At 41.5% G+C, this 118,027-nt stretch overlaps 3 protein-coding genes across 12 annotated transcripts; all 3 read right to left on the bottom strand.

The window, feature by feature from the left end:
- Positions 1–353: 353 nt before the first annotated feature.
- Positions 354–28,110, bottom strand: FAM83C (family with sequence similarity 83 member C). The gene is made up of 4 exons (XM_026081623.1): positions 27,422–28,110; positions 18,117–18,284; positions 14,097–14,221; positions 354–1,602 (listed from the first exon to the last, which is right to left on the bottom strand). The coding sequence occupies exons 1-4, from the start codon at positions 27,977–27,979 to the stop codon at positions 756–758; spliced, it is 1,698 nt and encodes a 565-aa protein (XP_025937408.1). The 5' UTR covers positions 27,980–28,110; the 3' UTR covers positions 354–755.
- Positions 28,111–32,384: 4,274 nt separating this feature from the next.
- LOC112973634 (ubiquinol-cytochrome-c reductase complex assembly factor 1) lies at positions 32,385–94,698 on the bottom strand. Of its 10 annotated transcripts, none has more exons than XR_003256083.1 (12): positions 91,435–91,714; positions 90,933–90,974; positions 90,022–90,126; positions 89,120–89,224; positions 83,848–83,955; positions 78,481–78,553; positions 68,687–68,744; positions 62,049–62,157; positions 42,704–42,781; positions 41,196–41,309; positions 38,997–39,125; positions 37,745–38,545 (listed from the first exon to the last, which is right to left on the bottom strand). XR_003256083.1 is itself a non-coding variant. In XM_026082017.1 (11 exons), exons 1-11 carry the CDS (start codon positions 91,477–91,479, stop codon positions 32,400–32,402), a joined length of 897 nt encoding a protein of 298 aa, XP_025937802.1. In that variant the 5' UTR covers positions 91,480–91,716; the 3' UTR covers positions 32,385–32,399. The 10 variants fall into 10 exon arrangements, 7 of the variants coding, with proteins under 7 accessions (XP_025937802.1, XP_025937532.1, XP_025937622.1 ...); XR_003256077.1 differs by having other exon boundaries at positions 37,752–37,838; positions 38,436–39,125; XR_003256103.1 differs by having other exon boundaries at positions 37,753–37,838.
- A 19,061-nt stretch (positions 94,699–113,759) lies between these two features.
- Positions 113,760–116,960, bottom strand: GDF5 (growth differentiation factor 5). Its single transcript, XM_026057123.1, has 2 exons — positions 116,327–116,960; positions 113,760–114,650 (listed from the first exon to the last, which is right to left on the bottom strand). The coding sequence occupies exons 1-2, from the start codon at positions 116,958–116,960 to the stop codon at positions 113,782–113,784; spliced, it is 1,503 nt and encodes a 500-aa protein (XP_025912908.1). The 3' UTR covers positions 113,760–113,781.
- Positions 116,961–118,027: the final 1,067 nt, after the last annotated feature.

The following is a 118,027-nucleotide window of genomic DNA, read 5'->3' as shown; positions in this document are numbered from 1 at the left end:
GCAGGTGCCACCCATGTGCACACACCATGCAGGTGCAGGTGCTGCCCATGTGCACACACCATGCATGCACAGGTGCCACCCATGTGCACACACCATGCAGGTGCACACATCACATGGGCAGACACTGGCCATGCGTACACACCACACGTGCAGAAACCACGTGTGTGCAGATGCTGCCCATATGCACACACCACCCATATCCTCCCAGCATGGCACAGCTCGGCATAGGCAGCTCCTGGCCACAGGCCCAGAGAGGCCCTGGCCAAGCTCAGGGTGCTCACCTCCCATCAAGGGACCGAACACAGCTCTTTCCACCAGAATATCTCCTTTATTTTTAACAAAGTTACCCTGCCTTTGACCATTTCATTTGCAGCAAATGCCTACATGGAGAGGAATTGCTGAGTATGAAGAAAACCTGTGTTCATCCTGAAGACATCAGTGGTCAAACAGTTCACAGTTAGAGCAAAACAGCTTTGGGGAAAATGGGTAAAAGGAAGTAGAAGTGTGGATTTTTTCTTTTTCTCTCCCTTACCACCATCTTGTAATTGAAAATATAAATTGTATTTGCTAATCCCATCTGAATCAGTAATCTGCACACATAAGAGACTGCAGCATAGCACAGATACCTTTCAATAGAAACAAGACTAATTTGCCACCCATATTTTGACTTCAAGCACCAGATATGATGATTGATAGGGAAAAACAACCACTAGTAAATGAGATGAAAGGACATCTCAAGGACTACAAGAACCAGGTCAGAGTTCAAATCGACTGTGTATGTGTTTAGATTTTAACTTGTTGTATTTGGTGATCAGATCCAGCTTACTGTGCCCAAGAGTCATTCTCTTCTCAGCCCCATACACACTGTTCTTTTCCATCAGCATTTCCTCACTGAGTTTATCACAGCAAGGAATTGCAGCTTTCTTCTCTCGTTTTAGCTGGTTGTATGGAGGTATGAGGTCCAATTTCCCTTGTCCAGGACTCTGTCTTTTTTCCATCCCATAAAAATTGTTGTCATTGTCTGATGTTGGTTCCCTGCAGGTAACAGTGGGCCCTTTCTGGTTCTCACTTGTGCCGTTGCTATTGGCACCCTCCGAAAGGGACTGCAAATTCTGCTCCTGTCTCAGCAGGGAGTAGAGATTTGGTCTGTGCTGCATGGCTGGGGTGGATTTATTTGGAAGACTGTGAGAGGAGTGTGGTGGTTCCCCTTGTTGCTTAGAGCAAGTAGGCTTCAGAGACGTGTCTTCCTTGCCCCTTTTACTAGCATAATCAGGGCTCAAATCTTGCTTTTCCTGCTGTACTTTGCAGGTGGAGATTTTCAGAAAGGGAGACATTTTTATGGTTCTGATGCTTACATTTGAGAGGCTGCTTGAGGGGCTTGAGGTTTCAGCATCATTCACCTGGTCAGCTTTTAAAAGGGATTCAACATCCTTTGAGGTATTCTGAGAAGAGGGCCATGTTCCAGGATCTGGCACGCAAAAGTTAGTCACTGCTTTGGATTCGGCATACAAGTACCGGAATTGCTTGTCAAAGTCTTCAACAATTTGACCACGGAAGTGGGTCACCAGGCTGGTGTGGACTTGGCTGCAAAGCCAGGTGAAACTGCAAGAAAAGAAGAAAAAGTGCATATAACACTTGTTAACAGAGTGATGTGATACTTAATATTGATTTTAGCATTTGAATGATTTCTTACCTCTCAATTATGTCATTAAATTAACATTTTCTCTGAAGTATATGTCTGAGATTACTTTTGGAGATGGATGTACTCATTACATAATTTTAAAAAACAACCCCTAAATGATCGTTTAATTGTAGATCAGAGACTGGCATTTTTCAGCTCAGTGGTTTAATGAATTGTATGAAAATATGAACAAGAAATCTCCTGTACATTGACTGTAAGAGTGTAGAAACCAATAAAACATTAACAGCAGGTTTTCCTTAGCCTTATGAAGGGTGTAAAACAGCAATTAGTCCCTGGCCAAAAGCACAGCACCGTGTTTCAGTCCTTCCTTTTCTTCTATCAAGAAGACATGCCTATACTTCTTTTCCGGTGGCACCTGCTTTTGATGCGTGGCAAGTCCAGTCCCTGCTGTCACAGTAAAATGTCTTGGGATCCCTTTCAGTAGCTTGTTATGCTCCACCTTAAAAACGAATTAGGTTTTGTCCCAGCTGCTCCTGCTGGAAGGATATTACCATCATCTATTGTTCTCAGGGAGAAGAACTTTCACTAATTGCCAGCTGCGTTTTTTCCTCATCTGTGTAATCCCACTTGTTCTTTGTGCCAGAACTGTAACTTAAATAGCTCCCCCCCTGTATATCTACAGATAGTAACCACATTTCTCCTCCTAGTCTTCATTTTCCTAGATTAAACAGGAAAACTCCTCTCATACAGTAGGCTCCCCAGCCTCCTGGTCATCCCAGTCATTGGCTTTTTCTTTTATTCTTGCTATAGTCAAACCAGACTAACAGAATAATTGTGTTAATAAATAAAATAGAACCTTTGCGGGTGGAAGCATCTCATTAGGGCTGCATTATCAGCTGCTAAAGCAAGATACTGACAGAGGCAAAAATATGATGAAATCACAGAAGCTACAGGAGAGCAGTCATAATGGGAAACTCCAAATATTCTCAAGTAAATAGGGTAAATGTCATTTCAGGACATGTTGCTGACACTATGTTTTGGGACCCATTGATGTTTACTTCACAAAACAGCTGTTCGTGAACTTGCTGTAGGAAAAGCAGCTCTTGGCTTGCTCCTGGGCAGTATGCATTTATTATGGTTCATGATGTTATTTTGAAGAAAATAGTATACTTACACTCTGCACCCATCCTGCCCCCAAGAGCAACAAAAAATGAAAAAATCAATACTGTTCTGCTTAATGTCAAGATAGGGAAATTAAGTAAGAATGAAGAAGAAGTAAAAGACTGAAAAAGCCTTTGTGGGTGGCATGAAGACTATTCAAAAACACCATATTGCAGGCTCAAAGCAAATGCATATAGCTGAAAGGAAGGATATAAGAAAAAACAGAAAATAGTTGGGATGGCTAAACGACAGCAGAAGAGAAGCTATTAAAATCAGAAAACCCATCCTTGCAAAAGATTGGGGCACACTTTGCAAAAAGCATAAGAAACAATAATCAGCTCCCTGGGGCTAACACATACTCCATATGTAACAGGAGTGCTCAGAGACTTCCTCTGCATCAGTGTTTACTATACAGGAGCTTGGGAACTTGCCGTGAACCTACCTTCATACAGAACATGAGAGAGGATCAGTCTCAGATTGAAATCTCTGTAGAAGAGATTAGAAAACAAATCAACAAAACAGAGAGTAAGAACTTGGCAGGACCAGGAAGCACCAAATGAATTCAAGAAAGAAATAGGTCAACTACTAACCATGACGTGTAATTTCACACTTGAAAGTGCCTTGGTTAGCAGAAGACTGGAAGGTTACTAATATGATATAATTTTTTTAATGTTTCAGATCATTAAGACTCAAATGAACTGTATAAATTAGTAGAAACTCTTCTAAAGAATACAATTAGTGGGCATATCGGTAAATATGATATAATAGGAAAGGTGGCTTTTTCAGAGGAAAGTCATCTCTCACAAAGCTGTACAAGTTATCTGAAGGAAATCCAAGTGCCCAGAGAAAGGAGATTTCATGTAGCCTGTATCTACATTGCCAAAGGCATCTATCCCAGAGGAACAGCCTGGCTCCCATGACAAATGGAATGGTGGTGTTGCCATCCACCTTGCTTAAAACTATTCCCTTTCTACACAAGAGTGCTGTGCCTGCACACCGTAGTGCAGATCCCTGACTCAGTGCCTACCCACAGCCTTTCGCACCCCTCTGTAGCATGGCACAGCTGGCACACTATCCACATGTCTGCACCACCTGCAATCCTGCTGGCGGGCTCCGTGAGAGGGCTGCGCCTTTACATATATGGGCAGTCTCTGTTCAGCAGCCTGCAAGAATATCATGCCTACCATTGCTGCCAGCATTGCTGCTGCTGGTCCTGATACTTCTTCAGCCACTACATTTTCTGCCAAATAGCCTGTGATGCCCTCTCCAGTCCATTTGTTGGCCTGCAAAGCTCTCCAGAAGCATGCTCTCCAGGCAAGCCACCGTTCATCAGAGGCATCATGCTAAGGCAGGTGGGACAGTAGCTCCAAGAGCTTTGGATAAGCCATCAGCCCAGTGCTGGAAACAGCTCAGGTCAATCACAATGGGTGGGGCAGCTGCCTCAGCTGCTGCTGTCATCAGTCTTCCCAGAGTGGAGAGGAGATCCTGGACCTGGAAAACCAGTACCAACTGGTGGCCCTAGGCAGTGCTTCCCATTTGGGATGAGTGGCAGTGCATACAGAGTTATGACACATATGTAAAACCTTTGCAGCTCTCTGAAGGAAGCTAGCACCTACCAGCCAGCATCAGCACAAGGTCTTCTGAGGGCCCCTGTTGATGGGGAAGCTGAATATCATCACCATCTGGAGTATCACCAGCTCTGACCTTTATCAGTCATGGGGGAACAAGTTTGGAAGTAGCATGGTTACAGCATGTATCTGTGAGGCCATCACAAGACTGTCCACTTGTTAGCTCTGCATCACAGACATACCACCTGCAGAGGGGCCATGACAGGAATTCCTCTCACCCTGGGGTGTTTCCCCACATTTCAGTGATTACAGCAGCTGCAGAGGATACCACCCAAAACCCTACAGCACCACTGAGGATAATTTATGGCCACTGCAATGGGCATAATAGCATCTCTGAGAGCTTCTTTTTATACCCTCACACCAGGCACTCACCTTCCAGCCATGAGTTTCAATGTGTGGAGTCTAATACTTGGTGTTGCGGCAGCTGCCGCCTGCGTGCTCTGACTGTGGGCTGAGGGGCTGGTTCAGAATGGCCACAGGATGCACACACATACAGCTTTGCTCACGCAAACTCCCCAGGGCCACGGCACACTCAATGGGTTGACCAGCCTCTCCTCCTTTGGAGGAGGCTTGCATCCCTCATGCTGTGAGCATCATCGCATGAGCTGTGAGAGGACACTGACCAGCCATGTGGAGGATCATGCCTGCCAGTCCTCACTCGCCCAGCCTGGCACCACTGTAGCTACGCAAGAGGCCACATCTGCCCTCCTACTTCAGACTGGCTCTCGCGTGGTCTAGCAAGAACATCACAATAGCTGCCCATCAAGGCCTCTGCCTCACTTTCAGCAGCAGGCAAACAGGAGGTCTTGCTTATGCCTTCCTTCCCTCCCTGGACCCAGTCACTTCCAGCTTCTGTCTCTGCCTCCTCCCAGCACCCTCTGACCTGGGTACTGCCTCCCCACAGCAAAGTGTGAGACACACACAACTTTTCCCTCCCATCCACATGAACTGTCCTTTCCTTTGTAAGGGAAGCATCCTCAGAGCCATGAATACACTGCCCTGACCTTATAACTGTCCCCACCACAGAAGACTCTTATGGCTCTTCCCCCAGTCCAAGCGTTATTTTACCCCAATTTCCCATGCCAATCCAATAGGGACCTGCCCACTCCAGGTCACTGTAGGCCCTGGAAGGAAGCATCCAAGCTCCCCAAGGTATATGGTCTGACAGCTCTGGACTTGTGTCAAGGCACAGCTCTCCTCATAGCCATAACACGGGTTTCCATGGTAGGACGATGTGGCCATGCCAGCCATTGCTATACCCATTACTGCAGCTGCATCCTAGCCCTGTGCCATCTGATGCTTGTTCTTAGGCCTCCAGTGGGTCATGGGACAGCAAGAACTGAGCTCTTATGTCTTGGTATGAAACAGGAACACCAGGGACATCATAGGCCTTGGCAATACCTGACAAGACACAGTACACAGCCCTGTTGCCCAAACCCGTCCTTCTAGAGACAACTGCATAGCCTGCAACAGTGGTGAGGAGGCCTTGGCCAGATGCCTGTCCCAACAGAAGTGCTTGGACAGGAAGAGCAGTGACAGAGGGGGGGAAAAGCCGATCATACAAAACAATGAAGGTCTTTTCCTCCATGAGTGGCATGGAGGAAATAGCTAGGGAATGCTCATTCTCGATCTCTTCTGGTATAAAGATGAGGCATTAAATGAAATTAACTGGTGACAAATTCAATACAGACAAGCAGAGATACTTCCCTGCACAACACAACACACAGGCAAGCTGTGAAACTCCTCACTGCAGGGCACTGTGGATGCTAGGAGTTCACATGTGTTCAAAAAGCAGTAGGACTTTCCTGCCATTAATTTTTCCATAACGGACTATTGCTTATGGAGGTACCATCTCCAGCTCTGGATCACCCTGAGGCACAAATTGGTGGAATCTGGGAAAGTATCTCTGTAGGACAGAGACCATCTCCTTCCCTAACTTGCTCTCAGACACTCCTGAGCAGTAATCTTCCAGGAACACTTGCAGCGCTGATTTCGGCCAGCAGATGGAGCTGAAACATCATCTCCGAGGAGGTTGGAAACGTGGTCCGAGAAACACCACAGTCTGGCTGTTCTGCCAAAATATTCCCATGGCCCGATGCTCCAGCTTGTGTTGAGCACAAGTGACGAGAACACCGTGCAGTATTTCAGAGGAAGTGTCAATCTCAAGAGCACTTTTGACAACAGTTCTTCCCTCTGTCCCCATGGAAACCTGTGATACAGTCTAAGGCTACAGTTCCTCCCATAGCTGTACTGTGCAGGTGACCTGCAGTTAGTCACACTTAACTTCTCTCAAGCCTCAGCTGCTTCCAGCTGATGAGACCCCAGTGTACAACAGAAGTTGTTTTACTTTTTTTCAGTAATTTCTATTTTTCAGTTTTATCACTTTTCTGTCACTTTGGCTCTCAAGGACATTCTTTCTTTTTTTTCTTTTTTTTTTAGTGTCTGCTACACTAGTAAATACCTTCACATCATTCACTCTGTTACCTTAAAATAGCACCTGAAGAAACATACCATTTCTTCTGGTGCCCAGAATGATACTAAATAACTAGATGTGATTATATTTAGTGTTTTAGATTATTCCTTTGTCTGGATTTTTCAGTTAACCCTGTTTTCTCATTTTCATAGTTAAAAGGAAAAATAATGGTAAAGAAGGAAAACAAAGGGAAATATTTAGCCAAAAAGACAGAAAAGTTGAGGAGTCTAAACTAATTGACCTGCAGCTGTTTAGGATAAATCACTGAGCTTGGTTCGCAGATTTAGAAAATCTTCCAAAAATATGCCTGATTCATACAAATGGGCAGTAATACATCCAAATGACTTCACCTTGCCAAGAGTATTTTGGAGAATAAAAAGGGCTTTACAAATATATCAAGGAAAATGTCTACATAGAGAACAACAGCATCAACATGGGGGGCTCAATATGAAAATGTCAATAAGTACACTTCTCTTGCTGCATGTATGTAATACTGCCTATAGGGCTCATAGGTGAGAAAATCTGGGGACTAGAGAAATAGCTAGAGATTTCAGGCATGATTTGAGCATGTGTTTGAAGAGAAAAGAGTCTTTTCTTACAGTTGAAGAATTAAAAGGCACTTACTGAATACCTGAATAGTGAAGAACTGAGTAGGAAAATCATCTCCTGCAAGAGAGGCTGTAGAGAGACTAGATATCTGGGTTCACTGTCAGCACAGAAGGATGTATTGAAACTCTAGACGGATTTAGCATCTTGGCTCTGATGCTATCCAATATTTTCACTGGCAACCTAAAGGATGGAAGAGTGCGTGCTTATTAAACTGGCAAATCATATCAAATGGAGAGGGATTGCACAGTCTAAAATTTTGACTGAATTTGAAAAATTTTCTGAAAAAATCAGATGTCATTCAGTTGGGAAATATTCAAGGTAAATGTGTTTAGGCAGGCATGATCAGGTGCGCAAATACAGGGTGGAGAATGACCAGGTGGCAGCTCTGCAGAAGATCAGGGGTTAGAGTATGTCTTAAGGAAAACAGTCTGCAGCACAGAGTATGTCTGCAGTGTCACAGTGCTGGGAAACAAGCAATCATCCCAGGGATGTATGAACTGCATTATGGTCTATGAGATCTGTGTAATCCTTTCACTCGACCGCAGCTCAGATGGAGCACGATGTCAGTTTAGGGCAACACATGCTAAGGAAGAGTTTGACCAAGTGGAGACTTCACAAGAAAGCAAAGAAAATTATTAGAGACTTAGGGGGTATCCTCTGAGGAAAAGGGGATGTTGAGTCTGGAAAAGACATGACCGAGGGTCAGCATGGTTTCCATCCCCAAGACATAAAAACCATGCCATAGGGAAGATGCTAAATTGTGTCATGCCCATGGCAGACAGGATGCAGATACAGTCCTGGGTGATTCAATGCTCAGGCAGGATGCCAGCAAAGAGTGAAGGGTGAGCTGCTTGCTGGGATGAAGGATTGCAGAGACGTTTGGATCTAATCTGGGGAGCACTACAGAGAAGACACTGGTCAATGTCTATATAGGTCCCATTAACTCCAAGAGAGATAAGATAGGTCTTGGGGGTAAAATAAAAGCACCTAAGTAGAAGGTTAAAAAAGACCAGGATCTTCCTGGTAGCCTTAATGAAATGATCCCTGTACCATGCTTAGAATGGGACAGAGAAGTAAGAAAGAGCATTTCAGTACATGGTTAAGGAAACTGTGTTAGGGAAAGGATGGTAGATTCACTAGGAACTGGAAAACTATAGGGATATAATCTACAGGAAAAAGCTGGATTCCATCTTAATCTAAATGAAAACTGGCTGCTGCACATTATAATGCAAAAGATATAGGGTGGTTTAAATTAGAGTCTGGAGGAAAGCTGTCATGTGTAGAACACCATACAGTTTGAGATGGCTCACTCTACCTTAGGGATAAAAACATAAAAACTGTATTCTGACATAAGGACAGGAAGGAAATCAATAAAACTTGAGTAATAAATTAGAAACAATGAAAAGCATCCAAACAAATAGAGTTGCATTTAGAAAGGCTCAGTTGTGAGCAACCGGATCAGATGCAAATATTTACATGCATCTGTACAAATCTTCTGAGCTAAAAAAGTAAATAGATGTTATGAAATATCTGTGCTGAAATGATGACCTTGACACAGGAGGCATCTCAGAAACTTACTGGGCAGAAGAAAATCAAGGAACAGTATAACTGCACAGGTACAAATTATACAGACAGGACAAATAGGGGTTGTGTTGTTGGAGCAGTGGCACAACACATTAAAGAAAAATAAGTCAGATAGATAACAAATGATATATCATAAAATGAAATATGTTCCCTGTGGATTGAAACTCCACTCCCCAATAGGGAAAATATAGTATTAGGACTATACTGTGAACTTTCTGAACAGAGTACTGATTTGAAATATGACATGCAAAGGAAGAGCTGAGAGGCTATGAAGGCAGAAGGCGGAGAAATAAAGGGAGATTCAGTTATATCCCTGTAGAATAGGGGCCTTGACTAGGAGAGCTGCAGCAACTACATTTGAGACATTATAAATGACTGCTTTTTTGAGAAACTAACCAGAAAACCAACAAAAGGAGAAATACTATTACCAGTTCAGAAAGATTCTTTGTAAAGGCCACTCAGCAAAAATCACCATGATGTACTCATATCAAATATTCTTTAAGAAGCAAAATAATCCACAACAGTAATATTTAATTTAAATAAGAAAGTGAGGAATGGTATTTAAAAAAAAAATTGAAAAGAGTAGCCAAAAAGGTTAAATGCTTGAGGCAGCATGAAGATTGTTTAAAGATGCTATATTAGAGGCTCAGAGCACATGTACCTATCAAAATAAAGACATTTAAAAGCATCCAAAAAGTCACTATAGTTAAAAGGTACCATAAAGGAAAATATTAAAGTAAACAGCCTTCAAAAAGTGGAAGTCAGCAATTTTCCAATTATTAACCAGTGAATAACCTATCATTTAAAATTGGACATAGTAGCAGAGGAATGAAAAGTAGTAACTGTGAACCCTTTTAAAGAGCTCCTGGAAAACTACAAACCAGCCAGTCTTATTTCCATACTGAACAAACTGGTAGAAGCAAATAGAGAGTAAAATGATTAGATGCATAAATAACTATAATCATAATGTTGAATACTCAGCATATTTTTGTGGAAGGAAGCCATGCCTCAAAAGACTGTTGCAGTTCTTTGAAGGAGACAGCAAACACAAAGATACATATGATCTGTTTGATGTCGGATACTTGGATTTTCAAACAGATTTTGACAAGGTCATTCACCAAGGGCTCTTAAAGAAGTGATTGTGAAGTATAAAGGAAGGTCTTCCCAAAGAATAATAATTTATTAAAGTTGGGAGACAAATGCTAGTAATAGTTTTAATTTACCCACTGTAATCCCACAAGTTTTACGTTGGGATCTTTGCAGTTCAACATATTCAGAAAAGACCTGGAAAATGGTAGAAACAGTCAATGTCAGAGATCATACATGACAAAATTATCTTGGGTTGTCTAAAGAATACTGGTTAATAAGAAGTTGCAAGAAGATCTTATGGTATAGGGTGAATGAGAGACAAAACAACAGGCAAAATTCAATGTCAATAAATGCAAACTGATGCAAAAACCCTAATTGTCTCTGAAACAACGATGAACTCTCAGATCACATTAAGAGGTCAGGGTCACCCTGGATAGTTCAACAAAAGAATCATTTCAATGTTTATCACTAGTCAAAAAAGCAGACAGACTAGGAGCTGCCAGAATGTGGGCAGAGAACAAGATAGAAGTCATCATTTTACCATTATGCTGAAGTATAGTGGGTGGGGTATCATTGACCACTTCATGCAGTTCTGGTCAACACCTCTCACAAAAGATAGAGATAATGATTAAAGGTCTGGAAGTTCTCCTGTATGGGAAATGACTGAACAGCCCAGGATACTTCAGCTGGAGAAGAGTTGATTCATATGAGGGATTATAAAGAAAGCAGGTGAAATCATGGGTGCAGTCAAGAAAGTAAGTAGGCAACAGTAATTTACTCTTCCCAGGTTATGGGAATTTGGGAACATCAAATATAATTATCCAGCAATAGGCTTAGTGTAAATACAGTGGATCACTTCTTCACACAAAGCATAGATTAAACTGCATAACACATTGCCAGAGGGTATTGTGGAGGCCAAAAACAGAACAACCAGAAAACAATTAAACAGGTGGAAGAAAAGTCTTTTAAGGGAAACCGAGCATAAAGAAGCACATACAACATACAGCCTCAGAGGTCCTGAAACCTCTGATCCTTGTGCATAAGATTGCTGAACTGTAAAACCTGCTACTGGATAAGAACAATGCTTTGTTCTTACACTCTGTCCTGTATCATCCCAGGATACTGGATAAATGATCTTTAGCTTTGCTCAGTAACTATTCTCATCCTTTCAATCTAGCTTTCCCACCTTCAGGGAGAGTAATCTAATTATTTGCTGTACTGCATATACTAGCGGGCTACGGTATACCTAGTAGGACACTCCCCAGATTTCTCCTGTGGAAACTTTTCTGTCCACTATTGAGCAAAATTCCATAAAAACTGGTTCTTATAGTCCAGAACATAAGGTGCTTATTGGGAGGGCAAAGAACCAGATTTAAGGCCATTTTCATCTGATAATTATCTTCCAGAACTTGAGAAATTTCAGCAACACGCATCTAGAAAGAGAGCTCATGACAAGCCCGAATCACTGCTCCAAAACAGCAGAGGGAGGAACTGACCCAGAGAACCAAATCTCTGTTTCAGACAATACTCTGACACTGGGGTACAGGGAAATAAGAGTACCAGATGTTCCTCCAGCTGTGGAGTTCAGTCCAGCAGACACATGCTCAGTTTTAGCCATCCCAAAACTAGCGGTCTCAGTTATCTAATATCCCCTTCCAGTAAATGGAAATGGACAGATATTTCCAGGGGGTGATTCATTCACCCCCATTGTCCTTAGACACTTGTCTTAGGATGGACTAAATTGCCTCCAAAGACACTGCTCTCCATATTGATTATATAGAGACTCTACATAACCAGTTGAGGCCAGGCACTTCAGTTTTATACTGCCAGAGTTTGATCAGGTGAGACTTCCACACCCAGAGATGATGAAGCCAGAGCAGAGGAGAAGGTGCAGCTTGGAGCTGCAGCACAGGTTGAGACACTGGTGGTCTGAGGGTCTGGCAAGCTCTGGCTGGGAGATAGAAGAGAGAGAGAGAGAGGGAGACCTTGATTACAATCAAGGAGACCTGGTGGAAGGTGGAAAATCTATGATATACAGTATTGCCAGGCGACCAGCGTTACAGAAATAATGGAATAGTCTGTACTGTTAGGGGAGTCGCACTGAATGTGAAGGATAATATGATGTGCAACATGGAAATATTGTGGGACAGATCTACAGATCGAAATCCTAGACTCTAATAATACTAGACTCTAATAATACTGCGTCCAGTTCTGGGCTCCCCAGTACAAGAGGGATGTGGCACTACTGGAGCAAGTCCAGCGAAGGGCCACAAAGATGATTAGGGGACTGGAGCATCTCTCTTATGAGGAAAGGCTGAGAGAGCTGGGCCTGTTTAGCTTGGAGAAGAGAAGGCTGAGAGGAGATCTTATCAATGTGTACAAGTATCTGAAGGGAGGGTGTCGAGAGGATGGGGCCAGACTCTTTTCAGTGGTGCCGAGCGACGGGACGCGAGGCAATGGGCACAAACTGAAACACAGACACTTCCATCTTAACATGAGGAAAAACTTTTTCACTGTAAGGGTGACAGAGCACTGGAACAGGTTGCCCCGAGAGGTGGTGGAGTCTCCTTCTCTGGAGATATTCAAAATGCGCCTGGATGCAATCCTGTGCAATGTGCTCTAGGTGACCCTGCTTGAGCAGGGGGGTTGGACTAGATGATCTCCAGAGGTCCCTTCCAACCTCAGTGATTCTGTGATTCTGTGAAAAATATAGTACAAGGACTGTACTCCTGAGCCTCTGATCAGAACAATGATGGTGATCAGACAACATTAAGTGAGATTAGAGAAGCTGCAAAATTAGGACAGATAGTAATAGTGGAAGATTTCATCCACTCTTATACAGACTAACTTAATGCTTCACTAGGATGAGTTGTGGAGAGAAAATTTTTGGAAGCAATAAATGATTACTTCCCAGAATAAGAAGTCTAAATTGTTTGACATACAAGAAAAGATGCTATTCAGGATGTGGTCTGGAATGATGCACAAGACTTAGTTCAAGAGGTAGAAATGGAAGAGCCACTTCGTAATAATGCTCACCACACAATTAGTTTTAACTCTGTAGCGGGAGAGAGTGATCTAAATAAATACAGCACATGGATATTCAAGAAAGGGAATTATGTAAAAATGAAGCAATTAGTCAAAAAACACCTAAAAGGAGCAGTCCAAAAACCCAGGATGATTACAAGCAGCATAGAGGTTGTTCAAAATGCTGTACTGCCAGTCAAGGAATTGGTAGGCCCAATGCAGAAAAGGTGAGGGAAAGGGGATATGATGAAGGTTTGCAAAGTCATGCAGGCAGTGATTTAGAACAGGTATTAACAATCTGCAGCACTAGAACTAGGGACACTCAATGAAACAAGTAGAAAACTGGTTTAGAACAGACAATGAGTTTGGGCAAATTCATGAACAATAGATCCAAAACAGATACTAAAGGGAATAGCTAGGGATGTACTCTCTAACATCCCTAATGCAATGGTTGTGCATGCTATCAGACAACAAGGGAATGGACAGCAGATAGTAGCCAGGTTCGCTGCTCTCCCTAAATAGCATCTCCTATTGCCACTGCTGGAGACAGAACCTAGACTAGGTGGAAAATCTTCTGACCTGGTAGGGCATATTTTACACTTTAAAGAAATGAAGTGATACTCATAGACAGATGGGTCCAGGAAGTGTTAGTGTTGGTAGGCAGTTAATGATATCCAAAAGTTAAGCAGCAAGATAAAAGCAAGAAGATGGGTGGAAGGTAAATCACCAAAATGAAAATGACATATATAAGGGTAAAATGAAGAGGGAGAGCAGGGAGAAAAAGAACAAGAGCTACATTATTCTGTGGGTTTTAACAAGTATTTTGACAATGAATATTTTCATGGTGTCACCAGTCTTTGTTGAAGTAATTGCTGATTTTTCTCACCTGTATGTACCAGCAAGAACTTGGTCACAATCGATCAGGGTAAACTTCTCCAGAACCCGGCCTGCAAATTTCTTGCCTGCTTTGCTGTAGTATGTGTCTCCACTCAGACATCTTATGCGCATGTTCTGAAACCAAAGAAGGGAGAGTTGGTAAGAGTTTATGCATTGAACTGAACTGGAATATTCCCTTAGGTATCAATGATGGATTATCTCAAGCTGGAGGTCTACTTCTGAAAGTAGGATGCAGCAAGGCATAAAGTATTTTCTGGCTTTTGCATACCGAAATATTTTGTCACAATGTTGCTTCTGTAAGATAAAAATACCAGGAAATATTAACAAGTTGCACTTAGGTGCAAATGTTGCTTTGAAAAAAATTTGGAGAATCCTAATGTTGTAGATCATTTCTAAATTACATAAGTTATATAATAAGGCTCTCAGTATCTGTCAGGAGCATTTCATAAGATGAGGCATTATTTGCACCTCGGTTGGAGCAAGCAGAAGAGGAGAACAGAGTCACTGGATACAGTTATTGGACTGGTCTATATGATGCAGTGCTAAACAAAACATCTAGTATGTAAATAAATGTACCTAAGGCTTCATCTACACTGACATGCTAGATCATCCCATATTGCACCTTGAGGCCAGTTCCTGGTCACCTGCACTGCTTAGCACCAGCCCATCAAAAGATGAAAACCAGCAGCAGTGTGCTGTGACAGTCAGGATGGTCTGCAAGCACGCAGCTGGTACTGCTTCATCCCTCTGCAGATAGGGTGCCCGTCAGTGGCCAGTGCATGCTTGGGCAGGCCTTCCCTCTGCCACACAGAAGATTTCAGTCTGGCCAGCCACAGCATTTTTCAACAACCAATGCCAGGATGCAGGCAAAAGACAAACTTGAGTAGCAGTGATTTGTCTACAAGTGCTCTCCTCCTCCCCCTCCTCTCAAGGAGGATGAACACGTGTGGGCTCACAGGGCCATCCATATTCAGCCAGGGACTGGCTCACCCAGTCTCTGGCCTCACGTGGGGTGCACAGTACAGAAGTTGTGTCTCAGGGGTGAGGAGCAGGAGGTGGTCACCCTGCTGCAGGCAGAGCTCAACTCCACTCTGGCCAGTCTTCCTCTTCTGTCACAGTCCTTGCAGGTGGTAGGTGAACTTCTTGGAAACAGCTCATCTGCTGGGGAGCTCATTGCAGCAGGGCAGGAAAGGCTTGACTTTTACATCACTCTGAGGAAGTCCCCCTGCCTGTGCAATGAGCACCATTGCTTGTAAGGCTTCACAGAAGCAGCAAATCTCATCCAGTCCATCAAACCCAACAGTCTATCTCTAGCAGTGGTCAGTGGCAGCTAGGGAAGAGTAGGAACAGGGATTTATGATGTTGCCTCCTAATATTATTTCAGCCTCTATTTTCTGCTCAAGGGACTTCCTGAGCCTCTTGTGGTTTGTCTCAGTACTTGTCCAATCTTCTCTTCAGCTCATGTAAACTTTTAGCAGGGACAGAGCTGAAGTTTCACAACCTTTGCACTGCTATCCTCACTCATTACCTTCTTGCATCCCAGAACATGTCATTTGTCACCTAGGGGAAGGGAGAAACTTTTCCCCTTGAGGACAGTCACCCATTGAAACAGGTTACTCAGAGAGGTTGTGCAGTCTCCATCCATGGACATTTACAAGACTACACCAGATAATGGCCTGAATAACTTTGTCTGCTCTCATAGCTGACACTGCTTTGAGCAGAAGGTGTGACTTGATGATTTCCTGAGGTCCGTTCCAATTTGAATTTTCCTATGATCCTATGAATAGCCACAACAGGTTGCTGAAAAAGAGCAAGATAGACTGGATTCTTGGAGAGCTGTTCCATTAATCCCATTGCTGATCAACACAGGATTTTTTTCTTGCAATGCTGAGGTTTTAGTAATACTAGTTCTCACTGGGATGAGCTTTCTATCCCCCCAGGGAAGTTAAAACCACTCCAAGTAAGGGATATTCCATAGATTTGTCTCTGCAGTATTTCTTCACTCCCTCTATCCTTCCAACAATTTGGTCAGTTTCTGCTACCTTGCTCATTTTTTCCATCCTCTTCTTCCTCTTGTCAATCCAGGCCCCAAACTTTCCAAACAAGATGAGAATCCTGAAGTCTTGCAGGAAAGCCAGACTGCCATGTATCAGTCTCACTTGACTTGGACAGTAGTCTTAGATCCATTAGATGGCTAACTGAAAAATCCAACAGTTGAGTCTTTAGCTCTGACCACTGCCAATGCTTGAAGCACTGCTGCAGGATTTGCTTGTAAAATGTTCTTAGAAGTAAGATGCTGCAGGGTGACTTGCTCCGAATTTCCCAATAAACCCCAAATTGTCACCAATTATCCAAATGGAGATTTACCATCATATCGGTTCTCAACTGAAAGCCAGGAGTAATATATGTATACTCATTCCATTTAGATGTGAATATCAAGCACATATGTTAATGTTGCTTGACACGCATCAGCCTAAAAGGCACTTCGCACTGAAACCTGTGGATGAGTCACTGAATGGGGGAGGGAAGTGTTAATTAGTTACTCAAACACAAGAGATGACATCAGGTTTAACGAAGAGACGTAGACATCTCCATGGATGTAAACCAATGGTAATTTTCATTAAAAACAATGACCAGGCTCTTGGATAAGAAGCAAATAAAAACTTGGAGCGATGAGATTTATCTGGATCCATCAGTTGACTTCACTGATGCAGTTTTTTATGAAAGCAAACATGCTCCAGCCTGAAATGGTTTTCTCTAACAGTAGTGCCATCTGAAAAGGCAGGATGAAATAGGTCTGGCTTGTGAGAAACAAGAAAGGACAGAACACCACCAACATGGGAGAAGAAAGCCTCTCTAAATTAAACTTTGTGTAAACAGGTTAAGAGTGAGGAAAAATTAAGACATTTGTAACTGCATCTATTTTGAATGCTGTAAAACATTATTTTTGCCTGTTTCCATAGTCTGTTTTTTAATTAAGAATAGTTTTGAGAAAACTGAATAACCTCCAAGCATCCCCGACCAAGAAGAGGGGAAATCTATGAACTGGGTGGCTGGAAAGTATCAACCCCATGACTCCAGCGAATCCTATTCACCCAGAGAAGGAGCACAAGCAGGAGTACTGGCCTCACAGGACTGACAAATGACATCAAAAGACATCTTCCATTGGTAGGTGGTAACCAGAAGGCTATATGGTGGTCAGCAAGATACTGGGGTGCTCAGGCCTGGGAGTTCCCAAGGGAGCTTATCACATTGACACTATTAGTTTTTATCATTTGCCTGCTCTGGGCACCACGTGTCATTGCTAATGGGCACCTCACTGAGTGGGGAACCAGGCTCTTCATAAATCCCTCACAAATCCAGGTCACAGTCTGAATCACAAGCCTAAAAGCAGATCCTACAATGATACTTTTAACACTTGGTTTCACACTGAGGTTGTGCACCAGGGCCAGGAGGAAATGGTAGATTTTGCATCAGGACTTCACAAGACACTCCCTGCTTCCCTTCCCCACACAGTTATCACACTACAGCAGCTCTGGTCAGAATCTAAAGTTAAGCTGAGGGATCTGAACTAAGAGCAGTTTAAGTCCTGCAATTCAGTGTCCTAGGGGCAGGGACAGAGAGGGGACAAGGAAAGGAGATGATACAGGTCCATGTGAGCAGAAGTTTCCCGGTCTACCTTTGTCTATCTATCCGCACCAGCCCAGCAAAGTTTTTCAGTAAGGTTTTATCTTATTTGCCTTGACCTCACACTTCTAGGGTGTAAAACTGGAATGAGAATCACAAAACACCAAGACACAGGACTAGAAGGGCTCTTCTTCTCCCTCCCCTGTGTTTAGAGACAGAGCTTGACTTCCTAGACCAAACAGCCATGCTCTCTTAGCCTGGGACAGTGGGACAAGGTGGGGCAAGTGGTCCTAGGGACCAGGCAGAGGGGAGCAGCATTTTTTTTTTTTTTAACCAATTCCAAGACTTAGTTATCACATCCAAAGTGTGACTGAAAACTTACTGGGAAGTTGTCTTGAGTGAGAGCCATTTTATTGCACATTTCCACAAAATGCTTCAAGTATTCTTCATCCAGGATCAGGTACACAGGAACATGCCGTCTGCTTGAGGCCTCCAGCAGGTCACACAGTATTTCCATGTCTGTAAACAGATCCATCACAATTGCTATCACCTAGCCAGGAGAAAAGGGGTAGGGGGGTGGATGGGAAAAGAGACTGTTGAAATCACATAACCAAGTGGATTGTGCTACAAACTGTGAATTAAGTCTTCAAACCTCCAGAGTTTCAGGGCAAGTACAGCCAAGAGTGGTGATTGCACCTGGACCATTGTGTTTAATAGTCCTTACCCCACCATGGTAGATAATATCACTCTTAATAACTATGAAGATATTCCCGTCTCATCAATCTGTCATTCACAGAAAGAAACAGCAGAAAGGGTAATGCATGTGCACAGACTCTCAAAATCATTGGTGCAACAAGGATGTATTACCTTAAGCAATTATACGAAATACAAACAGGAAAGCCTGAGACTGACCAAAATCATGATTCAATTGGTATAAGAGTGACTCCATGGATGACTGGCATATTAATATAAAGGAGTATCATTTCTTCAGGAAGGACACACTGTCAGGTAAGGGAGGAGTTATCTCAATCTAGTAGGTACCTGTCCTTGTTCTAATATCTCACCCTAGGGGGAACTACATTTAATCATCGAATAACACAGGCAGAAAGGGACCTCTGGAGGTCATCTGGTTCCCCCATATCCACCTGCTCAAAGCAGGGCCAATGTCACAGTTATATCCAACTTCAAAGTTATACCAGGCTGCTTAGTGCCTTCTCCAGTTGATTTTGAATATATCCAAGAATGGAGATTTCCACAGCCTCTCTGGGTCCCTGTTCTAGTGTCTGACCACCCTCATCGTGAAAAACAATTTCTTAATATGTAATTAGTATTTCTCTGGTTCCAACTTGTGTCCGTTGCCCCTAATCCACTTGCTCTGCACCTCTGAGAAGATTCTAGCTACATCTCCTCTATAAACTCCCATTAGGTGTCTGAAAACAGCAATGAGATCTCCCCTTCTCCAGCCTGAATGAAGAGGTCTCTCAGCCTCTTCTTATCATATGCTCCATATGAGAGCCTGTGACAGTCTCAGTGGTGTTCACTGGAGTCACTCCAGTATGTCAGTGTCTATATCGTACTGGGGAGCCCAAAATGGGCCCAGCATTGCTGATGGGGTCTCACCGGTGCTGAATGGAGGGGAAGGATCCGTTCCCTTTTCCTGCTGGCTGCACTCTTGCCAGCACAGCCCAGGATGTGGACAACCTTCCTTTACACAAGAGCACATGACTGACTCTGCCTAACTTGTCCATCAGGACCCCAGGGCCCCTTCCACAAAGCTGCTTTCTAGGCGGTTGCCCCCAGCATGTCCTGCTGCATGGGGTTATTCCCTCCCAGGGGCAGGGCTGTGCATTTGTCTTTGCTGAAATTATTGACTGTTCACAATTTGGTATTGCCAAAACTTGCTCAGGTTGTACTCCATCCCATCATGCAAGTCATTAATAAAAATGTTAAATAGTATTGGCATGAGTATTGACCCCTGGGGGACACCACTACTCGAACTTTGAACCTCTGATCATCACACTTTTTAATCCAGTGATCTAGTCAGTTTTTACATCCACCTTGTAGTCTACCTATCCAAACTGTATCTTACCAATCTGACTATAAGATGACTATGGGAGATCATGTCAAAGTCCTTGCTAAAGTCAAGGTAAACAATGTCCAGTGCTCTCCCCTCATTCACGCAGCCAGTCATCTCATCACAAAGGCACTCAGGTTGGACAGGCACAATTTGCTATTCATAATTCCATGCTGGCTTTCACAGTCATCTTTTTATTCTTCATGTGCCTGGATATAGCTTACTGAGGTGAGCCTGACTGGCCTGTAGCTCCTCAGTCTCTCCTTCTTGCCCTTCTTGAAGGTGGGTGTGATATTTGCCTTTTTCAGTTATAAGTAACACCCCTCCCTCCTCCCCAATTGCCATGACCTTTCAAAGATAATAGAAGCAGCTTTGCAATGACATCAGCCAGCTGAAAGAAACTGCCTCATAAATAATTTGTGAGGCCTGGCTAACCATCCTGCTCAGCTTTCCTGCCTGTTCCTTCCTTCTCCAGGATGCTCCTCCACCCCCAATGCTAACAGTGGTGGCCAACAGATCACAGCTGTCACTGCGTAAATAAATAAAGTGGAAGAGAACATAGCCATCATTATACTGGGGATTGCCCATACATCAGCGGACCAGAAAGATCAAATGGATAAAATCTATTATGGGCAATGGGCTGAGTTATCCAGAGCTCAGGCTTTTGTGGCAAGGAGGAATCTTTAACTGTCCAGTCATCTTTTGGCAAAGAAACATAGCAGGACAGAGATGCCTATCAAACCCTTGGAATGCAGTAGTGACAGCTTTTCATATGAAAGATGAAGAAATAACTAATGGGAGAACTCTTCTCGACTTGACTCTGTCCATAAAAAGGTAGATATTCTAAAGCGTCTTGGTGAGAGCAACCATGAAGAGATAGTTAACAATCCTAAGGGTATGAAGAAAAAATAATACTAAAATTAAAAAAATGTATTTAAAGAGCTGTCTCAATAAACTGAAGAACTGCAAGATAAGGTCTCCAAGGGAGGAGGTTTAAAATGAAGAAGTTAAAGAGAACTAGCAATTCTTTAAAGAATGAGAATGAAGGCGACAATGGCAATCCAACCTATTGTGGAAGAGAGTTTGAATGGAAGGTAAGAGACCATCTTGGCTAAACGACCTCTCCAAAAACTAGAAAGAAAAATACAGGAAACAGAAAGTAGGTCATGAGAAGTATCTAGTACTAGTAAGTTGTCTCAGAACAAGAAAATTTAAAGTACAAAATGACCTGCAACCAGGACAATAGATCAAAGGAGATCAGCCATAAACAGAATAAGATGTGACTGGAGAAGCTGCTCCACTCTTCCACATAGAGTGACACTGCCAGAAAACAACAGCAAGAAGGCTGTTATTTTGATCAGAAAGTGACAGCTGTGATCTGTTGGCCACCACTGTTAGTATTGGGAGTGGAGGAGCATCCTGGAGAAGGAAGGAACAGGCAGGAAAGCTGAGCAGGATGGTTAGCCAGGCCTCACAAACTTCACTCAAGGGTGCTCACAGAGTGGTCGGGTAACCTAGACCTCAAACCATTAACAGTTAATATTGAGATCTCAGTGAAGATGGTAACATGCTGGGAGACTGAAAAAGGTAAAGTAACCAAGGAATTACAGACAGGCCAGCTTCATTTCAAAAGCTGAAAAAATACTGGAACTACTAATCAGGTATGTTAGTCCCAGTCCTTACGATGTCTTAGCAGTAAATAAGATAATTGTTTGGTACTTGTAAGTTGTTTGTATAACTTTGCTTTCAAGTTTCTGCACCTAGTAGAGGATGCCCCAATAAAGATGACCCAACATTTCAGGGAAGCTCCAATGGCCCTATTTGCTCTCAATGTACATGCCCTGCACTACACCTGGTGTGCAAAACCCATGACAGAGCTTGTCCCTGCTGCCCATAATGCATCCTGCGAGGAGGTGGGAAATCTGTTTCTGAAAACCTTTTCTGCCTGTGTTAGAGCATGGCCATGAATACAAATCTCTGTGGTCTGAGGTACGTGTGGAGCAGACTCTGTGGGGTGAGCTTTCTTCTGCCACTTCTGCTCAGCTGCTCCTCTTTGAATAAAAATTTAAATGCTGATGATGGCTGTGAGACTGACTCTTATGTGTGCAGTGGTTCAAACTTTAAACTAGGCACTGGCTGAATCAGGTTCATGGGTCTGACCTGGAATAGTGGCAGGAAAGAGGAGCTCAGAGTATCACTGAACCGGGGATGTGGGGACAGGCTCACATCTCTGCTCCCGATCCACAGGTTGGCCCCAATGGCCTGGCAAACGGGGTAGCTCTCCTGCTCTACACTTTGCTGTGGGCAGAGCAGGGGGCTGTGCCTGCCTCAGTGTGCTCTCTTGGCTCATCCTTTGCTTAGCACACTGTCTCCTCTCAGCCCTGTGCTTCAGCTCTGCCTGTATGCACAGACTGCCGGGAGACCCTCTGCACCTGGGCCATGGCAGCAGAGGGCAGGAATGCCCAAAGGTTCCCCTCTGAGATGCCTGTTCCCTTGTGGATTTAGCCCTTTGCAGATGGGCAAGATTTCTTGGCTCCATCTGGATTGTCCCCGAAGACCATCCCTGTGAGGTCCACAAGGCAGTCTCTGCTACATGATCTCCCAGATTCAGTCCATCTGAATGCCCACAAAGACCCAGCAGTGTCCCCAGCCCCCAGCCCTTGAGGCAGGACATCCTGGCAGGCCTAGGACTCGTCTTCCCTCCCTGGCATTCATGCAAGGGCCTGGATGTTCTCTCCTTTTTGCAGGAGACCCCCTTAGCCCACCACAGCAAGGTTTGGGGGAGCACCTTCCTAGAGGTCAGGGCACTCACAGGTATCCAAGCAGGAGGCTAGGCAGCTGTGAGAAAGCAATATACTTCTCCTCCTCAGCAAGAACTAAAAAACATTCCTACTGTCCAGGCCAAAATCACCTCTCCTCCACCCTCTGACCCCAGTCCTGGGAAACACAGGCCTCAGAGCTTGACTCCCAACAGCCGGGGCCCTTGCCAGTGTTGTCTTCCCAGAAGCCATATGAGGCTCCAGCAAACCATCATCCCCTCCTGAAATCCCAGCATCCAGCATGAACAGCAGAGTCAGCTCCTGGGAGGAGGGCTCTGAAAGCAGCAAGAGAAACATATTTGGCTTCCCAAATTAACTCTGCTGCTGGGCCATAGACATTAGGTACTGCTGAGACCCACAGAAAGAGCAGGACTTCACTACGTCTTTCTATATTGGCCTTCAGCCAAAGACCAAGGGCTGTAAGACCAGGCAATTTAACCAAGTGACTTTTATGGGCTACCCATCTTCTAATGTGGAAGCACCAAGAAAAAACAATAGCCCTTGTACAGGGCCCCAGGCAAGTCCCTCTCAGCCACACTTGCCTCACAATATCCTGGCTCATCCGAGGTTTAGTCCTGGGGCAGGCCTGGCCCTAGAGACAATCTAAACTTGACTTGAAAAGTCAATACGATAAAGGAGTTCAAGAGAGAATGAGGCTCCTTCAGCCCCAGACTCTCTGGGCTCAGCTGCGCCATGCATGCCAGGTGTGCACAAAAGGAACACGTCAGTGGGCTTGTCTCCACCGGTGCTTACAGGCTTTGACAGTGCTTGGGGCTGTTGTTTGTCCAAAAAAGGCACAGCTGGTTCCTGGTGCTCGCTGTGGAAGGGATGAGGCCAGGCAGGCACTAGCATGGCTGCGTAGGACAGTCCAGGTGACAGAGTCACCTGTGGTGCCCCGCGCCCCAGGCTGTGATGCAGCTCGCTGCCAGGCAGATCTGCATCTCCTGGCAACCTCATGGTAGCTTTCTGGCACCCAGGCAGCAGGACTCTGGCTTGTGCAAGATGGGTGGAGCCCCGTGCGATAGTCAGACTCATGTTTTCCAAAGCGGGTCTTTGCTTACCATTGGGAGGTGGAACAAGCTCTGGCTCTGTTCACGGCCTCTTCACGTGTGATCCTTCCACAAGGAGGGATTTGGGTAGGGTTGCTCCTGGTGGTGCTGGCAAGCACCCACAGCTGCTGCTGGGGCAAGGAAGCGGGAAGGCTGGCAGCCATGCTTGAACTGCAGTTTGCAACAAAGGGCATCGTGGTGGGGTGAGAGGGCAGAACGTGCCCTGCCATGGCCTCATGCGCTGGAGGAGCAGGCACCCTTGCCAGGACACTCCTACAGGCTGGGGGCTGCTCATACTAAGCCTGTGTGCTGCAGGACAACCAGAAGGGCCAGTCAAATCAACATGTCCTCTTGGTAAACAAAGCAGGCAGCTCTTACAGTAGCCCCAGCTGGACACAAAGCCAAGAGACCCTGGAAGTCTTCCCCTTGAAAGCTCCTAAGAAGGCAGTATTGTCACAAAAGCAAGGTCTAAAATCCCAAAGATAATTCTGAACAGATCTATACAGCACTAGAAGTAACTAAATACCATTTCCAGCTCAGGCTCCTGACAACTCATCTCATGTTTAAAAAGCCTTAGGCATTTAAGTCAATCTGGCCTTATAAACCTGAGCAAAGTACATCCAATGCTTTCAGCCCCTTGGCCTCAGTGGTGGGAGCCGCATGGCTGGGGCTAGCTCAGAGCCTCCCTGTTCATCACCCTGTGCTCGTCATGCTCATCACGGCCTCCAAGCCCGCAGCCAGTCTTGGCAGCCAGGACACCACAAAGACACAGCTGCCCCACAGGCTCTAAAAAATTCACACCTTGCCATTGTAGGGTTAAATCATGACATTTCTGAATCCACTTCTGGAAACTCACAATTCAGCAATTACTGCAGTCATCACTTTGGGAATTACAGCACTTACCAGCATCCAGTTGGGGTTGCCATCTGTCTGGTTTCTAACCAGCACAGCTGGTTTTACTGGTATTTGCCAATAGCAGTGTGGTTTTGGTCATTACCGTAGTGTTGCCATTTGAAGCAATACGTTGCTTCCCTGGGGACCATCAAAGACCCTTCTACCATTGCATGTAAATGCAGACATGCAGCCAGTGTCAGAGTTGCACAAAAGGGGGGAAAAAGTAGTATGAACAGTTCAAAATAGCTTGGAGCTCATCCAACACAAGTAAATTGTAATAATATTAACAAATTAAGGCTAAGGTGTGGCTGTGCTGCATCTTCTTACGTCTGCAAAAACAAAAGCTCAAATCTGAAAATATATCTTCAAAGACAGCTGGTTAAATACAGTAAAGTAGAAAGACAAACCACACCAGCAAAAGGTACCAATAAAACAAATGCCCATTTTGATGATTTGTCAGTACAAACACGCTGTTGCAAAATACGTCAGCTTATGTTGTTCAGTATGACTGTACAAAAGAAAACAGCAAACAACATTTCAGGATGCACACCTTCCTGACTACAGGACCCAGGAGAAGCATTCTGGGATCTCAATACCTTTCCCAGATCCCACTGGCAGGCTATCCCCCTTTTATTTTAGCTGTAAGCACCTAAGAGAACACATAGGAGGAATGCAGGGAGAATTTAAAGTCTAGTGCAGAAAGCATCTGAGCCATTGCACTGCAAAAACTGCAGTTCAAAAGTGAAAAGCAAGTGGTTCTCTGTCGGGTTGCTACTGCCACTTCAGACAAAAGATGTTTTTAGCTCTGGTTCTCTTTTGACATTAAAAACTGTACAAGTAATATTCTTTTGGATGTTCTGACAAGCAAAATGACTCAGTGAACTAATTAAAGATGTGTAACTGGGGCTGTGACTGAGCTGGAACTGCTGTCATACATAGAGTTAATCATGGGAAGCATTAGCTAGATCTGCTAAACCAGAAGTCAGTAAAACACCAGTAATGAACCAATAAGATTGTTTAAAGCTCATTATTGCATTTTACACAACACAGTCAAAAACGCTGCATGAAAATTTCCAGCTTGAACATAAAGGGTTGAAGATTCTCTGTGCTTTCCCAAGCCAAGCAAAAAAGGGTGAAAACACTCAAAATGTACAAGAAAGCACCTCTGTGAGTGCTTACTGCCTGGCAACCTCTCTGCAGCTATTGGCAAGTTTGTGTGAACTGAGAAAGCAATAAGATATTTTTCATGTGGTTTAAGAATCAGGGTGCAACAGGCTGATTAAAACATCATCAGAGATCCAGGACATGCACTAAGCGACAAGGGGACATTTCTTCAGGAATCATTTACTTTGTGTATTTGACCATGACTATGTCTTAATCCCTGTTTCTGAAAATGATGCAACAAGTGTCACAGGACTTTTCAGACTGTTTAGGATGTCATAAATCAGGTGCTTGCAAGGACAAACAAAGATTTTTGTGGCTTACTTCCTGAACAAAACTTCCCATATTTGCCTACAAAGGCACATTCAGGTATTAAGCAATAGCTGCTTACAACTGGGCAATAGCTTATGTTGCAAAATGGTCTTCTGTTGGTTAAAAAAAATAAAGATCCCCATTTACTTCATTGTCATGCCTGACCTTCAATGATATGTGGTTGTTCAATGATGTTATGAAGCTGCACAGCAATCTGAGCTGCTGCATGGCCCCAGTTTGATCTGCTGGCGACAGCCTAACTGTGTTTCTCAGAATTGCAGATGGTGATAGAAGATAATGCTTTTGTTTGATCTGCCTGGAAATGGCTTGTGTTCTTGACACAGCTGAAGTCCAGGTTTAACAATTCTTTAGTCCCTGCTTTCTGTGCTATGTAGTAATGGATTTAAGGAGTGACTGTCAAGTTAAATAAGAAACTAGTAGAGTGATAAGAGAAATTGCCTAGGAGCTGACTGATTAAAAGTAAACTTTGCACTAAAAGTTAACTCAATATCCCTATTCTATTGAAATAGCACAAAAGAAAATGAATGGGGAAAACATGAAAAGAACCATAAAGAGCAAAAAGGTAATAAAAACTGAAAATGTGTCTGAGATACAGCTGTCTGAGTTGCTGCTTAGTACATAGTATAATGGCAAAATAAAAAGAAACAAGAAGTAAGGAGCATAATTTAGTGAGCAAATACACATCAGGATTGTGCTTGATAGGCAAATATTGTCAGTCTTTATTGCATCTGAAACCTGGCAATCCACACCCAGCAGAAACTGCATGACAGGGCAAAAATGGGCTCATCTTATTCAAACTCAGAGAGTCACCGACATCAGGGCTAGAAGATACGGTGATGTAGTCTAACCTACTACAAACCATAGGCAGGGACTTGCAGTCCCACGTGTTCAAAGTTTATTCAGATCCTATGTTTTCCCATGGCAGCTCACCAGTGCAATCCTCTTGCCCTACTTAACATCACGTCCATGGGTCGAGATAAGCCCTGGCCTTGCAAGCTCCCTGGTGGAGGGCAGAATGGGTCTGATGGTGCACGCTTGGCAGCTTAGGACAGTTGAGCGTTAACGCTGCACACCCTGCCACTTGCTTTGGACCTTGGTACCATGCTCTGCATACGTGCAAATATAGATGCAGAGTGCCTTAAAGGGCACTGCCCACATGACATGAAATCCCAGGTGGAAAGAAGTTACAAGAACAGAAAGGAGCAGGAACAGTTACAGATCTGCTAGAAAAACAGCAATCACACCATGCCAGACATCTTAGACAGCAACAACAGTTTGGTACTGTCGTGGGAACAGCCACCAAGACGCAGGTGCTGTGGTACAAGAACCTGCTCAAGGGACGCAGCTCTGTACATACCGTCCGTGCCTGGCTGATCAGGGACCGAAGGAAATCCTTAATGCTGTTAGCCTTGTTTCTTTGGAAAACCACAGTGGCTTTAGTCTGGCCTGACATTGTGAAGAACGGCATCCCTGGCCACCCCAGCTCCAGCTCTGGGGGATGCACATCAGACATAAGTGGAAAGTAGGTGCCAGATGTTAGCTCAGAGTAGAGAGAAGACCTGTCTTCAGTGTCCATGTCAGCAGAGTTGGTCTCTTTTTCTTTCAAGGCACTGGGTTCTGGAAAGCTTTGGCTTCTCTGATGGTTCATATATTCCATGTCCAGGGTGGAAAGAAAAGGCAGCTCCCGTTCCTCAGCAATGGCACACAGGTAGCCACGTTCCCCCTGCTCAAGAAAGGCATCTATGGCGAGCCTAGCTGTTTCACTATGCTGGAGCACCAGTGGAGTGGTGGGCTCTCTCCACCATGGCTTCTTCAGCTGCTCTAGACGGCTCTTCAGTGGCCCAGACACTACTTGCTGGCCCCTGTAGCTGCGATGGAACTGGGGCCTTGCTTCTACTGCTAGGTAGTTGAACATTACCAGAGCTGTTGATGCTAAGAAGTGCCTCTCTAGCTGGATTAGTCCTCTGGCAGATTCCAGGTCTTTCCTGACCTTCTCTTACTCTCCTGAGCTGCCTCCCAACAGGTTCCTTCAGAATTCAACATGAGTTCCACTCCTCCGCTTGGGAGATAATCACCAGGTACGGCCTCCTACTCTGGGGGAGGAGCTGGCCTTCCCCAGCTCCCTCACTCAGCTTCACCAGCCACACTCCAGATATTCAGTGCTTAAAGTATCCCTTTTGCAATGGGAGGGAGACCAGCTCTTCAATCTGCTCCTTCCCTTTCCCTGTAACTGATTCATGCACTGCCCTCCCCTTCACTCCTATGACGTTCCCACCTTTGGCCAAGCAGGCTCTAACCTGTTTTGTCCCTCATTGCGCTCACAGTGGAAATGCAGATGTTGCAACTTGTTCCTGCTTGAAATCTGTTCCAAATCAAACATGCTTCTCAGTGGCAGTTATAATGAAATACAAATATCCTGAGCAGGTAATGAGACTAGGCCAAGAAACTCATTCATTCCTGAACCATAGCTACTGGTTCCTGTTCAGCATTTCCTGGGAACCTGGGATTTGCCACACTGGCACGCAGCAGAGAAGTCAAAACAGCATCTTTTTTGATATCACAAGGCCACAGTGTCTGTATGAAGCATGGCAGGAATCTCAGCACAGTACACATTATTAAATACCACAGACTGCAAGAGCAATAGCTCATATGGTCTCTTAGCATCTCCCTGGAAATTCTTCAAGGAAGGGAGCGTTCAAACATAGGAGTCTGGTACAGTGTGAATGATAACATCGTCCATGGGCTGGGTATTTGGGGGATTAGTTAACTCCAGCTACCCAGAAGTATTATGGAATTATTTTTGGAGAAACACTAGAGGCAGACAATAATAGATCAGTTAAAACACTGTGTTAGAAATGCATTCAGTACATAACGCAGTGTAAGAAAAATTCTGCACAGGAGGCACATAGAAGTCCCCAGACTGCAATCTGGACCTCCTCCACCCCATTCATCTCACTTACCCTGCAGCTACTAAACTCCACCAGAAAAATTTTAAAGCACAGCATGAAGAACTGGCTGGATAGTTGATGTAATCAGCTAGCCTTTTATCTACAAGTTACAAAAACCCCGTAGATTAAATTATCCAAGCTAAATTAAGCTGTCTAAGAGTTAAATGTCTGCTCTCTAATAATCACCAGGCAATAGTCAATGGAGAGAGACAGCCATGCCAAGTGTGAACTAGCACATTCAAACACTGAGTTCTAGGGCAGCTGGGATGAATCACATCCTCAAGGGGCTATCACTCTCCACCAGCTACAGATGCAGATAGATGATTTATTTAGATTAGCCATTTAGTCTTTAGATTGCTGAAGTTAGAATGAAGACTCTTACCAGGACTGTGCAAACCTAAAAAACAGAAGCCAATGTATATTTAATCAGAAGGTTTAACTAACCTGCCAGAGCTGTGCTGCAATGAAGCCAGCAGAGAGCAGGTGCAGAGTTAGCTGCCATGGACAATAGATATGGGAGAAAATTATAATAATGCTATTGGCATAGAAGTTTCATAGGTGCAAATAGGTGTTGGAGCAGCCTAAAGAAAAACATAACTTAAAATGGTGAGGTGAAAAACCAAATAAAATGTAAGGAAGTTTGAGGAAAAATCAATGTACAGAGTTAAGGGAAGGGGATATAAGATACATATGATGGGCCTTTCTCTGGAGCTGCTTTCCCAGGGTGCTGTGTATTAACATCACCCTTCTTTTTGCCTTCCTGAAGAGCTAAAAAGACTGTAAATTTAAAGGAAGTCATCAGATGTGTTTTCTGCCAGATATATCACTGCTTCTGATTCTGGTACAGTAAGGGGATTTCAACTCTTTTTCCAGCTGGTGTTTGGTAGGGATCTGCTCCCCCTCCAATAATTTCTCATGGACCTCAACACATGAAAGCACCAACCATGCAAATGTCTCCAGCCAAGCTTGTCAGCCAGGCCTTCTTCAGTGTCAGTGGGGAGAGGCAGAGACTGTTAGGGAGTCAGTTACCTCACCCTAAAGCAGACATCTGAAACAGGTCAGATGAACTGTGCCATGAAAGTACTTATCTTTGTTCACTGAGTATAAGGAGAGAGCGCTCAGGCTGCCAAAGTCAGTGACAGAGGTTTACTGTGGAGACATTTAAAATTAGATGTGAGATATCCTGTCCCTATCATCTGGCAAAGAGATAAATGTCTATAATTGGCACTCTTCTGTTTGATGGCCAACACAGGATGTGGGAATCACATTAGCCAGTTTTTGCCACCTAGAACTTAGGATCTTATCTAGAAGCATTGTCTATGCATCTTCTGTAATCAACAGAGAAAGATGGGGGGAAATTCCCTTCTGGCTAAACGTACATACTGAATCCCACTCCCAAGTGAACATCCCTAGGCAACTATGCTCTAGCTGATATACGAGTTCAGTTGGGATCCAGAAATTAGTCAGTGCTTCATCCATGTGCCCCACTACAGATATTCTTGGAGTTTACCAAACACAAACAACTTGACTGGGCTTCCCACAAAATATGTCTGCTGCTTCCTCTTTGAGCACAGATGCAAAGGAGCCTGCTACCTCTCTTCATAACCATGTGGTTCTTGGAGAGCACTCACCTGGAACATGAGAAGCTGGATGTGCTTTTTTTCCCCTTTCGTTTTCAGCACTTAGATCCACATCTCCTACCACACATCATGGTGCTCAAATACACTTATTGATAGGCTTTTCTGGAAAGCATCTCCATAAAAATGTTCCACTGTGCAGACAATAATTCCAGATTCGCTGACCAGATGGAAGCAGCAAGAGTGAACTTGTTTTTTTTCTAACAACTAGGACACGCAACTAGATGGGAAAAGTTTTAAAAGAGTTTTAATTACTGCACTGAGATCTGTGTCAATACTGAAATCACCAAGAGAGCAGCACAAAGACAAATGCCCCAGTTTTTCGTCTGAGATTCCTGATCACGGCACTACAGAATCATTCTCTTTCTAAACACAGCTGCAGCACACGAGCTCCTTGTTTCTTTTTTTTTTCCATTTATGTGTTAAGACTCTTCCAAATCAGGGGAGATACAGCTTCGAACCCACTCAGCTGAAGGACAGGTTTGAACACTAGTTGCCAGCTATAGGGCAAACGATCTAACAGCTAGCAATGGCAGGGAAGGTAGACATCCCTACGTCCTCTGCTAGCTCCCTGCTCAGTGGCATGCCCAGCATACACGTTCTGGCTGATCCAAGATCCCTTTATAGCCTATGACACATGGCCCAGTGCATGGCCACAAAGTCATTCTGTGTTCCTTCCGGGTCCAGCCTGAGCTGCTCAGGATACTGATTCGCAGCTGTTGGCAAAACAGAGCTATCACCCAATACAGCTGCCCATCATCTTGGCTGGTGCCTGTCCAAACACAGGCTGGTGCCTTTCCCACTCCAGGATTCAGATGCATCAATACTCACATGAAGGTTTCAATTCCAACATGATCTTTTTAATTTATAACTCCACAGTTCTTCCATGAGTTCTCAGAACATCCAGCCTGACCAGCATGGTGTTACCATTTGTATCAGGGCATGAGGAAGTGCATTTTAAATACAAAATAAATGTTCACTACAGTGAGTGCTGTGCAAGTACTGGCTACCTTTACAGAAACCTAATTTTATAGCTAGAGCAGAGCTAAAAGGCATCATAAGATGAGAACAACAATCCCAGGTCTGAGGCAATTTCATCAATGCCTGCAGAGCCTGGGTGGGTGTCAGTGCTTGCTATACCTTGAGATCACTCCTTAAGGGAAGCAAACAAAGCTTTGGACAACACAGGAATTTGTCATGTAGGTCCCATCAGTATTTCTCACTCACCACCCAAGGTTTGTTCAATGGCCCTGCAGAGCCTGCAAGGACTTCTGTGAACTCAGAGCTAGGGAGAAAAGTGACTATAGCCCTCAAAAAAGTGGGAGGCTCTTGAGAAGGACCACAACCTGCCTCTTCTCCAGGCTGTTGTTCTCTAAGCGCCAACAGGCAGGGGCCTACATGTGAACAGAGCTCCACGTGAAAAAGCACTTTCAGCCATCTCTTCCTTCTCTCCTTCCAAAGGAGATACACAGAAATGGAATTTGAAATTGTAATATCAGTGGATATAGTTACAGGCAGGAAGAGGGTATGAAAGGAAGGATGTGGGACAATGAGCAAATCCTCACAGGATGCCCTGTTTCGACAGGATGTGGAGTAGCCCAGAAGGCTAGCAAGTGGGATGAGGAATGAACACGATTCCTGCTCACTCCTTTAGTGAGTGATGCAACCGTTAATGAAAGCTTTGCATTTGCAAAACTTCTTGCTTCCTAAATAAACATGAAGGAGCCCTTACCTTCTTGGGACAGCTGCACTAGCACCAACAGGATCCAGCTTCAACAACCTGTTGCAGTGTCCTCCTACATGAAAGCATCTGCACAAGACAATACAAAACAGGATAGTAGGTATTTCTGGTTCCTGCTCTCACATACAGGAAAATGCTTTCACTAGGCTGTCCCAGGTCCCTCATACAGATCCACTACAGAGCCACTTCCCCTAAACTCAGTGGGTGCTCCCAGCACATCACATCTGGAGCAGCCACTGAAATGCAGCAGGAAAGGATAGGATCATGCTTATGTGAGCTCCTGCTCTGCATTCCCAGTGGAAGGATGAGGCTCAAACATCTCCTCTGTCCCACAAATGAGCAGAGCAAGCTGCTGAGCAGGTTGAATGACTGCAAACAAAACAAATACTCCCTCAACATGTTCAGCAACTTCAGAAAGAACATATGTAGGATGCACAGGACAGCCATAAGCAGCTGGAAAGAAAGGCTCATCAGAGGAGTCTGGGAAGGATCACGAGACTACTAATAAGCAACTACCCCTTCACAGTGCAGGAGGCCAAGCAGCTCACCAGCAGCAGTGGGTGAGATTCCCTTCTCAGGCAGGAGAGGTGGACACCTCAGAAGCACAGCACAACTGCTAAAGCATTGCAGACTAGTACTCACACCTGTTCAGCCTCAGAATCTTTTCCTGTGTCCTTGCCAACCTTCTCGGCCTGCTATGCAAGTTTCTGCCTCTCAGACTTGCTGAGACCCAGGCTGTGCAGTCATAATATGTCCAAAAGATGGAGATAGTGTTACCCAGTGCATGCTGCAGAGTGGTAGAAATACCACCACCCAGACTACTGAAAGAGGTTTTAATCTGACTTTAGGATACCAAAGGCACAATCAAGCCTGATGAAGCAGCGTTCAGCAGCAAGAAGGGAGCACAGGTTTATCAGTCTTTTGTGAAGAAAAGGGGGAAAAAAAGTTTTGATTAGAGTTCATGGTACAAAAAGACAACAGAGATCAGACACAGTAGGCCAAATATAGAGAGGCAGATGCAGAGGGCAGGGGCCTAGATAATGGAGTGTCTACTAAAAAACTAGCTAACACCAGTATCATCCAGAAAAATACATGTACTAGGCTAAGACCACAAGCATCCATCTGCACTGTAGTCTGAGAACCCAGAGGAAGTCATAACAGGTGACCACTGGTGCTCAAGGCACAACTCTAGTAGCAGAAGCGTTAGAAAGACACTAGGCAATTTCTAGGTATTGGTGTGAATGTCTATCACTCCCAACACTGATATTTTCATCTTGCTGGAAGAAAGCACATGCAGTCCAGTTTTGGGGCTCAAGAAAGATGATGAATTGTTCAGTATACTTGCATAGAGGATCAATATACTTCTCTAAATGCTTGCAGCAGTACTTCAGCACATCTCTAGGGTGGAGACAACCTTTGTTACACGCTCAGGATTAAACTTGTCCTACAGAATGCCACAAGTAGACTGCATCAGGTCTATGTTGATCTGAATCTCTGAATGCAGGTCTCCTCTGGTAGGTTTTGGAAGTAGAATAATGTGTAAAAACATGGGGGTGGGTCAGAGGGCTCCCGGTCCAGGTCCGTCCTCATCTGGTTCCCACTACTCTTCAAAAGGGTGTCATGCAGTGGCATAAATCATAGTGACCATGCTTTCAGAGCCTGTCACAATCCTCTCCCAACCTATGCTTCTCCCCCTACCACATTGCTATTCCACATCTACTACATTAAAGCTTCTGTGGAAAAAATTGCTCTTACTCAGTCTCCAGTTTCTCTTTATGCTATTTGCCAAGCCAAAGGCAGGATAAATGAGACAGGTCAGTGGTTAAATCCCATTGCTATGTCAGGAGTTGCAATTCTGACCTGAGGATTTGGTGCAATACAACCATGACTAAAAACTGCACTTGGTGGAAGGTTAGGACAGGAATCAGAAATCTGGAAAGTGGTAACTGTACTCTAACAGGGTTTAGGCACCTAGATAGGACAGGAAATGTGGGAATCAGCAAGGATACCTGTGCTTTTAGCACTTCAGTTGTCTAAAAAGCAGGAGAAGACAGCTAGATATAAATACCGAATGGAGGTGCGAACATAGGAACAGAGGAGATAACATGTATTGCAGGAAAACATTCAACCATCTAAAATACCCTTGGATGCCTGAGCTACAACAGATGACTCCCCCTACCCCAAGTTGTCTCAGTCTGAAGAGAACCTGCAAGCGTGACATTGTGGGCAAAATGTGCACCTACTCTACTGCTGGAACAAAAGCAGCAGAGATGGAAGGAACATTGATTGTTGGCCCTTGTTTTCTGCTCACAGAAACAAAGGAAGACAAGATTTAGCCGACATACTCAGTGCTTCCTAGAAGCTGGTGCCTCATGACACCTGGGTAATTTCGGAGAGCAATTTCTTTGAAATTAATCAGCAACATCTGAATTCTATATATGACATAGGAGGTCAGGCTGGATGATAAAGCGTTGAACTTGCTGCTGTCAGAAGAAATGCACATCCATATATTCACTCAAAATACAGTAAGTGACCAAAGCTGATGCTCTGGGATCGCTCTCAAAAAACTAGCAGCATTAACAAAGAACTATCCAAAAGTAAAATATCTTCAATTATTCCCTCTCCAAAACCTTGAAAATGGGCTTTACAACATGACTGGTTAATAATACTGTGTTCAGTCCTGTACACAGAAATCACATTACCTGCTAATCATTGCTGCCATAATGTCTGTAAGAGGCAGATTTTGCTATTGGAAATACAAGCTTTCCTCAAGGACTCTAAATTCTGGCTGTAAAGATGCCTCTCATATAAAATGCAGAAAACAGGATGTTTCTGTCCTATTGAAATACCTCTCTCAAGAGTAAGACACTCTCATAGTCTACACCCAAATTCTGTCTCCAGATAATCAATGGCTGGGAAGCCAGTTCTTCTCTCACCCCATGCAGCCTCCGGTGTACTTTTCCTAACAGACCTCTCTTTGAATTCATAGACAGTCTCTGTCTTACTCTCTTAATATGCTCCACCCACTTCTCTCCAAAACACACCTTGACTGCTGGCTCAATTCTGTAACAGTGGGGTGTTTGAAGGCATTTTATGAAACAAGCAATGAACCTTGATTAGAGGTGTCTCTATTCTCATATTAATAAAAGTGCAAAAGCACATACCAGTGACCACAATCAAGCACCACAATTTCTGGAGACTCCCACCCCTACACATAAAAGGAAGGTTTTGATCATACAGCTGTCGCACATTCACAGTACAAAAGACACCATCATCCCAGACCAGTGGTCCCATGAATTCTAGTTTGCAGCCTTCACAGCTTCAGTACCAGAGATGCTACGTGATCTCAGACCTGCGCGCACTAGGTCCTCTGGGTTGGAAGGCGGTGTACTCCTAATCCTGTGTTCCCATGGCATGGATAACATGAGTCCAGGTTTAAATTACATAGCAGGAAAGGGGTTAAAGTTTAAATGACTGTTTTGTATATGAATTAATGTATGTAGTTTTGAGCCAAAATATCTACCATTAATTTTTCCACCTATTCCAGGAGCAGTAAGATACACAAAGTAAAGTTTATTTTGGTACTTGGTATACTTCACTCCCATTAAAAATAAATTAATCAGCAAATTCCTACACAGCTCAGCCTTCTTTTATGTAAATACAACCCAGCTGTAATGAATTACAAGGTGTTATTATCTCACACACACTGTATAATACTTCACACATAAGAGGTTTCTCTGCTTAGCTCAGCTTTCAACAAAAGCATCTTAAATAAACTGCAAGCAAGTTGTTTGGTCTGTAATGTTTTCACAGAGGAGGGATACACCTCACACATAGAGGGTTTCTTTACATGACTCATTTTATAACAAGTTAAACTGAGGAAGTTCGCCTTGGAAAAAAACTAACAAAATGCCTTTTTTTTTCTTTTCTTTCTTTCAAGTACTGAGAAGAATCTCTAAGAAAAGGTTAAAAAAATGCAGGCCAGTGTTTGGGAGCCTATATTCTGCATCCCACTGCTCTTCACACAGAAGAGGGATGCCAAGTATTCACCAAAACACACAATCCAAAGGAAGGAACATCAGAAGCAAGAACAGTTACAGCCAGGCACAGTCACACTTTCACCAGAAATAACAGCATTTGATCACAAATTAAGGATTACTATCTTCTATTTTTGTTTAATAGTTTTATTAGGAATAAGTCCTAATATTATAGGGCTTGTTCTTATCAGAAGCACACATGACATAGAAAACACATACACATCAGTTTTATCCAGACTGACATTTATTATGGATTAGGATTTTAGACATGAGAAATGAAAACAGTTTTTGTCACTGACCTGGAAATAGCCTGGTGAACCATCCACCTGCACAGTACACCTCAGCCGCTGCTGATTTAATCAGTGGAGCAATTGCTCTCATAATTATCATGTAGGGGTAATCTGCCTGCGCGTTAACTGGGGTTAACAGGTCTCATTAAAAAGCTCTGAACCACTGCTTTGAGGGGTGGGGGATAGCACAGTCCTATCCCATTAAGAGCCCTGGACAGAAATGGGGATGTTATTTTCCTAAAAAAATAACTAGAACACAACTCTAAAAAGAATATGGAAATATCAGCAAGGCAGAGCTCCTCTGAAATACAAAGTACTCTGAGGTAGCTTTTAGTGACAGCCCAGCCATGTTTCAGCCTGCATTTCTCACTAGGATGGCTAGAGTCATAGAGAATTAGTGGGAACAGTGCATTGTTCTTTCCATCCTCATATCCTTGTGCAACAGCGCAGAGAGTTCCTAAAAAGGATTTTCATGGAAAATCCTTCAGAATCTGTTAAAGCAATTCTCAACTCTATTAAAGCGAAAATGGACCATTCTATCTTAATGTCAGGCTTTTAGAATATATTAACATCTAATAAGCAAAGCTCAGATTTGTGTTCACAAACATTCTGTGAGCAGAGGAACACTGCTGTGTCTGTACACAGCGGCTCTCCAAACGAGGCAAAGGACAGAAATGTCTTCTTGAGTGAATTATAACTCATGGTAAAACGTCTGGTTGGAATTTGTCTGCAAGGACCGCTCAGTGCCATTACAACAACAAAGGTTCTTGAACCAACTAAGCATTTAATCACAGATGAATATCCAGAAGAGTACAGCTGTCCAATTTGCTACCGAGTCACCACAGATATGGCATCTATTTCAATATATTCTGTCAACAGCAGTTATTCCTTCCTGACCCCACGTCAGAGCAGTTCAATCGGAGGCAGTTTTCCCAAGCAATTTTTCCCATTTGAGAAGCGAACACCGGGGCGACGCGACGAGGCTCTCAGAGTCCTTCATCGTTGTAGACGGGGGAGAGGGGCTTCAGGATGCTGCGGGCGTCGCTCTCCACCAGGGGGCGCCAGCTCACCTCGCCCGTCAGCAGCAGCTCCTCCCCGCTGAGGGCGTCCAGGTGCTGCACCTGGAGGCGACAGGGCGTCGGGGTCAGTGTCCGCGCCCGCCGCCCTCCCCGGCTGCCCAGGGCCAAGGGCGAAGGACGAAGCTTCCGACGGGGCACGGAAACACTAGGGGATGAGGATCGCAGAGCCGCCGCAGGCGACTGCGCGCAGCCTTCTCCTCGCGCCGCGGCTAACGCCTCCGCTCAAAGTCTGGCAGCAGGACAAGGAGGAGCCGCGCAAGGCTGCTGTGACTCCCCTCATGGGCCCAGCGGTTAATTGGGATGACACATTACCAGCAGCGTTATCTGCCCGGAGCGCTTGCTCCAGGAAGTGGTTTCACACAGACCAGGGACTGACTAGCAGGGGGCATCGGAGATTTATAAAAGCACCCAGGTTGGAGGAGGTGAACAGGGAACGAATACTCATTCTCACTATTCAAGAAATAAGTGGCAAACGAAAAGATAAGGTGCAAAGCAAGCAAAAAAAAAAAAAAAACTTTTCATACAACATAGGGTTAACACATTGGTAATTATGAAATTTGCTCCCACAGGACACTGCAAACACTGAAAGTCTGTAAGGGTTATAGTCCATCAAGGGGCATTAAAATACAAAAATACCACCTCTGGCTCATGAAGTCTGGGAACACAGACTGCTAGGAGACTTGACCAGGGAAACAGTGCACACGCTTGCCCTGTTATTATATTCTTCTCTGGGCATCCGCTAATAGCCACTGTTAAAGACAGGATCAGCAAGAAATTGCGGAAAAGATTTCTTACTCAAGGGATTTCCAGGGCTTACTAGCAACAAAAGATAATCTGACAAGGAATTTCTCAGCAAAGGAAAGAACGTAATGTGTCAACGGCCACACAGGATCAGACTGAAGTGCCACCTAAGCACAGTATCCTGTTTCTGAGGATCATCAATAGCAGATTCCTCAGGAGGGGTTAAGTACAACACATACGTACAATGCTATTTTCCTTGTTTACTCTCCCTCCCTCCCCAAATTTGTTAGTTCAGGGATATTGAGCCTGAAATGGTGGTCGTGCATTTAAAGGCCCACGATAGATTTCTCTTTCATGAACTTTGCCTGTGGCTTTTGAAATCCATGTATGTTTTAGCATCCCAGGCAACCTGTGGCAACGTTTGTCCCCAGACTCTTGTATCAGAAGAGGCTTACCAACCTTTCCACACCCGCAGAATGACGGAATGGTTGAGCTTGGAAAGGATCTCTGGAGATCGTCTGGTCCTACTCCACCTCACCTTCCATAAGCCTTCAAGACTTCACAGAGCTGTCTCATACTCTTTCTCAGCTGTTTTTTTCAGATTAGGGAGTCCTAGTCATTGCTAATACAGAAGCTGTTTCATATCAGCCTTACTGCTCTTCTCAGAACCTTCTTCAGTTCATTTTTTTTTTTAATCTTTCTTGGTGGCAGGGACCCAAACTGTACGCATTATTCAAGATCACAGGGGTACCATGGATTTAAAAAGTGGCATGACAACACTATGTTTTATTCTCTATTCCTTCCTCATGAGTTCTGAGCATTTGTTTTAATTTAACACTTCTTAGCACTGAGCTGACATTTTGATAACCCAATTATAATCTCAAGGGCTCACTGCTGTGTGGTAATAGTTTAGAGCTCATCACTATATATGAAAAGTTGGGATTGTTTTTGTCTCCAAGCGCATCACTTTACAGTTGTCTACACTGAACTGCATCTGCCATTTCTTCATCTAGTCATTCGCTGTATGAATTCTTTCTGCAATCAACTCTCATGCTTACTGCCATGAACAGCCTAGTATCAGCAAACTGTCACCTCACAATTCACTCCCCTCTGTTTCCTTTACAACCATATTGAACAGCACACAGCCCTTCCCACCCCCAGTCCTCTGAATCTAGTAACAATCTCTCCTCTGTTAAAACCTGACAATTTATTGGCCCCCTATTGCCTACATTCCTATTAGTTACTTGTCTATGGGACTACCTTTGCTCTTCTCCTATGGCTACCTAGTTTCTTTAGAAGTCTTTGGTGGAAGCTTCCTAGAACTTTCTAGAAAACCAAGAGACTATGTAAATCAGATATTCCTTGTCCACAGCATCAATGGCTCTTTCAAGTAACTCCACAGATTTGTGAGGCAAGACTGGCCTTCAGAAAAGCCGTGCTGACTCTTCCCCAGTGCGCCACATTTATCTGTATGATCACTGTTTCCTACTCAACTGCTGATAGCCTCTGTCCTACCCTTTGCTTGAGCATACAGAATTGCTATGATTTCCCCACTTGGTGGACAAATTGTCCCAAATTTCATGCTCTCTACACTTGTTTGCTTCCTGCCTATCTTCAGTTTTAAACTTTCCTATGACCTCCCTGATATTAAGCATCAGCAACCTGGTACATTAAGTCTGTGCCTCCTGAGAAGCACTCCAGCATGCTGGAAGCATCCTCAGTCCCTGACAAATTTGAGCCTTTCACTTTCCATACCTTTTTGTCAGACATGCACTGAAATACCGTCTCTTCAAATATCCATCAGGTCTTGAATACAGTAGTGAAAACATTACAGATAATGCTACTGTGGAGGACCTGGTCTTCAATTTCCTGTCCAACAGCCTACATTTTTCCTCCAAAACTTCTCTCTCACCCTTTCTTCCATCTTTGGAACCCACCCTGGGCTACATCCACCAGCTCCTACCCAGCATTTCCTAGAAACCTGGTTCAGAAGCCTCATAATGGTTGAGAGGACACACACTGTTTAATATTTTTTCCTCCAGGTATGAATCAAAAGAAATTTAAATCATTCTGAAAAACAAAACCTGTTACTTACTATCCGCAAAGTTCATCATAACGATATGCCATAGTGATTGAAAGACTCCTGAAGAGCTGCAGAATAGCATTCCCTCTTAAAAGATTCCAGGGGTTTAATGCAACTTAATCCCTTCTTTACAACACTGATTTTAGGCTGTAGGAGAGGCTCCCCAAAGTAAATTAAATGGCCCTGGCATATATTAAGTTACAGGAAGTCCCATATGGCAGAGCACTGTCAAGGATGACTCCACAACATCAAGTATAATGCTACAACAAGCTGCAGCTCATTTCTGACACATTTTTGTCAAGACCCTCCACAGCATGGGCCCAGAAAAAGAATAAGCATGGTTGCTTTCAATCTCTTGTGAATTTCTCTGTAGCCAATTTCTCTGTAGTCAAACTGCAATGAATGTCAGCCAGTTTTTATAGTTTTACCTTTTCTCCTTAAAAGTAACAAATGAATATAAAACCCACCTATACTTACAAGGAAAATGGAGCTACATAGTATGCAGGCAATAAAAAATAAATATTCAATACCTAACAAGAGAATGAAGAGAAGCTGTGCTATGAGCTGTAGCGTACCTGTTTGCGCACATACTCTACAAGTAATTCCAGATGCCTAGGGTCCTCACAGTTCCTGTTAAAAAGGTTTCTCCAAAGGGCTGCTGCCAGAACATGATCATCAGACAAGATTCCCTAAGTAAGTAAAGAGAGGGAATTAAAAACTGCACGTGAAGAGAGTGTAAACACAAGACAAACCTGATCCATTATTCTAACTACTTGGCGCTAGACAATATCAGACATCTCAAAGCCCACAACTACTGTGGACTGTACCTGTGAAAAAGCATCAACGTCATTCTTCCCCAGAGTTAAGAACAACCTTGAGCTTGCAGGAGACTAACTGCTTCAACCTGTAACAAATATTCAGCCAATCAGAAAAACCTGGGTGGGGGTACTGGCAATGTAGTAGCTGACTATTCTGTTTCTCTGTTTTTAAATCTTTAGATTAGGCCTTACAGAGAAGAGAGCACCACTTCAGAGAACTGTGTGAAGCCCATGATACTTGAAATATTAAAAATTAAAAGATATATAATATGATGTTCTGGAAAAGCAATCTGGACTTTACTATTTGCCTCATTCTGAATGAAAGAGAGAAGTTCTTATCATCAAGAACTATCTAGATTTTTCCAGTTAAATCTAATTTTAAATTTGGCTTACACAACAGTCACATCCATGAGAACTTTTCATCTAAATTCTCTTCAGCTTTTATTGTCTTTCTAGATTATATGGTGCTATCACCACAGTCTCATAACTCCTGTCTTCTGCTGACACGTTTGCCAAAGACAAGAGAGGACTTTAAAATATTCAGTTAAAATACAAAAGGTCAACATTTGTCTTTAATTTAACTAGACATTTTGCTTCTAAAAAGACTGTCAACAAAAAAAGAGGAAAGAAAAAGACAGACATACAGACACATCCTAGGTATACTTAAAAATAGATTAAAGGAAAAACCTGCATGCATAACATTGTCCAATACTCTATGAAGTTTACCTTTACAAGATATTAATAATGCAAGTAGCCATGTAAAAAAAACAACATCACCATGTAAACAAAAAGAACATCAGTAGCAACACCCACTAGAGCAAAAAGTTAACTACTGTAAGAGCTGATGCAATTGTATTTTCTACTTGAAAATGTCCCATAAACACTTGTACACAATGGTGCTTTTGCTTCCCAATATTCATAGACTCTTACTATAAATACTGCTCTCAAAGTACAGTGGAGTAAAATGAGATTCAGAGAGAGGATATGATTTACTAATGGTCAAGCAATAACAGTCAAACAGAACAAAGAACATCCCTCTTCCATGTCCCATGTTTTAAATCAATGTGCTACACGTTTCCTTTTTTCTTAAAGACGGTTCAATCCAAGGCAAAACTTGATCACAATAGCTAAGAAGTCTGCCTCCATAATGCAACATTTGCCCAATGATATGTATGGCAAATGTTTTATCCATCTGCAGCATTTTCTGTTAAGTGAATTAGATGGCCTGTTTGTTCCTGCTCATTCTCTGAAAATACCCTTCTTACCTCATCATACCCAAACAGAGCTGCATAGAAATTTTCTACCATACTTCTCAAATCTTCCTTTAGAGCAGCAGAAGTAATCTGAAAAATAAAAAAGAAAACCATCTGAATGGGTTCTAAACTGGTGGAGGTGATGAAAAAACTACCAGTTTCATTCTGAGTAGGAAAAGAAGAAAGAGTACTGTGGTCCATATGTTAGGATTTGGCTGTAAATTGCGAGGTTCATGTAGTCAGTGACTTTAGAAGAATGTACAGTACAGCTCCATTAGTTCTTTACACAAATAAAAGTCACAGTCAATGTTAGTAAGATTATATAAATGGCAGAAAAATCCTCAACCAACAGTGCTGGCATATAGCTACCTGAGCAGAGAAAAAATGCTGGCTGGAAAGAGTGAAGGCAAGGCTGTCCTTTCAGTGGCAGCGTAGACTAAGATAATGAAAACTGCTCTGTGTTTTACCTATTATGCAGGTTTTTCAGACCTTGATTCATTCATATAGATCTTTTAGAAACTCACAAGTTTTTGAACATTTTTTCTAACACACAGACTCCAGAGCTAGACATGCTATTACAGTAAAAGTACCGTAACGCTAAAGATAGAGGCACCATCCCTACCACTACCTCTTAATTACTTGTCAATATTGACTTGCTCATTCAGCAGTCACATGGATTCTGTTTCTACAGCATCTCTCTAGAAGCTCAGACTTGCTAGTTGTTCACTATGACTAAGTTTCTTTCAGAGCTGGTGATTCTCAAGCTACATCCCCTTATGCTGTATGACTCAGTCTATGTTCCACACTGACTTTTAACTAAATTTAACAGTTGCTTAAATATTTGCTACTTTGGCCTGAGCTACCCATTGGCTTTCAGAATTGAGCCCTGTGTGAGTTTAGGTAGAACAAAGAGAGACCGCTAGGTCCAGAGAGATGGCTGAAATAATTCACATGCATCTCCTCCATGCAAACTGGCTACTCCTTTTGCTCATGCTTTTTATTTCTATCGACAGAACAATGTAATAAACAGTTACTCTCATGAGGGCAGAGCTCTGCTCTCTTTGGTAAAGATTATTCTTTGTATTGACTCGTGAGAGACCAAGCATTTCTTTTCCTACAAACCTTGCATGCAATGTAAGTATAATTGACAAGGATAACTATCTCCAATCCTGCGTGATAACTATCTCCAATCCTCCAAACCAGAACACTTACCTATGAGACTACATTTGGGGGACAAGTTTTTTAAAAAGAAACCGCAAACAGGAACATAGGGTAGGAAATCAATTCTAATACAGAATGAGCATTACTGTCTTTGGTGTATAGCTTATCATAAGGTTAAAGAAAAGCTGTGAAATTTAACATATCTAAAATCTTAATACTTATGACAGTGGGAACCACATGTCCTAAATCTTTCTTAGTATCCTTAGGAGTACTAACCTTGGTCCTTATGCAACAGCTTCCTATCAAAACATGGATTATTTTGTCATACTATCAAATCTCCAGTTCAAACATTATTCCATTAAACTGCTATCTTTTTCATCAGTTGATTTTTATAGAACTGCTTATAGTGCAAACACAAGGAAAATTTCTTTTATGTCAGTTACTCACATTTTTCCACTAATATAAGCTATTAAAATTCATGCAGATATTTTATAGGCCATCAAGATTTGGTGACTGGCTATTACTAAATGTTTTTAAAAAAAAAGAAGAACTAAACTAAGAAATCAGAGGGTTAAATGATGACTGCAACTTCTGTAATGACTTAATTAAATTTTTATTGAGTACATAAACTATGATGTCATTTCTACCCAACCATGCTCAAAACTTTCTATGCATGTCAGAGATCGTGGTTTTTCTCAATAGAACATACTTCTAAATAAGCTGCACTTCTACAGCTCTAATAAGGGGGAGCAGGTCTCATGTAACACACTCAATAAATTATCCTTCCATTTTTAAACAAACAAATTCCATGAGTTATTATATATTTGCCACGCACTTTTTATGACATAATAAAAATGTTACCTCAAGGATTACTTAACACATACTACAAATGTTACAGCAGGCAACTGCAAGGGGCAAAGAAAACAAATAGTCCCATTACAGAGACAAGTCCTGGACTATACACCCCTAGGGAAGCAGCTTTCTGTACTAAAAACAAAGAGCAGCAGCTTTAAGTTAGTAAGAAATAGATTGATGAAGGAGATAACCAAGTTAAACAAACATGGCAATAAATACATCTTAAAGACAAACAGTTTAAAATATAAAATATGACTTTGGGGATGGAGCAGTATCTTAGGCAGTAAAATTACTTTTAATGGAATATTGTAGTTTCTGATGAATACAATCAGCATTGGCACAATTATTATAGAAAAAAAAAATCCTTCATTATAAAACAAGAAGAATGAGTAAATCCAAATCCAGGTTTGTTGGGAACACTTCCTCTTTTCAAGCCTGTACATATTCTTAGCACTAGCAAGCTTCATGATCTGATTGGTCATGATTTTGCTGCCTTCTCCCACTGTTCGTTATTAAGTACAAAAGCTTCTAGACAATTCCAAGTGAGTAATTGATAATAACAAGAAAAAAATGATAACATCTGGAATTTTCTAAGGACTTAGCCACTTTGCCTTCTTTGGAAACAACCCATTGCAGAACTGTCACCAGAATAATTTATATATCATTGATACAGTGGAAAAAATCCTAATTCAAAACTAGGAATATATTTATTTTTACATCTCTCACACTTACCTTTAAAAAAAGGAAATGTACAACTAACACATCTTCCTTTTACATGTAACCTCTTTTCATTGAAGGGCTCCATGATCCCACATTCGCCTTTTTAAGGCTACAGTGCACACACTACATTCTTGTTATTATATTACGGTGAGAAACCTCAGCTTCAGCCCCAACAAGTCAATATGCATTGCTGAACAGACAGCTGTTGAGGCTTATTGCTGTATCAGGCAATCTACCAACTCAAGTCTCAGTTAAGGTTCTGCATTCTAACAAAACTTCTAGGAAGACAAGAACACACTGCTTTATTGTATATGCTGGACTTGTATGAAATTGCCTTAGATATAAGCAAATTTTTAAATGAAAGCTACCATATGGTAAGTCTACATTCATCTTTTGGTTGGATCAAGAGTATGTTTTCATAGTGAATCTCCTCATCATCCCTACTTACCATGCTCTGGTTTACACTTCAGAGAAGTCTCACAGTGCACAAACTTGAAAGCGTGCTCTAATGCGCTCCACCTGCTAAGAGGCGTTTAGTCCACAGGATCAGAACAGAACTAGCACAGAGTAAAAATCATCCCTGTATAGCGGGGACATTGGAGCCTCAACTGTTTCACTCAACAAATGTGTCCCTGTTGGGCCACACTACACACTAGCGTAGACATAGCCATGACGACCACAGACAACACTATTTCAAACCATTTTAACGGGAGTTTCTTGGTGTTATGGCTTTTGCCAGCATGTATTGCACCCTTAAGCTACTTTAACACATTCATCCATCCGTAGTGTATAAGGCCAGAAGGGACACTTCTAACCTCACCTTGTACAAGCACTAATCATTGAATTTCATGCAGCAATTCCTCTCTTTAGGCCATAAGTTATGGTTGAACTATATTTTTTATGAAGAGATTTCAGCCAGAAGAAATGATTAGATCATAGAATCTGACCCTCTGCATATCACAGACCATTACCTTTCACTGAGTTCTCTCTGTACTAAGCTCAATAAGTTGTGTTTGGCTAAAGCATATCACCCTCACAGTTGAACATGTGTATCCCATTTCATATTTGAATTTTCTGGCTTCAGTTTCCACCCTTTCATTCTCATTATACCATTCCTGCTAGAATAAAAGGCTTCTTCTGTACACTTTATTTGCTCCTATATCTGTACCTAGTAAATGTGTCACAACAGTAATATTGTCAAACTAAGATTAGGCTCTTTAAGATAATGTTTACACTAGGTGCACTGATACACTACATCATCAGAGCACTCCTAGAGTGGTCAAAGCTGTAATAGCAAAGCCATGTTTTATGCTGATACAGTAAAATTAGTTCATCTCTTGCGCAAAACAAGTTACACAGGTATGAGTACACTTTTGTCGTTATGACTGGGTCTGCTCTGGGGACTTCTGTTAGCCACACTGCCATAAACATGAATCACTCCTATTTACGCTTTTGATTAATGGAGCATTCAATGTTGGCAGAAGTTCCTGTAGGAGATACAGGGCAAATCTTTCACCATAAAACATTTTTGTCAGTCCTCAAACATTTGGGCTTTTTTCTGCACCCTCTCCAAATTTGCGTTTGGAAAGAATGGCTTATAATATATAATTTATATTATAACTATAAATAATATAACTATATATAGTTATATAAAGGCTTTTTAAGTGTTTGCTGCCCTTTTAATAAATGCACATGACATTAAGTGGGAAAGACTGCATACAGCCCTTTTATTTCCTTCAATAACATGACTATTACATGTAGGACAGTTTTTGAAAATGACTGAGACATGTAGCTAAAGATCAAAAAGATTAAATTAATATAAAGAATTAAAAGAAACTCTGTAGCAATGGGCCAAAACGCCTAGTTCCTCCAGGCAATGTCACAAAGTTGTATAACTGACAAAGATCCTGCAGAAATTATTTTTCCAATTTTTTTTTTTTTTCAGTCTTGCATTAACCATTCTGCTACTTTGCCTGCAATCAGGGTCAAGCTAACCAGCTTATAATCAGCTACAGCTGTCATTCCCCATATACTTTCTAAAAATATTAACTTTTTTGATAAACTCTCTAATGTTCTAATTAAAAATAAGTCATTTTGTAATGCACCTCAGCTGATGCTTAACTTCGGAGCACACTCTTTAAAACCACCTTCAACGTCCAGTGAAAACCTACAACATTGTATTAACCTAGACAAAAGCTAAATATATTTTAGTCTGTATCAGAACCAGTTCCTGCCAAAATTCTCAATCCATAAAAACAACATGTTAAGGGAAAAAGACTTTTGTATGCTCTGCTACCTTCATAACAACTGCACGACCATCAGTAATACTCCTTAGACCACATCTATTTCAAACTGACATAGAAACACAGCATTACATGTTTCAGAAAAAAAGAGACCGTCACCCCTAGCCATCATGTATCAGTAAAATGAGATATGTTTCTATTTTGCAGCCTATTAACTTGGAAACTCTGCCATGGTTACAGTTACAGATGCAGCAAAGGTCACAATACAATCCTGACTATATGAAATGGATGGAGGCTTATTCTTAATTCTTCTTTTCAGCACATGCTGGCACAGCTCACTGACAACCTCTCCAGAGAAAGGTCATAGAAGGGAGGTAAAATTGCTGTGCTCTCTCCTTAGTTGCGCTGGTTCTCTGTAAGGGTAAGAAGTTGTGGTGGGTTTTTCCTGTAATGTCTCTTTTAAGAAATTACTTGCTAAAAGCCTAAAAGTGATCATTATAATATACCTGAGCACATTGGAAGCAAGAATTCTGTCTAAAAAACTGAAAGGAAGTTACACAAATTGAAAAGAGTTGAAAAGAACCATATTCCACGTGATATGATCTGTCCATGGAAACAGACTTAAGATAACTTAATAAAAATCAAGAGCAACAAAATCTTTGGGATCAGAAAGTATTAAACTAAATGGAACATATTAGATAACATTTAATATGTTTGCAGAGCCATGAAATGTGGCATAAATTTTTGAAAGAGTTTCAGAAGATCCAGGGAAGTACAGACTGATAAATTTGACTTCCATTTCTAACAAATTAGTAGAAACTATAATAAAGGATAGAATAACAGTTTCAGATGATTATGACTGGTAACATTCAGTGTTGATAAAGGTATTAGTAGTATACTTTAGGAAAAAACAATCAAAATTTATATAACAATGTGCCTTTGTTTACCAGCTAGAATTCAGGAAATAGATCTTAAGATTTTTTTGTGGATGGATCTCTGAAAATGTCAGTTCAACATCCAACAGTGGAGAAAAAGGGAAATAAATATTAGGAATTATTATGAAAGGAAGAGAAAACAAAACAGAGGAACCCTCTTCTGCCATAAATCCAGTCTGTCCACATATAAATGCTGCACACATATCTTTCCATCTCAGAACAGATACAGAAACTAGAAAACCGAGAAAAAAAAAAAAGGTGATTAGCAGTATGAGGACACACTAAACACTAATTCTATTTAGAAAAGACTACAAGGAGGAAGACACAATGTAAAGTCAGGAGTGGTACAGAGTTGGTGAACAGGAAATTACTGTTCATTAACTCTCATAAAACAAGATCTAGAAAGAAGCCAATGAAACAAGCCAACAGTACTTTAAAAATAAACAGAAGTACTTTCTCATGTAACACAATTAAGTTGTGGAAATAATTGTCACAGGACATTAAAGAGCCAAAAATATGAATGGGTTCAGAAAGGGACTACACAAATTCATAAGGGATTGCTCTATTAGTAGCTATTAAATATGATGGTCCCCATGCAACTTTCATATTACTCATCAGTGAACACAGAGAAGACATACAAGAAGACATACTGGTTCACATTTCTTCTGTTTCTTATACTTTTTCCTGAAACATCTTTGGTTATTGTTAGAAATGATACACTGGATCTTCAGCCAACATGAGAATAATGACTGCTAAATATGTTCAGTTTTATTCACTCTCTGCTGAGCTTTGCAGATGTTGATCAGTGCCTCTTCTGTGCATCTCTTCCTGCCGTGACTTCCAATGAGACCACCATAGCCCATTAGATGATCCTGGATACCAGTCAGGTGCCTTTGCTGACTTGGTAAGAATTTCTACTGAAATAAACTACTGTGAAAGAAAATGCTGCCTTTAGCATAGCTTTTAGTAATCCTACGGGAAGAGGCTACGCCTTATATAGAAATATTAGCAAGAATGATCCTGCTCATACCAGCCATTCATCTTCACCTGGAGGGAAGGGGGGAAAAAAAGAAAAAAAAGAAAGAAAGGAAAAAAAAAAAAAAGCTTTCTCCAAGAATTTGGGACCAGAACCAGTTTCTATTGGCTAGGAACAGCAAGAGACCCAAACTAACCACTGCATCTGCTCTACAGAAAAGAAAAACAAAACACAAACAAAAACTCTCCATAAAAAAAGTTAATTTTATTTCATTTCCAAATGGGGTGACAATTGCTAGATCCCATACAATTACTGAGCAATTAACAAGCCTGCTCCAAGATGCTGATCTCTAGTACTGCTATAACCTTTAACCCGTGACTGAGGCAGGGACAAATGCAAATACTCACTCTCACCATCTAACTTTGCAATTCATTTCTGTTGTGTCTAGCAGCCTGGCTTATTTCTGTTTGCTCCATCAGACTTCCCACTATTTTCTACCACAGTCCTGTTCATATGTGACCTCTTTGACATCCTCCCATCAGTTCTACATTAGGTCTAAAATTATAATTTGAAGTCACATTGCTTTCACCTTCTACCAATATTCTGCACCTTCTGGTTTCAATCATAAGCTGAGAAAAACCCGATTTCCCCAAGCACTCCTCCTCCCCAGGGCTTCAAACACATGCATGCCACAGAATAGTTAACAGTTAAATATTTTCTTGCCAATATTTTAAGAGTGCAGAAGGTTCCAAATTGCTGGTAAAATAAACAATGCCAGACTGTGAAAACTCCTGCCTGCCATATACTCTGATGTTAACAAGAGTTTCTTTATTACTGTAACCTTTCAGAAGTGAACAAAAATTATTTCTCTACCCTATTTCTGCCCTCAAGTAAAAGGCAAAGGAGGAAAGCAAACCATGAAAAAGCTGCATGGTAAGATGCTGTGAGTTTTCCATCGTATTTCTGTATTTCATTCAGATTTGATGCTGCTGTGAATAAACAAACTTCCAAAAGATCCTAAATGAGCGGGCAAGGATTTTAAGGAGGCAAAAATTTCCTTTTACACTGTTTCCTGAATAACAAAGATTAAACTTACATATGAGCCACCTTCTCCTCTGCAAGTGAAAAATAAAGTAGGAAATACAACAGGGCAAATTTAGGATGCCCTGAATTGGACACTTTGTTTTCAAGCTTCTTGGTTCTGGCCTCTTGGCAAGAGACCAAATCTCTACCATCTCCTTTGTTTTTAAAAAATTGAATTTTCATATAACATCTACAAACACAAGGAACTGCTAGCACTTTTAGCACTACCTAGACAAATTAATTGCTAATTCAGGTGACATTCCCTAAAACCACTGGTTCACAGGCCTGCCAGCCTTCTGTCTAGCACAGACATTTGTAGTTATGAAATCCATTCCTAGGCTTCTGAAATCCAACCCAGATGAAAGTGTTACTCATTTTACATAAACCAAGATTGTACTGACCCAATTTCCTATCCACATTAGCCATATCTTTAGCTGAATCTCCCTCTTAATGTGCAGTCATCCTTATGGCCACAAGAAGGTCAACTGACCAAGTTGAAAATTGCCTAACTGAATTGGCAAATAGATCTGCTAGCAACAAATAGAGATTGCTCTCTCTAAGACTAGACATGCTGTCACGTTGGTCAAGTCTTTTCACCTTTTGCATTGTTTCCTGCCTTTTGAATATGGAAATAGCAACATTCATGTTCTTTTAGAAGTGTAATGATAATTAACTAGTTAATACCAATACAAAAATAGCAAACACTGCGTATGATCAGAAACCGAGGGGAGGAAGACATAACAACTGAAGAGATACAAGAGAATAGAAAGAATAAAATCTATTGAGCTTCCCAGAACAGGAAAATAAACAGAAAACACAAAGTTCATCTAGGTGTGCACAAAAGTATTACGTATGGTTGCTCATACTAAAGGAATAAAAAAATGGAAAAAAGGAGAGAGAAAGAAAGAAGAGAAAGAGAGCACTGAAAATACTGAATGCATTGTATTTGCACTTCCTGATCATTATCATTTATTTTATTGCAGAAGTTGTTAGCAAAAGCAGTCAAAGATAAGGGCTTCATAAAGCTGGGGAGTTTTTATAAACAGATAAAATGGGCCAGGGAAGTCAGAAAATAAGGTAACAAAATAAATCGAGTTCAAAGAGGAAAATATAAATGTGCGCAACCCACTTATCTAGCCAGGCTACAAGGCACTGCAGTATGGGTATTATAAACATGAAGACATTGTGTCTGCAGTAGAATTTAAGACCAGACTTTGAAGGAGTTCTACAATTAAAATGGCATGGAGCTGCTTACAGGAGAAGCTGATCAAGACTGCCAACCCGGGCAGACTGCCAAACACCCCCCCGCTCTGCTACGTCCCTGAGTGAACAGACATTGTTTTCCCTGGAGGCCACTGAATCACAAGAACTAGTGGCGACTGTCATGAGATGAAATGCCGTAGTGAGTGACAAGCCATGCAGATGATCCTAGCAGCAGTTTTGGGAAGACACGTAAGTGATGTCTAAGCCAGAGAGAGATAAGGATAAGGCAGAAAGAAGATTAGTAACTGAGGAAAATGCTAAAAACAGTAAATATGGATCCGGGAGTTAGAATGGGAAAGAAGGTGCTCAGCTAGACAAATAAAAGAACTGAAGAAGAGAACGATCTGAAATGAAACAAGCAAAGTCATGAAGATGCTTCAACATGCCAGAGTAGGTTTCAAGCAAGCAGACATTAAGAGGGAGCCTGAGCTTTCATTATGGACCTTTGCAATAGGAGGTTGGTGTAGAGTGTGTGACCATGGAATCAGCAGAGAAGCATGGAAGGGGTGAAGAGCAGGCACAGCTGGCACTGATGATTACGAAGAACTAGTCAAGTGGGAAACAGAAGGGAATGGAGAGAGTTGGTAGTGCCAGCGTGACCTATGAGAAGGGCTGCTGCAAGGAAAGAAAGAGAACTAAAAAAGAAGCAAAAGGAAAAGGTAGGCAGCCAGACTAATTACAAGTTAAGAGGTAGGTGGGAGAAGTGTGTGATATACTGAGACAGGGGAAAGGTGAAAGCAGGTGTGGAGCCTGCAAAGGGAAGAACATACACAAGCTCTAGTGAATTTTTCCAGCATCTGGGTAACACAAAGACAACCAAGGAGGGGGAAAAAATCATTCAGAATGGGTATGACGAGTTATAACAAAGAACAGAGGATCCTAAGTAACTGCCTATGTACTACAAATACCAAATTAGGCATACAGAAAAACAGTACAACATAACAGCCAACATAACACAGAAAAGTAACCGATGGGGAAATAAGCTTGTACATTCATGCACCTGACAGGAAGAAAAAGTCAAGCAAGGAAAGCAATCAACAGAGCAGCACCATGCTTCTCAAACAGCATAGCAGGACTGAGAGAGAACAAGAGTAATTTCCACAGCTGTACAGATATTGCTGAAGTTTGATGAAGATCCTATTATTTTGAATGCATTGGCTGTCCCAAAGACAAAACAGTCGAGATTTGCTCAGTAGTAAGAAATCTGTCTTCCTCTCCTTGTAAACAATGATAGTGGCAAGGGAATCTGTTCCTCTCCTCTCAACAATGATGGTATATGCAAAGCCTCACTTGCATTTTGCTTTCAGAAACAAAACAAAGGAACAAAACAAAGTTATTAATCCTCCCCCCAAAATAAAAGTTAGAAAAGAGATCTCAAGCATCAAACAAACCCCAATGATATTGTGCCCTGTGGAGACACTTCCAGAATATACCTATTTGTGCAAAATACAGGACTTACAACCATTCCTTAATTTAGCCAGAAAAAGCATTTGGAAGCTGGATGAGTACAGGGGAGTTGGGAGGGCCAAGAATAGCTGCATACCATTTTAATCAAAACTGCAAGACATGGGTGCTATTGAGTCTGCCAGAGACAAGAAAAGACAAAGAAAAGGGGAAGGGAATGAGCAGCATCTCAAACACCTTCAGCATTCCTGCACTGTATCAGAATGTTAATTAATACTTATGCTATTGTCTTTCAAGATAGGCAGGCAGCACAAGTTTATGGAAAAGTTAAGTTATTCAGAATTGGAAATTTATAAATACAAATTTTGTAGAAGAAACAGATGATACCATTGACATTCTATTGGCAGTGAAAAACACAAGCAACAATATGAATAAAATACATCAGGAGCAACATAAAACCTCTAACGACTTTAGCAAATCTTGATTATTCAGACCTAGAAAAGTCATCAGTTCCAATATTTTTCTGTATTTAGGAAGGAACTTAACAGTGCAGTCATATTTTCACTGCTGCAGCTTAGAGTTCATAAAAAAAGAATTATATCTGCAAGATGAGACACCTTGCTCTCAAATTCTCAAAGACTTAAGCCAAGCAGATCAGTGGATGTCAGTCGAGGAATTTTGGGGAGAACTTCCAAGGACTAGGAAACTGATACTGTAAAAATGTCCAAAATATCTAGCATAACAACATATTACTTAACCCTGCACTGAGTGTAGGCAAATCATGAACTGCATTATAAGTGATACGCAAAGCACTGACAGGAGGCCAGGGAACATTCTGCTGAGCCTGGAAATTATGGCAGGTTCTCTAAGGATTGTTTTCCTTATTTCTATTGTCATCATCTGTACCGTCAAAATAAAAATTATGCAGCTGTGCTATGCAGTTATTTCATTGTTCAACATTGGAATTTTGGCAACTAAACTACATCCTGGAGATTTTGAGGAACACAGAGCAGCACTTAAACCCTACAATCATTGTATGGTAAAAATCGATTTTGGCACATGAAATCCCCACATTGGTTCAGAATGTGGGGGATAATGAGAAAGGTTTCTAGAAGAGGTGCTGTAAGGCAGCTTCCAGCGTACTTCTTGCAGGTGCCAAAGGAAGGCACGAAGTAGTCCAAGAAGACTACCTTACAGTAACAGATTCCAACACATCTGGGAAGTTTAAATTGATTTTTGATGTCAGACTCCATGGAAAATTGGGGCAGGCTAGTGAAAAGAATACAAACATATATTACACCTTGATTTCAACACCAGGTATTGTTGGCATGCACCAAACATGCCTGTTTCAGAGAGGCAGGCATGTTAGTTCCATGGGCTCTGATTCTAGAACAACTATATTAAAAACAGAACATGAGAAAGACCACCATTTCAAAACTCCATGACCCGGTAAAGCTAAATTTATATCACAGCCTATTATCTGTTCCAGACTTCATCACGGTCTAGGTATTTTCAGGGTAAAATTCCATACACATGCATTTTCCTGTATATTTAAGTTATTAGGATCCCCATAACCAAATTAAACTACATCTACCCTAGAAGCAGTACCTGATATTCTTATACATTTATAAAATGACAAACTCCTGGAAACTAGCTGTGAACTTTGGAGCTCTTTGAGAAAGGATCAAAAGTTGATGCACTATTTCTCTGCTGCTTGCATACCAGGTTCTATAACATGCAGGTAGAGCTTCATATAATCAGAATGTAATTTTAATTTTGAGCATGGTGTTGTGAAACCATTTCTTGGTGACGCTCAAAAGTTGAGATTAGGCAAAGCAGTCAAACTTAATGTCTAATTGACAAAAAAAGTACAATCCCGCACCACGGACAAAACCTTCTAAGAAAAAAAGCACACAAAGTTAATTTTAAAAGCAGGTTCTCAGGTTCTGTTTGACTAAACTTGATCCTAAACTTGCACTTTTAGTTTTCCTGTTAAGGCCTCAATGACAGTAGCAATTTTCAGGCCAAGATAGATACATATGTGGATTTCAGAGCATCTCTGGGGAAAAAACATCTCCAAAAGGCTGTTTTAATAAGACTTAAATACTCTACTGCATAATTAATAGTTAATCGTTTTGAATTTTCATTCATATACATTCCTGAACTTATGACAAATAAAATGTTAGAATCTTCCCTCTGAATCAAAAAACTCCTAGTTTATGCTGCTATCCCAGCATACTTTCCTACTCAAAATATAGTATTGATAACTAGATGTAAATGATTCTACCAAGCTTCTGACTGAAGTTGTTTAGACTTTCAGACATCCTCAGTGGAGTACTTTTCACCTCACCTTGGATATTTAGAAGTTAAGCATCCAGTTTAAACAAGTCAACCAGATTTCTTATCAAGCCAGTGGAGAAAGATGAGCAGCTCCCAAAGGGCAACCCACCCTATCCTCAAGTGTACGTTGATCGGCCAACTCTCCCCTTCCATGCTTCCAGCATTGCTGGAAAGTCAGACCTTACATGGGTTGCTTTATCTTGTTAAAATGGGGGGGAGGGGGGAAGAAGAGGGGAAAAAAAACACACACAAAACCCCTCTCTTCTACAGGATTAGTTTTCTGCATCTTCAGCATTTAAGTGTCTCACAGAAATGTCTTGTGAATGCTGGTGGTGGCACAAAGAACTAAAGAACTACGTCTCCTAGCAGCTGTTAATCTGCTCAATATGTCTTTTTGAACCTGCATTAAGTAACTGGGATATACTGCTCTTTGAAACTCACTACACGAGACAGCTAGGTTAATCTAGATGCCTTACTTTCATAGAGCTAAAGGAAGAGACCCTACAACTGTGATTTCAAAACATTTTTACCTCTAGAAGGGGACAAATATCCACTGTACATTTCCATGGGTCCTACGTTCTTTTGTGCCAAGGCGGCTTGTCTTCAGGCACACAGTATTTTACATTCCCAACACAATACATGGTTTTTCTACCTAGAGAAGCAGCAATAAACTTAAACCATTACGCATGGACTAGTTTCTTGAGAGAGAAAAAGAACCACCCTCCATGACTTCCACGAGATTTAAGAGACAGGCCTGAAAAGGAACCTCTGAGTTTTCAAGTGCAGTAGCTTCCCACTGCAGGTAACTCACCTACTACAGTTCAATTCATAAAATTTTAAGATGAAACTCGATCTTTGTATCAATTTTATGCCCTGTCCTCTCATCTTAGAAATCTGTTCTAGAATCTCACTTGTCTAATTCTGACCATGATTTCTGAGTCCATAGTTAAAAAGTTTCAAATTTTTTGTTCTCCACAAGAAGAATAACTATAATTGAAGTGTATCAAATTAGGTAAGTGCAATAATATAAGATGTGAACATAAATTCTGACTCCTAGATTAAATTTTGAAAAACAAAACATAGCTAGTGTAAGGTAAGATGATATTTTTAATTATCTAAAGTCTTTTAATTGTGAAAGTATCAAGACAGAAAGTTGGGTTCACGTTTACAGAGCTAAATTCTGCTCTCAGTTACACTGATGTGAAGCATGTTATTGATTCTGATGGTGTTACTTCAGATGTTCACCAATGTAACTGAGAGCAAATTATGGTCACTGTATATAAACAGCTCTGGCTAAAAGTAAAACAAAGACTGTATTGTGCTATGCACAGCAGAGCCAATAAATGAATTCAAAAGACACCTAGATGTGTTCCTGGGGGAAAAAAAAAGAAAAAAAAAGAGGGGAGGGGGGAGGGGTCTGAGTGGTCTGGTGGGAAACAGGAAAGTGGGATTAAGATAAATTAAAACAGGTTTGGCATGTTGGGCTTGACCGCCTCTCCTGTTCTTATCATCTCTTTTGCAGTTTTTAGAACATGTATGGTTATAAAGTGAATTATTCTGCACTGAAAAAGCCTTATTCATTTCAGAAGTACAATGCCACCGCAAAATGCAATACACATCATTGTTAAAATGAGCCTATAAGAAGTTAGAGATATTTGAAAAAAGCCTGATGCATCTTTTCAGGATAGCATCCCATTTGCATCCAGAGTTATGAGTAAATTTTTGTATCACATCCCTATCGTGAGATATCAGCTGAAATCACATTCCAGGGAGCCCCAGAGTATACAGTCCTTCTGATCAAAACTGCAGCTTCATCTAAAGGTATAAAAAAATACACTCAAACTTACAATGCCTGCTTTTATATACACACAGTTGCTAAAACACAATATTCAGATCAGCCAGGTTAATATTCAGCTTGCTGAAGAACTCTGGTAGGAAGACAAATAGGAGCAATTTCTAGTACTGACTGAATTCCCCTTACAAACCGATTAAGCAGCTGCCAGTTTGGATAGTATAAATCTATTCACTGTAAGCCACAAGGTGGAGATCTCTGGCAAAGCAGGATCGAAAGGAAGTCTTTTACCCAGCCTAATGTTACTATTAACACTTTGTGCCATTGCATCAAGCCAATTTTTCTGTTTGTTTTTGACGTTTGATAGAAATGTCACTAGTGGAAAAATTAAGTAAAGAGCACTGGTTAGCCACAGAACTGGACACACCTGGCTGCAAACCCACCAAAAGAAACTGACTTCATTAGTACTAGGGACAGCAGAGTAAAATTTATATCTGAAATATGCCTGTACTGGTAGAATTTGCTGAGGCCACAGGCTCTCTGTGTGTTTTTACAGCTGCGTCAAGTTTTGGTTTCTGACTCTTGCCGACATTCAGGAGTGCTGAAGGAGCTCAGGCTAACAGGTCCCAAAACTTTGTAGCTGAGATTTAGATTTCAGCAATTTTAACAACCAGTTTTTGAAATAATACAAAATCCAAATAGAGTCAGAGCTGATGTAAATTAGTAGTTAAAATGCCTTACATTCCATCACTTTCTGCTCCGATTAACCTGTATATTTAAGAGCAGATAGCATATTCTAATAAACCATCGATATCAGTTCAGGAATATAATGTCCATTTTCTGCATCAAGCGTTTTAAATATTGCTAGATATGAAATTGCATTGAAGAACTGCAGTTCTTCCTGTCAACACATTAACCTAATTACTCCAACTAGCAAATTTCACACAGGTGCTGTCACTTGTACAACAATACAGGAAGGGACCAGCCTGAGAGTCCAATATTGACCTTTGATAACCTGCAAGAGACAAAAAGCAGGGAATGGAATTTCCTAATCTCATGGGAGCCATGCAGATGATAACTCAGCACCCAGAAAGTATTCAGCATTTTCCATTCATTTGACTTACTTTCAAGAAAGGTTCAGATTCTGAAATTTGAAATCATCAACAGAGGAACATTAATATATTTTCTCTTCATCTGCTATTGCTATCTTGATGTATTTAACTATCTTCTTTTGGAGGTAGAGTGGATACTGATTGCTTGAAAATAAAAAGCTGTTATACATATTCTTCAATCAGCTCACGAACCCTGTGTCTGAGTATGACAGTGAAGGTAAAGCATTACCTCAACTTCATTTTAATGAAACATTAAGGATAAATATATCAAGATTAATAAGTTGTACCTAATACCTAGGGTAGGTACCCTTTACCTATTTACCACTTACAACTCTTTGTAACTGCTAAAGCTGGTATGTGAATGAGTTCAGTTAGAGGGCATGCATGCCAGGGGGAGAAAAGGAAGCGAGGAGGAGTGAATAAACATGGCAGAAACAGGAAGTGCTCATGCAGGAGCATGGATGGAGCGGTAGATTAGGTCAGGATCGCCAGCAGAGAGCAAGGTAAATAAAGCAATGATTAGGAGCAAACAAACAACTAACATCTTCAAAGATCAATGCATAAGTTACTTTCATCTGAAGTATAATAAATACTACCAGAAAAGACTGAGAAGTTCATCACTCTTGACAAACTAATGTCTGAAAGATGAGAAACCATTAAAAGATGAAAATCACTAAAAGATTATGAAAGCCCTGTGCCTTTGCAAACACTATGGGGAAGAGAACAGTCCTGATTTCCACATTTACAGTCTAGGAGAGTTCATTATGCTTTCGTACACACCCTTAATGCCTGGTCTAGTTAGCAGTTACCTCAAGAGTTCACCTTCTCTCACAAGGAGACTCATTAAAATCAATGGGCCTCTGTGCAGTTGAACTATATTAAATATACACAGAGATGTAACTGTTTGTGGGATCAAGCCCTTAAATGTGTACAGGCTTTGTTTAAGCATCAGCTATTGCCACATAAAAGCTATGGTTAAGACTAGGTCACAGTCAAAAACATATATTGGTAACAAAGTAAAATGCATTATAGAAATCATATTAATACAAACTAAGCATGATAGCCTGGGAAATTTAAATTCAAGGATAAATTGAAAAGGTGTATAACTTGACAAGGTATGAAATGAAGGGCATTCAAACCAACTTAAGATCTCCTTATAGTTGCATTGTACAGTAACCATACAGTTATAACAAGCATGTATTAACATTTGAAGCTCCAGACTGGATAAAAACATATATAAGGACACTTTTTACACTTTGGGGAATTTCTGACAGCAATGGAACAGTTTAGTTTGCAGAACTGGAAAACCTGTGCTTCCCCTTATAAAGTGCTCACAGTCAATTCTATCTTTTTTTTTTTTTAAGCTTACTGAATCATCTCAATATAGTTCAAACTCGCACCATGCTTCACTTTGGAGTTCTGCATATTTGTAAGGGTAGCAAACAGCTTTGCTTCTCTATACTGTCTGCCACTGCTTCAAATCCTACAAGGAAAACTACAGGAAAACATCTGAGGCTAGCTGATATAAGGAAAAAACAGTGTCAAAAGGAACAGAGAAATTATTTCAAAGCTTTTTCTTTTAAATCCTGTGAGAATCTCTGTTCCAAAGTAGCATTCTCTGTATGTACAGACAGAGTCAAAAGACTCCTGAAGAATTTTTTTTAATCAAGAGGAGCACATGTAAGTTCACACCCAGAACAAGGATCTGAGCTGTCTCCAGTTGTTACAGAAACAGGGAACAGCCACTGATGTGACATGGAAGATGTAGGTAAGGACAAAAACATAGAAACACTATTTTGTTCAATCTCTTTCTCTGGTACTTTTCATTCGAAGTTTGACTACTTAGCGGGTTTCTATCTCTTTCTTAGCCAAAACTATGGTAAAAAGGAAGTAAAACCCAAAACCTGAAGACAATGAAACACTGGAAAAAAAAAATTGAAAAATGCAATTCAATACAGGGATTTTAGAATAGCTAGTTAATAATGTGCAATGTTTGCCATTTGCCCTTCAAAATACATTTCTAGAATGGTGCTCAGGTCCTCTACTCAGTGAATTGCTCATGCATAATCTGCAGTCCACAAAAGCATCACAGTCTGAAACCTGCTGCATGAGCTCTTACATCATTCTGTCTCCTAGAATGAAAAACCAATGTAAAAGCCTCTGAGAACAAACCGTACTATTAAGAATGCCCTGTACTACTATTATCTAATTTGTCCAAGCTTACTCACACTGCCTCACAGCATCTGATGAGGGTAGTAGAGTTTCCCCATATATGAGCTTATGAGCTGCCTGTTAACGTAGCAAGAAATTGTAAGATGGCTAAATTTAGATTCAGTCCAAAAGAAGATTAAGAGCATGACCTTAAAAGCAACCTGTAACACAATAAAGCTGAGGAAGTCCATGGCAAATGGGGGGGGGGGGGGTGAGAAGCACCATCATGGATGGAATAACTGAAGTCATACCAGAACCAACACTCTAAGACTGCACACAAAATAAAAGATATAATCAGAGATAAAGCTCTTGAATTACTAATGTGACTTCATACCGAATCCTGACTCACCAGTTAATTCCCTTGTTTGTCACAAGAAAAGAACTCTAGAGCTACCAGGAAATCTTTCCTAGCCCTCTTCTCCCACTAGGAGTGTCCTGGAGATGGGCATCCTCAACTGCACCAGGTCCACTGCCACCACTGTGATACTGGTGTTGTGAAAACTATCACCTACTTCCACTGCTTCTGCAGTGCCTTCTCTGAAGGTTGTCACCAATGCAAGGATGGAGACAGACAGTTATGACTTTAAGGCCCAAAATGACCATTACAGCTAACTAGCATAACCTTGCTCATGGCACAGGCCAAAAAGACCCAACCCTCCTCTTCCTTCAGACTCTCAAATGAACTACCCTTTCCTTACAATGTCTCTTGTGTGATCAAGACTAGATATATTAAGTAGCCAAAGTGAAAACTTAACTAATGATTAATGATTAACTAATGATTATTTACACTCATGTACAAAACTTTGTCCCTTCTCCCTCCTTTTACTAACAGTCCTAGACGCAAAGAAAACTCAAAGCTCTGCTGGAATTACTTAAGTTGTGGTTATACGTTTGGCACCAGTCATGTTTCTCCCTATACCTGCTGCACATTCCCATCCCCTAATACCAACTCTCTTGTAGCAGCATCACTATTTCTGCAATGACTTGGTGAACCCAGATGGAAAATGGATCATTTTCAGTCAAATCAATGCACTGATCCAGATCACGGTACAGTTTCAGAAAAAAACTTCACAGGCTCAATAAAATAGTCAGTCCAGGTATGAATGGTCAAGAGTAAGAGCTACATATACTAGCTTAAGCTAATAAAGAAACACACACACAGCTACCAATTAATTCTTAGGCTTTCTTCTAAGATATACAAAGTTACAAAAGCATCTGAATCATCAAAATAATCAAGATAATCAACACCAAAGATGACTTACCCCCATCACCTTACCACGCTGTTCAACATCCTCCCACATACAATGAACTATATAGCGACACATGTATTTTCCTGCTCGACCCTCCTGCTTCATTCGTACCAGACACATCCTGCAAGAACATAAACACCAGGCAAATCCATAGCTTCTAATTTTCCTTCAAATTTAAACAGTAAATTAAATACTTCAGCTCATTTAAAAGTCCCTTACAGAAAGTGTTTTTGTGATCAGAAAAAAATATACAAAAAAATGCCCTTTTTTCCCCCTTTAACTGTCACAAACTTGTCTATTCTTTATTCAAGAGCTGCACTCACTGGATTTTAGCCAATTCAGCTATGGGAGAATGTCAGTGGACTCTACTGCAGCTGATAATACTGTAATCTAGTTAATCAGTATTCCACATTCTTAAGAACATGTCACCCTTTGGAGCAGGAATGAATGTCTTGTCCTAGGATACAAACCAGCTGTAATTCAGCTTGGTATACTAAAGTGCTGAAAGAGTTTATACCAGTCAAGTTGTGAGAGCTTAAGCAAGTTACAGGCTTTGCCCGAATTTACATTAGCATGTCCTGAATTATTTCAGCTACGGAGTCTTTGGATACATGTCCAACCATTTGGCACACTCCCTCCCTGCAGTACATGCTGGAAGTACTAACAAGTTTGTAAGTGCATTGCGGGATCTTAATGAGAATACCAGGTTGAATTGTTTCACTTTTTTTTTTTTTAAGCATTAAGACACTTGAACTTCATTGCTGTTGTTCAGTATAAAAAAGATAAACAACCACCATTTATTTTGCCTCTTTTACTAGATCTGTAAGCAGCATTAACCAAAATACAGGCTATTCCTTCATTGAGCTAAGACACCAGTCACATCACCAGTCACATGTTCTCTACCTTACTAATCAGCCCTGCTCCTGCATCCTGAGTCAGAAGTGCCTCTCCTGTACCAATGGAGTTATTGTAGACAGCGTGGTGCTCGAACACAGGAGCTGAAAGAAGTTACTGCTCTGCAAAGAGGCATGCTACAGCTGGGAAACTTCCCACATAAAAGCTTTTTCTCATAACTTATGCAAGAGCAAGAGTTTATTGCTGCAGGCCACTTTGAAGCAGTAACATAGTACCAATTGTGAACATACCAGAAGAGTTAAAAGGTAAAAAATGATGTTTATACCTGTTCATTTCTTCAGTGGAAATAAGATCTGTGCCCCTGTAGGCACTAAAAGTATTTGGTGTGTTGTGGATGCCAGCTCAACAGGTAGAATCATAAACACTTGAAAACTGTCAATTGAGCTGATTTGTAGAAGGAAAGAAATAGATCTTTTTGATGGATTTTATCTAGCATACTGATTAGTAAATGAAAGATATTTCTAACTGTCAAAAGAAGCAAATCTTATTCTCAAGGATGAGTCACAGAGACAAAACAAACTGAAGGCACCAAAAATAGCATTAGTTCTACATTCTTGCTTCTCAATAGAGCCATATATTCAGGTCCCATACAAGGGTCATTCATCTCAAACACCAAAATTAAGAGGAGAAAAGCCCTTGGACCAGAATCTGATTTTTAACTAAAAGGCTTCTGAAAACACCACTGACCAAGCGAGAGGCAGTTCTGGAGTACCCGACAAAGTCTAGGTTTTTCTCTGTAATATATTCTGCCTCATTTCTTACTTCTGCTTTCTGCCTGAAGCACGCTGGATGCCTTGGCTCCAAGACAACACCATGCTGAAAGCCTTGGGCACTTTGCAGAAAACCTGACACTTGTTCTAATGCTTGGCAGCAAACTCCAACGAGAAAGATAGCTGGAGAGAGTGATCAGTCCTTGAAAAACTGTGGGCAGACACTTGTTAAACCTTGCAAAACCAGTTGAGAAAGAACCGGAAAGAAAGTCTTGCAAGGAAGGACAAATGAAAAACAGCAACAGCAAAAGAATGGAAGGAAAATGTTGAAGTGCCGGCAGAATGAGTAGCAAGACAGTAGCAAGAAATTAATCTACCTGCATCTTGTTCACAGCAGAAAAAAGCTTTCTGCTAAAATGGTGGTCCAGAACTCAGAAGACAGCTGTCCAGTTACCAGTCTTTCCACAAACCAATGCACAACCAGCTTAAAACTTCTGTGTCTCAGTTTCACCAGTTTTAAAACCTTTGTTCCTCTTGTATATTTATATAATTGAGCTGTATGAAAAAGTTAATTAATAAGTGTGACTGTATCCCAAACTTTTTCTCACTCTTAGCAAGCTGGAGAGAAAAAGACTCAGTTTAGGAGACTAATTCTGGACTGAGAAAAGAATTTTTATACTTTACTTGCTGAATACACAAGCTCAGGGGGGAAGAAAAAAAAATAAAATAAGAGTGGCTTGGCAAGAAACCCTGTGAGCATAAATGCTGGTTCCCATCCAGTCTGTCTTCAGTGGTGGTGTACCAGGAGGAGAAAAGAGTACACAGACCAACAGTTACAATTGGTCACTGATGAGCAGGAATGGAGTAGTGTTCAGAGTAAAACTTGTTACCCTTGAAGCCTAAAAGGCAGCTCTGTGTTTGGATGCACAGTGCTGTCATAGAGCTGTTCTGCAGCACCATGAGACCACGAGTGAGATCATGGAATTCTGCAGTTTATTTGAAAATTTGGTAGTTTGTTACTACACCTGCCGTCTGAGGTTTAAAAGACACAGACTCTTTAAAGACTATAAACCTTCTAACTAGATCAAGTGTGAAACATTTTATCGTTTCACTGCAGAACCTGTTGTGTAATTTATTCAAATACTGACTCATCTTTGTCAAACCACAGAAGTAAAATTATTCCAACCTATCTTTAGAAAGCTGTCTACATGACATCGGTCAGGGTGGATAACTTATGCTGCATTTAAGTTATGCAAGGAGATTATGTTAGAAGAAAATTATACAAAAGGATGCGTGAAAAGGAACAGAAGCACCTATGCCTCCACCCTTGTTAGACAAGCAGCAGCTGTTTCCCACAACAGCCCTCAGCTATAACTGTTTGTGTCAGTATTCCCACCCAGCGCCAACAGACTGGCTTGAACACCGGTAGTACTAATCAATGCTACCCTGTTTGACTCTGCTGTGAGGTGGACTAGTGCTATCAATAAAGGATGATGCATTCTGTCTCTAAAGGCAAAGTCTACTCAGAGCTTCTTGCTATTCCCTGGACCTAGCCACTCATTCCTGCTTCTTCAGTTGTCCTAGCGCAACTACTTCTTGGGCTATACTATACTAAATCAGAGAAATGACTCTAGCTTAACAATAAAAGTATCAACAACAATTGTAGAAGGTTGTTGTTTTATTCTGTTTAACCTAGATCATGCATGAATGGGCAGGAACTTGGGGACAGGAGGAGGATGCTCCTGAATTGACTTTGCCACCAGCTGTATGTTGTGATATACACTTTTATGAATAATGGTAGCTGAGAATAACAGTAAGGAGCAGAATCCTAAACTCTTCCTAAATGGGTTTGCATGTTACCCTGTGCTTCAGCCTAGCAAGTTCACTAACTATTGTATTTACAGCCATGTACACATCTCTGCTGGGGCACAAGCTAACAGATCTGAGCCTGGCTATATAGTCTTCCTTTCTCCTGGTGCCAGCACTTAGATCATCTAGTCCATTTTCTCACCTCCAGGCAGGATCAACTAAATGCTGAAGCCATTCCAGATAAACTTGTTCCTACCCCCCCCCCCCCCCCCACAGGACTCTATTTCTCCCTGTTCTCTGCACTGCGAATAATAGAGAAATCATTTCCTTTCTTTTGAAATAGTGTATCTCAAAATGATACAGCACCCTCAGTCTCCTCTATGGAAATCTGGTAAGTCTTTTCCTGCAGGAACTGTTTTCTATGTACCTGATGGTTCTTGTTCTCCTCTGGACTCTCTCTGATAAACACTTTCTCAAATGCAATTTTCTTTATCAGAAGCAATATTCAGCTGAAGTTTTACCATAGATCTTGGAGCCCGTCAGAACAGGAGTTTTGTAGTATCACTCTACTTTGATCCTAAATGCTTCAGGGATGGGACCATGCTTGGTGAAAATATGAAGGGAGCTCTAGATATCTACATGATACAACCTGCGTTCTTACATTGAGACACTTCTTGGTACAGCCACTAAAGTCACCACTTAGGCAGTTTCATAACAGGTCTAGACACAGCGAATAATCCATTTAGACTGCCTCTGCACGGGAAAAGACAAATCCAAAAGTTGAGACGAACAGCTTGAGAGTTCCTAAAAAGAGGGAGTCCTCCTGATATCAGAAATGCAAAGCAACAGAAATGGCCCATAAAAGCATGACAGTAAGGAAGAATATTGATAAAATGACTTCTAGCTTAAGTAGAATTTTAGCACTGAATGGGAAGGAACTGGGATGTATCTGAAGGAACGTTATCTTTAAAGATATTGGCGTAAGGGGCAGGCTAAACATGAGAGCCTGAATTCCCTGCCCCTTTCCTTCTAGATACAGGGAAGAAAACTGTAATCACAGACAGGAAGGGGAGACAAGAGCCAAAGATTCAAACAGAGGACCCACTGGAATCCATAACACAAGGAGGTATGTTCCGACAAGCACCTTAAGTCTATAAAAGGTGGGATATAAGAACACAGAAACACAGTTGACTGGAGCATGATGGGCAATGACAGCAGCAAGGGTTTTTACCAAACTAAGAGAAAATCTCATCTTCTCCAGGTCCAAGAGATATCCTAAGACACTTGAAACTAAAACTTCAAAGGAGCAAGTAAGCCAGAAAGAGATCGAGACTGCTTTGCAGGGGAAAATTGGAACATTTTAAAAGACAGCGATCCACAATCTACACTGCGAGATGGCTGGCTGCCAGATCAGGGAAGGTTTCTGCCTCCGAGACAAAAGGTTCAGCAGGAAAAACACAGGCCTTGGAGCCTTCAGACAGAGAGAAGACAGCCCTGACTATGCCAGAGCTAGCAGGATCGCTAATGCTCTTTTCCCATTTTACCCAGATCAAGACTGATTAAAAGAAGAGAATCAGAGAGAAAGCATGTAGCAGTACACCTGACTGTGAATGCAGAAGTATCCCACGGCAGGATCCTGGTCACTGAGCTTAGTCACAAGCAAAACCTGTAGCACCCAGTAAGTGAGCAAGCCTATCAGGGCTTCCCCCTGTCCTGGGACATCAAACTGGATCTCCCATCTGCAGTCCAGAATGACAGCCCTCCTTAGGTCAAGCTGCCAGGAACATGGAGAAACCAGGCATATAAACCTCAGAAAAACTAACCTTCTGTGCTACCCTCCATGTTCAAATTTTCTTTGCTGCCCAACAAAGCAGAGGAATTTGGTTCCTTCCTATTTGTGTAGTCTATTGCTGTCAACCTGTCCATCATAACTTAAAACATGACAGTACTTCAGTTTCCCTCGTTATCTGTCTCCTTGGCTCATGGAGAGGCAACTCTTGGCCTTCTCTAATACAGCTATGATCTTAGCAGTTTTGTGTCTATCCCATGCTAGATATAATAGTTCCCTTGTTTATTTTTAAGACTCTCATGAAAGACAGCATCAAAGTCAAGATATATAACCTTCTATCACAAGGTAAGTTTTCCTGTCAAGTAAAAATCAAAATCATTAGGAAAAAAAAAAAAAGCATAGTCTTTGCAGATTTATGTTACCCCTCTGTCTTCCCTCAGGTATTTACAAATGGTTTGGTTTTGAATATTTATTTCAGTAGTTTTTCAGATATTGAAATGAATGATTAGTTTATCAATTCAGACTTTTAAAGCCTTTTTTCTCCCCCACAAGAAACAGTGAGAAAAAGAAACAGCAAGTCTCAAGGGTTTTTCATTAATTGGTTAGTTGATTCAATTGATCCCATTAGCTGATTCCAATTTCAAGGCTTCTACTAATTTATTCATTCTTCAGTGAAATAAGCTGCCCCATCTTTCAATATACTGAGGAGATGGGAAGTTAAAAGAAAAGAAAGGAAAAAACAGGCAAGGAAGTAAGGGGCCATTGTTTAAGTGCAGATATTTCAATTCAAACTTCCTTTTAGCCTTTGGACAGCTGAAAGCAAATCTATGGACTTTAGTTTCCTGAAAGATCTGGCACTTAAAAAAACCCACAAACCTGTACTCCCTTGTGCATCCCTCTGACCTTTACAAGTATGTAACATTAGATGAAAACCTGATTTTTTTGGCTACTAATTTTACAAATGAAAAAGGAAAAAAACCTGCTTAAGGTGTTAAATATTTTTACATGCAACCAAGCTGGCATTCACCAACCCATATGTACATTTCAGAGGTGCAAGCATAAATGTCAGTGCTATAATTTGTTAAATGCTTCTGACGAGCAGCAACTTAAATCACCACAAATTCTCACAATTTAAACCACTTCTACGTAAATTTAAACTTTTCCTAAAACAGCTATATATAATTTTTCCATCCAGGCTGAGCAAGGCTTTTGGAAAACTCATGGCAAAGACCATTTCATTACTTTGGAATTTAAAGATTTAAAAGATTTTAGCTTCTTTTTGCTCTTTAACACAAAACAGCTAAAATTTAAAAGTTAACAAATTAAATACAACCACTGTTATCAATAACCATGGAGCCCACTTTTTCACACAGTAAGGTGCATTTCATTCTGAAAACAATTATATTACTATTTTAATTTTCACTTACCAGACATGAAGCTGGGCTACTAGAAACCATGAATTCAAAGTATCAGGCATATGGCATCCTTGGGGAGAGGGGAAGGGAAAAACAGTAAAAAACAAAACTAAACATTAATATGAATTTCACCACTTTTTGCACCTACCAGAAATTCACTAAACTAAAACTTAAATACATTTTAGAAATTTAATTTCTTGCCTCAAACTGTAAATACCTATCAGAAGCAAATAGCTTTCACTGTCACACATATACTTAAACTCTTGAACATGCAGCCACAGGACACTGTAGATTTCAAAAGAATACATATGTTTAGAATTCATTAGGACAAAATTTACAGAGAATAAAATCCACAGTGGAAAATTAAACACAAATATGTGGCTCTGGAAGTCCCAAAGCGGTAAAGAATAATAGGGAAATATCAGTGGATGCTTTGCCCGATTCTTACACCCTCCTTTAGCATGTGCTGTTGCCTACTGCCAAAGACAGGATACTGTGCTAGATGGATCTTTGGTCTAACCCAGCTGTTCTGATTTACTACATAACTGTATAACCCATGACACCATCAGCCTACACAGCCTCTAGCCATTCTGTGTTAGGATTAAAGCAACTGATCAACCAGAGTAACAATTACTATTACCAGATTTAGTTCTGCTACTATAGCCACTGGGTTTCCAAGAGATGGGCTGTCCACATGCATGTTCACACTATGAATGGGCACGTGCCATTAGGATGTGCGCCTGGAGACTTATGCTATCTGCCACAGAAACCATACTCCTCTTCCTCACACTTGAAAAGCATGGATCTATGGGCTGTGTGCACTGTAAGTCCTGCTGCTCCTCTCAACCTTACAGCTTCCTCTACATCTCTCTTCTGAAGAAGTCTTAAGAGCAATATTCAATGTGAAGGATCCAGATCTGACACAGTTACCTTGGCCCGTCCAGCACCTGGCCTCATCTTCTGAACTATTCAAGCCTAGCTGTAAGAAGGCCAGAAAGTGAGTCTCCACTAAGATCTGTCCCAAGGAAGTCAACCTTATCTTTTTTGTATTTGAACGTACTCCTTCCTGACTCCTGTACTTCCTGGCTCCCAAGTATCACCAAGGAGATTCAACTGGATCATGAAGCAACGTTTTCATAGCCTTTCTTCATACACACCAAGCATGGTCAGACAACCACCATAAAAAAACAAATAAATCATTAGTATTCCTCTCTCCTCAGAGAGATGATTCTATGAGTGCACAAGAGTTGCTTCAGCATCAATGCCCATACATTATCTATGCCACCTCTAAGGCAGTATGAAGACACTAACATTCTATATTTGGAGATTAATCACAAGTTTTTCCCCCACCCCTCTCCACATTTAGCTCTTTCATTCTTACAAGAAATAGTCCACGTGCCTAGGAACAACTCTACTTTCACCTAAAGGCATGCCATGGGCAACCTCCCTAACCAGGGTAAAAGTACAGAGTGCTTGCATTTAACCAAACCATTTCATTGAGTGAGAGTTCCACAGGCAAGATCCAGGGTGAAATACAGCTCAACAGACAGATGTTTCTGAAGTAAAAGCCATTATCTATCAGTCTTCTAAAACAAAAAATCATTCTTTATTGGAAAGCAAAGCTCATGCTTCTACTATTTGAGATACTAAAGATTTTTAAAGACCTACGCAATACCCAGGAGGAAAGAACTTTTTCTCTAACTTCCCAAATGTTGCACTTCTATTTTTGTAATTCATTTAACTTCCACATTAAGACTGACTACATCCTAAATTCAAAGGCGGAATGGCTACATTAAAAGTGGAGACACAACAACACAATGCATGTAACCAGGCGGAAGCACCTGTCTAGCAGGGATTCTGTCAGTATTCAACCCCCAGAGTGACAAGGGAGAGTTGAAACAGAGAAGAGGGCTACAATGAATCATGCAGCAAAGACTTTGAGCTGAAGACTGAGCCTGGCAGGGACAGGACTCCTTCTCCTAGACAACATATTTCACTTACTCTGTAACAGGCTTGAATAACAGTCAAAGTAGAGGACAGCAGCGGATGACAGTATGAGTGAGATAATAAGCAAGAACCTGACAGAGAAGGACAGAGACTTCAGTATACAAAGGGGGATAAAGAGATCCTAAATGCACCCTTAAGTCCTAAAACAGCGACCCATACATTCTGCCCTGAAAATAACAAGGCAAAAATATCTGAGTCAGATCTCAGAAAAGCTTATAGCAGTACATGGGGAAACACAGCAGCTTCCGCACTTCACTGTTTCCAGAGACTTACTACATTAAGTCTTCTACAGAGAGTCTAAGGAGTCATTAGAACCCAAGGCATTCCACAAAGGAGAAACTGCATCATCCATACTGTGCCATGCTCAGGTCACCCAAGGAAGAGAAAAAAAACAAGATTCAAGTTCTTTTACACTTACTAAGCGGTATTCCACAAAGAAATAACAATGTTTTCTGTGTTTTTTTGACTTTCTGTTGACAAATCCTGATCCTGCTTTCTGTTGAGGCCTTTCCAAAATGATAGGGATAGATTCATACAGAAGGATTACAATGGGTTCAAACTCTTGAAAACTGCAGTAATCAGATCTTACAGCAAATGCTCAATAAACTCATTGGCCATGCTGTGAAAAAACAATCAGCTGCTATTGACTGTCCTGTTTGTAATACAAAAAGCACCACTAACTCCCACAGAGTTCTCCCCTCTTGAGTTCCTAAATGGCCACCAATCCAGGTTGATCTCAGGCCTGATAAGAGAGAAGAGAGAAGAACAGTCCAAAACATGAAAGATTATGTAACACACATCAGGATAAGACTAAGAACACAGCAAGACTGGCCAAAAAGGCCTGCAAAGAAGCCAGCTTGATCAGCAGGATTATGTAATGCGAGGACTCACCTAAGAACTTCTCAAAGCCTTGAATAAGGGCCCTGCTACTGCTTCCCTCATATGAATCAAAATCACTGGTCCGCTAGCAAGGGCCCAAGTGGAAAGGATGAGGCTGGCAGATTATCTAGAGCACCGGCCCATAATGCAGAAGAAAGATTTGTCACACAAACGCATTAAAACCTTGGCTGAATACACAGCATTCACCATCACATACATGCCTGAAAAATCTCTACATGGGACCACAAAGCTCATCCTATTCCCAGAAAGTTACACTTGTTTCTCAGAGATTACGACAAAAGATCTAAGCAGTTCAGCAAGTAGGTTCCTACACAGATAAATTTTCTGCTGTAACTTAAAGGATAACCTACTTATTCCAGCATGAAACACAGACTCAACCCACAATATGATTTAAGAAGTCCCGTGACGGATGCTGTGGAATTTAAAGAATACCATTGAGAAGGAAGTAATGGACATACTAGATCTGGACTTATTCCAGGGATCAGTAACTAAAAGGCAAAGTCCTGCTTTGTATTCAGGTCAGGCACCTAAGCATCTGCTTGCCCCTTTCACTGAATTACTAGCATAGCTCAGCAAGACATGCAAAATAACAACCAAGACCTCTCAAAAGAGAATAGTCCACAGCCACTTCCCTGAAGGAGGCTGTCTTCATGACAGCACTTGACCCACACATCAATTTAACAGTTTATTTTTTAAGCTGAATAGGCACATGGTCATGCAGAAATTAAAGACTTCATCTTGAGGCCCTATGCCTGATTCAGTGACTCATATCTGTGGACTGAACTTATTTTTACCAAAGACTACAGCTATTAGCCATCCTATGGTCACAAAGAGATATCTCATAGCTAAGTCAGACAAACAGGCAACTAAGCATCATGATATATCAGGCTGTAACAGGTCATCAGCTTTCCTGATAACAGGCTTCACAAACTACCACAAGGAAAATGGTACGAACAGAGCCCAGTGACAAAGCTTCAAGTCCTCAAACAAAAAGCTTGCCTTTAGAAATCAGCTTTTTATAAGAAATGCACTTCTAAAACTGTGGGGTTTGGAATGCCTTATTCCAGACTAACAGTGGAGAAAGGTCCATCCTGTAATTAAGTACACTTAGATACAGAAAAATGTCAGATAGCAAAGCTAGCTATGAATTAACTGTGATATCAGCTGGGGAATAAATTTATTCCACCTACAGAATACATCCTGTTTAGATGTCTGTATCTGATGAGAGACATGAATGCCAGGATTACGAGGACATACCTCTTCCTCCAGTCATATTCTGAATTTAAAATTCATCAGGTATGGGAAGCAAATGTGAACAAAGACTTTCTTTTGTGATAGATCATCTTTGCAACTACCGTGCAAGGAAGGATGCAATGGGACAATATCCCTGCACCCTGGACAAAAAAAAAAAAAAAAAAAAAAAAAAAAAGGCATGCTATGTCAAGGTTCAACTCTTAAAGCATGACTGACAGAGATAGCAGCAGGTGTCTTATAAGATGCTGATGGGCTAAGGAAGGCAGAAGGATCCAGAGAGCTGTAGGTAAACTCCAGCCCTCTCGAGTTGCCTGGCAGCTCCACTAGGAGCTATCTGAAATGCTTGTTTTGATAGGACAGGCTCTTTGCCACTGCAACAGCATGACAATGTAGCAATTAACAGCTCAAGACAAATTCAAGTCACCCTACACTCCATGTCCACCAGACAAACTCTTCAGCTCAGCTCTCAGTATCACCTAACTGATCCTAAAAGCTCTCCTGGTCTTTCAGGTATAAGGTAAGCATGAAGTACTTTCCTCACAAAGAGTTACTTCCTTCATTTTGTTAAAACTACCCAAGCCCCACAAGCTTTGTGCACAGAAGTCTGGCACCAGTAATGTTGCTGTTCCCTTTGCTACTTCTCTGTTCTCCTTCTTTATACAGGTAACAGCTGAAGCCCTCAAATGGCTCCCCTTTTCTTGTAAGCAGCACAACATAGACATTTGGGATGTAAGTTCTAAAACAGAGTTCCCAAGGTTTTATCTGTGCGTGATCATAAAACAAAGGAACAACAGAATAGCAGGCACAATAAAAAAAACAGCAGAATAATACCGGAGAGCCACAATTCAAACGTCTTTGTATGCTACAGAGGCTTCATGATCTGCACAGCCATGGTCCATATTTTGTGAACTGCTGCTCCAAGGCATAACAGAGAAGGGAGGTTCACAGGGCTCATATTGTATTGAGGGGTTCTCTTACAAGTTCACTAAGCACCAGCAGAGAGGCACTGAGATAGCAGGATACTCTATGACATACGAAATGCTCTCATCATTGTCCTCATCCTCAACAACACGTTATCCAACCTTTATACCCTATGTCACCTGTATCAGAGAACTACCTACCTCACAACATCCACATACCAATCCAAGTTCCGTAAGGTCAAGTCTCAGTTATTATTCATATTACAAATTAACCACATCACAAAAGCATGTCCAGGAACACTGAAGATGGCTCTGTGAAAAACCAGTTCTGATCACACGGGGTTAATTAGTCCACAAATAGCTTTGCACATGCATGGATGTACTGTTTCCAATGCCAGCTCAGTAGGTTAACAACTTTTACGAACTGCAAAGAAAAAGCTAATAAGCTCTCCAGAGACCTGAGCTGACTCTGTGCAGAATTTACTTGGATATCTCAACACCATGCAACTAGAGCCAGAAGTGCTAGGGGAAGCAATGCATAAATATACTAGTAGGTCCACCCACAGTCAGCTTTGGCTCAGGTAGGTCTGAGCTGGGTCCCATGCAGGAACCTTACTGCACCAACAGATTCAGGCACACCTATGCTTGCTGCATCACCTAGGGACAAAGTTAAGAGGTAGTTGTTTCCTGTTCCTGCTAGTTCCCCAGGCTGCTCCTCTGGTAATAAGCCGTAATCCTTGCTTAAATTTGGCCCATCTTTATTTGAAAAAGGACCGATTTAGAAAGGAAAATCCTGCTCCCGACTGAACTAGTTTGATGAAGACGTGGTGAACTGAACTAAAAGCTGGATATCTTGCTTCATGTCTTGTTCCTCTCTCTTAAGCGTGTACTACCCCACCACTGCCGCCCATCAGATGCTTCTCTCTGCCACTTTAATTCACTAACACAGCAAAACAGTAAGCCAGCACAAAAAAAGGCAGTTTTCCTTCAGTGAGCTGAACAGTTTACAGGACATAACAATTACCTAGTCCAGGACACAGGCAGAGAGTCTGTGTGGAGCAGAGGAGGGAAGATGAAGCAGTGAGCCCTTTCCCTTTGGCCACTATTTCAACTCAGCTGCCTGTGGAACCACAGCCTAAATCTTCTTAATTGGCAAAACCAATGTAAAAGGTTCTTGCCCACCTCACCCAGTCTGTCTTTTAGGGGGACTATTTTTAACATGAATCACATGCCTGTTAGGGTTTAGAGCCAATCCCAAAACCAGCTGCAGCTGTAAGTAGATAGAAGTAACAGAAACCTTTTACATCTGTTTTTCTATCAGAGCAACGCTTTCTTTGGAACCACAGCCCTAGACCTCAAAACCACAGGCATTCTCAGAACACCAGTGGGTGCCATCAAGCACTCTGTCAATCTCAACAACAAAAAAACCCTATCTCGTTCCCTTATGTAACAACACTCTCAAGTGAACCTTCCCTGAGAACCTCCCCAGGGAATAGGCTTCCCTGGCTGCAAATTCAGAGCTGGACTGGCTACAACTTGTGCTGCGGAGGGATGAACAACAGGAGCAATCAGGACACTCCTTGAGAGAGCAGAGAAACTTGAGGGAAAGGCCACTTGCCGTTTGTGATATGTTTAAAGAGAGGGGGAGCTCTGGGAACTTTCTTATTTAAAATGGTAAGACAATACCAAGAATACAATTGAACTCATTTTACTCAGAACTGAACCTGAAAGCCTGTGCCAAATAAAGAAATTTCAAAACACAGCTGAGAAAATGATATATTTTTTTAATTTTCATCTAGAGCAATATTTATATATCTTTTTACAATTACTGATAATCAGAGATAGTGAAACCCAGTTAGAAATAGCAAAACCTTTCTTTGAGAGGCAAAAACAACAAACAGAAGAGAACTTAGCTGAGAAAGTCTGAGAGGGCACACAGCTGGAAAGAGGTGTGTGCACAGGAAAAATTAGGTTCTAATTTTCTGATCACTAATGATGAATCCTACTGCTTACACAGTTCTCTCAACTCCTGCAACTACTGAAACCACAAAACAGTTTTGGAAAACCTTCTGGAAACCTTTGGAAAACCTTGCAGCAGCAGCAACACCATGTACCAAACCACCCTCATTGAGCTCTGCACTAGATGAACACAAAGATACACCTTCAAGCTAATCTCTCAAGAGGAGGTGGCAACAACTTCCACCTGTGCTAGTGCATTTTAAGACCATAAGAAAGCATTTGGTGACTCAGGAAGTCAGATGACAGGCCAAATCCAGGCAACGGGTTTACTACCAGCTGGGTCACACTGACATAGAAAATTAGGAATTCACATAAGAATGAAATCATTACTGAAGCTTATGTAATGATACTAATAAAGCAACAGATTTTTTGGCTGACAGTTTAAGAACTGTGAGCTACATGGAAAAGTCACAGAATAGTCAAGGCTGGAAGGTACCTCCGGAGATCATCTAGTCCAAAACCCCTGCTCAAGCACAGTCACCTACAGCACCTTGCCCAGGACCCTGTCCAGACAGCTTTTGAGTATCTCCAAGGATGGAGACTCCACAGCCTCTCTGGGCAACCTCTTCCAGTGCTCTGTCACCCTCACAGCAAAGAAGTTTTTCCTCATATTCAGGCGGAATTTCCCATGTTTCAGTTTGTGCCCATTGACTCTCATCCTGTCACTGGGCACCACTGAGAAGAGTCTGGCCCCATCCTCCTTAAAACACCCTCCCTTCAGATATTTATACACATTGATAAGATCCCCCCTCAGCCTTCTCTTCTCCAGGCTGAAGAGTCCCAGCTCTCTCAGCCTTTCCTCATATGAGAGATGCTCCAGTCCCTTCATCATCTTAGTGGCCCTGTGCTGGACTTGCTCCAGTAGCTCCATGTCTCTCTTCTATTGGGGAGTCCAGAACTGGATGCAGTACTCCAGGTGTGGCCTCACCAGGGCTGAGTAGAGGGGAAGGATCAACTCCCTTGACCTGCTGGCAATGCTCTTCCTAATGCAACCCAGGATACCACTGGCCTTCTTGGCCACAAGGGCACATTGCTGCCTCATGCTTAACTTGGTGGCCACCAGCACTCCCAGGTCCTTCTCCACAGAGCTGCTCTCCAGCAGGTCAGCACCCAGCGTGTCCTGGTGCATGGGGTTATTCTTCCCCACATGCAGGACTCTGCACTTGCCTTTGCTGAACTTCATGAGGTTCCTCTCTGCCCATCTCTCCAGCCTGTTGAGGTCGATCTGAATGGCAGCACAGCCCTCTGCGGTATCAGCCACTCCTCCCAGTTTTGTATCATCAGCAAACTTGCTGAGGGTGCACTCTGTCCCTTTATCCAGGTCATTGAGGAAGAAGTTGAAAATAAGACTGGACCCAGTCCTGACCCCTGGGGGACACCGCTAGCTACAGGCCTCCACCTAGCCTTTGCGCCACTGATCACAACCCTCTGAGCTCTGCCATTCAGCCACTTCTCAATCCACTCACTGTCTGCTCATCTAGCCTGTACTTCCTCAGCTTGCCTATGGGGATGTTATGGGAGACAGTGTCGAAAGCCCTCCTGAAGTCAAGGTAGACAACATCCACTGCTCTCCCCTCATCTACCCAGGCAGTCATTCCATCATAGAAGGCTCTCAGGTTGTTTAAGCATGATTTTCCCTTTGTGAATCCATGCTGACTACTCCCAATCATCTTCTTTTCTTTCATATGCTTGTAAATGGTGTCCAGGATTAACTGCTCCATCATCTTCCCAGAGATCGAGGAGAGGCCAAGTGGTCTGTAGTTCCCTGGGTTCTCCTTCTTGCCCTTTCTGAAGGCTAGAGACACATTTGCTTCCTTCCAGTCCTCAGGCACCTCTCCTGATCACCATGACCTTTCAAAGATGATTGAGAGTGGTCTAGCAATGACATCAGCCAGCTCCCTCAGCATTTGTGGGTGTATCCAGTGTGTCTAGTTTGCTTAAGCGATCCCTAACTCAATCCTCCTCCACCACCAAGGGAAATTCTTCCTTTCTCCAGACCTTCTCCCTGGTCTCCAGTACCTGGAATTCCTGAGGGCCGGTCTTACCAGTAAAGACTGAGGCAAAGAAGGCATTCAGTATCCAAATTCAGTCATCCAAATTCAAGTCAATATTATTCCTACATACTTGGAGGAGGGACTTCTGTGTCTTGGTTCTAGTCATACTCTCTATCCAGTTCTAGCCAACTCTATCACAGACATAAGGAAAAGAGACAGGTAGGACCCTGAGATCTAGCTGATCATATATCATCAAAAAAATTGCAGGCCTATGGAGGGGCATGGTTCTCATATACCTGCATCCACATCCTGGTTATATGGGACCTTCTCACAACTAAGCATGGGACTGGATAGGACACATAGACCATCTGATCACAAGGAAAAGGGAACATGCACACCTGGATTCTCAGTCAGTGCCACCCTTAGCAATAAAAAAGGCAATATTCTTCACTTTCCGGAATATTCTGGGTTCTGCTTATCCCACACTTGTTCTTGTTCTCCATTGTAAGAGACAAAGTGCAACAATTCCAGATTTCAGAGTCTGCCCTTGCACCCTTGCCACTGTTGGAGCTTAAGAGAATGGTGCAGTATAATCGGCTCCTACTTTACCATGCACTGTTAGGGTCTAGCCACTCTTGCTTCTGTCATATTTATTGGTATAAATATATCTGAAATATATCCAAATTCTAACACCACCAGATCTGTAACTTACTGTTAAAAAATTCCTCATAGTCTGTTTTCTCCACACAGCACGTGTACATGCGCAGAGCTGCCACCTTAATTTTCTAGAAAAAGAGAAAACACAATAATTAGAGTATTCATCATGAGACCTACTGAATGCTACTGTTTTTGTTAAATACATACATATACAGTCTTCTTCTGAGAAGACTTCTCCTAAAAAATCACAATCATTTGAGATTTTTAAGAACACATTAAACTAATATCTCCCAGGAATGACAGAAGTATAATTGATCTTGCCTTGAGGCAATAAACTGACTAAATGGCTTCTAGAATTCCCTTCAAAAACTATTTTAATACAATACTTGTTTATATGAGAATAATTGAAATGGCTTTCCTTAATAAGATTGCAAAGAAACCCATTCACAGTCCCTGGTTTCCTCCAATAACTTTAACTGTTGATGCATACAACTCAAAATGTCTTGTATAATGTAATTTTCAAACATTAAAAAAGTGATGTGCCAGTCACCTAAAAATCTTTTTCGCTGCAAGAATGAAAATTGACCAACTAAGCTTCACAAGTTAGAAAGGAATCCCAAATGATGTATCACACAATATGTAAGATCCTTTTGCACTTCTAATTTTTTTCTTGGTCTGCCATTGCATGAAACACCTTCAGAGCATCATCTGTAGCTGAGACATGTGCTGAAGTTTCAAAGAGCACAATAACTGATAGCAGAGATCAGCAAGAACTGCCAGCTATTCCCCTCCACTGATATCAAGGAGGGAAGTTGAAAACTTGAAAACTCCAGAGCCAACTCCCCTACCAGAGAAGGGCCAGGTGAGAAGGAGGCAGCATGGTTGCTGGTTTTTTGTTTGTTTAAGCAGTATCTACTAGGAATCATCTTAGGGCTCACTACACTGCAGAGCTGAGCACATGGCTAGCACCCACACAGCATGCTTTTAGAATGGCAATTCAAAGTACTAAAATATTATTTACACCTTCTCCAACCAAAAGGAAGGTAAGGAAACTGCAGCTTTTCTCCTACTATGGAAACACACGAACTGTTGTTTTTCTTATTCAATAGTCAAGGTCTTCTGTCATAAATAATGGATTAGAAGCTTTCTCAATAATCAATTATACATACAAAATCCTTACAATAAAATAATTTACACTACTTATTGGAGTTCTGAAGATTTCCACTTTAAAGGAAACACTGTCTGGCCTGTGAGTAGAGTATCTTTCCAGGGAAATTCATTGCCCCAGACCAGGCATTACTAGATATTAAAATCATACTGTAAAGAACAGTCCCTGCCACGCAGCCCTTAAATAAGGCAGGTAACACAGAGAAAGAACTGATGAAATTTAAGCATTGAGGTTTTGAAGTGCAGAAGAGGTAAGCAGATAGAGAAAGAAAAATAAGAAAAAAGAGAAATAGTAAGAAAATTCCCTAAGATCTCAGAGAGCACTGGCAAGGCCAAAAATGAACTCAGGTCTCCTGGGCCTTAATCATAAAATAATTCTCTCCAAACCCAAGTCCCCTAGCCAAAAGCAGGCAGTAAAGCATAGCAATTAAGGAGAACTTGGAATCAACACTTAAAGCTAACAAGAATCTTTATTACAACAATACATACACAAATGCGTGAAAGAAGCAGCACTCTCTCACAAGCCTTAGCATCACCTGATTAAAAGCAACTAACAAATCAAAATACCTCACCCTCTTAAGTGCAAGTTATCTTTCCTTTATATTTACTTTCTGACAGGAGAAGATGTAATCAGCAACAGTTTCAGATCAGTCTTTGAGAAGCTCTACTCTGTCTTGCAGACTTTCAAAGCACCTTATAGAGTTTTAATTTCTGCACAGTTGTGCTCAGTCCTCCTAGTTATACTGTCTTCTCCACTGACTCCTTTATACTGAGTCCCTAGTTCAGAGCTAAGAAGTTTTGAATCCCATCTCTTTTCAACTGAAGGTGTCTCTTACAGAACTCCTCTTGTTTAGTCACTGTTAACAACTGCTTTATGAAAGGACTATTTAGAAAATTCCCAAGAGGAAAACCTATTTGTGACTTGGCCCTGGTCAGCTTACTATTGAAAAGCGACTCTTAACAGCAATGATAACATACCTCACTACTGTCTGCATGGGACCCCCTCCTGTCACAGAAATACAGAAGGCTAAGAGGTCCAGAGATGGGCAACGAAAATCAGAAACATGAAATAGCCTCAGTAACAGAAACAAGTTAGACTAGGTCTCTTTAGTTCAGAAAAAGTCAGCTATTATAGGATATAAGAGTCTATAAAATTGTGAGTGGAAGGGAGAATGTGAACAAACACTCAAAAGGCAGAATAATCAGCAATTTTTTTAATACAAAATTAGCAGAAGTTCTTCCCACAATGGGCATGTAAGCTATGGAACTGCCACATAAAGAATGCTATGGATGCTGTAAGTTTAAAGAGTCCAAAGGGCAAGTGGACAAATTTATAGAAGAAAAACCCATCAATTGATATTACAGAAATTCCCTGGTTCAGGAAGTCCCAAAACAGACAATTGTTGTAGGCTGGAGGAATGCATGAGAAAAATTTCTTTATATGTCTTCCCCATAATTAAATTCTTTCCAGATAACTGCTATTGGTCATTACCAGAGACACAATGCTGGTCTATATGGATCTTTGCTTTGAGATAATAATGTTGTTATTGTGTTCTCTGATGCACAAATACAGGCATACCTCGGAGATACTGTGGGTTTGGTTCCAGACCACCGCAATAAAGCAAGTCAGACAAATTTTTTGGTTTCCCAGTGCATATAAAAGTTATGTTTACACTATACTGTAGTCTATTAAGTGTGCAATAGCATTATGGCTAAAAAACCAATGTACATACCTTTAATTAAAAAGTACTTTATTGCTAAAAAATGCTAACCATCATCTGAGCATTCAGCAAGTCATAATCTTTTTACTGATGGAGGGTCTTGCCTTGATGTTGATGGCTGCTGACTGATCAGGGTGGCGATTACTGAAGGTTGGGGTGGCTGTGGCAATTTCTTAAAATAAGACAGCAGTGAAGTGTGCCACATAGATTGACTCTTCCTTTCATGAAGGATTTCTCTGTAGCACGCGATGCTGTTCGATAGCGTTTTACCCACAGTAGAACTTCTTTCAAAATTGGAGTCAATCCTCTCAAACCCTGCTGCTGCTTTATCAACGAAAAGTATGTAATATTCTAAATCCTTTGTTGTCATTTCAACAACGTTCACAGCATCTTCACCAGGAGTAGATTCCATCTCAGGAAACCACTTTCTTTGCTCATCCATAAGAAGCAGCTCCTCATCCGTTAAAGTTTTATCATGAGATTGCAGCAATTCAGTCACCTCTTCAGGCTCCACTTGTAATTCTAGTTCTCTTGCTATTTCCACCACATCTGCAGTTACTTCCTCCACTGAAGTCTTGAACCCCTCAAAGTCATCCATGAGGGTTGGAATCAACTTCTTCCAAACTCCTGTTAATGTTGATATTTTGACCTCCTCCCATGAATCGTGAATGTTCTTAACGACATCTAGAATGGTGTATCCTTTCCAGAAGGTTTCCAATTTACTTTGCCCAGATCCATCAGAGGAACCACTATCTATGGCAGCTATAGCCTTACGAAATTTATTTCTTAAATAACAAGACTTGAAAGTCGAAATTACTCCTTGATCCATGGGCTGCAGAATAGATGTTGTGTTAGCAGGCATGAAAACAACATTAATCTCGTTGTACATCTCCATCAGAGCTCTTGGGTGACCAGGTGCATTGTCAATGAGCAGTAATATTTTGAAAGGAATCTTTTTTTCTGAGCAGCAGGTCTCAACAGTGGGCTTAAAATATTCAGTAAAGCATGTTGTAAACAGATGTGCTGTCATCCAGGCTTTGCTGTTCCATTTATAGAGCACAGGCAGAGTAGATTTAGCATAATTCTTAAGGGCCCTAGGATTTTCGGAATGGTAAATGAGCATTGGCTTCAACTTAAAGTCACCAGCTGCATTAGCCCCTAACAAGAGAGTCAGCCTGTCCTTTGAAGCTAGGCATTGACTTCTGCTCTCTAGCTATGAAAGTCCTAGATGGCATCTTCTTCCAATATAAGGCTGTTTCGTCCACATTGAAAATCTGTTGTTTAGTGTAGCCGCCTTTATCAATTATCTTAGCTAGATCTTCTGGATAACTTGCTGCAGCTTCTGCATCAGCACTTGCTGCTTCACCTGCTTCACCTTGCACTTTTATGTTATGGAGACTGCCTCTTTCCTTAAACCTCATGAACCAATCTCTGCTAGCTTCAAACTTTTCTTCTGCAGCTTCCTCACTTCTCTCAGCCTTCATAGAGTTGAAGAGAGTTAGGGCCTTGCTCTGGATTAGACTTTGGCTTAAGGGAATGTTGTGGCTGGTTTGATCTTCTATCCAGACCACTAAAACTTTCTCCGTATCAGCAATAAGGCTGTTTCGCTTTCCTATCATTCGTGTGTTCACTGAAGCAGCACTTTGAATTTCCTTCAAGAACTTTTCCTTTGCATTCACAACTTGGCTAAATGTTTGATGCAAGAGGCCCAGCTTTCAGCCTGTCTTGGCTTTCGACATGCCTTCCTCACTAAGCTTAATCATTTCTAGCTTTTGATCTAAAGTGAGAGACGTGCAACTCTTCCTTTCGCTTGAACACTTAGAGGCCATTGTAGGGTTATTAATTATCCTAATTTCAGTACTGTTGTGTCTCAGGGAATAGGGAGGCCCAAGAAGAGGGAGAGAGACGGGGGAACGGCCAGTTGGTGGAGCAGTCAGAACACACACGTTTATCAATTAAGTTTGCAGTCTTATATGGGTGCGGTTCATGGCACCCCAAAACAATTCCAATAGTAACATCAAAGATTACTGATCACAGATCACCATAACAGATATAATAATAATGAAAAAGTTTGCAATATTGCAAGAATTACCAAAATGTGACACAGAGACACAAAGTGAGCACATGCTGTTGGAAAAATGGCGCCGACAGACTTGCTCGACGCAGGGTTGGCACAAACCTTCAATTTGTAAAAAACTCAATATCTGCAAAGCGCAATAAAGCTAAGCGCAATAAAACGAGGTATGCCTGTAAAGTGGGAAATCAGAGGTTTGAAGAAATTCAAGGCATCTTAAGACTCCTCTACAAACCAAATATAATACTCCCAGTTATGTTAGTGATGGAAATGCATAAATGAAGGCAGGTTCAAGCTCTAGATTACTATTCCCTATATCACAAAAAGGAAAATTACTTAGGTAATAAATAGGATTGTCCCACACAAGTATTCCCCCTATCATAGGAGAAAATAGGGGTTTTTTAGAATGTTAAAAGTAATAAGCAAGCAAAAAAGAAAAATCACCAAGTAAATGCTTTACCCATCTGCTATATTTCAGTGGTCCTGTGAAACCCATTGCTTCTATTATCCTTGTGAAGGCACCCACTTTCTCTTCAGATGGCTGCAAGGAATCTTTTGCAGAAAGATGCTGAAATGTTAAAAAAGAAAAAAAAAACTATTGCATATTTCTATCTCAGCAATTTAATCTGACAAATCATTTTAGTTGGACAAACTACAAGGTTAATTGCTAATATTAGCTTTTTTGGTTTACTTTCTTAGTTCAACAAACAAAACAAGTACATATTTAGATATTCTCTACAAAATATACCTTTATAAAGCTTATTTAACAGCTCCAGATTAGGAAGGTCAGTTTTAATACACATATCAGACATCAGAAAACATCATTGGCTACCTTCCGCATTAAATATGAACATGTCCCAAGGTCCAGAATCTTTAATGGCTATCTAGTACAACTTCAGCATGCTATAAAAAAAATAGCAGGCTATTCAGTAACTCCTGTCTCAAGACCACAAAGCAGTTGAGCTTCATCACAACTTGCAGAAAAATAGGTAATTTTCATTTAAGGATTTCAACTGCTCAACAGACTAACAAATATTTTGATGAGTAATATTGCATGTATTTAATTATATGAAGATCCCACAATGACATTACCTAGGCATTCCTGGGGTTTGTTTGTGCCAAACATTAAGTAGAATGAAAAAGATCCAGCAAACAACATTAGGATAGAAGTTTAATTTAGACTACTTTTATTTCACTAAGAAATTATAAGCTTTTCCAAGCAAACTTACAAACCTAGGGTTTAAAGCTAAAAATTCAAACATTAAAAGGAAGATCAGGCATGCAAGGAAGAAAAAAAAAGGAGAAAAAAAAGAAAGTGTTGTGAAAAAGCTGACAAACCTAGTTTTTCAGTCATTTAGGTGATTTTTCTGATCCATTTCCACTTCTTCAGTTTGAAATGCTAATACCAGGATTGGTCCCAGTGTTTCTCAAGTAGTCTCACAATACTAAATAAAGATATACTTTTCTACTTGACATTCTTCTGCATATGAATGCAAGCATCACATATCAGTTTTGGTAAGCATCCCATTGGAAGCTCAGGCTCAAATCTTTTGTATGAAAACCTGCTTACCAAAATACAGCTCCTGTTTTCCTAAGTATGAAGTATGTTCTCTTTCTAGACAAGTGAGCTTTATTTGGAATTAATTTTTTTGCAGACAAAATGAACAAACAAATCACAGAAATATAGTAAATAAATCTACCCAGCCCTTGCACATTCTCCGAGTTCAGTCCTTGCTTGCACAGGCAAATCATATTCTAGAATTATACATTGTAAAAACCAATCAGTTTCATCTTAAAACTACTGAAGTTACACAAAACCACCATTCTCACTGAAAAGCTCCTCCAGAATCTTATTCCCCTTGTAGCTGATGAATCTTTCTATCAATCTAGATCTTACTTGCAGAAAATCCAGATCAGAAAAGTAATTAGTCCTTAGTTTTTACCAGGTCAATCATTTGCACTGTCTGCAAACATGAAAATAATTGTTTTCTTCCAGATTAACTACATACCTTAAAGAGCATTGGGTTGGTAAGAATCTTTGTGGTATTCTGCCTAAAACACGCTGGCAATAGCGATCGGCCATCAGTAATTACAGTTTGGGATCTAACAAATTTCTAATGAACGTTTACACTGCATACTTTAACTCATTATATTATCAACAAACTACTCTACTTTTAACCAATCTAACCAAAATCTAATGCAAGTGAATCTCCTATATATACTTGAAGAATACAGCTGAGAGCCATTATCATCCGAGAAAGTTCCTTGCCCGACGAAGCATTAAATTACTTTAGGTTACTGGAATTTCACTCTAAACACTTTCTCCAAAGACAATAACATATTTAAAAAAAAAAAAATCAGCTAGTTACCGGATTTGGTAGGAAGTGTGGCAATTCAGCAACAAAAGAACTGCCATACGTTACCAGAACAAACACTTAGGCCCGTATCCCATCTACAACAAGGACCAGCAGCAGATACTTGGAAGAGGTACTTACAGAACAGAGAAATATAGCAGAGAGAGCAGCTTCCTGGGGTGTACCTGCCCTTCTTTTGATAGTCATTCCTGCACTAGAAAATGTATCCACCCAATCACATTTGGCAACTGCAACTGGATGCATCTTCAGCACCCCAATCAGTTTTTGAAACCATTTAAGCATTTACCCTCCACAGCCTATGGAGTTGTGACACTTGAGTTTCACAGCTTAGTTATGCGAAAACAATTTCCTTGTGTCCGTTTTAAACTTGAACCTTGTCGTTTCATTGGATGCCCCGTTTTCCTATAAGGAGCAGGAAACAATAATTCCTATTCCCTTGTTCAGTATTTTTAATGAATTTTATAGGCCAGTATCATATATATCCTCATCTGTTAGCTCTTTTTAGATTTCAAGAATCCAAATCTAGTCTCTTGACATACAGAAGCCTTTTCCCATTCCTGATTATCCTTGCTGTATTCTTTACAGCCTTCCTAGCACTAGTATAGTAATTTTTGAAATTATATTACTGACAAACTTTCATTTACCTATAAGGTGAATGATTTTAAAAGATACATATTAAAATACAGACACGTATCCAGTATAAGTTGCTATGCTTAATTACAAATTAATTGCAAAGGGGACAAAAATTGCAGCTTTTAGACATAATCGCCATGTATATTCAGCATTAGTATTCCAGATAAAACGCTTTGTATTCTCATACTATCCATGGATGGCTGTCAATGTCTTGACCTCCACCATGCCTAGTATTTAGGTAAACAGGAAGAAACACGCTCAGTACCATTTTGGTATCTGTCAATCACCTAGTAAGACAGAGCATCACACTCTCCAGAATCTTCCTTAATACTCAGATCCTTGCTTTGAATGTTGGCCATTAAACCTGCTCACCATGTCCACTGTTATTATCCAGAACAACTGCCTCTGCAAAGGTACTTTCTCTCCCTCTATCACGTGTGTTGGACCCAGTGAGTCTACTCACACATACATGAAGTTTTAACCCAATTCTTATTACATTGTTCTTCAAGCTTATCCCATTTCTCCTATGTAATATTATTTTCCTCCTGTGCACTAAAAATGCCACCCGAACCTTATGTCATTAGCTCCCTCCAGCCAGGATGGTAGGATATGCTCAGCACACAACTTCTGTGTCTCAATAACCAGCATCATACCAATTTCAAAACTACTAAAATAACCTTCATATTCTCCACACTAATTAAAATCATACTTAGTTCCTAGTTAATCTAGGCAGATTAGTTTTAGTACATTGCCTTTGTCTACAAATACATTATGAAGGTTCCCTCACTACAGGTTTTTCATTATGCAGAGGAAGTCAACTTAAAACCAAAATTATCTTGATTCAAATTTTGCTAGTTCATCACCAAAAAAAAAGGTTTCTGACTGGAAAATAGTCTTTTTCTAAGAAGTCCCATGACTCCTACTCCATTCAGAAGTTTGCCTGGACTAGCTCAGGAGATGCAGAAGGGATTTAAGCAGTGAGTGCTGGGTTCAAGGTAAAGACAGAGGTGTGCAATTCAGCCTGCCGATGCTACTGCTGCAGCCAAATGCAATTAAACAGTCATACAAGTGTGTGTAAAATTAGATTTACAAAAAATATACTGAAAAATTCAAAATACATTTTGTAACTCATTCAAATTAACAAGCTTATCAGGACACTGAGAGGCCTACCTCACACCGACTTCCCCACACAGCACCTGAAACCCAGCACTCAAAGCAATTAATCCTCTTAATCTTAACACCAAATACCAAAACAAGACAGTTGGAGTTCCCCATTAATTATAACTCGCTTTCCCACCAAGAGTGGATATCCAAGTGCACATTTCAAAAATGAGTATGTTTTTCTCCATTCAAAATATTAAGGTTGCAGTCCAGACGCTTATCTCAAACCTTATCTCCCCTGTTGTAAACTGCTTTCTCTCTGTTCATAAATCCTGCATGGTTTCTTACATGAAGGCCATTTTAACCAGGAAGTTTCCTGACTCATCATTCTAGCTTTGTACTCCTCCACTAGTCCTTTTCCACTATGCCAAACACAAGCTTCTCATCTCTGCCTTGAAGAGCCTCATGCTGCTCTTGGCTTGTTAGATCTACTATCTTATTCACTGCTCTCCCAGATCTTCTCTCCAAATGACGTTTGGGCAGGTAAGAGAGAAGCAGTGCAGGCATAGGAATTAGGGTATGCACTGGGTCTAGTTTGGATTCTGTTCTTAGCTCTGCTGCTAGGCCATGGTATAACTTATGCAAGCCATTTTGCATGCTTCAATTTCTTTGCCTGCAAAATGTTCAGTTTACCTGTCAGCTGAAAAACACTCCAAAACTGACTAAGAAAAGTTCTAGTTAAGAATCAGATAGCAGCCAGTGGTTCTTTCCTTCCACATGCATCTCCTTGTTTTCTTTCATTTTGCTTTTCCACGTCAAAATATGCAATTCAAATTCCAACTGATTAATATTTACCTCTAACACTACAACAACAAAATATGCCATTAGTCAGAGAGCAAACTGGGATAATTTTTTATTTTTTATGTAAATTTTACTTTTCGGTCCCTCATTTTCCCTCTGTCCTCCCATTTCTCTTGCATTTTGCCATTATCTTTGCATTGAGATCACTAGAGCAGGATCATAGTACTTATTATTTGAGAGATGCTGACACCCTTGGATTAAGTACTAAACAAGTCTTAGGAGATGGTTCGTGCTCCAGAAGACTTCTATCCCAAAACAAAAGACAACAACAGATAAAAGAGATGGATAGAACACAAAATAATATTGACGAACAGACTTTCAATATTAGCTGCACACTAGAATTAGTCATCATTAATATACTGCATGACAATTTTGGGGCTTTAGCATCAAAACTGTTGTCACCTTGTCATTTGTAATATATATGGAAAACTTCTGTGCTTCCTTCTTTGAAGGTAAGAAAGGACCATCTGCCCCCATATTACTACTACTCTCCTTAACTTAGATTCTTTCCTAACTGGGCTTGTCATGGGAACCTCCCCGCAAATAACCCAATTATGACCAGACTTTCCTACATTAGCACTTCATTTTCTGGAAAGGAACACAGCACCTCTCAAATTATCAGATCTACTGTTAATGCTATACTAAAACATTTTATATAAAAGTTGAATCACCTCCTAAACATTTTCAAAGACATTTTATGTTACCTGTACCTATATAATCCCTAGCACAGTGTGCCCAATAATAAAAACAAACTCTTCTAACCTTATTTGTATTGTAAAATGATCTATTTTGCTGTGTAACGGCTCCATTGGCCTGAGTCAATCCACCACAGACGTTGGACAGTTGGAATCGGCCAGTCTTGCGTCTCTAATAAAAACGATAAAAGAAAAAAAAAAGTTAAAATTGAAGAGATCATTTGGTAGTGAACACTTAACTTTACACCAATTACCCTTAATTTGCTTCTAAGCCAATTATAGTTCATTCTAAACCTGCAGAACTTTGTATCACATAAAGCACATATTTATTACCATAACTGTTACAAATAAATAGGTTGTCATGCTTAATGCTCCATACAACATATTTTTTAGTGCTCTGTAAGCGTACGGATGGAATAGACTGGCAGGCCACTCCACTTTCAAAAACCACAGGCTATGCTACTTGGATTTTCTGAGAAATTAATCCTACTTATGTTTTTTGTCTCTTACTAAATAATTTTTCTTCCCTGGCCTTGCAGAGAAACAGAGTTTACGAGCAACCTTCTAGCCCATCCAATTGTCTTTGTGGACAGGACTTGAGCAAAACAAGTTACAGGGGAATAGGTATGTATCTCTATAACCTCTACATGACACATGATTTGTATTACAGAGCTGCAATGAATATTAGTATAAAATGGAATTAACACTGTAAAGCAGCGCTTTCAAACAGCAATATCACCACTATTCAGTGTTTTGCTGTGCCAGGCAGACATACCATCTCAGTACTAGAAACTCCAAGGCTATTGTACAGCAGAAACATGCTCTATAAAATGCTGGCTGTTATTTCATCAATACATAGATGGTGAAGTAAAACTTCTGGAAACCTCTCTACTCAAAAACTGTGACTTTTTCTTACAGATTTAAGCACATCCCAGTTTTTACACACTTCAACATATTCTGACATCTTACCTGGAAAATACTATAGAGCATCCTTCTACATTGGCCTTGGACCATGGTGGTCTGTAATAATCCACTGCATGCTGCTATCCATTGAGTTACTCCAGTCTGGCAGCTCTGGAACAGAGAGACTAGTGATGAAGAGGAGCATCCAAATAACTCAGGAACAGTTTAGTTGTCCTCCAGCTTCCACAGATTTTATTCATTCACACAACAATGTTCAGATTAAACTCCAAACTTGTATTTAACAAAAGCAAAAGTTTTGATTAAATGAAAAAAAGCTCGCCTTCGAGAAAAGCATGCAACCAGAGTTTGAAGGCAGAAACAGAATAATCACGGGAAATAGTGAGCTGTCCACATCATAAAACTACACCACAATTTTTATATCTGTAGAACAAGCTAAGATGCTTAAGAAGCATTATTCACTTGACAGAGATCTGTAAGAAGCCTTCATCAAATCCCCTTGCCAAGTTCTGCTAAGTATCTGGTTCCCATCACACAGTCAACAATAAATATATAAACAGGTATATTATTCCACTCTCAGCTTTTACACATCTTTCTGTCTTACATAACTGGGGCATAACGAGTAATTTTAATATTCCAAAAGCATACATTGTCCCAACAAGTTTCAGGAAAGATGATTACTTTCTCTCATTAATGAGAATTACAGAAAATAAGGAAAAGAGGTTTTTTTCATCCGTGCTTTCATTGACTTGCAGTCTTCAAGTAGGTACTACACTTGCTGTCTTCATACATGCCCAACATTAATACTGGGAAAAACATATATATTATTACAGTGGATAATATTTTTCTCATAAAAATAGCTTCATCTTTTAATGGACCACAAAGATGAGGAGAGACTGGGATTGTTTAGCCTGGAGAATAGAAGGCTTAAGGGAGACCTTATCAAAGTGTGTAAATACCTGATTGGGTGGGGGGAGCAGTAAAGAAGACAGAGCCATACTCTTCTCAGTGATGCCCAGTGAAAGGACAAGAGGAAATGATCACAAATTGAAATACAAGAAATTCTATTTAAACATAAGAATAAAACTTAATTTTAAGGGTGATCAAACACTGTAACAGGTTGCTCCATCCTTGGAGATATGCAAAACCTGACTGGACAAAGCCCACAGCAACCTGTTCTACTTGACCTTGCTTTAAGGAGGGGGGGTTGGATGAGATGATCTCCAGAGGTCCCTTAAAACCTCAGCAATCCTGTGGTTCTTCCAAAAAATGTCGGTTCTCCAATTCAAAAGCAGTAAGTATCTCTAGTTCAATAAACTTCTGCTGCCAAACCCAAGGGAACACTACATGCATACCTGTAGCACCCAATGCAGTCCCGCTACACAGAACACCAGAAGTTCCCAGAAACTATGAGACTAGCAGATCTGCCCAAAGACTAGGAGGAACAGAAGCAAAACCAACCTGAGTTCCTGTTCCCCACGCAATTCTCTCTATCCGCACACTCATTGCTACCCCTCAGGTGCAATGTACTGCCTCCTCAGACTGTCCACATTTAACTCTTGATAGAGCTGCACTTTTCATCCACTATGTGAACTGATCTCAGCTTTTAAAAAATGGAGGGGGGAGAGAGGCACTACTGTAACAAACATGATTAATGTTCACTGCAATTATGCCTTTCCCCCTTTACTGTAACTAAGGAAGATTATTTAGTTTCTGATCCTTCTCCATAACATCAGTACCCAGCAAGTACAAATATGAAATGGATAAACTTCTAATAGTTTTCCTTTGCTTGCTAAGCAGAGGCAAATTGAGATGTAAAAAATCCTTACTGCTGGTTTCAGATACAAAGTAATAGGAATATGGCAAGAGAAATGGGATTCAATCAAAAGAGCCCTATAATTTTGCACGAAGGTTTGAAAAAACAGCACAAAGAAAATAAAATAATCGAGAGGAAAGCTCTCTTACAAACAATATTGCCATTTATCCAATTGCCGCGTAGCACTAATACATAAAAAGAAATAATATTTGACAAAACAATCCAGCTGAGTACCACAAAAGTAATTCTTGAGGTAATCCAGTGCTCTGACATAAACAGTTTAACAAGTAATAAAAGTCAGAAAGAAAATTCACCAGTTTTTATAGAGAAAGACTAGAAGACTAAGTTATATGATAGGATTTTTGATGCTCATTCTTTGTAATAAGAAGGAAAACATGTCTAGATTCCAGTGTCTTAGAGCTTAAATATACTGGGGTTTATAGCTGTTAATAAGCACTAACAGAACAAAGCCAAAATGGACAGAGACATAAGAAAACACAAAACAGGCACATGCACAGTTGGGAATAGAGATGTGATAAATAATCAAATAAGAGAGAAAAAGGCAACAGCAGAAAGTAGCAGAGCAACAGAAGGGGAACATGGTGAGTGAAGGAATCTTCATGAGCCAGTGTCACCTTTTGCAGAATGTAACCTTCCATATTTAAATTACAAATGTTAGACTTCTCCATTTAGAATATGGCTAAAAGAAAATGTACCAAGCATAAACTGAATGCAATTATCCAGCAACAATCTGCAGGCAAGTTAAGCACCTCCGGCAGCTGCCTTGTCAAGATACAGATGAAAGAAAATAACTACAGTCTTCTAAATCTTCCTGGCAACTATTCAAAAAACCTTAGGTAGCAGAAAAACTGTGCATTGCGATCTCTTCTATTACTTAGGGAAACAACATCTTTACCATAATGGTAGCATTAACTTGTAGACCTGAAATGTCTGGACAACAATCAAGACTATATCACGCACTGGGAGCAACAGAGGAGGCTTTAGGATTAGAAGAAGAAAAAAAAACATTTCCTTTCTTATTTCTAGTGCAAAGAGGAGCTGATGAAAGCTTGAAGACTCATTTCCATGTGATTAGGCAACTATTGAATCCTCATGCAAAAGCAGATGTTGGGAAATGTCAAGGCTCAGCAATGTTAGGATATTATAAAGCTTGAGCTGAAACACCTTGCTGCTCTCAGAAGTCCCCTGCCTCCCAACTGCATACTCCCACCAGTTACTCCAGCTCAGGTGCTTCCCTAACTGCAAAGTAAGGCACACCAGCTCACAAAAATGGCAGAAAACTAACTCTTCTCTCCCCCCAAAAAAGAGATTTTTCTGGCCAGGCTGACAGATTGAATCAGCTTATTTTGCTGTACGATGAATGTCAGAGCCAGCCAGGAGAAGACGAGTTACACTGGGACAGGGGAAGGCTGGGAGGCAAGTCCTTCACCTTTTGTAAGCAGGTTTTAATTGCAAACCATACCCTGGGGAACAGTTCCATGGACAGCTGAACCCATCTCTCTACCACTCTCCCTGCTCCCCTCCTGCTTGTCTTCCCCCTCCTCTTTTGTTACGGATTGCCACAGTATTTTGTAAACTCTTTAACTCATTAAAACAGCAGGAAATTAACCTTATTTTAATATTGTCAGGGTTCTGTTTTGGCATTTAGCACATAACGATCCAAAAAAAATGCTGAAGCAGGCAAATGTAGGCAACAGTACAGAGACAGGAGCAGGGAGGAAGAGTAGGAACAGGAGAACGAAGCAGGGACTCCTCATTTCAGTTGCAGGGAGCATCAGGTAGGGCTCACCATGCTGATAAAACCACATCTTGAGACAACACCAGCTCAAAAAACCCCAGAGAATTAGTTTAAGTGGGTACAGCCCTTTGACTAAAGGTCTTCTATTTTTCTCACAAATATTTCTCCATCAAGCATAGCTGGCATCCCAGTATTTGTATTGCGACAGAATCTCAGAACCCAGTCACAGACTTCACTCTTCTCATTTCTACTGAAGAGTGGTATCCTGCTGCAAGGACTTTAAAAGCTCATACACACAAAAAAGATGAGAGATAGATACAAATGCATTAGAAAGGAAAAAAAAAAAGCTGAGTAATAAGTAATACACTCGCAGTCCTTCATAGGAACCCAGTCTGTTCCACTTAACACAGAAGTTGGAGTCTTTATATAATCTTTGTTATCAAGTACCTCAAAACTGAGAAAGGAACCTCAAGGAGAGATAACCCCCATCCCGCAGGGCATACAAATGTCCCAAGTGACGGGAAAAATACCAGACAAGTTTTCTCAAACATAAAGCCCCAAGCAGGAGTAGCAAAGTCTTGCATAACTGTTATGTAACTACAACCTCTGAAGGAAAAGTTCAAGCCTTTCCCCCCGCCTTCACGAGACATCCGCCCCGGACACAGGGGAATGCCCGAACCATTTGAGTGCCGCACCCTGAGGAGGACAGGAATAAGCAGTTGGCTGCAGTAACCTCCCACAGCAACGCCAAAAATCAAACTAATTATCATTTACAAAACGACAACTCCTTTACAAACATCGTTTAACAGTTTTTTCTTATATACGCTGCCTAGGGCAAGGCCACGCTGGAGACAGGGAGTGCGCAGGGAAGCCCGCAGGAGCCCGTGGGGCTGTGAGACGTCCGTGACCGGCACCGCAGGGGCGACACCGGAACCACCCCACGGAAACGCCCTCGGCCTCACACGCCGCTCGTCCCGTCGGCAGCGCCGCCCCCCGCCATGCCTGCGCCGCCCCGCCCCGTCACGCGGAAGGGGCCGCCACGCACTGCGAGGGCGGGGAAGGCGACCCCGGCCGCCGCCGCCACTCACCACGGCTCTCACCAGCGCCGCCATGGATGCTGGGCGCCGCTTCCGGCGGCGCGGCGGGCCGGGCTCGGCCCCTTCCGGCCCCCGGGCCGCGCACGCGCGGTGCGGGAGCCGCGCGCGGCGGCCGTTAGCTAGAGGGGCGGGAGGGCGCGCGCGCGGCAGCCGTTGGCCGGGGCGGGGGGCAGCGTGTGCGCGCGGCGGCGGCTGTTGGTGGGCGGCTCGCCGCGCGCTCTGCCGTCGCCTCGGGGCCGCCGCTGCGTGGAGGAGCCGGGCGGGGGGAGGGGTGTGGCGTGGCGAGGCGGGGGGTGTAGAAAGGGGGGTGCTAGTCGAGGCTGGGCGTGTCGGTGTGCTTGGGTTTGGTTTGGAAGGGGGAAAGGTGGCAAATCCGTGCTTGCCCCTTGTAAGTTCCCTCTCCTAGAAGGCTTGACCCATCAGGGCCAAGCTCTGCCACTTGGTGGCCATGACAGCAGCGAGGTTTCCTCTGGCTGGTGTTGGGCTGGCTGTTCGGGCAGCCCCAAGCAGAAGACAGCTTCTTTGAGACCCTCACACAGGTGCCAGCACGGAGATTTCATGGTGGTGGTAGCAAGAGAACAGGGTAAAGCCCCTCACACCAGTGTCCCATAGGCCCTGGAGCCAGGACCTTGTGACCAGGAATGGTCCTGCCTGCCCCCACTGCATGTTCCCCATCCCTTCCTTCTGCTGGCACCAGCTTTCATGAGGCTGCAGAGTGAATCAGACCAGCAACCTGACAGAGGTCAAAATGAGCTGGTTTGTTTTGCCAGGTTGGTTTTAGCCTGGATCACATCCACATCACCTCACAAATGTTAGTACTGGTAAGAGGGAGGCTGGTGCAGATGTGGGCAAGAGCAGCTGGGGAAGAGGGAGGCTGCTCTTTTCAGCAGCAGTGCTGTCTTAAAGGGCTTGGGGAACTATAATATTCTACTCCCCTCTTTCCCAGCATATTTATTGGGATGTCAGCTTCTCAGGAGGGCAGTAGCAGCTGCTTTAATGGCCCTGAAACTCCACAGTAGTCCTTAGAATTCTTTCATATGTTCTTAAATGTCAGATCTCATGGGGCCAATGGAATCACCTACTTGGACTTCTTTCTTTACAGGCATCCCAGATTCCTGTATGTACAGTCAAGGTTTTCTGAGATGTTCTGACTCACTGCAGCTCTCTCCCAAAATAACTTGAACTGTATCTGACAATGCATTTAGTGAACAAGTTGTTGTAAAATTGTGTTGGATGTTAAACACAGGGAACTGAAGATCTCTGTCAGGAATGTGCTACATTTCATTTGGTTCCTGTGCCCATAACTAGTCTAGGGAGGAAGGTTAAAGCTAGCTCTGTTTCTTTCTATTTGCTTAGCTGTCCTGCATGTATTAGGCTCCAAGCAATATTAAATACTGCTTTTAACAGTAATTCTTTTTTTTTTTTTTGCTTGTGAGAGGGCAGTAGGGGAAAATGTGTACGTGTTTCTGAGGCCTCCTCATTGCTATTAATGAGCTAGAGTCATTGAAAGCGATTAAGCTCAAGAATCCCTACACTACTCTATAACTCCAGAGAAAAGACTCTGTCAGTAGCAGAGGAGTCCCACAGTGTTGTGCAGTAGCCAGTTTTCCTTAGTGGGTGTTCATTCTCCCCATCTAACTTGGGAGCGGTGTCTAATAATTACACTGATTGTACCAGTTCCTGGTGTCTTACCTAATGATGCACTGCAGGATTTCAGCACGTTTCAGGGACAGAAGATTAATGTCTTAAGTAAGACTCCTCTGCCTAGCTCTGTTATTTCATGCTCAATGTAACAGCTAAGCCCTTCCCATGTCAGTCCATATGATATGAGTTTCAAATTCAACACTAAAGGAATTTCCTGAGAGCACTGACAACTTACTCCCCTTTATTTACACAATCTTTATGGTCCTACTCAAGTTCCTACCATTCAGCTCTGCTCAATGGGCATCTCCATGACTGCATGTGTCTTGCCTTAGTCATGAGTCTTCCTTGTGGAATTGCTCCTGGGTAAGCATTTTTATTTAAACAGCGACAGCAGGAGGTCCCAGAGGCAGGGCAGCAAAGTTCCCCTCGAACTGCTGGTGTTTTTTCATCCAAGGCCATTAACAATGGTGATAGGAGTGCTCACAGATAGGTGACTGAACAGGAAAGAAGAACCCCAAAGGATGATCATATTGAAGGGGCCTTGTGTTTCAGCCTCAGCCCTGTCATCTTTCTACTTAAAGGCCAGGCAGCTGGCTGGAGTTTGCCGTTGCAAGCAGCTGGAGGGAGCAGTTATTGGAGGAGATAAGAAGCCGCAAAACATGAGCTGAGGAAAAGCATTTTAGAGGAGTTTAATTGAAGGAGAAGCAGAACAGAAAGGGGGAGAGAAACCTCTCTCCTGGTTGGGGAGCAGCAGTGGTGGAGCTGGATGGTTGTCTACACTCAAGAATGATACAGGATGCAAATCAGACACCAGTGCAGGGAGACAGGGATGAGCACAGGATCTGAGTTTGGGTCACAGCGGAGGTATAGAAGGAAGACTGTGACAAACTGCAGAATGCTGCAAATGGCTGATATTTGTCATTTTTTAAGTATGACCAAGAAGGGTTATTGGACTGCTGTGTGATAGAGAAGCAGGGTATGCAGAAAGCTAGTAAAAGCAGATTGGAAAGATGACTCTGCAGTGTGTCTACTAAAAATGTCCTTGGGAAACTGATGGTGGGAAAAGTCTGGTGACTGGTTGCTTCTTTACTTAGGTGATTGGTGCCATACAAATGGTTGCAGCGACAATCCACGAATCTTGGGAGGGAGGTTGGAGAGGTCTCCCTTTGCTCCTGTATTTCTGCTTAGATGGGGCTAGTAGATGAAGTAAGAAAGGATATGGTTTGACAATGCAACTAAGCACATAAAATCACTGATTGCTGAAAGAAGAGGCTCTGTGCTAGCACTAGCATTCATCTAATGAATGCTGAGCTGATGAGCTGGTTCAAGGAGCTAGACCAGCGGAAAATTGTCTTTGTTGTTTTTAGTAGGATTAATTTTCTGTGAGCTTAGCTACCTAAACCAATGCTCCTCAGGATCAGAGGAATGCCAGGAATGTGTAGCATGGCAGGGGGCAGGAGAACATGAGACCAGACTGACTATTTTAGCAGCAGTCAGCTATTGGGTCAGCTTAGCTTTATTGTTGAACTGTGTCAAACTGCCATCCAGACTGCTTCTGGTATCAGCAGCAGTAGTAGTAGTGATGCTGAACATAACAGTAGTGATCTTCCTGCAGGTAATAAAAAGGGGGTAAGTGGGAGAAGCAGTAGCAATGACCTTGAAGCCCTGTCCCCAAACTAGCAAGCACAGGGAACAAACCTCCCCCAAGAGTCCATTTTGAGAGGCCAGGATACTTAGGAAAGAGCCTTGCATTAGACTTTGGTATGAGGGCAAATTCTCATAACTGCTTTAAGATCCTTGTGTGAGCCACTCATAAGGTATATATTATCAGTTTCACTTTTTGGTGCCCTGCAGGAAGCAGATGAACTGTGATTAAGCCCAGGTAGCGTGAGTCCCCAGCTCAGTGGGTTATGGGATTCAGACTTTGGGTTCCTGAAAAATTCTCAGTGGAGGTGCAGACCCTTAGAGATTTCACATATATAAAGCGTGGAAATTTATGCTGCAAGCTTTTTATTTGAAAATAATAAATATTTACTGTATGTATGTCTTGTCCCATTGTCTATTTTTATGGTTTTCCTTCAATGCAACCACTTCTTCACACCCTGAATTCTCTCCGCTTGCGCGCGTGTGCACACACACCCCCCGTGTCATTCTGTGCACACAGACTGGAGACACTAGCTTGGCTGATCAGGAAATGAGAAAAACAGCATAAGAAGAACTACAACAGAGCAACCTGAAAGGTGGTTGAGAGTAGCTTACAAACCCTGTGGCCCTAGGCTCTGAACCACAACCAGAGTAGCTGACACCTGCTTTGAGTTCCAGTTTGAGTTTAACATTGGCTCTGCAGAAGCATCAGGTTTTCTAGAGCACATTTGGTCTAGGTCAAGGCTGTTGAGGTGGTTGGCAAGGCTTCATCTTGACAAGCCAACTAACATGCAGTATAGGAAGGGTGGCGTAGTTCTAGCCCATTAGTTAAAGCCTCAGTTCAGTAAGCATCCAAACATAAAGAATGAGTATGAACAGTGACAACCAGGCTTGAAAAAACTCAGGGGAGAAAAATTCCACATCCACCTGTTGTCCAGGTGTGTGAAGACAGAATAAGGATTTCCTTTTAACAAAAAATGGAAACAATCAGGGGTTGTGATTCTGGAGTACAGAGGCAGGAGGGAGCTCATAATGAAAGGCTTGGGGTAAAGGCACATAGGAAGTTGTTTAGTGTTCAGATATTACACCAAAGTGTAGTGGATTGACAAAACTGAGCCCTTTAAAACAGCTGACAGATCCAAGTTATGGCCAGCACTTCTTTTTAACAATTTTGATCCAGTTTAGCCCAAGTAAGCCAGCATAGGAATTGATCTTATTCTTGCAGCTGTTTTGATCCAGTTTCAGGTGACTTACTAATTTCACTGTTTATTGGGACCACAGCCACATATATTTGCAGGCAGTATATTTGCAGAGTGTGTAAGGCAAGAAAAGTTGTAAGGCAAGCAGAGTGGAGTATTACCAACTGTGAAACTTGGCCAACTGATAATTGACTATTTATCAGGACTGGAACTGACTTTCTGACTTAGTGAACTGCTAATTAGTGGTATAAAGAAAGTGCCACAAGAAAGACTGGGAGAGAGGTGGAGGCCTCCAGCATGATAATTGCGATGGCCACCTTTGATGTGAAAGATTCAAACTAAAATTCTTTGATCTTAACCAGACAGAGCAAAGCCAGAAGACAGAGTGTTAGTATTGCACAGAAGTACTCTGCCCTACGGTACAGGCTGTTCTGTACTGGGAGAGTGGGACAAGGGCTCTGTATTTTGCCCAGTAATACCATGCTGGACTTAGAATGCTACCCTATAAAAACCGGTATTTACCTTCCCCCAAAACTTCAGTTTTGAGAAGCTGTCATTTTTGCTTGAAAAAGTGTTTTGTCAAAATATTCCAGACCAGCTATGATGCCTAGATGATTTATTACTTTTAAAATGTTTGCCCTCATTTGGATGTTCTAGGATGTTCCTTTTCACACAGAAAAGAAGACTTATCGTTTTTATTTAGACATACATGTTTTTATTTTTAAAAAGCATCTGTACATGTTAATTAACCTTTTTGAAATATTCTAAATATTTGCAGTGCTGTGACAACTTCTTGTATTTTTCTCTTCTCAATCACCTGAGGAGTCAAAATCAACCTAAAGAGGCAACTGTTAGCCCAGCATCTGCTGGGAAGAGCTCCCTCTTTCTTAAAAACAAATATGCTTTAGACTGGAGCAAAAGTATAGATCTCTCAAAATCAGTCTTTTCTCTGCACAATCTAGGGTTCCCTCCTAGGTGCAAAATTTAAAATTAAATTCATATGCTTTCTTAACCCCCTGCTCCTGCTTTCAGAGAATAGAAGCCAAAGGAAATCTCATGATCATATGGGGAAATGGGATCTCTCCACTTTACCTAAGATAAGAGAGGCTGGGGTACTCCAGATAACAAGAGGGAAAATAGTCCGTGTGGGTATTCCAGGGCACTCTGGCGATCATGATAAAGAGAAACCCAAAACTCAGTTCAGGTCCAGCAGGTCTTATTAACTCTGGTTCAATGCCAATTCTGCAAGACTGCCAGCTGGCCCCTGCAGCTGTTTGACTGTCTTTGCAGCATACTTTTCCAGTGCTCCAGGTTCTGAAAGGGCCTTGTATGTACCAATGGAGCCAATGCAGGTCTGGCACTATGTCCTGTCTAATGCACCGTTTTAGGACTTTGAGCATAGATCAGAGATAACAGGCCCTTGGAGCCCTGCTAGATGCAGACTGACTTCTCCCAGAGCTTACCTGGATGTCTCTGCACAGCTCTTCCCAGAATTCCCAGTTCCAGAAATGCAGTGAGGGGCCATCTGACTCTGCATGGGGAAACCCAGGTTCTGATGGATTTCTAGCTCAGGCTCTGGACTGAAGGAAAATGGCATTTCTAAGGCTGAGCTGGTAATTTATAAAGAATTTGTTATACTTTCTTCATTTTTGCCAAATCTTTCTCCTTTGCATCCTGCGTAAATCTGGATATTTTCAGACTAAGTCCACTGCTAGGGCGACAATTACAAGCTGAAGAAGGGCTTTTAATGGAAGTTAACTATATTATAAACAACTTAAAGATGCTTAGTGCTCTCCATAAGACTGCAAATGCAGTTTGGGATGTTTGTAAGTACATTTGTTAAGGCTACTTCCCAGACTAAATGCTATTTAAAAATAAAAATACAAAAAAATAGAAATTTTCAATAAAAGTACAATCCTTACAATGCACTACAGTAGTTGCAAAGTTTGGCAAGTGTGAGGACAAATTCCCTGGTCTGGAATTCCTTGGCTAGGGGCGCACAGTGGTCCTTGCTCTGGTCTCCAGAAGGGAGTTACCTCTCTCCTGCACCAATGCAACAGGAGAAAAAGCAGACGTGAAGCAGAACAGGCTCTGCTGCACTTCACTGAGTTTGGTGAAGCCTAGCAAGCAAAACCTGAACTCTGTGACTGAACTCTTCAGGGGAAGTAGAAGTAGGACCTGACTACTTTTTCCAACCTTATATATCCTAGTGGCTGCTGCTGCTGTTAAATATGATAAACTCCTATTTGTTCGCTTTAGCTTGCCATCAGTTCTCACTATTTGCTGGGGCAAGCCCAGGACGTTTCCCTCCCCACCTGTCAAGCTTGGAGTGTGCTTTGGCATGCTGCCATTGCGGAGTCTCAACGACTTGAGCAGACAGCTTCAGAAACAAGACATCCCAGTACTTAAGCAGCCTCTACTTCATGAGCTTTTTTTCCCATCTATGTGCTTTCCGAAGAAGAAAATGTTTGCTGGTCAGAGAGGTTTTCCACTTGCGCCTCTTTCAGCTTTCCATTACCACTAAGAGGTTATGTGGGGTGCAGTGCTTTACACTGTACAGTACTATATGCAGAGGTGTTCAGACTTAATTTATTCCCTTCTCCTGGATAAAGATTATTGCAGCTGTGTGTTTTGGAAAACTATCAATGAAGGGAGTTCAGCTCATACAACACACTTTCAATAGGGTACTGTACTCTATATTTCCAGGTTCTGTTTTAATTACACTTGCATATTACCTTGGAGGAAGCTGAAATCTGGAAAATGTTTTCTCATATACCATGTCTTAAACCTTCCTGACCTTCTGTTTTATACCTAGTACATTTATGTCTGTGATCAAAACTGTATAATATGGGGCAAGATTTAGCTATCCGGGATCATCTATCAGGGACACCCTGTCAGCCCCTCCGTAGCAAAGACAGTTTCACTGAGAAATGTCCCTGCCATCCCTCACCTTCCAGCAGTAATTCCCTCTTCCTTTCCTTCACATGGCTCCCAGCAAGAGCAACAGGAGTTGGCCACATGCTCTATATTGGGGCCTTCCCCTGTGGTATTGAGGGGCTCCTGCTTCTCCAAAGAATCCTTGAGGGACAAAACAACAGATGGCCCACACAGTGGGGACATATCCCACATATCCTGATAAAAACATGCAAAAAATTCGAAAGTGCCCTAGTGTTTTCCTCCTGGGGCCCCTCACTTAGAGAGTCTGTGTCCAGCACTGCACTCCCACAGCTGGTCTGAGGCTGGGGAGCAGGAGTAGCACAAGAGTTCTCGTGTGCGTCATACCACTCCTGTGGGGCACGGGACGTGTGCCATGCCCTCAAGTTTTAGTACTGTCTACACTGGAGACCACAGCACAAAAACCAGCCTGATGTCCGGAGCTGATACCTCTTCGAGACACCGGCCACTGGGCAAGAAGAGCAGGGCACCAGTGAGAACTGATGCATGCCACGTACTCTCTGGCTGGGAATAAGCAGTTACGAGCAGGTAACAGAGGTCTCCTACTGACTCACAGCAAGAGGTGGCTAACCTCCTTAAGCTACAGGAAAGCACATGCGTTTCAGAGCTGGCAGGATAACAGAATCCATATGAATCAGGCATCTGCTCTCAAAGAGCTTTCAAGTGACCTTTAAATCCATGCCAAAGAGAGCACATCTTGATCTTCACATCCTTGGGGTGTCTGGAGAATGTCCGAAGAGCAAGAGTTGTAGCTAATATATTTGAGCAGCAGAAAGTCTGTCAATTCTCTGCCCAGCACTTGTTCAAAATTCAGGAAGTACAGATGGCTGTCAGCATCTTTCTTTTATCCCTGCTTGAAAAGTTCACTCCTCCTGGCAGCACAGTTCACTCCTAGCAAGCACTCCAGCCTGGGACACAGGTCTGTTCCTGAATCTAGCACTGACAGGGCTCATGAGGTTGTGCCTTTACTTGTATCAATGTCGCACCCTAAAAAACGAGGTGACTTTTACTTTGTATTGATTAACAAGAATTAAATTGATCTTGTCAAATAGGAACTCTTTGGTGAAGCTAAGCTGCTTTTTAACTCAGCTGAAAACAAGGATTTTCAACAGTCTAAAGAAAAACTACATGAAGAAGAAAGAATCTGGTAAAAAGGTACACAGTAAAAGCATAACCAAGCTTATTCACCTCTTCCATAGGAAAAAAAGAAGAAGTTCTACCAATCTGCATTAGCAGAACAATGCCAATGCAGGTAGGCTTTTTAGTATAGCAGACAAAGAAGGCAATCCACTGATAAAAAGTGGAAACTGGACAGTGGGTAGAAATAAGGAGCTTATTAAAAAAGCTAAAGTTCTATTATTCACAAAATAAACTTGAAGCTGACTGTGGTGAGCTTTTCGAAACTTTTGGTCCTTAAATCAATCCCGGATCTCTCTTTACAAATAAATAATACCCAGCTGTTATGTAGCATCATTTAATTCCAAGGAACTTCAAAAATAGGCATATAAAAAAACCAAATGGATGGGAAAAGAGGCCACATCAGAAAGCCACGCCTCTCCAGCAGCAGAGTGGCCAAGGCCACTTATTCCCACTCCACAGACTAAGCCAGGAGGTCCTACTGTACTAGCTCCACTGAAAGTTTTGGGCTTGATATAGAACATAAGAATGGTTTTGCCAAGTGAGACCATGGGTCCATCTAGCTCATCTCCAGTAGGCAATAACAGATCCCTAAAGAAGAGAATAAGGACAGGACAAACATGTAATGAGGTTTTCCTGGCACAACTTCTCAGCTTCCAGCTATCAGTGGCTCAGAAAGTCCCAGGACCTTATGTGTAGCAGCTTTGGATGATTTTTTCATGTATGAACATTGAGATCTTTTTTAACACACATAGACTTTTAGCATCCAAAACAGCTTGTGGTCAATAGTTCTGTAGCTGGGCTACACTGTAGGAATCAGTATCTTTCTGTTTGTTCCAAACCTGTCCCAAACTGGTTTCATTTGGTGCATTGTGGTTTTTGTCTGGGAGAACCTTGCTCCTTGTTCACCTTCTTAGCCCTCACCACTTCACCTTCTTGCCCCAGTCACCTCCAGGCTGAAGAGACCCTCTTACAGAAGCCTTTTCATACTGTCAGTTGTTCCTATTGCCCTTTTCCAGCTCTACTATATCACATAGCATTCAAGAGCCATGTAAATCTCTGGAGTGCCTGCATATTGTTTTCTCATTTCATCTCTATTTCTCTCCCAGTCACTCCTCATGTTGTGTTTGCTATCTTGATTGCTGTAGAAATTCAGCTGACATTTTCAGAGACTCAGAATCTCTAGGTAATATTTTCTACCTATGCTATGCAGCTCATCAGGCATCTTAATTGTTCTTCCTGCCCTTATCACCTATGAATCATGCTACCACTCTTCAATCACATTATAAGATTCAATCAGTATCAGCAGTCCCATAAGTTGCTTATAATTGCCCAGGTCATCACAGTGACCCTTTTTAGCACTGAATTAACTTCCTTTTCTCCAGAGCTTCCCAAACTTCTGGAATTTCCCCAGTATTCCAGGATTTATTAAAAATCAGTAGGTTTGTTGGTGCAGGATAAATGTTTTAAAATGCGGACATCTCCAGCACATGCTCCTCATCACTTTCTTATCTTACTGGCATGGGGAATATTTCATTACTGTTGTAAGAAGTGAATTATTTCATATGGCTTTTCCTCTTACCAGAAACATTACAACTGAGAGATAGCTGCACTGTATTTATATTTTGAGGTAAATAGCAGCTTATTTTTATAAGTAGTCCAATGAAACAAGCTGTTTTTAGAGTTTCTATACCTTAGAAAGATATAGCTAGTCACTTACGTTTTCTGGAGCTCATTGATCATTAATCACACTACATTATTCCTTAGGGGAAAAAATTAAGTCATCAATAAACTTATCCCATTTCTGTAATATTTTTGCATATAGCTGAGACAGCTTCCATCAACAACCCACACCAAATGGGTTTAAATGCTAGCATGGACACCATGAAGTGAAGGTCCCTGGACTTTAGTCACTAGGTGGTCAAGCAAACATCTCAGCCTTGATCAAGCCTGGACGCAAGGCTATAGCTCAGGGATCTATAAACTTACTGTGTCTGTGTGCCATCACTTTGGCAGTGGCAGCTCCTTATGAACATGTTCATGTGTTGGAGTAACTGTGTGGATGGATGCCCAGAACACAAGGATTAGCTGTGCTGCCACCAATCACCCAAGTCCTTTCTTCCTCCCCTCTCTCCTTTCCCACACTTGTTATTTCTTGCCTGTAGGACTCATCCAGTAGCTGTTCTCAGAATGTGCCTACAATATCAGGCTTTCTGTAGTAAAACTCTTCACACCTAAGGACCCAGAAGTTAAAGGACTGAGTTGAATGTGGCAGCATTTAGTACAAGTCTTCCCTCTGCGTCATCTAGATTAGAAATTTTGGTTAGGTGTCGTATTCCCCAAAGGATCCACTCCCTGCAAGGTGTGCTGGGGTAGACATCTGTCAGCCCTCCTTCATTCTGCTTTGCCTCCTTTGCGTTCACCTCCTGTTCTGCTTCATATTGTGAAGGGTTCCACCATCCTGGTGTCTTCAGCCAAGTATAAGTGTGACAGGGAGAGGGAGCTGGATTTGAGCCATCGACTCCCTGGGCAAGTGGAAAAAATAAGGACTGATATGTTTAACAGGAGCCCCTTCACATCTTTTTCTTATACAGTAAGACCCTCTGGTTCCTGCAGCTGAATCCCAAAATGTATAGAGGGACCCAATCTGCATGTACCTGTTCCATCAGCCCTCTGCTCAGCTCACAGACACTTTGATTCTCTCTTCCAGGGTTTGCCTCTCCCCTCTGACTGTCTGGGAAGCCTGAACACTCACTTTAGTGCTCTGAATGAGCCTGCTGTAGCCAAGGGCTATTGTAAAAAGCCAAAGTTAGCCATTTGAAGTGACTGTCCAGAGCTGTACTATTGGTCTTTTTAACCTCAGGCTACACATGGCCTAGACAAGAGACAGACTGCCTGTCTGTCTGCAGCCCAACAGTGAAACTCATGACCCATCTGAAGATCCCATAAATGAAAGTTCCTCATCATCCAATCTCAGTTTTCTCAGTTGTGGTGCTCTGGACCTCCCCCAACAGCACACATGGCCACAGTCAGTACTTGTGCTAAAGCTACTGGCTGTTTCTGGCTATTCAGTGCCACTCTCAGAAGCTGTTTGTCTTTGACTGCAGCCTGCTCTTGCTCTAAACCCTCACCCACTCCCAGGCGAGAGATCTGAGTAAAGTCTTGAAAGCTGCTAGCAGAGGAAGGATGGAGAAGTGGAAAGAAGAAAGAAGAAAGAAGAGTTATTCACATCAAGCCCTCAAAAGAAGTATTTTTACTGGTAGGCATGCAAACATGTTATGTTCCCACCAGCAGTACGTTTACTCCACCCATATTGTTCCATTTAAGGGTATATTTGTTCTACAGTTGCTCCGACATTCAGTCCATCTTATTAGGCACTCCATCGCCCAACTCTCGGTCCCTCCCAGCCTCCACTGCTCTGAGATTGCCTGTCTGCCTCCCCCAAAAGCCAATTATTCCTGAGCCCTTTCTGCCGAGCCACGTTCCTTCTAGTGTTTCTGTAGAGCACCTCCTCCCAGCTCGCTCATCAGCATTTTATCCTCTCTAGATGGATTCTTGTAATCTGATCACTAACAGTCTGAGTTAACAACTTCTTTGCCATCTAAAGTTTATGAGTTTGACTGTGCCCTCATAGAGGAGAGATCCCGTGAAGATCTACTGTCCCTTCTCGAAGCCTGTGGAGGATCTAAGTTGTGTTTCTCTTTCAGCATTTCCAGAGAGATATTAATATTTTGAAGTCCTCTACACAAGCAAAATTAAATGTGTCTGGTTTTATCAATAAAAGGCTTATTTCTGACTTTATGCCATGAAATGGCATAAATGGCATCTTGTCAAAAACAGGCAGACAGTAACTGAGTGTGCAGAAGCATTACACTAAATATAATGACATTTCTCTGGTGGCACGATAGACAGAATCTGCAGAATCTAGATTCCTGGATGGCAAAGAGACTCTCAGAGAAACCCAGCAAACAGGACATTTTCTGTACCCTAGCAGAGAGTCAGCCAATTAATTACCATTATCATTTAACAGAGCCATTTTTCTTGACAGCTGTGCCCCTCAAAATGACACCGAGGAAAACTGAATCCATTTCTGTTAGTTCAGCTAGCCTAATCATTGCAGAAAATTGAAACTAATTCTGCACCCCCCCATCCCCCCCCATCCCCAGCAAAACAGGGACATAGGTGAACTCAGGATGACAGAATAAATGGACTATTCTAAGAATGGTATTTCCTGTACTGTATTTACTGTTTTTCAAAAAAGTTAAGATTTCCTTCTTTATTAAATTTGTTGAGAAGCAATGAAAGCTGGTGCAATTTTATTTTAAAATATCGTTTTACTACCCAACAGCAACAGTAAATTCATAAAAAAACACATGATTGACCAAGACTATGGAGTAAAAAAAATTGTTTGCTTTGTACATTCTTATTAGTCTTGGCTAAGATGTTATAAAAGCAGTATCTTTTAACACCTTTTATTATACAAGGGTCAAGGGGTTTTTATGTTTCTTAAAGACAGCTTCAAATAGCCCACATAGCGGGTTACTGCATCTTTCATATGGCTGCTGTATAAACAAGCACATTTTACACAGGAAATGACATAACCATGTAAAAGTGTACATGGAGTTTAGGCACATATTCAAACACTAATGGGAATGCATTGTTTTAAATGGCATACTTTTATGTTTACCTATTCAGCTTAGTACCATATTTTAGCCAAATACAACAAAAATTAGCCACACATACCTGTCTTATAGTGTACTGTTTATTTGAAATTTGGACCTTCACAAAGACTCTCATGGGACAGATAATGACCCTAAAAAGTAAATACAAATGAGGCATTCTCAGTGACAGAGTGAAACCTGCCATCATAAAGGTGTAAGCTGAACTTTTAACCTGTATTGCTTTACAGCTCAGGTTTCTGTGTGTTTCTACCATCCAGTTGCTAACACCAATTCACCCATGGGAAGAAAGCCATAACAATAATTCAGGGTGTCTATCTTTGCACATTGTATAATGACCATACTAAAGAAAGCAGTGCCAAACTTAAGTAGTTCCAAGGTTCTCTGTTTCTTTCCATTTTCTTCTCTGTGTGTCAGTCCCAGATTGTGCCCTGTCCCTGAACCTCTGTTTTCAGAAAGGAATGAGGGCTGAATGAAGTCCACCTGGGTTGTACTTTTGTGCTTTTCTGTGATAATGAATATTTGTAATGGCCACCTTTCACGTATCTTGGAAATCTTGGATACACATTTCTGTTCTAACTCCATATAACTCAGATTTCCATGTAAAAGCTCGACAAGATTTATAAAGGTTTTGTGAGTAGATATTGAATGAAAAAAAACAAAATACAGAAAAAAAATTGACAGCTCACCATGGCAGCATCTTTTTATAGCTGTTGAATTAATAGCAGTGAAAGAGTTCAGTCCCTCTAACACTGTAGACTTAAGTGATCATAACCATTCAGTAAGCATCTGATAATTAATTAGAGACACTGAAGTCTGCTCCAGATGATCCCAATAGCTCAAACAATACATCAGTAAATCACCTATAGGGTAGTATACTTTTATACCATGAGGAAAATTAGTCAATGCCCAGTAGACCAGTCTTGAATAAAATAACATTGAACTGGAAGTCTCAGTTGTCAAACAATATCAGTAATGCAAATGCAAAAGGATGCTCTGGATATCACAACAACCAGTATTATAAACCAAGGGTGTTCAATTTGAGAGTTAAACGTGAAAAAAAAATTGCCTTAATCCTGCTGTCTAGGATGCCCATCATTATAAACTCATCACTTTGAGCTGGAGCAAACTTGGACAGTGCTAGGACTCTCCCGTTCAGTTGTCACCACATTTGAGCTGGCAACCAAGCAAAGTGGATGTCAGATTACCCCAAATTTGAACAGCCTGAAATTGCTTCTGTCTAGACCAAACCCACTCTGTGGCCATTTTGATGTGCTAATTATCCATTATAATAAAATCATTTTAGTATTTGTAGTTTCAAATTTGTTTAAACTCATATTAAAAAACTGTTCATTTTTTTTCTTTTTCCTTCAAGGTCTTAATGCTACCTAGCTAAATTTTGGGTTTTAATCCCATATCCAAAGGGTGCTTTTGGAGGCCTTAATATGTTTGTATTTCTTTTAATTTTTCCTAGGTTCATACTGTTTGCTTTGGGATAACTGCAAAATCTTAGCTTTTTTTTCCATTTAGATGCTGATGCATACTCCATTTACACATCATTATCTTATTTTATTAATGTACTGAAAAACCCACACAAAAACAAGAAACAAGAACCTCAGAGAGATACCTACTAAGTGATAACTTCAGGGTTTTTTTTAACTTTTAACACAGCCTGTCTCACCAAGATCTTCGGGCTGATCTGCCTGAAGTATCCAGCTATTTTCCTCCTCAGCCTTCCAAACTGTATTGTGCATCATCTGTAACATGAATGTTATTGTCACACCTTCCTCCAAAACTGTCATTGCATCTCACGGATCCAGCTGCAACTGAAGCAAACTGCCTTTAGAAAGATGGTGCTTAGCTCTAATCTCAGCAGTTAACTTTTTCTTTTAAGACAACTTAGATACACTTCCTTTGGAAACAACTATCATCTTGAAAAGAGTATCGTTGATGATGACAGTTTTATTCCAATTAAAAACAGTAGAAGGCTATAGCCATTTTGAAGGAAGGAGATCTCTGTAATAGAGCATTATTATTCAGCCTTTGACAAAGGCTGATATTTTCTTTTTGTGTTAAAGTAGGTCTTCAAGTTTAGCTTATCCATAAAAGGTATGTAGTATTTTGGAAGAGTTAGATGTACTGTAGTATGATCATCTGCAAAGAGACAAGCCAGCGCTGGCTAATCATTTTGCAATGACTTCATTCTATCAGCTTTCAGTGGCAAATAATGAGCAGATTTACTTGCAAATTTTATGAAACTGAATACATCATGCAAAGAGCAAGGCCTGGAGTTATGGGGCAGATGCAATGCAAAACTCCATTGAAGCCCTAGATCCCTAGAACTACCCTAGATCCTCCCAGACTGCTAGTTGCAAGTCCAGAAGAACTGGGCATCATGTACCTTGGCAGCTGACTTTTTCCCATGGGAAGGCAGGTCCAGTTAAGACTTTTAAACTGCAGATTTCATACCCCAGCCTTGTGTCTTCTTAAGAACAGTTACTCTTCTCAGCATTTTCCCCGAGTATTCTCCATGACCAAGTTTTTCTCATTGGTGCTTGGCAGTACTCTGGCAATCTACTTCTTAATTTGGTTTTATTGATAACGATATAATTGCAGAGGCTGCATTAGAGTAATTACAGAGATAATCGATTAGGGGGAGTAGAAGCTGGAGCATAAAAGTATTCCCATACCAAGCTGAGTCACCAGCTTTACCTGAATTCTCACACCTTTCCTTTCCATCTGAGTGTCCCTTTCAAAAATCTGGATTAAGGAATATATAAATCCAATAGAAGAGATAATCTCTGCCTTAGCAAAGGATGTGGAAGACAGTCAGACTTTCCTAACTGTGGCTTCAAGGGCTCACTAAGAATAGCCTTCTGCAGCCTCAACTGCAGGGGAAAAGCTGGTGTGAGGAGTTCTGGCCAGAAGAGTTCTGGGCTTAGCCAGTCTGAAACGAGTCAGAGCAGGACCTAAGTGGTTAATATTGTATCATGGTAAAGAGAGAATTAAGCAGTACATGGCTTTACCATCCACTTCCAAACAACATAGGCTAACAAAACAAAACAAAAAAAAAAAGATGACAGGGCTGTATTTCCCAGACTGTCACTCTAACAAAATCCTCAAAAACATTGATATACCATTAATGATACCCATCCCAGAGAACTGAGCAGCAGTCCCCTCACAGACCAAGAGCAATGAAGCACACAATAGTCCTTAGGTTCATGCTGTAAACAGCGAGATAAGAAAGTGATAAGTGATAAGAAAGCAAAGGTGCTGTTTTATCAGACACTGAATTGGAAGGTCACAGTGGTGGGTGAATCTAGATAGGCAATATTTGTTACAGCACATTTTAAACTTCCCACCCTAAGCCCAGTGAGAAATGTGCCTGTACTGTCAATGAATTGCATAGCATAGCTGGGTCTGTCATAAGTGAGAAGAGAGGTTTCACTGGGAAGGTCTGAACAGGCATATGCATGGGGAACAGGATTCATTCACACAGGGAAGAAAGGAGACAACCCTTTCTCATAGTAATCTAATCATCCTCTTTAGAGGTAGCGGTGGTCGGCGCTAGAGAAAGTAGCCTTAGAAGCTGCAAGTCAGTCACGCGGAAAATGCCCAGAGGAAAGAAAAGAAAAGCTTGAGCAGAATGGGCAAAAAAGAGTCTGAAACATCCTGTTGGCTCAGGACTTGTCTCATTTTCCCTACTAGTGTAACAATGGCAAAACATGTCTACATAAGTTTGTGGTAAAGCATGGCATTAGAAGTTCCTTGCTGTTTGAAAATCTTTGAAATGTCTGAAACTAGTAAGACTGTCTGGTGGTAAGTATTCAGTACTGGAGACAGTAACTTAGTCCTGGTCTAAGGCTCAGTTGGGGCGAGAAGACCAAGATCTGGGAAGCGTACATACTGAGAATCCAGAAAGGAGACAGCAGCCCTGGGGACAGCCCTGAGCCACAAACTAGTTCCCTAAGATGCCAGAATTTCTTATGTGCATATGACAGAGTAGCTTCAAGTGCCCATCATTTTAAATGCATATTGACCTACTGTTTAGTGATTCTTCCTCCTCTCAAGTACAGCATTCTCACCTACCTCATTTTGTGTTATCACCTGACCTGGGGAGTAATATCCTTTTCTGCAAGTATAAATCATGGTACAAAACTATTACAAGGAGGTCACACATATGCTTTCTGCAGTGCTTTTTCTATATCACCCAGCTTTGGGTTATGGTACATGACATGTCCACCTACCCAGGGGAACTCCATGCGTCTGGCAGCAAGCCCACTTAACCAGTCCTTTCAAACTGGTTAAAGGCTCAGCAGCCCAGAGACTGCAGGAGGAAGGGCAGCACGTTTTGCCATTGTTTATCTATGGCTATTGCCCCGCTGTTTAGGACTGTTTGCCCCTCATGTGAGCTAGAACAGGTCCGGTCTGAGATAAGCGTTTGTGGGCTTCAGGATGCAGGGAACATATTCAGCTCCCTGACACTACCTGCATCAGCGATGCTGTGCAGAGCAGAGTTCAGACCCAGGAAATCATGTGATCTGCTGGTTTAAATTGTGATGAATCAAAGATAGTAAACCTTAGCATTTGTATGTTTGACTATTGATAAGCTACTTCAATCATTTTTGACAGTTCTTATGGCCTGTCTGATCCCTCTGTAGCTGAACCTCTGGCACCTAGTTTTGTAGGTGGAAGCATACAAAGAGTAATCCCAGAATAAATTTATAATCCAAACATGTCATGAATAGAAAAAGAGGATTCACAAACATGCAATCCTTGCAGGGTGAAATAAAATGCTGCCAGAGCTCCTTTGCAATCATAACTCATTCTTGCCCCAGATACAAAGTGAAAGTGTCATTCCACACCAGATCAAACCACGTCATGTTTTCAGATCTTTCTTCCAATGTTTCCATCATCTCTCTCTGTGGCAGCAGATTTAGAAGCAAACAAAGTACATGGACGTTATCCATGCCACTAGCATTCTGCTGCACTGAAAAGTCCCTTTCACTTGTATTTATTGTACAAAAACGTTCAAAACAAATTCTTAACAGCATTATAATTATGCAGAGTTGGATATCTAGACACAATGTAGCACTGTGTCAATAATTTATTACATCTTATGCTGTAATTTAACACTTACTATGAACATTTGAGAGCAACTTGGACCTTATACAAAGTAAAATAACTTGCTACATGATAATGAAAAGGTGGATACTTAAGAAAGATATGTAGCTTGGAGGAAAACATACATGGAAACAAATACCTCCCACAACACCTATCTCCACGTACAACTTAAACTAAATCAAAATATTATATTTAATTACTTCTTTTTATATATGCATAGTTTCCATAGCTAATCAGACAGAAATCATATTACAGTGTAACTATTTACACCAAGCTCAGAACACACCAGAACCCAACCTCCTCTTCTAGACATCAGGGCTCTTTTCTAACATTGCGTAATGGACAATGCACATAGGACTCAGATGTAAATTCAGTCTCAAGAACACTATTAAAGGGTCGAACAGATCATATTCACAGTTCACTGATACCATCTTTACCAACTGCCTCTGGGATAAAAGCAGGCGATCTAGCAGTGTGCGGGTGCAATCTCCTCTGTCACAGACTTCAGTTAGAGCCGGTCTTGTGTCACTATCAGGTTCTCTACACAAGGCCTTATATTGGGCTGCATGACAGCAGCCAAATACTACTGAAATACCCCAGTGAAGAAACATGCAGAAGCACTGGCTTTATTTCTACATCTTTGTAAACATACTCACCCTAGAGGTAAGAAGTTTAGTTAACCTTGTTTGAGCAGAGGTTTTGTTCAGTTTGTCATATTACCTTTCATGACATATTCATGTGAGCAACTGCTCTGCTACCTACAACCGCACGACTCCACTACCATGTCCTCATACTGCTTGTAGACTACGTTGTTTGCAGAGTCAATGAAAAGAATGCTAATGGGACTCAGCCTGGTTGGGACACAGCAAGTTGGGGGTGTAGATTCTGGGTCCATTGAGTTCATTAAAGTTTGGATAACTGCGTGATTGGTGGGCTCCAGATGTGATCGAAGAGGGAATTCACAAAGTCCTTCACAGTGATATGCTTCATATTCTAGAGGGGCTATTATCCAGTCATCCCAGCCCATATCCTTAAAATTCACATGGAGGGCTTTTCTGCTACACCTTGCCTTCAGATTCTTGCTGGGCCTTTTCCCTTGCCGTGTTGCTAAAGGAGCTCTTCTCTTACGTCTCTGATTGAATAAGTACTCATAAACAGTTTTGTCGTCTTGGCCTGATCTAGCTTTGATCTCATTGAAGAATAAGTCTCTTTTTTTTGTCCTCCCAAATACCAAGAAGAGAGCCTTTTCATTGACCTGTCTTCCTGTTCTGTTAAATCCCACACTCCTGAGATCAACAGCTCTCCCCCTGTCAAAAGTTTCCAGTTCAAAACACAAGTTAACCAAGTTTTTAAAGTTCCTAAAAAGTTTCCAGATGTCAAACACTTCCCATTTTGGTGTATCTGTGACACTGACAGTACGAGAATCCAGGAGTGTAGCTGCTTGTCTGTTTGTGGAGCAACTAAATAATTTCACTTGGGAAGTTTTTCCAGAAGAATGAGACTTCCATGCATCAGAAGGCTTTTTCCTTAATATTCGAAGCTCTGCTCCCAGCAAGCCATCTTTTTCTAATGCACTGATGTCAAAAATATATTTTTGTTTTCTTACTGTTGGCGCTCGCTCATCTAAAAAAAGCACACACATTTTTAAAAGCATATCAAGCACAGATCAATACTGGTTATTCAGTTCTTCATAGTGTTCCTGAAGTTTGTTCATAAGCCTAGAAGATCTTTTAATTAGGCCACTCATCTGAAAGAACATTTGTTGTCTAAGGGATCGGCTCTGAGCAGAGACCCAGAAGAACTCACTGACTCAACAGGGAAATGAGCTTCTGAGTTTGCCTTGTAGAAATGTAATATTTCTTTTACTGGGGTGCATTTTCTAGCTTCAAAGTAGCAATTAGCCAATTGGAAAACAGGCCTTTTTCAGGGCTGAGCAATCACAGGGCCTATTCACCACTTACATCCTACTTAAATTACTGGAACAGGATTTCAGTGGTGCCCAGGTCCCATGATGGCTCCGAACACAAGCAAATTTACCCTTAGACAATACAATAGTGAATTAGTCTTTTAAACCCAGCATCTCCCAGGAACTGCCAGACACAAAGATAATTGCCTTATTAACTTAACTCCACATGATTCACAACTTTTTCAAATTGAGCAGAAAAACATACCTCCCTTTAACCTGATGTTACATTTGCTTGGTTAAGCTCATGAGCAGCACTAATGAGGAATATGGCTGAGCCAATGTTTTATCAGCATGTTACATTAACAATGCCTTGCAGTGGCAAGCCAAGGACCTGAACTGGAACACAGCACTTGTGAGCAGCATATCATCCCTTCCCAGAAGCCAAGCTATTCTTACTTAAATGGAAAATGAATCGCCTATCCTGGCCAAGCCTTCTATCATTACCTTGTTAGCAATACCCTTTGTTGCTTCCTTAAGTCCATGACAAAACTCTTACTAACATCACTGGAAGCAGCATGGGGCTAACTATCCAACTTAAGTGATAAGGTGAACATCTTTCTTTTGGCACCTGGTTATTTCTTATGTGATAGAATAGACTAGTCTAAGTTTTCAAAAATGTTTGGAACCAGAATGTTGAATTGCCAATTCTGGAGTCCCAGAAATTATTTACTCTAGGTAGCCTGGGCTTTGTTGTGAGCTTCTGTGCTTAGAAGACTAGTGGTGCCCAAAAGTATTAGCTTAAAGCTAGCACAGATACATCTGTGCTATGCTATAATGACTCCTGGGACTATACTGTAGTTCGTCACAACTCTACCTTGAACAAAACAGGCTGGCCCTTTGATAATGAAACTTGCAGTTTTTTCACAGAATACTAATGCTGTTAGCCATGTTCATAGCATATCGTGTCATTTTATTTACAAGATCCAATGTTACCAATTTCCAGGAGTTAGTTATGCAAAGAACATAAGACCAGGTTTTAAAAGTTTTTTAAACACCTAAAGATGCAAAGACTGATGGATTTTCAACAATACGCTTCTTTAAGCATCTAAAACATTTTCTGTCTCTAAATGTTTTGTTTGGCTGCCACACAATCATCTAGTTCTGCCTCTAGATGAATTTTCTGAGACAAGGCATGAGAGCAAAAACTGCAGCAAAGTTGTATGGTTTCATTTACATTAAAAAGAGCTATTGGACTTTAAAAATGTATAATTAATTTCTGATAACATTCTCTAAATGTATAAACATGCACAGATGTATATACATCCCTCTCTGTCTCTTCCCTGTCCTTACACACACACACACACATACACATATGCTGGAGCTACTTTCTTACCTTGTCCTTTGTCTATAAAGCTGGTTATTGTATTGGCAAGTCCAGCCTCCAGTTTTACACTTCCATTAACACCTTTTCTTTCTGCATCTGAGAGAGTCCTGTACAAAGAGAGCATGTATTCATGTGGCGTTATAGGGGGATGTCTGAAAGTTTCCTTAGTTTCCCTTTGGGTTACAGGCTCTTTAGTCTTTTTGGTTTTGTGAGAACCAGTGTCAGTACTGCTTGTGCCAGTTTTTTTCAAAGACGCCTTGCTGCTAAGATTTTGAACCTTTGGAGTCACTGTCCTTACTCCAGAAGGTCTGCCTGGGAGATGTCCTACCTTTGTCTCCGTGGTTGCTGTTCTTGAGAAAACCTTCTTTGATTCATCATTCTTGGCCAGGAGAGCTCCAGCCTGAACAGCACTGTTTTTAGTCCTAGCCTTTGAAGTTCCAGTACTATATCCATGGTTTCCAGTCCTCAATGTACCTGTTCTTGCTGAGGGATTCCTCTCTTTTCCTTCTGCTTTTAACAAACCTAGTTTAGATCCTGGATTACTCTGGCCTGCTTCAGAATTACTCAGCACTCCAGGAACTAGATCCAGAGACAGCCAAGTCAAATGCCAAAGCAGTAAAGTGAGAAAATGCAGGATTTTCATCCTCTGGTCTTCCTCTGAATGCCACTAAAGAGAAAATCAGAAAAGGTTCCTCCAGTTTGGCAGAAGAAAACATGAAAGAAATTAAAAACCAAAGTCAGCAAAAATGGTTTTTGTTTGAGATTAAAACATTTCAAATCTCTTTGTTTAATACTTGTATCCAGTCCCATAGTGGAAATGCTCATGTATTCAGATATGATCTCCCCTGACTTCAGTTAGCAGCTATAAAGAATTCGTTCTTGAAAAGAGAAAGTTTACCATCTCGTTTTCTTCTGTAAAACTGACTGAAAACTTGAAGGAGTCCTGTTTAAATCTGAAGGTTTTTTTTTTTTTCCAAGAAGGAAGAATGGCGTAATGCTGCCTCTGTGTTAAAAGGTTTTTTTAAAGTTTTGAATCCTTTCCAGTGAAAATATTTCACACACAGAGACCTGCAGGTGCTCAGAAATCTTTTACAAACCTGAACTCAGGAATTGGAAACGGAATTCCAACAAACCTATTTAATTACTCTCTGATGTCATGCTGTCTAAACTAATTTAACTGCGATATATTTCTTTAAAAAAATCTTCTTTACCCTTTTCATTAGCATGAGTCATACTCTGCCTCATGTGAAATAACTCCACAGGCTCAAAACTCCAGAGGATGCTTTTTCAAGTGGCAATACGACCTCTACCTTAGCCTTCAATGAACTTCACGTTTAAACGAGACAAACTGCAAGACCAACAACTGGGACCTGTCGTACAGTTCACTGGAATAAATACATTAAAGTAGCTAAATGACACTGGTTTAGTGCTGAAGGGAGTAACCTTTTTCTTGAGGACTGCAACCACAGCTTCGCTCTGTCCTCCAGCAACCCAGGGATGTCACCAATAATGCAAACGCTTGACAGAGGTTTCATTTAGTATAAACGTGGCGCAGTCCTCCCTGCAGTCAGTGTAGCTTGGGGTATTTATTGCTACGCCTGGAGAACTACCTGCAAGGGTCGCTGGAGCAACAGTTTCTGGCGGCCGCGCCGCGGGCTGGGCGGGTAGCGGGCCCCGGGCGGCAGCGGCAGCGGCGGCGGCAGCGGCGGC

This window comes from Apteryx rowi, unplaced genomic scaffold (genome assembly GCF_003343035.1).
Source record: "Apteryx rowi isolate R43461 unplaced genomic scaffold, aptRow1 scaffold_0, whole genome shotgun sequence".
In the NCBI taxonomy this organism is placed as follows: domain Eukaryota; kingdom Metazoa; phylum Chordata; class Aves; order Apterygiformes; family Apterygidae; genus Apteryx; species Apteryx rowi.
This window is presented reverse-complemented; position numbering and strand designations above follow the sequence as displayed.

Bases quoted from the DNA above. Each gene is read 5' to 3' on its own strand.
- FAM83C (XM_026081623.1), bottom strand. From the start codon at position 27,979: ATGTTCAACTACCTAGCAGTAGAAGCAAGGCCCCAGTTCCATCGCAGC. The intron at 18,285-27,421 runs GTATGTACAGAG...TCTCCTGGCTAG, and splicing joins TGATCAGCCAGGCACGGACG to GTGATAGCAATTGTGATGGA. The intron at 14,222-18,116 runs GTAAGTTTTCAG...CTTTGGTTTCAG, and splicing joins TCACTCAAGACAACTTCCCA to AACATGCGCATAAGATGTCT.
- GDF5 (XM_026057123.1), bottom strand. From the start codon at position 116,960: ATGAAAATCCTGCATTTTCTCACTTTACTGCTTTGGCATTTGACTTGG. The intron at 114,651-116,326 runs GTAAGAAAGTAG...TGCTTTTTTTAG, and splicing joins CTTTATAGACAAAGGACAAG to ATGAGCGAGCGCCAACAGTA.
- LOC112973634 (XM_026081747.1), bottom strand. From the start codon at position 91,479: ATGAGTGTGCGGATAGAGAGAATTGCGTGGGGAACAGGAACTCAG. The intron at 78,554-83,847 runs GTAAAGCATTTA...CTCTTTTTCTAG, and splicing joins CACTGAAATATAGCAGATGG to AAAATTAAGGTGGCAGCTCT. The intron at 42,782-62,048 runs GTAAGTCATCTT...TTTATTTTTCAG, and splicing joins AGCGTGGTAAGGTGATGGGG to ATTACTTCTGCTGCTCTAAA.